Consider the following 118,022-nt stretch of genomic DNA (forward strand, 5'->3'; position numbering starts at 1 on the left):
AACTCTCTCACAGAACCCCAAGAGGTACCACATTAACAATGTACCACCATATAAATATGGCGGCAGGAGCAGCTGCAACATCTGCGTTGTCACGGGGCTGCTCTGAAGTTTGTATGTGAATATAGTGCTGGGTTTTTATACAGAGATAGACATATGTATATAATAAAATCACTTAAACAGAGGCACTGGCTAAGCCTGATGAAATACAGGCTTTTCTAGCACGATTGCCTTGGTCACTGCAAGAGTGTCTTGAACACACACACAGAGAAAACAAGCTGAAAACCACTAAGCTCTTCTTGGCTTGGCAGGAGAGTCTTATTAAGCCTCTGAATTGTGTAGCCACAGATTTGGGACCTTGTAAAAATGAAATTAGCCTTACTTCTTATTAGCAAGGCGAGAAAGAACCAGGCGATTAAGATACAGTAACTTCTATTGTGAGTCAATTTTTCAGTAGGTTTCAGTTTTTTTCATGTAACCCAACAATTAGTGAGGAGTCTTACTACTCTCATAAGGAGAATATTATTTTTAATCTCCAGGATGCAGTTTTCTGAATTTCCGTGGACTCACTGCCATACCGCAGTGGGATTTCATCTCCGAGTCCACTTTTAAATGATTGCTCAGCTGTCATTTACTTCACACTGCATAGCTGCAGTGCTGTATTTACCTATGGACCAGGTAGGTCAAGGCCCAGGACAGCTGTAAACAAGGAGAGACATACAGGGGGCAAAAGACACAGAGAGAGAAGAGAGACACAGGCACTTCCAGAAAGTTTTTCCCCTGTAGTGTTGATTTGACTCCATCATTTGTTTCAGTACAGACAGCTTGATGGTTCTCTGATCTGTTGGAGCAACATACTGGGTTTTTACTTCCTGCTGCTAGATGGACTGGGCCAGAGGACAATATAGTCTTGGCTCAGGACAACAGCAAGGATCTAGCACTGTGGTTGCTCCATATCTCAGTCCAAGATATATTTGCTCCACAAACCAGAGGCAGAATGTATTTTTCAAAATGCTGTCTCTAATTTGATGGCACCAGTACATTGAAAAGTGCACGCAACATAGTGAGACCTAGGGTTGCCAGGTGTCTGGTTTTGGACTGGAATACCCAGTTGAAAAGGGACCTTGGCGGCTCTGGTCAGTACCCCTGAGCGAGCCGTTAAAAGTCAGGTCGGCGGTGCAGCGGGGCTAAGGCAGGCTCCCTGCCTGCCTTGGTTCTGCATGGCTCTGGGAAGCAGCATCATGTCTCCCCTCTGGCTCCTAGGTGTAGGGGCAAGCAGGAAGCTCCATGCGCTGCTCCCGCCCCAAGCGCCTGCTCCGCAGCTCCCATTGGCCGGGAACCGCAGCCAATGGGAACTGTGGAGCCTGCGGATGGGGCAGTGCGCAGAGACGCCTGGCCGCACCTCTGCATAGGAGCCAGAGGGGGGACATGACACTGCTTCCAGGAGCTGCCTGAGGTAAGCCCTGTCTGGAACTTGCACCCCTAACCCCCTCCCACACCCCAACTCCCTGAGCCAGTTGGGTGAAAATGAGCAAGTGAGTGATGGTGAGGAAAAGGAGTGAGTGGGGGGTGGGCCTTAGAGGAGGGGGGGGGCAGAGCAAGTGTGATCGGTTTTGTGTAGGGTTACCATACGTCCGGTTTTTCGGCAATCAAACCCCTGTCCGGGGGGAATTGCCAAAAAGCCGAACATGTCCGGGAAAAATATGGATGGGCACTTCCTCTCCCGCGGCTGCTCTGCTCCTCCCCTGACTCAGACTTCGGCTCTGTTTAAGAGCCAAGCTGCCCGAGCCAGTGCTACCGGCTTCGGGCAGCCCCCGTGCCTCCGGACCCCTGCCGCCGGCCGGGCACTTCTCCCCGGCTCCAGCTGCTCTGCTCCGGCGGCTGGGGTCCGGAGGCATAGGGGCTGCCGAAGCCGGAGCGCTTGGGCAGCTCGGCTCTTAAACAGAGCCGAAGAGTCAGGGGAGGAGCACAGCAGCTGGAGCCTGGGAGGGGAAGTGCCCAGCCAGGGGCGCAGGGTTCGGAGGCATAGGGGCTGCCCGAGCGCTACCGGCTTCATGGTTTGCTGGGCAGCCTCCAGACCCTGTGCCCCCGGCTGGGCGCTTCCCCTCCCGGTCTCCAGCTGCGCTGGGGAAGCGCCGGCCGGGGGCGCAGGGTCTGGAGGCTGCCCAGCAAACTGTGAAGCTGGTAGCGCTTGGGCAGCCCTTTCCGTGTGGCTGGGAGGGAGGAGGGGGAGTTAGGGCGGGGACTTTGGAGAATGGGCGGAGTTGGGCGGGGAAGGGGCAGAGTTGGGGCAGAGCCAGGGGTGGGAAAGGGGCGGGGCCAGGGCCCCGTGGAGTGTCCTCTTTTTTTATTTTTTAAATATGGTAAGCCTAGTTTTGTGTGAGTAGAAAGTTGGCAACCCAAGCAGGACTGCACAATCCAGGGCCTCCAGAGACCTTGCTAAGGTCCTCCAGGAAAATGGGAAGACGGCAAGGACCAGATATTTAAGGACCCCACAACCCTCCCACCCTTAGTCTTTTAAAACAGGGACCAGCCAGCTTTGTACTGCACAAGAAAGGGAAGCGACAATTTATAGGGGGAGGAGAAGTTACTTTACAGTTCACCCTCAAATGACTTTTCAAAGATGGATTTATTTATTTATTGACTCTGCAGTCAAGGAGCATTAGTTCCATGTCCCTGAGCTGGCAGGTTGAGGGGAATGGCTCATGGCTCCCACAGATCACAGGACTGCCCTTAGGGAGGGTAAAACAATCAGCTACTGAATAACAGCATGTGTGCCGACCGCTCTCTTAGGCTGGTACCCCATACAGACAATAGCACAGACCAGATGCAGAGGGAACCATATCAAATCTTCAGCCTGAGGCAGGTAATGTTTGAGTGGAAATAAAGTAGGAAGATAGAAGAAACAGGCCAGGGATTTCCTAAATCTCAATACACTGCTATGAAAGCGGAGTCTTCGGAGGCCAACCTCTGAAGCAACGTGCAATGGCCCCGGGGGATCTCCAGCCATTCACTTAACAACAGAGGATAGATTCATTTGAACACCACTAACGAATATTTATTTTACATGTATATAGCACCTTTAATCCCAAAGCACTTTACAAGCATCATCATGAAATGCAGCCACCCCTGGGCTGAAGGGCAGCAGGGAGGGGTATATTGGCACACACAGCAAGCTTTACAACAGTTAGGCAGAAGGGAATGTCGGCCAAGGACGTCAGGGCAAACCTTCCTTTCCTTTCTAATCAGAACAGACAGGACCTCGGTTTCTATGGTCTCGCCCACACAGTAAACAGCATGGCACTCAAACGCTCTACCTCTAAAGGAAGAAAGGATATGTCCAGATTTGGCTCCATGCTTCCCAGCAATCCAGCTTTTACCCATCCCTGTGCAGTGTGCCCAGCCCCAAACGCTCAGAAATGATGAGGCCCCCCAGAATCATGAGGTTGGCTGAAAACGCCCTGAGATTTTTACAAAATAATGGTCGCTGGGTTCTTTTCCTGGTGCCTTCGGGGTGCTCTTGGGGCACTTTCTCTGCAACCGTGAGGGCTAGAAGCTTTTTTTTTCAAAATGAAAGCTGAGATTCTTATGCAGTGGCATGAGTCCAAGCTGCTGGGGTTTTAAGAAAAATCACAAGAGCTGGCACCCCTAGGCCGTGCTTAGCCCACGAAGCCTTCCCTTCTGGCTAAGGGCTAGCGGCTGGAGACATTTTGCTGACACTTGGGGAGACTGTATCCCCTGCCGCACAGGCAGTGAGGCCACAGGCAATGGAGCGCAGCGCTGGCCCGCACAAGGGAGGCTTGGGACGTCCAAAGCTACTGTATGGAGAGCTCTGGTTTTTCATCCTTGGGATGCAGACTGAACACAGGGCTCTATTGTGAGAGATTGGAGCCAGGGAGACTCGGCTACCAGTTCTGTCCCCCAGCCAAATCCAATCTCTCCCCCTGCTCCTGCGTCTCTTCTAAGCCTCCCCTCCCCTAGCCCTCCCTCTGAGAGAAACAGAAGACCCACCCCCAGCAGCTGGACAGCCTCACACTCCCTCCTCAGATCGCTTGTGCGGCAACCCTTGCTCCCTTCAAGTGGCTGGACCTGCGCCAGCTCTTCTCCACCCTTGGCCTCTACTGCTGCTAGCGTGCGCTGCCGCCCTCGCACTCTCTGCTTCCTGGCCTGAGGGAAGTGGGCAGGGCAGGACGCAGCAGGAGTGGGAGCAGGGCATGCCAAGAATGCAGGAAGGACAGAGGCAGGCGAGCTAGGAAGGAGCCCAGCTGGCAGGGGTGGGTGGGGCTGGACTGGGCTCCTCCCAGAGATGCATGGCTTCTCTGCCCCAGCACCTCCCAGGGGTAATCCCAGGAACCCGGCTGTGGAGCTGCCAGTCAGGTCTTTAGAGATACGGTTTCAAAACCAAGTTCAGAGCACCAACCTCTCTCTGGGATGGGGGAAATCTGAGCACAGTGCACGTGGGGGAAGTTCAGAGGCAGGTATTAAACCCTTGGATTTGGAGAAGGTGTTTTATGCAGGAGTTCATATCACACCTACCCAGCGCTGCCAGCCCCATACTTTCAGGCTCCCCAAATAATGAGATTGCTGTAAAACACACTCGGTTTTAAAAAATGAATACAGTTTGGGATTCTTACTATCTGCATCTGACTTCTGAACCTTGAGGGATTCACATTTTCAAACTTTTTTCTGCAAACCACAGGGGCCAGAAATTTGCTTTTCTTAAAAAAATGAAAGCTGAGATTCTCCTGTAATCACAGGACTCCTGGAGCTGGGGCTTCAAGCAAAACACCAGATCTGAGGAAAGTCACAGTAAAATGATGCATGCTGGCACCACTGCCATTACCATAGTGCCTGAAGATTTTTGAGGGGTTTGGTTAGGCCGATTACAGAGATACGAGATTCAAATCTAGGATTTCGGCCAGGCTTCCCTCTGATTCCTACTCCAGAAAGCGGAAATAATCAGGCCCCATGTATTCAGCCATTCCAGGCTGAAGGATGGGTGTGGGGTTGTATTTTCAATGTTAGAAAGCAATCCAGTTCTAGGGTGACCAGATGTCCTGATTTTATAGGGACAGTCCCGATTTTTGGGTGTTTTTCTTTTATAGGCTCCTATTACCCCCCACCCCGTCCCAATTTTTCACATTTGCTGTCTGGTCACCCTATCCAGCTCCCAGGACAGCTCAGCGCTCACAGTGGAGCATAACCTGGCCCAGTACTTAGTGTTTCTCTTGGAGTTGTGCCTGGCCCCTATACCAGGGCTATGAGCCTTTGCTGGCTGTGTTGCTTCAGCCGAGGAAAAGGGCAGCGGGTCCCTACCAAGGCAGCTGGGGAAAGTATTTACGTGAGCTCTCCACCCTGGAGCAGCTCCACAGCTCCTGTCAACTGAGCTTTGATGCTCCCTTCAGAGCCTTCAGCAAGCTAACCTCTCCCCCGGAAAGACCGAGCCACTACAGAGCCAGCATGTGCCGCCTTCCAGGACTGCCTGAGCCTAGAAGGCTGCAGATATTTTTGGATGGATCAGGCCCTAGGTTTCCTATTCCTCCGGCCATAACACCCGCTGCACACCAAAGGGTGAATCCTATAAGAAACTACGTAGGGCGCTGATGGTATTTGTTTTTGCTTCTCTGTAGAGGAATAAGAGTCTAGTTGGTTCACAGGTGCACAAAACCCTCTTTGCATCTCAAAGAGAGGCACAGCCCATGCTGGCCAATCTCACACGTTACTCAAGCCCTAAGGAGGACAATCAGATGACACTCACGGCGGCTTTTTGTTAACTCTGGGAGCCGATACAAATGGGCTTTTTATACCCCCACCGCGCACTCTTGACTGGACAAAAATATTTATTGTTTTGACTATGACAATACAAGGCAGTTCTCAAGAGCAAATGCCCTAGATATGAAAAAGGGCAGTCTGGAATGCCTGTCAGAAGTGGAGATGATTAAATACGTAGCTATCCTGACACCAGGTTAGGTGTTTTACTACTGAAACCACTTGGGCACTTCTCAGCCACCTTTTGAGGGGTGGGGAGAGAATTAGGAGGAGCACCCCTCGTCACGTGTGCAGAGTTCACTTGTTGGATTAGACCCTTTAATCTCCACTGTGAAGTTTGGTTCAACTCTCCGGGGGGGGGGGCGGGGGGGGGCAGGCTATGAATTGTGCTGCTGGTGTTACAATACCAGCAATTCTTCCCCCAGGAGCAGAGACTTTTTCTTCCTCTATGCTGGTTAGCGTGTGGTGTTTTTGTGCCTCCCTGCTTTCTAGGCACTTGCTGGTTTCATAGGAAAGGAATGATGCCAGCTTTTTATCAATTATGGTGAGTATCCAGCACCACCAGGCCGCAGCTCCGCTTCTATCAGAAGAGGGAAGCAGAGCTAACTGAAAGCCTGAAACTAGAGCCCAGCTCCCCTCTGTTCCTAGCACAGCTCTCTTGTCTGCCTCAACCTGTTTTGCTTGCTGCAAAGAAACGGGAGTCTATTATCAAGCCTCTTTTTTTTGGTCAAGTGTTTCTTGGATGTAAATTCAACCATGATCCAATGCGCTGGTGGCAGCAAACAACAGAGGGGGAGCAAACACACAAACCGCAGAGTGACCTGGAGAGATTAGAGCGGCAGGGGCTGCAGGCAAATAGCAGAGATTGGGTACAAATAAAAGTCAAGTCTTGCACTCAGAAGATATAAGCAGGCAGCACAGATAGAAAACAGCGGGACAGCCCAGCGACCAAGCAGCCACTCCCGCTGCATTAAATCAAGTTTAGTTTTGTCTGGACTCCTTTGCACTGCCCTAATATTACTATTTCAGGGGCACTAGACATACTCCTGTGCTGGGGCCAAGAGAATCTCTCTTAAGTGCACTCTACTGAACATTTTCACCATGTTTTACCAATGTCACTGTAGAACTAACCCAGCCCTGGGGGAGCAGAATGGGTTATTGTCTAACTCTTGCAGAATTGTTAACAGGAGACCCCCCCCCCCACACACACACACACACAGATCCTTGCTACTGGAATAGCTCTGCAACCTCAGGGTCTGCAAATAATTTTTCTCTCAATTACAATTACCAGTGCATGAAAGCACTAGGGTTTCACAGCTGGAATGAAAGGCATTATTATTAATTATTTGTATTACGGTAGCACCTCAAGACCTCATCAGTCAGGCTGCGGGGGGCCCATTACGCTAGGCGCTGTAGCCACAGAGTAAGAGAGAGTCACTGCCCGGAAGAGTAGTGACTGAGAATAGATGGCGTATGTTTTAATTAGGGAAACATTACATCGCTGACACCTTGGTATGGCGTAAGGCTAATGTATTTAGTAGTTCAATTATTTTTCACCATTCTTAATGCTGTTTGTTACAGTAGTGCCGAGGGACAAATCTATTGTGCTAGGTGCTGTACAAACACAGAGAAGCAGATGGCCCCTGCCCCAAAGAGTTTACTATGTAAATGGGCAAGACAGACAGCGTGAGGGATGGGGTAGAACACAGACTGTCCTACTTGACGACAGCAATTCTCAGGTTAGTTCCATACTTTTTTGGGGGGGGGGGAGGGGAAGGGGAAGAGGAAGGGGGCTGAAGCAAACGCCAATCGGCACAGGACAGAGGAAGGTCTCTGAATGTCCAGAGCTCCCTGCTCTGGCTGCTTCTGCCCCTACTGGCTGGAGTCTCTGCCATTACTTTCATTTCTATGTGCTGCTGCTGCTATCAGTAACGACGCCTAATCTTCAGGCAGGTTCCTCGGGTCCCAAAAGTCGGCATTGGTGTGGGAGGCCACTTCCCAATAGCAGCAGTCCAAGTCCAACAGATGGTAGAAGAGCATTCATCCCCTGAACCACTTAAAAAGAAATACAGCAGCTGAAAAGAAGCATCTTTTTCAGTAACCCATCTTTCTGCTGCTAAGTAGAAGGCTTGCTGCAAAGCAGGTAACATTCCTGTACTTCAGGTCTTCGCCATGGCTGTGGGCATTAGCTATATTGATTGAGGAGGAACATTTCCAACTGTTAGACCTCCAGTACTCAGGCTGAAATCCCCACTTCCCCCTGTAATGCAACCATCAGGCATTCTTTCTGTATCACCTGTACACCAACACAGACCTGTTCACACTTCAAAGGCAAGAAACTGTTCTGAGGCCTGCCAATCAAATCCTGCAGGGCAAGAGGTCAATGAAGGGGATGTGGAATTCTGTACACAAGACATGTTATTTACTAATGAGATTTCAACGGTAATGCTCCCCGTCCATAGCTTTCAAGATGCGTCTCTGCCACTTTAAACACAAATGCTTAGGGAAACAGACCTCTCCAACATAGCTCTGTGGGGCTATGCCTGGAGCAACAGTCCTGAACTAAGGCCTGGTCTATACTGGGGGGAAGGGAGGGAATCAATCTAAGATACGCAACTTCAGCTACGAGAATAGCGTAGCTGAAGTCGACGTATCCTAGATCGAATTAAAATCACTCACTTCGCATCCTCGTGGCGCTGGACCGACAGCCACGGCTCCCCCGTCGACTTTGCTTCCGCCTCTTGCCAAGCCGGAGTTCAGCAGTCGACGGGAGAGCGATCGGGGATTGATTTATCACGTCTACACTACATGCGATAAATCGATCCCCGATAGAGCGATCACTACCCGCCGATCCGGCGGGTAGTGTAGATGTACCCTAAGTATCAGAGGGGTAGCCGTGTTAGTCCTGAACTAAAGCCCAACTCCTGAGTTTAGACAGACGATGAAAATCCACTGCTCTCATGGACTTCCATTGGGGCTGTGGGTGCTCGGCCCTTCTGAAAAATCAGGCCCCCATTACCCTACTTCAGTATTGGAGGGAAGGGTGATGTTCTCCTTTATCCTTTTAGATTTGGGTATTGCTCTGTAAGTGGGATCATTACTCTGGTATGTCTGGTTTCAGAGTAGCAGCCGTGTTAGTCTGTATCCGCAAAAAGAACAGGAGTACTTGTGGCACCTTCGAGACTAACAAATTTGTTAGTCTCGAAGGTGCCACAAGTACTCCTGTTCTTTTTTCTGGTATGTCTGTTCAGCTAACGTATTGCACTGTACCAGCATTTATAAATACCAATCATTCACACTATCTGGAGCCCACACGAGGAGCAGAGAAAACTGTAGGATTAAAATCTGACTATGCAAAGCCAGATTCTGCTCTTCGTTCCACCAGTGCAAATCTATTGGGCCCGATCCTCAGCTGGGGTAAATCAGCTGATGACACCAGCTAAGGATCTGGCCCAGTTTGGCTTGAGTAGAACCACTCTATAGTTACACAGGCTTAAAAGAGCGGAATTTGGCCCTTCTAAACTGGAGATCTAATCAAGATCTCAGACACATTCTCAGCAGAGTGGCTTTAATACACAAAGGGAATTTAACATGCAGACTGCAAAACTTCAGTAGCGTGCAGAGAAATAATAGCACCAGAGCTCTCCGTAAGTGTCAGCACAGTCCTTCACCGTACAGCTCAAGTCTGTATCATCCCATATTGGAAACATGAGAAGCCTGTGCCAGCCTGATGGTCCGTGTTGGAAGAGGCTGAACTCTCTACCCTGTCGGCCCTGGGCTGGGGAAGAACTGGCTCTTGCAGTCTCCCTGCATGAAAGAACGGCCTTCCTAACTATGAACTCGCACTGCCAGCTCGCTAAGGAGCGTCATTGATTTGGAGCCTAAAGGAACAGCTGTTTGGTCCTCCCTCTCCACCCCTTTCCCTCCTCCCCAGCCAAGGGAGGAGGAAGGTTGCCAGAGCAGACTCCAGATGGGTGGAGACAGAGAAAACCAGGGAAAAGGAGGGAAAGCTGAACACTTAAGTGCAGGAAAGCAGCTATACAATTGCTCACTTTGCCACCGTCAGAGCCAGTCACAAGGAAAGTTTATTAACTTACAATATTTCCGACAGCTGCCTGATGCCACTGGCAGTTAGACCACCAGCTTTGTGAGGATTTTTGACTTACTTCAGGGTTAACTGAGCAACAGGAGAATTTAGTGCTTAATAATTTCACATACTAAAATATTAGAGCCTCACAAACTATTTGGTAATAGAATTGTCTTGCACAAACAAGGACAAGTCATCTCAGTCCCTTGGATATGGACAAAAAGTCTGAAATAAGATTTTTCCGGGTGAGTTTCAAGAAAAGAAACTCTTGTGTTTGTCAGTTTCCATTCTGGTTCTAAACCAGCCACATGTTGGTGTTTGTACTTAGACTCAATGCTGCCTAAGAGCCAAACTGCGTCCAATGATTGCCTTGGAAATACACAGACCAACCCCCAACAGCTTCCCACCTCTAAACGCCTGTCAACCATGATCAGAGGGCTGGGCTGAGGGTGTGGGGAGTCTCTGGGAGAGGATTCTTTGTGGCTAACCACACCGACTCACTTTATATTAAAGAGAAAGGATGTGTAAGGAGTATAACCTCCGTGCCGGCCCCAGCCTTCTCCTATGAAAGCAGCAGAGTTCAGCCGCTTGCGTCCATTACACAGTTGCCAGGATTTACAAGGGACAATTCCTGAACTAAGATTGGGCCATTACAGGGTGCAGGAACATTCTGGTGAATTTTAGAGCTTTACAAGCCTTCATCACAGCACCATGTCTCAGGGGGACACTCAGGCAGAAGGTTAAGGGGTTCAGCTGAAAGCCAGGGAGAGTCAGCGGCAGTGCTACAGTTATAATGCATGAGGCCCCTGGCTTTCAGTCCCGTTATTATTTGTATTACCGAAGTACCCAGGGCCGGCTCCAGGCACCAGCGGAGCAAGCTGGTGCTTGGGGCGGCCCATGGAAGGGGGCGGCACGTCCGGGAGTCTTCGGCGGCAAGTCCCTCAGTCCCTCTCAGAGGGAAGGACCGGCCGCCGAATTGCTGCCGAAGAATGAAGCGGCTCGGTAGAGCAGCCGCCGAAGTGCCGCCGATCGCGGCTTTTTTTTCCTTTTTTTTTTCCCTCTTTGCCGCTTGGGGCGCCAAAAAAGCTGGAGCCGGCCCTGGAAGTACCTAGGAGCCCCGGTCACGGACCAGGACGGTAGGCACTGTACAAACCCAGAACAAAGACAGCCCGCACCAGACTGCTACTCATTCCGTTGGGCAAGCCACCCACTGCAGAGAAGTCAATTGGGTGGGAGCTTTGTGACAGCCGTAGTGTTGTGAGCAGCCATGGCCAGAAATGAGTCTGCTGTCGCTAAGGCCAAGGGCCCTGTGGCCGTGGTCTCCGTGGTGCTGAGGCCGGCCCTGGGCGGTAGTGGTGGGCACTGCGAATAACTCATGATCTTTAGGCGGGGAGAAAGAAAATGGAGGTCCCTAAGAAGTACTGACAAGTACAGGCTTCACCAGCCAGATAGGGGGCAAAGCAGTCTCCAGCCCTTTCGTGTTCCTGACCTCCTAGATCAGGACGGATTGTTTATTAGGCCAAGAGAACGTTTGTTGGCTATGTCTTCTGCAGACAGCTGTGCCGGCAGTGGCACAGAAAGGGGGTTGCCTTGCTTAAGAAAAATCCAGCATTCATTGCAGACTCCCTGTTTCACTTGGGTTTGTGCCACAATGACGAGCGCTCAACATTATTGCACTAAAGCATTTGGGTGGCTGATGCATTGTGAAACTTTTGTCTACGTGTGGAACGTAAATACAACACTACTCTTCCCAGGTACCAGCCACCTGAGCAACTCGAGCTCAGTTATAAAGAGTCAAGTGCAACCAAATGAGCCTGCTTTTCACCAATTGTGTAATACCTTCCAATTACTAGTCTAAAGAGCTTAAGGCTCAGGGGAGTTTCAGCATTGGCTGCTTACATCCTGCCAGTTAGAAGATTAAAGCTGCCTTGAAAGCCACACCTGTCCTTGGTAGCAGGGCTGGCTGCAGCTCTCACTGTCTGAGAGAAGCAAACACCGAGCCAGCATTTTGTCCCTTAGCGATTTAGGAGTGAATTGGTCACATTTCACTGGACAAGCTGAGACAAAGGCACAAACAACACGCCATTCAGCATAGCTACTAAACTGCACTGAAATCATCCCTTCCACACTGTATTCCCACGCCTCCTCCAGGCTTTAAAAATCCTAGCACTTTGAGAACGTCCAGACTACAATTACAGCCATGGTAGAGAACCCACTTTCATCAAGGGTGCTATAATATGGTTTGGTTTTGCTTGCAAGGACCAGACCAAACCATGTTATAACCATAAGGGCGACAGCATGATTCCCTTAGCATGGTTAAAAGACACAGGCAAATCCAAACTATGTTATAGCATGGTTAGAACACATCCATGTTATAAATGTGTTCCTTACCATGGTTGTAACTGAGCAGACAAGGCTAATGTGGTTTGTACATCTATTCTCCTTATTCAATAATGCTGGTGATGAAGGTGCAGGGTTGTGGGAAGAATCAGAAGAGAGAGCTCCGGATCATATCAACTGTGAAAGCTAATTGACAGTGAAATTTTGATTCCTCGGTTTTGCTTTGTAAAGTGAGTTAGAATTCATTTGAAACCACAGGATCATATAAACTATATTACATGCCAAAAACTACACTGAAAAAAACATTAAGGCAAGCACTCAAGTTAGGAAATGCCAGAAACAAGGTTGCCTGTACAACCTTAATTCAGCCCCCTTATGTGTATGCATGATGATACAGTTTAATTACATGATCACATAGTTATTCTGTATATTTTTAATCTTCCACATTCAATGTGTGGCCCTAGACCTTATTTAATGCATGCCGTGCAAACCCTGCACTGCTTACAGAATTATTTCCTCCCACGCATTTCTAAGGTGATATCACCAGACTGTCTTAGAGCTTCATAAACATGAATTAACTCATCTTCACAATATCATCTTACCTCATACGGATGTTGGCCCCCATTTTGCAGCTGGAGAACCTAGGTGCGAGATTAAGGCCGAAAGCGTCCACTAATTTTGGGTGCCCAACTTCTGATTTTCAAGAGAACTTTGCAGTCCATAAACACAGCTCCCAACGACTCCACAAGCACTTAGCACTTCTACAAGTCTGTCCCAGGTGTCTCATGCTGGGCACTCAACAAAGGAACACACAGACAGCGGCCACCTGTTACAAATTTTGGTTGAAGTGACTGGCCCAGCATCACAAAGGATGTGGTAGAGGCAGGGATAGAAATCAATTTTCCAGGGCAGCATTCAACTGCCTTAATCAGGAGACCATCCTTTCTCTTCCTGCCAAATTCTCCCCCTCCCCCATTCACTACACACCTTCCAATACTTCTGCAAGTAACAGAGCAGGTGTGCTACAGTCTCCTTCGCAACACAACCCTGAATCATTCCCAAAGCACAGTCCATCCTGTGCTCTGAATGAGACAGGAGACCTGTAGGAAAAAACAACAGTACAGGATCATGTAATTAAAAACTGTATTAGACTGCATTTGCACACGGGGATCAAAGTAACATGGCACAGGCAATCTTAATTCTGGCATTTCCAACTTCGGATTGCTTGACTTCCAAACTTCACATTAAAAAACATTAAAAGAATGTTCTTTTCAAATTAAAGAAACAAGAATAAAAAGATTCTATCATGTGCAACCTTATTAACCCCCAGCTTGGATCATCAGCGAAGTTCTGTCCTCCTTAGATTCACAGCTCAGACAGCTGCTACTTCAGCCAGTGGAGTAACTGGTAGCCCTATTAAGCTCTATATGGTTATCATCTGTGTGGACTCCTTTGCCAGTGGGTTTTATATCTCTTTACTGACAGGAGAGGAGGACTACTGGGCTCTGAAGGGGAATGTGCTCTAGTGGTTCTAGCCCTTCTGCCTGTGTCTCAAGCCTATCAGCATGCCCTTCTGCTCCCATCCTGTCCCCCTAGCCCCCACCCTCATTTCCCCCTTCTCTGCTCCTATGTGGACCCATCCCACCACCTGCCCCACATTTCCTGGCTCCCACCCACACTACTTATACTTCTCGTTTCCTCTGCTCCCCACCACCCTTTAGCTCCCGCAGCCCTCAGTCCCTCTATTTGCCTATTGTTCCTCCCTCCCATTTTCACTCCTCTGCATTCAAAGCAGGCGGTTTTCTCCTCCTTGACCCTGCCTGAGCCCAGCAAGGGGGGCACAGAGCTCAGGAGAAAGTCTCTCTGCTCTCAGTTCCTGTTGCCAGTATCATAGCAGCCTGTACCAGCCAGGAGCAGCAATTGCAGGGAAAGTCCTCCTCAGCCCCAGTCGGGCGCATGCTAAGACTCTTCAGAGAATTTAGCTGACAAACGCTAACGCGTCTACTGAGCATGAGCAGAGAGATGTTTCAAACACGTATAACTTGGGCAAATGTGGTGGCTTTCTATTGAGATGACAAAAAGGCACATCCCTGACTCCAGGGTGACCCCACCCGGACAAATTTCAAGTCATGCTTTGAAGCAGTGGAGGCACTAGAGCATCTCAATTACATGCTCTCAGAACCCCCTCACACAACATCACTTTAAAGTTTGGAGGGTTTTAAAAACATGTTGAAGAGTCACATCACACGGGTCAGAGCTGTACATGGATTAAAACTGTTCTTCCTTCCTCTACTCCCCACTAGTGGGAAGGAGGTTCACTTATTTCTGAGGCACATCAAACTCCTGGGTAAGGGACTTTGCCGTTTGAGCTGTAAAGCACAGAAGGGTAATGAGAGTCTGCAGGGAAATCTTATTCTTTGAACAGGCTTGGTCTTGCCATTGATGTTTGTGAAAGAAAGCTCCAGTGTTTTTTTTGACACTATAGGTTGTTCCTTCCACCTTCCCAAGATGAAATGAAACCTTTATGCATAGGAGGTCCATATTTTTGTCCTAAGATGTTTATACCTGACGACAGGTGTTGGGAATCTTAGTTGAAGACTACTCATTTCTTACAGCAGGGGGTCTCAACCTTTTTCTTCCTGAGCCCGCCTGCCCCCAACATGTTATACAAACTCCATGGTCCACCACTGCCACAACTGTTTTTCTGCATATGAAAGCCAGGGCCGGCGGAAGGGAGTAACAAGCAAGGTAGTTGCCGGGGCCCCACAAAGCTAAGTTGCTCAGGCTTTGGCTCAAGGCCCCAGACTTCAGCCCCATATTCTGGGGTTTTAGCTTTCTGCCCTGGGCCCCAGCAAGTCTAACACTAGCCCTGCTTGGCGGACCCCTTGAAACCTGCTTGCGGCCCTGCAGGAGGCCATGGCCCCCTGGTTGAGAACCACTGTCTTATAGACCATACATCCCCCCGGTCAGCAGGTATCTGTTGAAATGATCCTATCACAACCCAGGACGATCTACGCTAGTGCTCCAACCACTAGAGTTGGACTGATGGAAAATTTCGGGGGGGAAAATCCAAGACAAGTCCTTAGAATTTCACACAGAAGGACATAACAGCGTGTCTAATTTTGACTAAAAAAGGGGAGTAGAAAAAGACCATAATCTTACAGAAAAGATGTTAGATGGCTGAATGGAACAAGTGTATAGTTTTACTTATACTGGCAATTGTAAATGCAGAGGGGTTTATGGACAGTAGCGGCCAGTGAAGAGACCATTACTCACATTTTAACTGTGTTGCAGAAGGAATAACTGCTGGTGCTCCATAGCTTTACTGACATCTGCCAGAGACACAGCCAGCCCTAGCTGATAAAGAAATTTGTTTTTGGCTTTGTTTGTTCTGTAAACTTGAATATCGAGAATATTTGGCAGGCTTTACAGAATTTCCAAGTAAACAGACAAAACTCCCCTTGTGAAAGGTTTTAGATTGCTGATTATTAGTAACCAGGAATTAGACTTGCTGATCATTAGTAACCAGGAAAGTTAAGACACCAATATTAATAAACACACTGGGACAGATCTGCATTGAATTTATACCAATGTAAGCCGCAAGTAACTCCATTCGCTTCAGCAAGGAACTGTGATAGAATTGAGATCAGAATCCGACACTGACAATCTGATATACTGGATTATCAAGCAGTTGAGAAGTATTTTCACATACAAGAACTGCAGCTCCTGAAAGGAAGAGGACAAATAAGCTACAAAATAGAACTTCAGCCCTTCAAAAAAAGGTAGTAGTCAGCTTTGCATAAAGGAAATGCTCCCCCAGCAATTAGTGAAACCAGAGAAACATCTCTGCTTCTCTAGGCGAGACACCCTCAGAGCTCCACCCAATTGTCACTGTGCAGTATGTATCTGGAAGTTGTGTGAGATTTACGTGAGGTGAATTGTTTTTGCAATTATCTTGTACCTTGACAGTATTCTGCAATGTAAATGAAGAAGAACCTCCAAAGTCACGAAGGGACAGAATCGGGCAAAAGGGTTTCTGTTGAAGACAAGTGAGCAAGTGGACCAACATCTGACATGTGGCTTGGCTTGATCTGCTTTACACTTGCCCACCCACCCCCAATAACATCCTTTGCACCACTTGAAACTCCCTAAAATCCTAAACATGAGTTGCTGCATAATTAAATAAGGTGTCCATAGAGTCACTTGGAGGTATTTGTGAACTTTTTTAGTGAACTCAAAGCTAATTGAGGTAAGTTATAATCGATTTTTCGATGAAACCTCAGGTGTTGTGGGAAGTCTGGTGTCAGGAATGCAGCAGGTGGCACTGTTCCCTATGAATCAGTACGGAACGACAATGTGCTATGGGGGCCTGTTGTCCTCTTGTGTCTTATCCAAATGAAAGTCCAGCTCTTTTGGTAGCATTGAAGAGCCTGGGGCACTCTTAGCAGTTGGTGTGTTAGATTCGGGTTCATGGCTGAACTCCAACTCAGACAATGGGTTTCCGACAAAAACATCCGTTGCCGTTTCAGTTGGGTATGCACACAAGCACTTCAACTATTAAAGCCAAGCAGGCTCTCGAGTAAACGTGGTCCACATTTACACGCCCCTGTAAAATTACCTAACAACGTTTTTGAGAAGATATAAGTGGCCACCATCCAACTGAAATTACAGGCAAGATTTCAATTAGATAGAATATGCTGTTCATTTCAGTAGGCCCTATAGGGGTAAACAGCTGTTTGTGTGCAGGTCTTCTCAATGAAAGTTGCTACATAAAACATAAGGCAATCTTCTGAGAAAAATCTATAGACAGCTATAGGGAAGGCTATCTGTCCACTGTACTAGCCAGAGGCAAAATAATTGCAAAGAAAGAAAGAAAGGATTAATATGAAGGGGAAATGTGGTTTTGTTTGTGTTTTTTTTGGCTTGTTTTTAAAGCAAGCCACAAACATCTCAGATACGGAGCATTTAAATGGATACATTTAGATAGGCATTTTATACATTTCAGCAATGTAAACGTTTTGTGCAAAAACCAACTAGCAACCAGGTTTTACACGAAGTCCAGGATTAAAGCATCAGTTACAACAGACATTCCCCTCCCCCACGGTCTCCCTCCCCCTCTTTCTGCCAGGGCCACCAGTCCTGCACTTTGAGCTTGGAAGACAAAACGGGCAGCTGCCACTAGAGGCAATTGTGAGAAGACTGAAGATCAACTTGCAGCTGGCACTCCCACCCCCACCTCTAACAGCTTAGGCCACTAGCCCTCAGCCTGGGATCATGAGTCAGCTCCCGAACATATTCTCCTCAGACAATAGCTATAGCTCTCTACTCCAACTGTATATCACTAGTCTGGCTCTAATGGACACATCTGTAGTTATGAAAACAAAAACACTGATTTTAACTACAGCAGTCCAGTGTTAGAACTGAATGTTATATTACGTTAATGTTGCAAAAACAACTTTAAAAAAAAAACCCCTCAGAATGACTCAAAAGCTAGTACTGAGATGAAGTGTATAGTAGAAGACAATGCTGCAATGAAGATTATCTGGAAGAAACAATTTGAAGAGGTTTTTCAGGCAATAAAGCAGATGGCTTTTACATCAATCCTTTCAGCTATGTGGGGAGGTCACTTTACATGATGACACTGTGCACTGGAGCACTAGTCAGAGCAGAGGAGCCAGTTTAGGCTTTGCAAACTTACTTTATTGCAGCTGTGAGGCTAATAATTAAACCTTGAGTGGCCATCAAACTAACTGGAACTTCAACATTACAAGAGGTAGAACTCAGGTGAATTTCTTTGGAACACTTTACAAAATAGGAACATTTAGATCAGCGATTCTCAAACTTTATTGCACCATGACCCCCGTCTGACAACAAAAGTTACTACAGGACCCCAGGAGGGTCGCGGGGGGCCAAAGCCCGAGCCCCGGTGGGGCAAAGCCAAAGGGCTTCAGCCCTGGGCATGGGGCAGGCAAACTTTTTGGCCTGAGGGTCACATTGGGTTTCCGAAATTGTATGGAGGGCCGGTTAGGGGAAGTTGTGCCTCCCCAAAAGCCAGGCATGGCCCGACCCCCTATCCAACCCCCCCCTACTTCTCACCCCCTGAAGGCCCCATCCAACCCCCCCCCCCCATCCCCTGACAGCCCTCCCGGGACCCCTGGCCCCGATTGCCCCCCACCACCCCATCCAACCCCTCTCATTCCTGACTGCCCCCTGGGGATCCCTGCCCTTCTCCCTGACTGCCCCTGGAAACCCTGCCCCGACTGTCCCCCTCTCCTTCCTGACTGCCCCCTGGGGACCCAACCCCTATCCACACTCCCGCCCCCGACCACCACCCCAAACTCCCCTGCCCTCTATCCAACCCCCCTCCCCCCTTACCGCGCTGCCTGGAGCGGCGGTGGCTGGCGGCGCTACAGCTGTGCTGCCCGGCAGGAGCCAGCCACGCCACCACGCAGCACAGAGCACGGGGTCAGGCCGAGGCTCCGCTACTGCGGTGCCTGGCTCGGCAAGAGCTCGCATCCCCGCTGCCCAGAGCATTGCGCCGGCAGTGCAGTGAGCTGAGGCTGCGGGGGGGAGGGGTGGGGCAGGGGCTAGCCTCCCAGGCCAGGAGCTCAGGGGGCCGGGCAGAAAGGTCCCATGGGCCGGATGTGGCCCGTGGGCCGTAGTTTGCCCACCTCTGGTGTGGGGGCATGTAACTTGAGTCCTGCCGCCCAAGGCTGAAGCCCTCAGGTGTCAGCTTAAGCCCCGGGCCCCAGGAAGTCTAACGCCAGCCGTGGCAGCCCCATTAAAACATGGTTGTGATCCACTTTGGGGTCCCTAACCACAGTTTGAGAACCACGGATTTAGATTTAACGGGCTGAATTTTGTGAAGATGTATTCCAGGACTTGGCTACTGGCCAATGACATCAGAATGAATTTACATAGTTATGACCAAAATTTTGGACAGTTGGACAACGAGGCCCAGGAAGAAGAGGCACGTTTGTTGGAGATTTCTCAGAACTGAATATTAACTGATGGATTGGTGGTTAATACTGGTACTATAAATAGCTAAGTGAAGAACTGAGATTACATGTTAGATGTGGACAGTTTATATCCCTGGTGCATCTCTTAACTGAAGGATGTGCTAGCTCACTGAGCCCTATCCGATTCCATTGAAATCAGTGGGGGCTGGAACAACCTCCCTCCTCTCACCCCTCCACCAAAGATATTCTTCTTGAAAGAGCTACAACAGGACAATGACATTCAACATTTACACGTCAAAGAAATTAAGGAAATATGACACTAGCATTTTTAATTATTGTTCGGAAGTTGGCTGGTACAGTTGGCTTCCCCTACCTGTTCAGCATTGCCAATATACTGTGAAGACGTCATGTTGTAATCAGACTCACTAACTTGTTTCCTGCCACAGTGCCCTAACAGAGAGCAAGTCTGTGTCAGAAGAGAAAAGCTCACTCAATCCAGAGGCTGGACACAATTAAACCATGCTTCGCTTTTCCTTGTGTAGGTCCCAAGAAAGTGTGTTGTGGGCCCGGTGCAGCCCCGAAGCCAAAGAGAAGTTTTCTTGTATGCTCTCCTAGTACAGCATATCAAATTGTCCCTTAGCATTATAAAAAACGAGTAAGCATATGTCAAACTCTGCATAAAAAGATATCAGACTATACACATCTTTTAAATTATTTTATTTTGTGTAAGCTAAAAGGAAATTTACACACTTAAATTTCAAAAGACCTTGGGCATGCACATTAACCTTGTTAGAGGTTCTTCTACATAGCTTTATTTTTCCATAGGAATTTCCCCAAACATTTACAACCCATAGTTTTTACTGTATATACAGCCTAAACCATAGCAATCTATGATTATGTCATTTTACACTGTGCAAAATCAAACATAGGAATAGTGGTACAACAGAACAAAAACTGTAACAGGTAAATCTCATTGTAAGACATTCATAGTTTTGGTCCTTCTTTTCCAAATCAAATTGATTAAATGTAGACAGAGTGTTTAGACAGTGATCCAGAACTTAACACAAAAAGGTACTGACAATATACCTTTCAAAAGGCTATATAGTGTATAAGCCATATTGTTAAAGTTTGAAGACATAAAAACAAATAAAAAATTAGGTTGATCAAACAGAAGGAACTGCCTGTTTTAAAGAAACAGCTGAACCCCCCCCCCCCAAAAATCCAAACTAAAACCCATGTGACCTTTTAGGCTTTTTCAGTTAAAATGAAATATTTTAATATATGCAGAAAAGAAATTAAGACACTTGATACAATCTGAAAACACTGAAAGGGGATTTCACAGCGAGTGAAGATTGGAATTTTTTTTAAATGTTTTTTTTAAAGTTTTGTAAGAAGGACACCAGTGTATTTCACAAAGACAGAAATGTATACATCCCAGCACAACAAAAAGAATAAATCTTCAAAAAGATTCACCCCCAATTATTTACACTTTTTTCTAATATAAATTTAGATTCCGGTATGTAAATAAATATACATTACTATGTATACCTTTCTAGTGCTGCTTACCAACAAATCATCTGAACTTGAAGTTTTTAATTAAAGCAAGATTGCTTTTTATGACCCAGAGGGGAAAAAATAAAATCAATAGAAAGTGTCCAATTCACATCACTTAGTCTACCTTTTCTTGGCAGCGTGTTGAAGGTGTTAATGTGGCTGGGAACATCAACACCTTGGCATGCATGAAAGTTAAGTCAGGAAGGCTAGAAATCACCTTGGCAGCCTCTTCACTAAGATGTTCTTCCTTTTTAGGCTTCCTGTTAAGAAGAGAAAGAGTGCATTAATCCATTACTTGACATTCCTGGAGAAAGAGCCACTGATTGAGGTAAGACCACTTCTGTAAAGCGATACAAATGATATCCTGCCTAATTGCAACGTTACCTCACATGCAAGTTTGGCACAGAGTTTCAAACGTTATTGCAATGAAGGAAATTGGTTTCCTACTCAAACGTTACATTTTTGCAAGTTCCGATGCACCATCATGGGATTGTTCACTTCATGTGAGAAATAATTGTAACTTTAGCCTTTGGGTAAGATAGCAGGAGTACTATCATTAACATACAGAGAAATCTTTTCATCCAAAAGAGGAACATCTGAAAGGAGGCTTGGAGGCCTGCTAGATGCAATCCAGCTACATAATTAGTGGCTGCACTCAATAACAACCCATAATATTTTACCAAGTCCTTTTTTTGTAGGAGAGCAGGTACTATTAAGATGCTTCTACTATTGAATATAATTTAAGCAATCACCTTTACATTTTGTATTATGTTCTCAACTCTTTTCCTCCTGCATTGTTCACAAGAGTTATTAAATACAAATTAATAAAGGCATCATGCCCCATGTCCCTTCACTCCTTTGTCACTGGGCATTTGGCATAACCCAGTGAGAGTTTTCCTTCAAACATCTAATTTACTCTTCAAATAGAATGAGACCTTGACTAATTGTTACAAAGCATCCCTTACAGAGCCATATTTGATCTTATGGAATGCTGACCATTGATGAAGAACTGAATGTTACTATGAGCACTATAGGAGATGTCCCCTGTCAAGACAATGGAACTGCTTTCTCCGTGAATATTATACATGTCTACTACAAGCAAGTTCTACTTCAGGGGTGGCCAACCTGTGGCTCCGGAGCCACATGCGGCTCCTTGTATAGGCACCGACTCCAGGGCTGGAGCTACAGGCACCAACTTTCCAATGTGCCGGGGGGTGCTCACTGCTCAACCCCTAGCTCTGCCACAGGCCCTGCTCCCACTCCACTCCTTCCCGACTCCTCCCCTGAGCCTGCCATGCCCTTGCTCCTCCCCCCCCACCCCAAGCCTCCTGCACACCACGAAACAGCTGATTGGGAGGTGCGGGGAGGAAGGGGGAGGCGCATATTGGCGGGACTGCCGGTAGGTGGAAGCTGCTGGGAGCGGGAGGGGGGGAGCGGATGGGGGGCTGCTGATGTATTACTGTGGCTCTTTGGCAATGTACATTGGTAAATTCTGGCTCCTTCTCAGGCTCAGGTTGGCCACCCCTGCTTTACTTTCAAACTTCTCTGAGAACAGAACAGAAAGGCAAAGGCCTGAAATCAGACAGATTAACTAGAACATATTAGAGATTTCCTTTAACTCGTTTGTCCTTTTCCAGGCTCGATTTTAGAGCCCATATCTACAGCGTTAATTCTTCCAATGAGATGGGCTAGATTTAGCTCTTTTCAGCACCTGTCAGTACCACTCCTTCAGAGGATTGTGAGAAAGCAAGGGTTTTAGTGTGTTGCCTCAGCAGTTTCCCCAGGGCTTCTTAAACAGGAGAGAGGCCCCAAACTCTGGATTCAAACTCATCCTCAACATACCTAGCCACTGTGTTGACGCTGAGCTGTCATTTTGGTTTGCCACCTGAAAGCACCATTTAAGATCTCTACATGAAGCAGCCTGGATGCTAACCTTGAGCTTCCTTCACTAGAATAGTGAGATTTCTGTTCTCTGCTGCAGTGGAATTTCATGAGCCACTGACTAGGCAGATTACCAAATTCTGGAGGATAAACAAAGCTGTGCACTAGATTTAGTGAAGAAAGGAGTAGAAAAACCAATATGTGCTTCCTTCCTTTCCTATTTTACACTCAGAGCTCTACTTGGCCTTGGAGGGCACCTTATCTCTGAGCTGTTGAAATGTGGTCATCAACCAGTATATTATCAGTATTTGGCAAATACAATAGGCTGCTAGACCACAATCTAGTGATGAATTACCACAGCCCTCTCAAGGTGCAAACTCCTGTGCTACAGTGGTGATAGCAGATTGGCAGTTGTATCCGACAAGGGACAGTTTGAAAGAGGAAGTAAGCGGGGAGAGGGTTGATTCAAAGATCACAATTACAGAAACTGCTATTGATGCTGGTCTGGCATACAGAGAGTTCCCAAACTTCTTGCTATTTATCCGCTTCATTCTCTGCTCAACAGATTCTACTATATAAGAAATTCATAGAAATATGATTGGTGTTGCATCTACAGGTGCTCAGTCTCTGACAAGTACAAACTATGCTAGGCAAAAGGGCATTGCCACCACCTAGAGCTTTAATGCCTAGTGCCTGCAACATCGGCCCCAAAATGCCAGAGTCTGAAGTGCACACATTTACCTGAATGCAACAATCTGCTTTCCTTCCAATTTGCAAGCACTTACATACTTACGCTTTGTCTACACTAGCACCTTTGTCGGTCGGGGTGTGAAAGAACCACCCCTTTGACTGACATAAGTTTCACCCACACAAGCGCTGGTATGGACGGGAGACACTCTCCTGCCGACACAGCTACTGCCACTTGTTGAGGGTGGTTTAATTATGCCGGCAGGAAAGCTCTCTCCCGCTGGCACAGAGCGGCTACACAGGAGATCTTACAGCAGCACAGCACAGGTGTGCTGATGTAAGGTCCATAGTGTAGACACAGCCTTGGCGTGCTCTGCAACTTAGCCTGTCCTCCCAGTTAACCAATACAGTTCTACAGCAAAACTGCTTTAACCCAGTCCAGGTTACAGTTCTGGCTACAACCACCAACATCACCATTGTTTGAGCTTCAATGCTACTAAAGTTTGTATGGCCTTGGTTTCTGAATGCAACAAGCACTGTAGGCAGATAAAACCACTGGAACTGCCCAGCAGGGTTTTATATTCCACAACTCCTAAACTTAAATATCTGAAGTAGCAATAATGCAAACTGTTTTTATCACTCTCAAGACACGTTAAATTGCCTAACAGTTGTAGGGTTGACGAGGCCAGCTTTGATGGAAGTCGTACAAAGAGCCATGAGAGTTGCATTAATCCTAGCCAGTAACTTTTCTAATGATGCTGAATCCCACAATAGCATTTGTCAACTTTAATAAATTCCAAAGCCAGAAGCGACCACTGTGATCATGTAGTCTGACTTCTTGTATAACACAGGCAACAGAACCTCCCCAAAATAACTCCGAGAGCTTATCTTTTAGAGAAACATCCAATCTTGATTTAAGATACTGTCAGTGATGGAGAATCCACCACAAATTTCGGTAAGTTGTTCCAATGGTTAATTATTCTTACTGTCAAAAATGTATGCTTTATTTTCTGTCTTAATTTGTCTAGCTTCAACTTCCAAGCATCATGCCTTTCTCTGCTACACTGACAAGCCCATTATTAAATATTTGTTCCCCATGTAAGTACTTAAAGACTAATCAAATCACTCCTTAACCTTCTCTTTGTTCAGCTAAAAAAGTTGACTCTCTTGAATCTATCACATAAGGCATGTTTTCTATTCCTTTAATAACTCATGGTTCTTCTCTGAACCCTCACCAATTTATCAACATCCCTCTTGAGCTGTTGACACCAAAACTAGACACACTATTTTCAGCAGTGGTTAAACAGCGGTATAATAACGTACTCAAGATTCCCCTCTTTATGCATCCATTAGCTCTTTTGGCCACATTGCACTGGAAGCTCATGTTCAGTTAATTATCCACCATTACCCCCAAATCTTTGTCAGAGTCACTGCTTCCCAGGATAGAGTACCCCATTGTGTAAGTACAGCCTACACGCAAGTACAGGTCTGTCGCATCTTAGGTGCATTTAACATGTGCGATTTCAGCTTTACGCGGTCGACAAAAAAAAAGAAAAAAGAAAAAGAAAAATAATTTAAATACTGTTTCTTTAAATACTGTTTCTGTAGTGCGGGCGATTCCGCCCGCCATTACACTCAATGTAATTTTGACTATACGCGATTTTCGCTTTAGGCGCTGACTGCGGAACATAACCCCAGCGTAAGATGAGACAGACCTGTACGGTCCTAGATCCATTACATTTACTCATATTAAAATGCATACTGTTTGCCTGAGTCCAGCTTACCAGATCACTCTATATCAGTGATCTATCCTCCGTTATTTATCACTCCACCAATTTTTAGGTCATCTGCAAACTTTATCAATGATGATTTTATGTTTTCTTCCAGGTCATTAATAAAAATGTTAAATAGCATAAGGCAAAGAACCAATCCCTTCAGGGATCCCACTAGAAACACACCCACTTGATGATTCCCCATTTACAATCACATTTTGGGATCTAGCAGTTAGCCAGACTTTAATCCATTTAATGTGTGCCATATTAATTTTATATCTTTCTAGTTTTTTAATCATGATGTCATGTAGTACCAAAGCAAATGCCTTACAGAAGTCTAAATATATTACATCAATACTATTAGCTTTATCAACCGAACTTGTAATCTCATCAAAAAAGGTATCTAGTTAGACATGATCTATTTTTCCTAAACCCATGTTGATTGGTATAATTATATTATCCTCCTTTAATTCTTCATTAATCAAATCTTATATCAGCCACTCCATTATCTTGTCCAGCATTGACATCAGAATGACAGGTCTATAGTTACCCAGGTTATCCTGTTTACCCTTTTTAAATATTGGCACAACATTAGCTTTCTTCTAGTCTTTTGGAACTTTCTCAGTGTTCCAAGACTTATTGAAAACCAACATTAATGGTCCAGTGAACTCCTCTGCCAGCTGTTTGAAAATTCTTAGATGTAAGTTACTTAGACCCGCTGATTTAAAAAATGTCTAACTTGAGTAGTTGCTGTTTTATATCACCTGAGATACTAGTGGAATGAAAAGTGTGTTACGATTTAATATGACTACATCTATTTTCCCCCAAAATATTTTATCAATAATAATGCAGAAAAGGCAGAAGTGTTAGTCTACCATTTCCATTTTCTAAAGAATCAATACCATTGTTTGAATTATTTTTGTTTCTAGTAAACTTCCTATAAATTCCTTCTTCTTGTCCTTAACTCTGTTGGCCATAGGATTTCTCCTTGTGTCCCTTTGCTTCCCTCATCAATTTTCTACAATTCCTAGCTTCTGATTTATATCATTACTATCAGTTTTCCCTTTCTTGTATGTGCTAATTTTAATTTTTTATAGGTGCTTTCACTTGCCCTCTAAATGAGGATTTTTTTTTTTTTTAAACTAAGACAGCCTTCTTCCTCGATTGTGGCTTTTGGGGCATCTAGTAAAAGTGTTCCGAATTATCAGTCACCTTTTCCTGATTAAATTCTTTCTCAGACTGATTTGGTTTATAATTGTTTTCAGCTTTGTGACAGGTTTAAGAGTGGTAGCCATGTTAGTCTGTATCAGCAGAAACAATGAGGAGTCCTTGTGGCACCTTAGGCCTTGGCTACACTGGCGCTTTACAGCGCTGCAACTTTCTCGCTCAGGGGTGTGAAAAAACATCCCCCTGGGCACAGCAAGTTACAGCGCTGTAAAGCGCCAGTGTAAACAGTGCCCCAGCGTTGGGAGCTGTGCTCCCAGCGCTGTAAGCTAATCCCCTCGGGGAGGTGGAGTACCTGCAGCGCTGGGAGAGCTCTCTCTCAGCGCTGGCACCGCGACCACACTCTCACTTCAAAGCGCTGCCACGGGAGTGCTCCCGCAGCAGCGCATTGGAGTTTCAAGTGTAGCCAAGCCCTTAGAGACTAACAAATTTATTTGGACAACTGTTGAGAATAGGCCACTTACACCTTAATTGAATTGGCCTCGTTAGCACTGACCCCCCACTTGGTAAGGCAACTCCCATCTTTTCATGTGGTTTGTGTGTGCACACACACTGCTTTCTGTATTTTTTACTCCATGCATCTGATGATGTGGGTTTTAGCCCACGAAAGCTTATGCCCAAATAAATGTGTTAGTCTCTAAGGTGCCACAAGGACTCCTCGTTGTTTTTTCAGCTTTGTGTAACTGTCCCTTTTAAAGCACTATGTATATCTATAACCATATCCCACCTCTCTCTCTCTCTCTCTCTCACTGGTCTGGACTTTATTCTGTTTGTTTTATTCTGTTCATTAAATTATAGTATTCCTGGGAATAGGAGAAGTGCTTCTGTACCTGCATTCTTCAGTTCTCCTTATGGGAAAAAATGCATGTCTTTCAGCTTGAGTCATAAGATTGACATGAGTGAATGGATCCTTGGTGGTGGTTGTACTTCTCAAGATATACCATCTCTGAAACCTGACACGGCTGAAGGCAGGCTGACTTCTTGATAGAATTTCTTAAGATGCCATCTGCAGAATGTGTATGCCCCATTCTGTTTCTCTCACAATCTCTGTATTTTCTTTCATGCACCTCCTAAGGAACGAACAACCTTCCACAAGGAGATATGCTAGGCCACTACCCCTTCATTGTTAAAATGATCTTTAAGGATGCACTTGTGCGAGGCCCAACAAGAAATTAGCCTGCTAATAATTGCTAGGCAGGAAGGCAATTGGAGAGTGGTTTAACCACACCCATTGCCTCCGAACAAATATGGACCTACCAGTCCATGTTCCAGCCTACAACCTGACCTCTCTGCTTGTATGTTTCATCCCCCTTTCCCAACCTTTAGTATTTATTGACTTTGATATTGTCCAAGACACTGACTGTCTTGTGTGTTTAGAATAAGCATTGTGGATATTATCACAATACCAGCACCAACTGCAACAATGGGCTGATATATGACACCCTAATTTTAAAAAGCTAGTCTGCAGCATCCAGCAGTGCCCATCAGTAAATATTTTTTTAAGCCTGAATGAGATTTTCAGCCATTTCTTGGCAAGAGCTCCACCCTCCATTTTCTTTCATCAAGGCAGTAAACTTTTGACTGACAATTCTATGGTGTTCTGCATGATTGCAGAGTCTCAGCAGTATGCTTTACAGGATCATAGATCCTCCATTTTAGCTTGTTTATCTTCAAGTTTAATATACCAATACGTAAGGAACTATTTTGTCAATTCCCTCCCACCCACCTTTTGAGGAAGTACCTGTATAATTGTGAGCAACCAGGCTGTGCATGAAAATGGTGCTACTTCACACAAATGAGGGGGCTTTGTGGCTTGAGGAAGTCACTTGACATTTCCACAACAGGTTTCTAAACCTTCAGTTTACCCATCTCACTTGTTCCCCCCACAGATCTTGGGTTCAAAAAATTTCAGAAAAAATAAAGGCTATACAGAATGTTTCTTTTTCAGAGGGGATGGGATTAATTAAAAAAAAACACTAGGAGCCGATCACTGTTAATTATTAAATTCAGATGTAATAGTTGAATTTTGGTTGCAAAATAAAATTAAGACTGGAAACTTCAGATCCCAGCTGCTCCAAACCAGCCCTCACCCATGCTCCCAGGATTAACCGCACTCTAAGGTCCCTTTCTTTTCCCCCACAAGCTCCTGAAGCTTCCTCTCATAGCCACCAGCACCAAGGAACAGGATAAAGGGAAGGCCTGCCAACCCACACCTTACTCTCCACCACATACGCTAATCTGGGGCATCAAACTCCAGCAGCCCTTAGTTACTCGCAACATATGTTGGTTGGATCAGCATGTGCAGCTCTGTGGCAGGCCATAAAAGCCCCCAAACACCAGACCAGAAGTTATAGCCTCCTCGTGTCACCATAATCAGTATTTGGATTTGATACTAACTTCCATTTCCATCACAACCCCTTACCTGTAGGCTGGCCTACCTCATTCCCCTCTGCCTCTTCATATACCTCTACTTTTCATCGTCTTTATCCTCATCCTCTTCATATACATCCTACCATGTCCTTATCTTCACCTTCTTGCCTCCAAAATTACTTTCACCACCTTTGTTTCCTTGCTTTTACCACATCATCAATCCCCTCCCCTTCAAAAACTTGAAACAATCTAAAAAAAAAATAATAATGCTAAGGCAATGTGGGTATTATTAAAACTACTGCACGGCCATGTTACTCCATTTTTTTGCACTCTGATGTCCCTTGTTAGTCTCTATGCTTAAACACCAAGAGGCTACTACTTGGGGTGACCTGCTGCTTGCGAAGTTCCTACCGTACTTTGGCTGCTGAACCAAAAAGCCCACAATCAAATGCAACAATGTAGTATGCCGACAGACATTCGTTTGAATAAGACTTTCTACCACTTTGTAAAAACTGAACTGACATTTTGAAAAGCCTGCCAGGTAAACAAGTGTAAATCTATAGAGAGACTTACTAGAGTAAACAGACATTTCTGAGCACTACATGCACCTTGGAGTTTGAAAGCTTTTCTGTGAGTTTTCAGCTGCTTTTATTAAAATATCTGGAAAACCACTCTACAGCTATTAGGAAGTGAGCATTGTTCTCTTACACGGGAAGACTAAAAATTTTACTTTTCTATTCAGTACTTTCAGACCATTTTGAGGTAAACTTTCAAAAAAAGAGTTACTGTATTTCCAAGAAGATGCTAGATTTTCAGCCCTGCTATATACAGTACTGTTAAACAGTGAAACTGAAATCAGCTAAACCAAGACAGCTCTGAGGTTTAGGGCTCCCCCTAATGGTTCGCAGTTGAAATTTCATCACTGTCACTGTAAGTCAGTGATGGGCAACCTGCGGCCCGTCAGGGTAATCCACTGGCGGGCCGTGAGACAATTTGTTTACATTTGCACGGCCGCCCACAGCTCCCAATGGCCACAGTTCGCCGTTCCTGGCCAATGGAAACTGTGGGAAGTGGGGCCCAGCACTTCCTTGTGGCCTGAGCTACTTCCCAGAGCTCCCATTGGCCGGGAATGGTGAACTGCGGCCACTGGGAACTGCAGGCAGCCGTGCAAATGTAAACAAACTGTCTGGCAGCCCGCCAGCGGATTACCCTGATGGGCTGCATGCAGGTTGCCCACCACTGCTGTAAGTTCTTTTTAAAGATCAGCTTCTGGTATTTTCACACTGTGGAGAAACAGTAAAAATATATTCCACAGACTCAGAAAACTCTATGAAGAGTGCTTTTAACATCTAGTGTTTGGTGTTTAAAAAACCCTAGTCTAAACACAATAATCAAAGTATTAAACTGCAATACCATTCATATCACAGCATAATTCTACAATAAATGTCATATTAAGTGGAAGCACAGAATAAGAGGGGGTTTTTTTGCAAAACATATAAATTCGAAAAAGTTATTCAGAACGTTGCTTACTTAGTATGTGTTACTACCCTTTTAAACTTAATATGCTTAATACAGTGCTTCTCAAACTTACTTGATGGGGCCCCCCCTTTGTGTCTGTGGTCGTTTATGCTTCCCTCCCCCCCCCAGTAATAGACCACTACCACCCAACTCTGAAGGCAGAGCGGAGCAGCAGCAGCAGCTGCTGGCTGGACGCCCAGCTCTGAAGGCAGCACACACCAGCAGCAGCAAGAAGTAAGGTGGCAATGTGAAAAGTGATATTTGCCATTACTTTTCACAGCAGACTTAGCACCCTATTGCCACCCTTACTTCTGCACTACTGCTGCCACCCTGGGGCTGACAGCTGGAGCCCAGGCTGAACCTCTTGGTGAGGGATTGGGATGGGGGGAGAGGGGGAGTCCAAGCCTCCTCCCAGTGAGGGGATTGGGGAGAGGGGGAGTCCAAGCCTCCTCCCAGTGAGCGGATTGGGGAGAGGGGGAGTCCAAGCCTCCTCCCAGTGAGGGGATTGGGGTCAGTGAGGAGATCCTGAGCTGGGGTGACAGGGTATTGGCTGTTCCTTTATCCCCGCTCTTGAGTGGGCACGGCCCTTCTGCGCAAGCCCGTCATTCGGGGCTGACAGCCAGAGCTCTTAAAAAAAAAAAAAAAAAAAACAACCAACAAAAAAAGTCAGCACACAGTTCATGTGTCCCTTGACCATTCCTGTGCCTCCCTGGGGAGGGCCACCCCATGATTTGAGAACCTCTGGTTTACAGATATTTTATAAATACATAAGGCATACATTCCTACTCAGCAACTGGAAGATTTTAAAGGGTCACTCTGAAAGAAAATATTGTTTCAAGTGATGCTAGCAAATTCATGAATTTACACATTTGAATTTTAGATAGCAATGGGATCTCTCTAGACAGAGCTAAGATACACAATCATTGAATAAGCCATGAAAATGTGAACTAGTTCTTACGAATAAGGAGTGCTTGTTCTGCTCTAATGTGATACACAAGTCTTCAGGGATACATATGTAACCGAAAGGTTCTGATTTAGGTTGTACGTAAAGAAAAAGCAGTGTCCATGAAGTACATGCTTATTCCTAAATACACTGCGTTTGGCAGTTGCTGTGGAGTGATCCACAGATAAAGCTGGTTTTTAATGTGCAGTTTGTCCCCTTGTACTCACTTCTCTCGCTTGAAAGCAAATACAACTCTCCATATTGTGGATTAAGTAGAGTAAGCATAACAAAAATGAGCTTCTCCCACAATGACCTGTTAGAGCTGACTCCTCTAAATCAACGTGAAACCGAACTGGTAAGTGCTATAGTTAAGTTTGTCAGGACTCACTTTATCCTCTCATTTTTAGCAGCCAATGATTTTCCTGAGAGATTCTCCTTTTCTGGTCCAGTCATGCTTGGTATCTTTACAAATAATTAAATTCTGATAGAGAAAATTAATATGCACACACTAGTTCATTTTAATTGTCTCCTGATTTGACTAAATCACAGATTTCCCCCTATTTTGATGATGATTTTGTGATGTGGACTAGTCTTCATTAATGTATTTACTAAAATAAAATGTGTTTCATTCAAGGACTTGGAATCTAAAGGCACGGCCTTTTGTTTCTCAGCCACTGACCAATCCTTGTTTTTTAAAATTCTTAACTGGTCACCATGATTTACCTTGTAGATGTGCTTGCCTTCTCTACTGTGGACATGAGCCTTGCGAATGCATCGGTCACTTTGCTGCTTGCATTGGAGGTTTCCAGTTTTGAAGTTGTCAACTCATACAACTCTGGATCCACACCTTATAGTATAAAATAATAATCAGTGATGGTTGGATGCAAATACATCATAATTATCAATAGACCAAGATGCTAAAGGCTTCGTTTTCTGTAAACATCTGAGTGATTTAAAATTTCAACAAAATACTGCAAGAGAACATGACAGAACTTGTCAATGTTTCCAAACCTCTCCTCACCCCCTTTCAGTGGCTTACAACTGCACTAGAAAAATGTAGAAAAGTGGACTTACATTTGGCATACAAGGTCTCAGCCTATGGGCAACCAACATTAAGAGTTTGGTTTGCTCATTAGAGTGCATCTTGCACAGTTAACATTTTTGTAGGTGTAATATTTAACATTTTTATTCATTTTAACAACTAGTTTTTATTTAAAAAATAATTTAACAAGTGATTGATTGGTACAAGTCAGCTTAGCTGCCATTTAGAAGTAGAAAAAATACAAAATCAAGTTTTAAAAATGAATGTTTCATAGTGACAATAAATCAGTGGGCTTCAAATAAGATTATGTAGTATATTGCACAAACTCATTAAACCACATGATATCATATTAAGTAATAAGAGCTTGGCTTAAAATTGATGAAAGTGAGGAAGATCAATCATTCTTAACTCCACTTCACTGGATCTACAGTACATATTGTAAAGTAGCATAGATTTATAATTATATCTAAATCCTTGACCCATTCTATTTTCTCCTCTCTCACACATGTTTAGAGCATACCAATTATTGAAGTAAGTGGATTCTTCAGTCTTAATTTTCCAGCTTTTACCATCTTAAGCCATACCTATTTTGGACATTGTACCTTGAATGATATTTATATTCTAATAGCAAGTCATTAAATCCCAAAGAATAAAAATACAAACAAGCCTTCTATGAAATGCTGTAACAAAAAACCAAAAACCCAGCATAGTTTTGGGCAAAATTCGGCTGATTGCCTCTTAAGTGGTGGCGTACAACAGTCATCAAAAGTAATAGCTACAGGACTTTTACACGTGACCTTTATTCTTTCCAAAAATCATTGGCAATCGAGACTTATTAAAATGCTTCAAGAGGGAGAAATAATGTAAAACAAAGTTTCTGCTCATATAATAATTAGTCTGAAGACTATTGCAAGTTCAGATGGATGATTTTAATACATCTCCTGTACAATTGCTGAAGTCTACATATACTTTGTCCAGAACTATGAATGCTTATTTTTTTAAATTGTAGTATAGTGTGCATTTAGGGTAAAAATAATCACTTAATTTAGAATGCAAAGTGCTCTTAATTTTATATCCATCACTTGTTTAACATATGGTCAGGTTTAGACAAAGGAAAAAGGTATTTCAAACTACAATGAAAATTAATGTCAAATAACTAAAGGCTGAGCTATACAGTGTACGGTGTAGCTAAACAATTAGGGCTGTCAAGTGATTAAAAAACGTAATCACGACAATAGAATACCATTTATTTTAAATTTTTGGATGTTTACTACATTTTCAAATATATTAATTTCAATTACAACACTGAATACAAGGTGTACAGTGCTCACTTTATATTTATTTTTGAATATTTGCACTTTAAAAAACAAAAAAAACCCTGTATTTTTCAATTCACATTATACAAATACTGCAGTGCACTCTCTTTATCATGAAAGCTGAACTTACAAATTTAGAATTAAGTACAAAAAAACTGCAACCACCACTCCAGAGAACATGCTTCCATGCTGATGACCGGTTCTGCTTGATAATGATCCAAAGCAGTGCGGACTGACGCATGTTCATTTTCATCATTTAAGTCAGATGCCACCAGCAGAAGGTTGATTTTCTTTTTCGGTGGTTTGGGTTCTGTAGTTTCCGGATGAGAGTGTTGCTCTTTTAAGACTTCTAAAAGCATGCTCCACACCTCATCTCTCAGATTTTGGAAGGCACTTCAGATTTTTAAACCTTGGGTCGAGTGCTGTAGCTATTTTTAGAAATCTCACATCGGTACCTTCTTTGCGTTTTGTCAAATTTGCTGTGAAAGTGTTCTTAAAACAAGCATGTGCTAGGTCGTCATCTGAGATGGCTGTAACATGAAATATATGCAGAATGCGGGTAAAACAGAGCAGGAGACATACAATTCTCCGCCCCAAGGATTTTTTTAACGAGCATTATTTTTTTAAACAAGCATCATCAGCATGGAAGCAGGTCCTCTGGAATGGTGGCCAAAGCATGAAGGGGCATACGAATGTTTAGCATATCTGGCATGTAAATACCATACAACGCTGGCTGCAAAAGTGCCAAGCGAACACCTGTTCTCACTTTCAGGTGACATTGTAAATAAGAAGCAGGCAGCAGTATCTCCCGTCAATGTAAACATTGTTTGTCTTAGCGATTGGCAGAATAAGAAGTAGAACTGAGTGGACTTGTAGGCTCTAAAGTTTTACACAGTTTTATTTTTGAATGCAGTTATGTAACAAAACAAAAAACAAAAAAAATCTGCATTTGTAAGTTACTCTTTCACGATAAAGAGATTGCACTTCAGTACTCGTATGAGGTGAACTGAAAAATACTATTTCTTTTGTTTATCATTTTTCAGTTCATATATTGTAATCAAAAATAATATAACGCGAGCACGGTACACTTTTTATTCTGTGTTGTAATTGAAATTAATATTGAAAATGTAGAAAAACATCCAAAAATATTTAATACATGTCAATTGGTATTCTATTGTTATAAGTGCGATTAATGTTTTTTATCGCAATTCATGTTTTTGAGTTAATCGCGTGAATTAACTGTGATTAATTTGACAACCCTATAAACAATCTAAAAATATTAACAGTTATAAATTGATTGCAATGTTAGATATTAGCTAATGTCTGGGCATTTTTTAGAAATGCTGTACACATACCAAACTTCAAAACCTCACCAGTTAAAAACCAGCTATGCCTGTTACTCCTCCAATTCCATTTTGTAACTAATAGCCATAACCTTGGTGCAAGTGGATGAGATTAACAGCCCTCAATTGCATCTTGCATAAACTCCTCACTGCTGGGTCATTAATGCCCAGGAAGTGGCCGGCATATCAATCACTGGAATAAACTAAACAGTCTTGAGATGTGCTTAATAAATTAAACTGATGACAAAATAATTGAAACTGATAATCCCTTGGTTAAGCCAAAAGTGGGGGTTGGGGGAGGAAGTGTTTGCCTTTGATACTTGCTCATTAGGGAAAAAACTAGTCAATATGTACTTGTTTTTCCAAATTCTCATAAAGTGAGGTCTTAGCCAGATTTACATACAACATGGGAAAATGTGCCAAGTTTGAGACCAGTATACCATGCATTTTAAACAGCATCAGATGTTTACAGAACTCAGAAATGATCAAAACACACCCAGCTCCATTGAATGTCCACTTCTAGTAGGGGGAGTGGAGTGACTTGCAAAAGCTTTTGAGATCCCATTAAGGTGTAAATAGTAAAGCCACATTTTTTTAAAAAAATGTGATCAGAGTGAGCCCTTTGATATGCAGCTCTGTGACAAATATAACTTGTTAGCTGCAACCTTCTATATCATTTATCAACTAAAAAACAAGTATTATTGCATTCACTTGCATCCGAGTACAATTTTTGAAGTTACTGCTCAATTTATTGTGTTACTTGGTAGCTCCTACTGAATTATGTGTTTGCATAGCGCAATGAAGAAAACTGCTGCATATATAGCATAACAGATGTATAAATTAGAGATGGTAGTCCCCTTTATCTATAAAATGAATGTTAACAATAAATTAAGTTATTCTGGATCCAGATATGACAAGACAGAGGAGTCTAGGCAATATTTAATCACCAAAAGGTGCTGAAGTAATCTTCTACTGCTGACATCAATTTTGTTTTTTAAAAATAATTGGCTACTTGTCTCAAAAATAAGTCAAAATGGATTTTTTAAAATAAAAACGTGCATCTTCTATATTCCTTTTAAATGATCAGAGAATGGTTGTGGGCAGCACTACAAAACCTTAATGAGATTATTTGAGAAACGTTAGCCAACCAAATTCTACATAAAGCTCCTAAACAAAGTTAAACACAAAACACACACAGAGCTGTAAGCTAGGAAACAAATGACTTTCCCAGAAACAAGTCAGGAAAATACCGCAGGCAATGGCGATACGGCATACCAAGGAAGGTGGTAATACCTGCAGTTGGATGATACATTTGTAAACAAAAAAACAACCAAAACCCAAAAAGCAATAAAATGCCACCAAAGCATCACTGTAGTAATCATTTCAAGTGTCCCCAACAGCAGGATAATGAGAATGTATATTACCATTCATCTTATAAAATATCTACTGGTAATATTTACCAGTAGAGTACTGGTGAACTCTACTGAAAGAAGTTAATTGATGGATTTAAATTTAGCTATTATAAAAATCTCTCTGAAGGAATTATGCAAATGTCATAGCATGCTCTAAACTTCTCTATTTTGGCTCCCCGCACCTCTATGGCAAACCTGTTATCACATTATTCCAACACCTCTGCACAATGCTTACATTATTTGGCTCCTGAAGAGGGGCTTGGAGTGAATTTGAGTGCAATTAAGAGTAAAGTTAAAAACCAAATAATTCAGAACTGAGGGAAGTTGTCCCTTAAAGTGAAATACAGCAATGGTCATAAAATGAAGAAATAAATGCATTTTGCAGGAATTTAAGTGCAACTTTCAAGCCTAAAAACTTAAAATCCTAGGCACGGGTTTTCACAAGCTCACAAAAATATTTGAAGCATGTCAAAACCACATTAAAGAAAATGTAACCATGATACAAATATGAATTCAATTGTTTTCCCATTTTATTCGAAGTAGAAAGTGACAGGTACTTTTGTCCCTTATCAAGAGAATGAACCATAAAGCATGGCTGAAATTGCTTTTCTTTTACAGTCAATGGTCTAATATTTGTTGAGCTTTCAGTTTCCTAGAAACATGGAACTGCTTGTTTTCAACTACGAATATTATTAAAAACACTTATCTTATCATTGCATTAGTACTAACTGTCAAAGAACAAAATTACAATTTTTAGATAGTCACATGTGGTAGCTATGCCCAATCTCTCATTACTTAAATATATAGTTCACACATTCAGCAAGTTACTATATATATCTACACACACACAACTATATTAATTTCAATAATCAACTGTATTGTAATAGTCTGTTTGAAAAAGAGGGAAGGTTTCTCACCTTTTTATACTATATTTATATTTTGTTCTAATTGCTTTACATGAATTATTCTGAAAAGTAAGCTTTCAAAAGTTCTCATTTGAAACAGAGCAGGAAAGTTTTACATATCTGATGTTTAAGAATTAAAGAGCCATTAGCTCCTTAAATGTGCATCAGTACAGAGCTGACAGTACCTTTTAAATACTTAGCACTTAATACAAATGTCAGAAAATAGCACAGAGATTAAAAAATGTACTAGAAAGACATTTGAGAGAAATACAATATAGAAGATCCTTGTTTATAGGAAAGTCAAGTGATGTGTTCATGCTTTTAGTAAATTGTTTAAGACTATATTTGTGGTTATAACACTCTGCTGACCTGGCATTGTGGTCGTGCTGCTAGAGCTACTGTCATCCACGGGCCCAAAGAAATCAAGGTTCAGAAGAGTGGAACCTCCACTAGCTTGAAATTCAGTGACCATGTTGGTAGGCAGCCATATAGAAGGTAAGCCAAGGGAGGGGTTTATGTGTAAAAAGGGGTAAGACACACACTTGAACATGCAAGTTATAATTAGTACTCATTACACAATTTAAAAATTGACATGAAAACAAGGCTTACAATATTAGTTAGTAATTTCTAAAGAGGTTAACAACTTAATTCAATGTACATTTTCTCATGTACAATGCAGCAAATAATTCAACACTAGTAACTTTATAAGTAGAAAGAAAGATTTATTTCAGTCTAAAAATGGAGTAGAACCAGCAAGAGAGATCTGCCCAATTAAAGGGAAACAATTCTTAGGCCAATTTGTAGGAGGAGTAGAATGGTTTTAAATGTCAAAGAAAACAAACCATTCTTCTAGCATGAAGATGTAACTGATCCTCCAATTAAAGCACAGAATTGAAAACTGGACAAGTTGTATTAGCTAGTTTTAGGCTATGGACTGTGAATATCAGCTTAAAACAATGTAAATACATCATAATGAATGCCATGATTACATCCAGCTTCTCAGTGGCAAGTTATACTGTTCCCCTTTAACACTGAAACAGAAATCAAACAGGATACATTTTGAAGAAGTTGCTTGTTAAAAGAAAGCAGGATGATTTGACTGAAGTAATAAGACACCGGACAACAGCAAAAGGGCCCATCCAGGCTTTCCTTCATCACCATGGTACTGATATCCAAGCTGTTACTTTCCACAGATCCTGGAAACAACACTACTAGATAGCACTGATGTAGTGACAGATGTAATTTATTTTAGCTAATTTTTTAGCAACTCGTGTATTATGAAATAATTGTTGCTAGCAGAAACCTCACGTTCTTTACAGGTTTCTAACCTGCCACCCAACAAGTTTATTAAACTTGTTACTTTTCCTTCTCCTCCAGCTTACATTTAAGACACACAGTTAGTGAGACAAATCACTTCCCCATTAAAAAAAACTATATAAAATTTTTACGTGAATTTTTAACTATGTAGATGACTATGTTTGTTGATGTATGTAGCTACCTCTTTAATAATTGAACACATTTAGATTCTGAGTTTAAGCAAAAGTGATTATGCATTAAATTATACATTTTCCATTTTAATATATAAAATACTTGTAATCTGAAAACTTCCAGGTCAAGAAACATCTTTTGCAAACAGTTTTTGGTTAAACAATTGTGCTTTGAAGTAGCCACTATACACTTAATTTTGCCATTCATAAGGAAGTCTAAACAGGTAATTGTGCATTGGGAAAAATACATGTTTAAAAGTAAAACATGTAAACCCTAAACTATTCAGATCTTCATTATAATCTGAAAATATATAATGATGTATTAATATTGCCACTGTGTGTTCAGCATAAATGCAGGAAAATAAAATCTTAACTAGTTCTTAGTGTTTTAACCGTACAGATTGCTTTATTTGTGGCAGATCTAACCAGAAAGAAAGCCTGAATTTCCAAAGTTAAGAGTAAGAAAGAATATATATTTAAAAAAAAAAAAAAAAAAATCAGCAGAGAGATGTTTGTCTGAACTTTGTAGCTTTCTTAACTCTAGCTCTGGTGCTAGAGGCTCTACGGAGAGACGTACCATCTAAAGGGTTAGTAAGGCCACTGCTACTCCAGTCAAACTGGACAGGTGGTAGAGATTCCTAGAGTTGAAAAGTCAGAAATCAGATTTCAGTTCAGGTTATAACAATGTAAAATGTTTCACACAAATATTTTTTTGCACCTAAATATTAAGGGGACAATTGAACATAAGACAAATATTTTAACCTTCAGATGATGTGAGCTGTAAATTTTCTTAATACACTCATAAAAACCCCTGAAGTCTACCTCAAAGTCTGGTTCAATTATGAATCAAACGGATCAGATACCCTCCCTAGCCCCAATAGGTTTTTGTTAATTTAATTAAATTATAGTGACAAAAACAAAAACATTAATACAGCGTTAAAATTTGAGAAATTGCTACTCCAACTGGACACAGTGCAGTCTTTGTGCATGAAAGCTTGTGAACAGTTTAGCTTAGGTGGCTCTTTATTTTAAATACGAAGAGTATGTTCTCCACTTCTGTATGCTTTGGCACAATTATATCCAAAAATGAAAGTTACTCACCATGAAGGAACCCATGTTTCCTTTCTAGAGAGAGGCTCCCCCCAGCACACCTGGGGAGCATACTATACTCTGAAAAGAAGAGACTGCCTACAACGACCCTGTGATATATTACCCTAACCAATAAAGGTTAAGCCAAGTCCCAAATTTTCTGTCTGATGACAAAGAGATGGGATGCCAGAATTTACATACACACCCACCCCCACCCACCCCCAAGGGCAAGACTCAAAATGGAAACTGGGTCTCCTGGAAGAGTATCCTTAGCTTTCCATTTCCTTTTGTTCAATCCTTCTGCACACCTAAGTTAGTTAAGCAAGATGCAGAGATCACATAGTATGAACAAGTAATGGAGGTTGGGGGGAAGGAAGGATATATTTAGCTTCCTGATAACTAGTGGCAACCTGTACTGTAACTTGTACATGTATTTGTATTCTGAGGACATCCACAGAAGCAGCATTACAAATACGTGGTATAGATAGGCCTTGCTTGTTACATTTCTGCTCCCCGGTGAAATTAGCTTTCAGAAACAATGGGAAGGATCTGCCTTGAACTATGTAAGTTTGGTATATTGTATTTTGTTTGTTTCATTATACTTGAGTCAGCAGGAACAGTTGTAACTTTTGGTAATCAATATGGAACGTCTTACTGGAGTTAACCTCCAAGAACCTGCTAATAAAGTTTAAGACACATTCTGACTATTTCAGTAAGAAGGGGGCTCTTGTTTTAATCCACTATTGCCTCCTTCTCTAAAAGTTGGAACAAAATGTTGAAAGGTCGTGCAATTTCACATAGTAGAGGGTCAGAGGCTTCAGCCAGCTCCATACAATAAAAGGGAAATTTTAAGAAGCCTCTAGCTTCTTGAAAAATATTATTGGAAACCAAAAAATAAGTGGTGAATGGAAGTTCTGTATTTACTTGTGGTAAAAGCTTTACCTGGAGAAATCTTTTCTTCCTAATGCCTTTGCAGTGTTTCCAGTACTGATAAGTATGCTTTAAGCAGTCTCTCACAACCTGGTGTCTAAAGATTTAATCACATCTAATTTTTATTCACTCTTAGTGAAAATACTAGCATTTGAAAATACTCAAATTAGTGGCAAAGAAGAATAATGGTGCCAATGCAGAACCTGCAACTGGTAGTTATGATAGCCATGCCCAGTATGTTATGAGTAAGGTTACGATTTAATCATGAGTATTTTTAGTAAAAGTCATGGACAGGTAACTGGCAAAAAACAAAACAAAAACAAAAAATCACAGCTTAATGACCCGTCCAGGACTTTTACTAAAAATACTCATGACTGAATCTCATTTTTCCATTGAGAGAAATGAGCTCAAATCCAGGCTTTAATCACAAGTGAAAACATGGATTAATGGTTTCCTACCAGTCCCCATTTACTCACATGATCACCCTGGAAATAGTTTGGAAGTCTCTGTTAAAGGATTTAGATTCAGGACCAGCGTTCCCTCTAATTTTTCCCACCCATGTGCGGAATGAATTTTGTTATGTGCATCAATATGGAGGGGATACATGACACATCACCTCCATATTGGTGCACATAAAATTCATATGGCGGATGTGGGGCCAAGGGGTTCGGAGTGTGGGAGGGGATCTGGGCTGGGGCAGAGGGTTGGAGTGCGGGGGGTGAGGGCTCCGGCTGGGGGTGTGGGCTCTGGGATGGGGCTAGGGGATGAGGAGTTTGGGGTGCAGGCTGCCCTTGGGCTACGGTGGGGAAAGAGAACTCCCCCCAGCTCTCTCTCCCTGCAGCAGCACCTGGGCTGGGGGGAGGGGCACCCCTCGCCGCCACGGCAGCTCCAGGGCTGGGGCCACAGGATAGGCGCCTCTCCCATGGCTGCGGCAGGTCCGTGCCGGGGCTGGGTTGGGGCCGGGATAGGTCCAGGTCAGGGCTGGGGGAGGGGCACGTTTCCCCTCTCCCCGCCGCCGCCCTGAGCACCTGCACGGCGCATAGTAGACTGCTGCACAGCCGTGCAGCTTAGAGGGAACTTATTTCAGGACTTAGGAGCACTGGCAGAGCTGTATAGGTAAGATTATACTAGTGCCTACCTTGACTGAGCCTCTTTCACTTTCATGAACACTGAATTTACTCTCAAATGTTAGCAAAAAAGCGAGAAAAAGTGTTAGATGGACCCTAAGTGCAAAAATTGGCTCCAACACAGACTGTCCTGCTTTTGGGGACAAGGAAGTTATTCTGCTGGTTCAGATAGTTTCTGAGCAGCAAGCTGCCAAAAATGTACATAACCTGTAGATAAATGTTGGCAACAGCCACAAAGTGTCATGAAAGATGAATCGTCTCTGAGATAGTGGCTAAAATGAAAGGAAAGGGGCTGGAGACAAAAGATTCAGATGCAGTCTAATAGAAATAATTTCCTGGTGCTCTTGGCTTTGGCCCTCGGATGACTCTAGCAACGCTGATAATTCAAGGCTCCGTACAGGTATCCCAGATGATGAAAAACAATAGGAATGTGTATCAGATGTGGGAGTTTAATCTCTGCCAGCCTTAAAAGCAGAAAATCCTTTGGAAGCCCTGGTGTTTACAGCCATTTTCCTAACAGTATGTTTTAACTCTAATGAGAAGTGCCCAACAAAAAGTATGAGAAATCTGATTATAGGGGTAGGCTTTTTTTTAGCCTTAGATTAGGACTGTAGGTTGGGGTTTAAAGATACAATTGAGTCGGTGCAATTGTCAGAGAATTATCCTTAGGTGTGCTAAGGAAGTGAGGAAGAGGAAATCGAAAAACCTAGTTTTATTGTGCAATATTTAGCTCTCTGGTTTAACATATGAACTGTTTTTCAATTACCTTCTAGAGCACTATAAATATAGTTTATTGCTGTTTCACTGTGTGGGAGCTTTTTTAATTTAAAAGAGACTGTTTAAGATTTAAACATTTGTCTCCACACAAATAGCCCATTTAAGAGATTAAGTCTGAACAAAAAGAATTTTTGCTATCAAAGTTGCAAAACAAGCTTGCAATACAAATATACTGGCAACTTTTAAATGTTGCCACAAATACAGCACTGTAAACAAGACTTTTGGAAAACTGGAATAAAAGACTTGCTATACAACTGTATACAATTCATACATTAGATCATAAATAAATGTATTCACTGGAAAAAAATTTACTATACAAGAGTTCTTGTTTGTTTTTTCAAATACTTCCTTCCTTTCTAGAAGACTACTTCAGAGCTACTTTATTGCACTTTATGGAATTTAATTTATTAAGTGCCCTGCCATCGCTTACTCAAAGAAATTTCTTACCTGTAATTCTTGTTCTTAGATCCCATTCTTGGATCATTCACATGTATGTTACTGAAGGGGGTTCCATAGCTGTCTTTGGCCAGTGGCCAATAGCAGGGCAGCATGCATCTGTCATCACTAGCAGTTCTAGTGGCCTTCATGTAATTAACAGGACCTTTTAAGAGCTCATCTCATTGAGTTTAATCGAAGCAGAATGCCAGCTAATAGCTAAAGGCATTAAATATATTCTGTCATTACATTTTACCTCCAACACAGTGGGGAAGAGGTGTACGCGTGGATCTGCTATGATAAATACCTTCAGAAAAGAATACCTGGTAATTTTCTCTCTAAAGGTCTGGGTCACAGCAGGTCTCTACTCTTGAAAAATCAAACTTCTCCAGGTATCTCAATAAGCAACTAAGAAAGCACAAAGTTATCCTGAATGCTGAGATGAGGATAACAACTTCAGACACCAAAGAAGTCAGCAGATGTCCATAATACGAAGTAGAAGATACTCGAAAAGGAGAGGAATGTAGATCGATCCCTAGACAACTTTTTTTAAAAGGGGAGTCAAGGGAAGGAGAAAAGAGTGGGGAACTGAGGTGCTGAGTCTCGCCATAGGACTTGGAAACAAAACTAGATGGGGGATGAATTGATCACTGAAACAAGAGTCAAATCTGGCCACTTTGAGACTATTGACACTGATGGTGCTGAATACAAAGACAGAGATAACTAGATATAAGCATAAACACAGATGCACTTGGGGCACCCAGGGTACTGTCTGTTCTGAATGGAGTCAACAGTGGAAAAACACTTTCACCACCAGCAGGACATGACAGCTCTATTATTCCTATGTCAACAGGGTAGAACAAGCTGCTAATGGAGACCAAAAAGTCCTGAAGTGCTTGATCCAGTGGCTTGACTAAACGCCAGAACAACTGGAACTAGAATCATAGATGTTTTTTCAATCAGAAGTCATGGGCCTGATGCATAATCAAAGGAGCCAAGTGGTTTAATTTACTTGACCAGAACTGAGGGATGTTTGTACTGAATCTCATTCTCTGAATCTGTGCTGAGCATAACTGAGGTGACATGCTCATAATTTAGATACCTCAGTATGAACCACTGACTCTCATGCCCCAGAATGTTCCACTGACAGATGCTGAAGACAGTCACACGTGCCAGTAATGGACATTTTATGACTACACCCAGGGTATTTCTCTAACTGGCCAGGCTGCTTCCTATGTATTATGTAAGATAAAATAAAGGGAAAGGGAGAAAGGAGAAACAGTGCAACAAGCACAAGTTTAAAACTATACTTTAGAAAGTTTAAGAAATTGTTGTTAGACAGGTAAAAGTGGCGCCATACAGAAGATATGAAAACAAAAAGAAAAGGGCACTAAGGATAGGGAAGGTACAAGAAACCCAGAGAGAACTTTGAATGAAAAACATTAGCCAGAAGAGGGCCAGCTGCTATGGCACACTTCACACTCACAGCAGGAGCTCATTCACTGTCAGTTGTTAGAAAGCAGCTAACCATTAGCGGCATTAAAGGTCATCAGGGCTCTTAGCAGATGCAGGTCCCCCTGTTAGTGGCTGGCAGCCAGAGACAGCTTTGGGACTCCTTCCAGACACACAAGGGGTGGATCCAAGGGTGGGATTTACTGTGATGCAGAGAAAACTCCTTTATATGTTCAGATTCCTTTGGCCCTGGAACCCTGAACTGTAATATTATAAAGCTAGATCAGGCACCCTGCTTTCCAGTTTTTTACCTGGAACTGATCAGATGTACACGTGCTCATCTCTGGTGATACAGGGGTAGTCTGTCCTATGGAAGCTATTTTTTCTGCAGCAGATATTGGTTTCAGAGGTTCCTTGGTAGGCTCTAACATACCCTAAAAAAATAAGAGTCATGTGTACATATACGCCAAGAACTACAGACATTGAAAGACAGAAAATATGGTACTAAATAGTAATATTCTGAAGTAGGTGGTTCCCCAATATTATTTCTGGGAATATTTTCATATTCAATGTTTTAAGACCTCATCCAGCTCTATTTAGTGGATCATAGGGACCATTTTACAGTAAACAATGGAGACCCAAACCCTTTAACTGAGTCTTATTACGATCAGTAACATTACACAAGTTAGACAATGTTGTTCCATAATCAAATGACATTTTCTCTCCCTGCTGTAAGTGGACTATCACAAGGATCAAGTGGCACAGGAGAAAGTAATACATTAGTATTTACTCCATTTTACCACCCAAAACAAACTGGTTATTTATAAGAATTGAGTCATTTTGTAGCATGATTTTGTCTCCAATACCTTATTTTCTGTGTGTGATTTGCTATTACTACTGCCAAGGATGTAAATCCATTTTAAAATCTCAGAGAGGTCAATGAGACAGAGCTTTTCATTCTAAGGCCTAGGATAACTATCTGAGTGGGCTTTGAACTCTCAAGCTCTTTTCACACAAGTGAGAAAAATTAGTGTAGTCACAGGCATAATTTGCATTCAGACATACAAAAGACTTCTGTTCACACAGAAGCATGTCCAAACCATGGGTTTGTTCCACATATCGTTGAAATTGTGTAAGTTAGCCACCAAAATTAGCTTGTCCAATGGTCAAGTGGTTCCACCACATGAGGAAATTAATGTTCAGGACCCAAACTCACTGGATCAGCAAAGAAACCAAATTTAGTTTCAGAATGGAGGGAACATCTGAAGCTGTGTGGTAAGAGGATGTAGCAAGTCATTTTGCATTAAAAGTCCATCTGCATACTGCTTATTTATATTTAACAATTAACTCATATGTGCACATGTGTGCATGTATATTATATAAAAATAATTTAGGAGAGTGGCTTCTATGATGATATTTTCAAAAAGAAAATTGTAAAGATTTCTATGAGGTGTGAGCTGCTGTGATGGGTGACTAATACCATGCATATTATTGGCCAAGTACATACCTTGCTGGTACAATAGATGGTCCTGCTCCTAAATATACACAAGATAAGCCACTGCTTACTAATAAGAGATTTAAAACTCCCTCTTATATACAATAGGCATATCCTGATATTAAGCCCTATTTGTGCACTGCTTTGTAAGTCCAAGTTTGAAGGAACTGTTGTGAATCTTTATATTAAAATGTTTCCTGGTAAATAACAGTGCATAACGTGTACCAGACAGTTGGAATTTCTTCTATAAGGAGACTACCTATTAACATTTAATTTTTTTTCCCCATAAACAGAAAAAGCTTTTAAAACTCTGATCAGAATATGATTCTTGGTCTGTCAATGTTTGTCTCATTACAGATATTGCCAGGTGTCTGAGATGCCAGACAGGACAACATGGAGAAATTACTGCAATTCTTAAATGAAAATGGATGAGATCACCACACAACATTACTTTAGATTTCAAAGACACTGAAGGGAAAAACCTCCTTTACATACTGTTGCTATTTTTTAAAAGCAACTTTCAGAGCAAAGGCAGTCTATGATGTCAGTGGAGCACATCCTATAAGGACGGATGGCCTGATGCCCACTTTATACAATGTGTTCCTTGAATGAGGCAGGAATTCATAGGAGCCCTTGACTCAATCACTGCAGATCTTGTACAATACAGGACTTTCATTGACTGGCAGACATGGAATAGTGCATAGCAATACAAGACGATACACATGTATCTAAGAATGTTGAAAAAATATTGTATTTGAGAAACAGCATGTGATAATGTATTCAGACTGATGTACTAGGGATCAGAGTAACGGTTGCATGAACCAGAAGAGTAATGTTTGATGGGGATAGGGGAAGAAACTTTGCTTAATAAAATTGTCTACAATGGGTTTTCTTGAACTTACCTCAGCAGCATCTAGTACTAGTCAGTCAGAAACAGTATACTGGACTATATGGACCTATAATCTGATCCACTTTGGCAATTCCTATGTTCACATTGCCATTTCCTGATTGAGGATTTAACCCTGCCACTTTAAACTTCTTAACTGAGGTTTTTTCTTCAACATTTTAAAAGCTGTATTCTAATCTCATGGATTTTCACTAAATATTAAAATGGGATTAAGCTAAGAGTCATTATTCAGCCTATACACACCTTAACACATTGCATTATAAACTTTTCTTCTCACCAAAATGAGATTGGATCATTCAGCATAATTTACTAAACAAATAAAGTAAGTTATTTACATGTTTTACAACTCTATTGATTCACAACAAGTATTTGAGCCTACTACAAAAATCTCTTTCAGCTTGTGTGGTGCTTAATGGCACTTTATATATTTGATTATACTTTTATGGAATATACACGGTTTTTGTGGGAAGCATACTACGGTACTTACCAGTCCTGCTGCATACATGGGTACAATAACAGGCTGCTTCTTGTTGCCTGTAAAGAGCTGATAAAAAAAGATGGATGACTTAAGTTCTCCCATTCTGTCTTAATTATAAATAAAATTAATATCTTTTAAAATATGGGTCAACGGACTAGGGTTATATTTATGAGATTCATATCAGAGCAAAGACTATATGAATTTATAACTAAACAAGGTTTTCATTTTCTTTTAAACAACTTTATACTGGAAATATAAATTCTCCCGAATTGTGAAGCTGTAGTACTAACGTATACTGACACAAAATCTCATTTTAATGTATGTCTATGAAGAAGTGTGATCATTCAGAAAGAAACAGGCATGCAGAACTCAATTTACTACAGCTCACCTAAAGAAACAGTTACAAGTTTTACAGATAAACTCACAATATTTCTTGTGTCGATTCCCAAGGAGCATAAAAGCTTTTTGTTGCTGTGGGAGCCACCCCACTGATATCTCAATCCATACGAATCATGGATATCCTGCAGCTCTGTCCACACTTCCATAAGTTCCCTACACAGCCCAGGATAAATCAAATCAGCAACAGGAAGAATCATATGACTCCGCAGCTTTAGACACATTCTAATTATTAACGTGACTGATGTTATAAATTCCAATTAAACTTGTGCCCAAACACTAGTACTCAGGGGAGCTCAAATTGCTATACTGTTCTCAGAACAATTATTATTCAGACTTATAATTGGAAAATGATGCCCACAGCAGACAGAACAGGGCCTACTTAGACTTCATCAATGCATGAATTAATACAGCAATTTGTAGCAAGTGTAAGTAATAAGCTACATCCTAATTAACTATCTCATTTAGACATCACTTAAAAGTAGAGGAAAAACCACCAATTAGATGAAATACTATCAGTACATGTGGTCACTGAAACAGACCTACTGAACTACAATGATTAACTTTTACCCTATAATTTCTAAAAACACTTACAGAAACATTAGAATTTGACATACATCACATGGTTTTTAAAGTTATCATCTGTGTAAAGACCTAGGTTTACTAAAAGCAGCTTTATTCACTTGTTTTTCTTTAAGTTTGCCATATTAGTGTTTCTTACCCACTGTTAGCCAGAGTCTCCCCTGTTCTCATCTGTTTGTTGCTGGCTTCCAGAAAAAGGTTCAAGGAAATTATCTCTTCTTCTATTTCAAGAACAGGTATGGAAGGAAAGCAAACTTCAAATATTCGCTCCAGACGGCTTAGCAACGTTGTCTAACAAACAAACACCAAAGAAACGTATTTCAAGTTTTCTTTAACTGCTTGTTCCGAAAATAAAGAAAAAAATCTGATGAGTGAGACAAATGAGAAACTATACATAATTCACATTCAAAGAAAATTATAATACACTTTTACATAATAACTTTTGTCAGAGGATCACAAAGCTCTTTGCAATTCTAAGAATCACAACAACTGAGGGGTAGGTAAGTGATATACCCAACCACTGACAGTACCGCTATACAAGTTTGACACAAGACGTTATTACAATATCTAGCTGAAACTGCAAGGTCAATATTGGTAGGAAAAATATGCAGCAAGTATTCAAAGTGATATTTAGTTAGGATGTGCGTTAATGTCCCTCATTCTTATGGTAAGTACAGTAAGAGCTTTACTGAACACAAGTGGTCAAGACCTTGGTTTTGAATGTCCTCTGAAATACAGAGCTGGCAACAGCAAATTTCCCCCTGATGACAGGGGACTGGTTCAATATCAATTCACAGGGAATTGATCTATTTCCTACATCATCTAGGTATTTATCAGGTCTCCATCAAAGTACGGTCCTGGCCCAACCATGCTTAGTTTATAATCTAACAGGCTAATAGTATAAATATGGGCACCTGCTATGCAACACTTATTCTTTCCATAATACTCCCAAATACTGTGTGCTTTGTAAAGAGTATTCATTATTAGAGATTTGAGTAGCATCCAAACGTGCACTAGGCTTGTTACAAATGAGACCGATCCTTATTTAGCTGAAGAGCTTGAATCTAAATAGATAAATAAGGAGGGGAGAAGGGGATGCAACATGAGTTTTTACACATATAATCATTTCAAAATATGAACTTTGCTATATTATTCCCCGCGCTCCCCAGATTAGTGTATTTTTATATAATTGTTAGCCTAATTTTCTATTTTTAGCTCTTCTATAAAAAGTTAACCCATATCACTGTTCTATATCTTGGCCTTCCTCCCAGTAACTCCCTTCTCTTCCCATTAACAGTTGACCAAAAGGTTTTCTGGTGATTTCTGTGGGCTCGTGAGGCAGTGGAGTGCTTCCTCTACCATATCTTTTGCCTTCCTACAGAAGCTGGGACATTTTTAAGCCATCCTTTAAAAGGTGCTGGAGTGAGTGAGCCTGACAGCTTTACCTTCAGTGAAACGCCTATTTAGGGGCAAAACACAACAAACCCCCACGTTTCTCTAAATATTGACCTACCGCCATTATAAGGAATGCCTAAGATTATGGCAACTGAAAAATCAGAGAATACGCTTTCCAGTTTACTCTACACATGTGATGTATAGTCACTTTCAGTGTCTTCTTTTTGTATAGAAAAAATTGTTAAACCATGACAAATTTTTGTATTTTTAAAGGACTATCCCCTCAGGTTTTGTAATCCTTACTATCATTTCATTTACAGTTCCAACATGGCCCTTGCCATGTTGCAGCTGCTCTGCTGTTCCCTGTCTGTTCAACTGCTGCACTGCACAGCAGGGAAGAGACTAGCATTTGGCTGTTCCATTTCTGATTGTCTACTTGGCTGTGGGAGCCGCAGGGCAGAAGAGGAGCTTGAGTCACGGTCCAAGCTTCAGGGAGTGCCTAGTAAGGATGGCTCCCCTCCACCACATAGTTACCCAGGGCAGCGGAAGATGAGAACCAATTATTACTCCCTGATACTCTCCCCCAGGCCAGGTTAGAGCAGCTTGGAGGCAGCTCTAATGTGCACCATCAGGCTAAAGTCCACAAGGGACTATATGCCAACTGAGGATAGCCAGAGCACAATGTGCTCCAGCCACTCTCCTGATTCTGACACACTCCTCTGCACCAAGGGCTGAGGCAGGGAGGTGCAAAAGCTGGGTTCTCTTTAAACTGGGGATTCTCCCATATTGAGTGAATCTGCAGCAGGGGACTTGCAAGTGACTTCCACTCCCTTTGAAGCACCTCAGTGGCACAAAGATTTGAACAAGGCAGACAACGTGTCCGTACATATATTTTTTAGGCTTAACCTTTTTTGATATGTCTGGGAGTCAGGATGGACAGGCTTAAAAATAATGTAATGCACTACTAATTATTTCCTTTTAGAATTTTTATGTTAGATTGTTTCTTGTAAAAGCACCATTTCAAATTTAAGTATTATTATACTCTGTGTGAAACTACATCAGTTCCGATGATCTTTTACAAACTACTGACGTTTACTTAACATTCCTAAGATACATGCTACAGTCCATCAGAAATGCACAGCAATGCTCACTATGAAGGCAGCAGAGGTGCCCCAACGTATTGGTAAAGTAGCACACCATCAAGTTTCCCTGGAAAGGGTCAAGATTTGGGAATATACTCAATCCCGTGGTGTAATGACTAAGAATAGGTTTGCTTAAGTAACAAGCCATCTACAAGAGGAAAGTGCCTGCCACTGTGAATACCTACCGCCACTCAGAAAACCAGGTCAACATCTAAGTTGGTAGTTTGATTTTAGGGCAGTGCAAATGACAGCAGGAGAAGGAATACAATAGAAAGAGCCCTTAATAGCAGAACTTCATCTCAGGCTATTGCCAGCACCCACATACAAATTCAGATACACGTTTGAGAGAGGAAGACAGTTACTGCAGCCTTGGCACGATATTATTTCATCAAAACATCCTTGGCACACGCTTTTATCTATTCAAGTCTTACAAAAACATTTAGAAGGATCTCTATTTATTTATAGGTGATGTACTGTGGAAAGTAGGAAGGTTTCTATCGAAAATCGGGAGATCTGAACTGGGGAGAATTCCAGCTTCCTGGACTCATGCAACCCAAGTATATCAAGGGAACAATGGCAATCACTCTAAAGGGAGTAACTACATTTAATTGGAAATATGACACTGTTGGCATCTCCTGGGTGGAAAGGGAGTTACCAAAAAATAAACACTTTACAAAATTCTGCTACTAATTTTAGAGCTACATCCTTTTTGTTTCATAAATCCCATCCAACTGCTTTACTGGAGAAAAAAAATAGTGGAAAATATATATACATTGTGTACAAGTACCAGGTCTTCCTGGATGATCTAGTTATACAATAACTTACTGTAAAGATAAAAAAAAAATCAGTCTAATTATTCAATATGAAACATTACCTATAATGCTTTGACAGGGCAGCAAGTATGCTTCCTAAAATTTAATATGCATTGTTGTTGTAATCGTGTTGGTCCCAGGATATGAGAGACACAAGGTGGATGAGGTAATATATTTCATTGGACCAACTTTTGTTGGTGAGAGAGATAAGCTCGTCCTCACGAGCTCTGTGTAGCTTAAAAGCTTGACTCTCTCACCCACAGAAGCTATAATAAAAGATATTACCTCACCCACCTTGTCTCTCTAAAATTTAATATGACATTTGTTGAATAGAACAAATTGTTTGCACTTTTTTGTGGCACTAGATGTATTTATGGTTCCTGAAAGTTCTGCACACATGCACCATTACAATTTGAGGAGAAAAGAGGGGCTCTTAAATCAACAAGTAGAATTAAGAGAGTTAGACCATAACTTGTCATCCTGAAAGTTAACTATAATATTCCAGGCAATCAAAGAGAGTGAAAGATTAATTTGTTTAGTTTCCAGGATTAAGAAATGTTAATAAGTGCCCCCTCAAATGGGTCAAAGCAGTTATATATATTCTAAGGCTCATGGGCATTATAACTTAGGCCTTTTGTACCTATTAACTGCATATGGGATATATGCTGGCCAATTGTTTCAAGGTCCTCTTATTGAAGGCTATTTTGCTGCAAGAATGCAGACACAACAAGGTAGAAGATTTTTTTATTCTATTAAATTATACAGTATTTATATCTTAGTTTAATATATTTCTATAACATTTCTTATTTGGAAAGTCTATTAAAGTGCTACCTACTGTTTGATTAGCATTAGTATCAATGTTTCTTGAGGGGGATTTTGGTTCATATTGTATAAGTGCTTCTGAAGGTGGCCACTCATTACAGTTTATTTTAAAATTAGAAGGCGAGACACCTGATAGTAGCCAAATTCCAAACACAGGACTCAATTGTATACCCTTATTCAAACGAGCAAGGAGCACAGGATTAGGCCCTTAACCATACCTTCTTAAAAAAATTAAGGGCCCGGTGTACACTTCATTTTCTCTCTTTTTACAATGCACCTTATCCATGGGCTATCAATAAAACATTTTATATAATAAATCTATACTGGCCCAATGAAAACAGAATACTAATTAATCCCAAAACCACAGTCTTGGAGTTTCAGTGATAATAAATTAAAAACCTTCCCACTCAACTCCTCCATTTCCCTTTAAAGCTTGGGTAATGGACAGACCTTACAACTTGCCCTGAAGGGAAACAAATTTGGTCTCCATTGGCAGATGTTACTTTGAAAGTAGAGCATGGGAGGGGGGGCCTCCACTGAGCACCTTGCCACAAGCTCAATGACGTACAAATATAGGAAGTGTAAGGCTGCCTCCCAGTTGCCATGGTATAACAGAAGGAAAGGCAGGGAAGAGAGTGTCCCTCCTATGTAAAAGATCCAAACAATAGAGGGATTTTTAAGATAAATAACTGCAATTCAAGGTTTTAGCTTTAACTACACAAAAATCTTTTGAAAGACTTAGCGTGTATACTCGATCATAAGCCGGTTCGTTTATAAACCGACCGCCCCAAGATGGATAAGTAAAAATGGAAAAAATTTATAACCCGTTCATAAGCCGACCCTATAATTCAGGGGTCAGCAAACTTTGGCTCCTGGGCCATCACATCAGGATAAGCCACTGGTGGTCCGAGATGGTTTGTTTACCTCGAGCGTCTGCAGGCACAGAGGTAAACCTAAGTAAACAAAGTGTCCCGGCACGCCAGCTGCTTACCCTGACGGGCCGGGACAGCAACTGGTGGGGATTTTTTTTGGGGGGGCGGGAGAGGGTGGAGAGAAGCTGAGAGTCAGGGGACTAACCCCCCACATGACTCCACCCCTAGCCTGGGACCCCCACACTCTCTCCATCCCATCCCTTCCCACCTTATCTGGGGAGGAGGTCTCTGAGCTGGCTGGAGCTGCTCCGGCAGGCTGGGCAGTGCGGCTGCAGCCTGCTCCGGCGGGCCAGACTGGGCGGCGCGGCCGCAGCATGTTCCAGCGGGCTGGGCCGGGCAGCGTGGCCGCAGCATCGACTGCTCTGGGGGGCGGGGCCGAGCGGCACGGCTGCAGCCTGCCAGCCCCAGAGCTGCAGCTGCTTTGGAAGCTGGGGGAAGAGCAGCGTGGCCAGAAACGGAGAGACTCTGGCCCCGTCCCTTCCCTTCTGTCTCTGCTGCCTCTCCTTGCTCCCTCTGTTGGGGGGAGGGGCTGTGTCCCACCTCTCCCTCTCTAGACCCGTTCATAAGCCGACCCCCGTCTCTGGGGCTTCCCTTTTTTACTAAAAAATTTGGCTTATAAACGAGTATATACGGTACACATTCAGGTCTGACTACAGAGATTAAAACAAAATGATGCATAGGCAAAGGCATATGCAGAGAATAGGCATATGAAGAGAATAAAGCAGCTAAATGTCTAGTCTAGAAGAGAAAAGTTTGTGGGGACATGATCTGATAATAACTTCAAGTTCACAAGTTAAATGAAGGAAGAGAATGATTTGGTTTCAGAAGATGGAAGACCAAGGAGCAAGGGCCTGAAGGCAAGGAAGAGAAAATTTGGATTAAAGTAAAGAATGTTAAAGTATATCTCCTATGATAGTCATCTCTCCAGAGCAGTGGACCTAATTCACAAATATTTCTGTCCAAAAAGCAGAAGTTTTTTTCTTAAATAAAATTGGAAGCTCCTGGTGCTGGGATTTATGCTAAACTGACCATGCTGTCACCAGTATATTTGCCTCCAAAGAGGGGAGTAGCTTTCTGAGACAGCCTTTTGCAAGGACTGGCCTATACAGTTTTTGCACTGGCTTAACCAAATAGGTTTAGAAATGGATTTTAAAGTTGTTGCAACTCTCCTAATGTGGACACTCTTGCATCAATTTAACAGGGTCATAAAGTCGGTTTAATGCAATTGTTCAAACACAGAGCTACACAAGTTTAACTAATTTTTTTTAAAACACCACCTTAGTTAAACTGGTGCAACTTGTTATTTCAACAAGGATTCTTTGCCCCAAGAAACAAACTTCCCTTTAAACACCTAACAATTTACCCCTTTCTCTTCAGTGTGGACTCCATTGGTTATGACAGAGCAACATATCCATACCAGGAGAAGCCAAACTTACAAGCAAGAAAACTAGTTTTCTCTTTCTGGTCCCATATTTAAACATTTTAAAGGAAAAAACCTAAACGTAAGATGTCTTTGTGAATTCTTTAAAAGATTCAGCAAAGACAGTTATTTGGTTTTAAATATTCCAAGAGAGCATTTGCTGTTCAAAACACTGCAAACACTAAGCTGGTACGTGCAAATCAGAAAGTGAAAACATTAGTCTGTTTTCACTGTGAAAGGTTGAAAGAGTAAACGGCTAGTATAAATCACAACAAATATAAGTTATAAATTTTTTTCAATTATATAAGGTGTTATTAGAAAGAAGCATGGAATTTTTTTTTCTCTAAAAAGTGGTATTTTTACGCTGACACTAAAGTTTTTACAATGAATTGCTGAGCAAACTGAAAATTAAGTAAAAAGTTACCCACAAATGGGAACAGGATGGATGGATAGATAACCTTTTTTCCTGCTTTTTAAAAAAACACCCCAAATATCACAAATGTCAAGCCTTCTCTTCCTGGTTTGCATGTTTATTGTAAGCTCTTATTCCTTAATAGAAGAGGGTACTGAATCTTTAACAAACAAAACTTCTCTTCCATCTGTTAAAACTTATAAGTTACAGAAGTTTTAACTTATTTGAACAAAAAAATACTTTAAACAAAATATTTTAAAAAATACACTGAGTAAAATTTACTTTCCCTCCCAATAAGTTATGTTACCATTTCAACTACGAGACAGAAAAAAACAAGATAAATAAGACTTAGATATTGTTACTTAGTTATAAGGTTTACCAACTTTCTGAATACTCTTTTCCAGGTCTTCTTCTATACAAGATACCATAAAGGTCACAAACTCTACTTTGTCTTCCTTTCCAGGTCCTTCCTAGTCAAACTGTGTGTCTTATAAAGTAAATGACCTACTTGACTTTCATTTTGAAAAAATAGTTTCCTTCATTCAGAGAAGCCCTTTAATGGCTCATTTGCTGATATACTACTAGCAGACTTTAGAACTTTGTTGTCAGCAGGGGTTTCTCATTGAAGCAATAAGCAGTAGCAACATACACAACTTGTTATGTATGGTTACAACTTACATTGTAAGTAGGGTGACCAGATGTCCCAATTTTATAGGGACAGCCCCAATATTTGGGGCTTTTTTTAAAAAAAAATATTACCCACCATGCCCTGTCCCGATTTTTCACACTTGCTGTCTGGTCACCCTAATTGTAAATTTCACAAGTTATCTGAACTTAAATCTGTTAATTTAATTCATCCCCATCTATGTTGTGATACAGCCTTCAATTACATACTATTTTTCCATAGAACCCCCACTTCATTCAATGCAAGAACTGATGGTGCTCACTGAACGGACAGCTATTCAATATTTCTTTTTATCCTCAGAGATTCATTGATTCTAAGGCCAGAAAGGACCACTGTAATCATCTAGTCTGACCTCCTGTGTAACACAGGCCATAGAACGCCTCCAAAATCATTTGTTTGATATAGAGCATCTCTTAGGAAAAAAACATCATTTTGATTTTAAAATGGCCAGTGATGGAGAATCCACCTCACTGTTAAAAATGTACACCTTCTTTCCAGTCCCTTTTCTTTTATTGTATCCCCATGTTTTATTTACTGCACACCATTCAAATTCAGCACTCAGTTCAGATTTACTCATTTCCCGCGGACTATTTTTAGGAAACAAAGCACCTGAGAGCTTCACAAATATTAATGAATTTATCTTTATAAACCTCCTGTGAAATTAGGTGGTATTATCCTCATTTTACAGATGGAGAACTGAACCACAATGTCATATCCAAAATTGTTACAAGTGTCCACTAATTTTGGGTGCCCAACTTAATATGCCTATGGCCTGATTTTTACTGAGTACATAGGAAATTTTATAGCACTTTATGTTACACAGCACCACTTGAATCAACTTTAGCTGCAATTCTGAGTGCTCAGTGACCCAAACTGGGACAATTAGGAATATTTTCTATCACGTGGTTTCCCTGTTCAGTTTTCTATTGTATCCTGATTGAATGCACAGAGTTAAACCAAAGAAGGCTGTAAAGGGAGGTTAGGGTGACCAGATGTCCCGATTTTATAGGGACAGTCCTGATATTTGGGTCTTTTTCTTATATAGGCTCCTATTAACTCTCCGCCCCCATCCCAATTTTTCACATTTGCTGTCTGGTCACCCTAAGGGAGGTTAAGGAACCCATGAAGGGCAAAACAACGACAGATGAGGCAGTCTCTCAGGTACCTGCTTTAAGAAAACTCAAACAATGGCTGGGTCTCAGTTGGTTGGAAGAAGCGACCTTGCTGGAACCATCCAGATAAAGATATTTTTCTCTTCCCAAAGCTAGGGCTGAGATGAAAAGACTCTCAAGGGTTAAAGAAAGTGCTCTGGCAGTGAGGGAGAAAGGAAGTAGTCAGCTGGGTGGGAAGCTGACAGACAGACAGACAGCATGCAGCAAGGCTGAGACAGGAGAGCCAGAGTCTGCAGCAAGCAAGCTGTAACATGCAGTACCGGGTTTACAATGGTGCCATGCCCACACTCAAAAGGGGCCCCAGCCTGGCCTGCTCCACTCACACTGCATCCCGAGCCGCTGGCTTCTCTCCGCCTCCTGGCCCCGCCCACCAACTCCACGCAATCCCTGACCCCTCCTCCCCGCCCACTGCTTGCTCCTCTCAGCGGTGGCCAGCCAGCCAAGGGCTCCTCTCTTCCCCCATCACTGGCAGCAGAGAGGAGTCCTCAGCCACTACTGCTCTGGGCCAGTGACCTACCGTCCGCTTCCAGTTCCCTGCGGCGCTTTGCAGAAGTGGTGGGCTGGGGAAGTCGGTGGCTGCCCCCACACCCCCCACCAGGAAATGCCTCCTCCGCCACAGACACCAGCGCCAGGTAGGCAGGGCTGGGTGGGGCCCCGGGGCCGCTCTGTGCTCCCGAGCTTCAGCTGTCTTGCCCCGTAGCACTGTACTGGAAGAGGGGCTCCCTGCTCTGTGCTGGCTCAGCAGGGCTGGTGAGTGCAGCCAGAGGGCAGGGCTTGGGGAGTGGGTCTCTGAGGAGTCTGTGTTTTGGAGTGCTGGGCTGTGAGGGGTATGTTGGAGAGCGCTGGACAGTGGGCAAGGTCTGTTTTGGGGTGCTAGGTAATGGGGGTATGTTGGTGAGCACTGGGTGGTGGGGGAGGTCTGTGTGTGTTGAGGCACTAGGGTGTGGAGGTTGTGTGAGGGGTGCTGGGCAGTTGTGGTGGGGCTGTGGGCAGGGAGGCACTGAGTAGAGGTGGCGGTGTGCAGGGCACTGTGCATTTGTGGGGGGGGGGGGGGGCTTATGGGGTGGAGTGCTGGGCAGTGCTGCATGGCCCTGCGCCTGAGGGGAAGGGGCATGCTGGTAGCACAGGGCCGGGCAGGCCAGTGTGCGTCTGGCAACTGCTGATTTGTAAGCAGTGCCCTTGCACTGCACTGAGTGGAGTAGGGCCGCCCCTGCCATGCCATGCCCCATTGCCCCTGGCCAGACTGTCACTGTGGGGACCAGCCTCCCCACGCCATGCTCTATTGCCCCCATGGGGGCCCACAAAAGGTTAATCTGGCCCTGGTAACTTGGTGCCCGCAGAACAGGTGACAACAAGGCTAAGTCTTGTGTACCTAGGACTAGGGGGAGAGGGGGAGATACCAAGTGTAGGTAAGACAATAGGTGTTTGTCTCTCTGATTTTTAAATCTACATCTCTACATTCTGTGTACTGTTTGGGCAAATAAATCCTACTTTGTTTTGTACAAGTGGCTTCTGCATAGACTCCTGAAATGCAATTTTGGCAGGGTCCAAGCCCAGTTGGATCTGCTAGGTAACAAAGTTGGCACCCAGGGAGGGGCCCAAAGACCCAATCAGAGAATGTTTAGATTGTGGCATCTCAGCCCAAAGGGATATGGAGGCATGGACCTGCCACTTGCAAGAGGTGCACTCAGGAGAACTGGAAGGGGATCTAAAAGCGCAGCCTACCTAGGGACAATGACACTCAAAACTTCTTCAAATCAGGCACCAGGTGTCTCAGGCTGGGGATCCAGAAAATGAACACACAATTAGCAACCACCTGTGAAAAGTTTAAGTTAAATTTAAGTTTGAAGTTAAAGGAACTTGCTCAGATCACATGGGAACTCAAAGGAGGGGACAGAATCTAGTTTTCCAAAATGGCATCCAATGGTATTAACCACGAGACAGTCTCTCCCTTCCTGCAGTCCCTTGCCTTCCAACCCCTGCAATAAATGAGGTGGGGCCCTACAGACCCCTTTTTCACTACACAACCCTAATTCATTCCACAAGCACTGCCAATCCTGTACACTGCATGAGGCAGGGGTCCTGTGTGGGGGTAGGAGGTGGGAAGGGAGCATTATATGCACAAGAAGGCAGAATTAATGGTCTGCAGGCACCTGCTTTCTGGCATTGCCTAGTTTTAAGTGCTTGACTTGTATCCTTAAGATCTTTTCTATGTAGTTTCCTAAATTTTTAAAAAGCAAACTGTAAAACAGAAATTCCATCCTGTGAAACTACAGTGACCCTCCCATGGGATATCAGTGGGGTTGGCATCTTTAGATCCACAGCACAGACCTCTCCTACTTCAGCTAGTGGAGGAACAAGTAGCAGTAGTAAGCTGTTATTCTCTATGTAGACCAGTCATTGGCAGGAAATAAAACATTTTGCGAGTGGGTTTCACAGATCATTGTTAGACAGCAGGAAGGTATTGACTTTGGAATCCTGGATTCTATTGAAGTTTCTGGAGAGAAGTGTACTCTAGTGGATACAGATCCTTCTGCCCCTGCCCCCCCCCCCCCCACCACCACACACAACACCCAGCTTTGTCCCTTTTTATACCTCTTTCATCTCCTCTTATCCACTCCCCCAAATGTTTCAAGTTTGGCAAATTACAAGCAACTATGTGGCTTTGTAAGAAAGTGCTAGCCAACTTTAATTATAGGTGTTGCTGCCAGCTCTGCCTATAATAAATTGCATTCCCTCCCTCATCCTTTGTTTTTCTGCTTTCTATATAGTGCGTGGTTCTGTGAGCCATTACTCATCTGAATAACTTCACTGAAGTCAGTGGAATTATCTGTGTACAGGCTTGCAAGACCTGGCCCCTAGACTGAGGGCATTTTCAGGATAGGGAGCTTGTCTATGGAGGTGTCTATAGACACCTACCAAACTATTAGCATTATTTTTTACCGGTGCTGGGAAGTGGGAGGATTGTTCTTAAATATCAAATGTTTGTGGTAATGGATTTTTCTGTATATTTTAAAAAGAAATAGGACATAGCCTGCACTACACATCTCAACACTCAGGGAAGAACAAATGATTTATTGGTTTTGTTGCATAGCAATCAGTGAATTAGATTAACTGTTAAGCACTGTCTATGTGCTCAGTGCATACATGACATGAAAGATGGCAGTCTCTGCCCCAAGAAGCCTATGTGCAGTATCACGTCTAACCCTATGTATGAATCAGAATAGGACCTTATACTTAAAAAAAAAAAGCAGGCCTACACTATATTGCAACAACTGTTATTGGATCTTCACAGTTGAAATGAGACATTACTGGATGCTTTGAAGTTTTTAATATTAAACAGCTTATGTAATGTTTGTCCATCAGCCTTTGGTTTTGGGGGGGGAAGAAAATATTTTTATGTCCCATTAAAAAGGATGTGTCAAAATATTTGTTTTCAGCAATGTACTAATGAAGTTGTGCAACTTCATAGTCTACTTGCAACAAGCGTGGAAAATCCCCTTCAGAAACTGCAACTTTAGACAATTTATTTTAAAGGGAGGCTGCCCTGATTACAAATTCCAGCAACAATTAATTAATGTTCAACTACTTGACATTGTTGATCTGTTTAATATTACAAACATTAAATTTCTGACAGAAACAAACACGTTCAGAGCAGAGATTTTCATTGTCCTCAAACACCCTGGTTGTGCCTTTGTGATCTTATGTTTACAAAAGCACTGCACTAGGTTACCACTAAAACTAAATCCCCTCCCCTCCAATTTATAATCTATATTTTACTGGCAAAACTGGGTTACTTATAATTCCTCTCCATATACAATGCTCACTCAAGCCAGCTTCTGTAGTTAAGCCAACATCAAAATTGACCCCAGAATCATTAAAGCAGTTAGCATAGATCAGTGCTACATCCCTTGATTCATGCACCTTATGGCTCTAAGACTACATTCAGAAGACATAGCAACCTTGCTGCCTGTTCCCTGTCCAGAATACATGCACCTCAGAGAGAAACAGGAGTGAAGGACGATTGGTGAAGTCAACATTTGGAAAACTCCAGCTACTGGTAAATAACTCAGTTTTCCCCTTCATAAAAGAATCTTCACCATGCCACTATACAGTACTGGCACAGTTTCTGCATTTAAACAGTAATTCCATTGAGTGAACACACAAATACAGAATGCTATCAATTAGATAAGGAAATACTTAGCAGCACAGCTAAATGCAAGGTGGAACAAATTCTTTAGCATAGGCAGTCTGCTCCACCTTGCAATTAGCTGTGATGCTCAGAGTACCTTTCCCCAGAACTGAAGAACTGTGTCTCACAAAAGCTTGTCTTTCTCACCAACAGAAGTTGGTCCAATAAAAAAAAATTACCTTGCCCACCTTGTCTCTCTAATATCCTGGGACCAACACAGATATAACTACACTGCACATGCTCAGCTAAGTGAGATTTAAACTCAGTACAGTTGTTCTGAAGTCAAGAATGTACAACTACAGTCAAACAGCAACCCTGGTGCAAGAGAACCAGATGACTGAAGAAAAAGCCCAGCTAGTAAGTTAGAAATTAGTATTTAGTTACACAATTAGCAATAAGGCAAAAATACAATGAATGTTACCAGCATCTTTTGAACAGTCATCTATCCCCATATTCTTGCTTAGGTCTAGCAGTGATCAAAAGAAATCACTCTTGAATATTAATACCTTTGCCAAAATGTTTAGCCTCCCCCCAAAATTAGTGTCTTACATAGGAGTTTTCATAACAATTGACTCTTTAATTTTCTAATTAGTGTGACCTTAAGATTTAAAGCATTAGGGAAAGAATTGCATATTTTACTACTAGACCAAGAACAATTTTGTAACAGACTGACTGTGCATGAGTCAGAGTGGACAGCATGAACAGGAACTAAGTGACAAGTAAAAGTTTTAGGAAAACGCTTTACATTTTTATCAGATTTTTTAAAAAAGATTAAGATTGGTGATCAGTTTATCGGTCACTTATCTTAGACTACATTTCAGGGAGTGGGAGACCTATCAGCTTTCAATTACTCTTTTTAAAAAGTATTTATTTAAAAAGAACACCATTGTATTATTTTGCATCTGGGCATCAAATGATAATGAAAACCACTGAAGCTGTTTCTAAACCCCAAAATAGTAAGTAAATCTATGAAACAGCTGAAAGATGACACGGTGGAGAGTCTGTAAGAGCATCTCATAATGGAAACTTCAAAGGAGTTCTACATCTGTCAGAGGAATATATCTGTGGAAGGAATACATTTTCCAAGAACCAAATAAAAATTCTTGTAACAAGTATTCTTTGTGAAATACACAAAAGCTACTGCTTCACACATATTCAAAAATGTGCACTGGGAAAGAATTGCATGCACAATGGATTAGAAGATAAAAAGTACTCTTTTGAGTGATGTTAAGGCTTATAAAGCAATTTTTAAAAATCCCCAAAAGGGACAAAATATAGAAAGTTACCTGAATTGAAGGTGCTGATTCTCGCCTACTGGCAGCTCCCTGGAAAGATGTCAAAGCAACACCCTCAGTCTGATGGGTCACCGGGCTGTCAATACTAAGAGATGGATCTGTCCTATGTGACTGCCATGTCTCTTTTCTATAATGAGATTCAGCAGCTTGTTCATCTCCAAAAGCAGCCCAGTAACAGCTTTCTTTCTGTTCATCTTCAAAAGCATTCCACTCTGCAGCTTCGTTACAACCAGCTGAACTGAAGTCTGCAAAGTCGTCAGAGTCCTGAAAAGTACTGCACTCATCTTGAGGTTTTGGCACTGAATCAAACTCTCCAAATTCACTATTCTCTCCATTTTCCAACTCAGCAAGAGGTGGGACTTCCAAGTCAGAAAGCGTATTGGTAGCTCTATATTCTAATGTCTGATTTAGTTCAGACGGATCTAACTTTTGTTTGTCAACAGTTAACACAATATTTATATCCCTAAACTCACCAAATTTACCACTTGGCTCACTGAAGTGTGCAGATGGTTCAGAAGATTCTTCTAAGCTTGAATCATTCACGGACTCTTGAGTATCGCTAATAAAAGCAGGAGATGCACCACTGACTGTGCCAAAATCACCAAATTCATCTTCATTTGTATCACTACAAGACAGAAATTCAGTGCTACTTTCACCATTCTTTACATCTTCAAAATCACCCAAATCAGTTTCTTCTTCAGGATCACTGGTGGGGTTTTGAATTTTAGTAAAGTTGATACTTTCTGAAGAATCATCAGCCCTAGAAAAATCAAGTTCTTTGCTGTTCCCACTGTCACAATATTTTCGCCTTCCAGTGTTTTCTGCATTTTCAGTAGTGCCTATTGAAATCTCAGTTGTTTGGGGTGTGCTACAAATGATGAAGTCATTATGGTCCAGTGCTGTAGAGTCTTGCTCACAATTACTACCGACTTCATTATCGACTAAACTGGTTTCTGAAATGCAAGCTGGCTCATCTTCAGTGCAAGTCTCTCCTTCATATTCATAGCTTCTATCTGAAGACTCTTCCTTCATAATACTTTGTTCAGCCACTCTATTTATTATATGGTTTTCCTGTACATTCAGTGCTTCTCTTTCATTAAAAACTTTGCATATTTTATGTTCTGGTTCTTCTAAATGGATTGTTTCATTGTTTGAGAATGCAGCAAAATCTGCAAAATCCTCAGCTGGGGTAGGCACAGAGTCTAAACTTAACTCGGTGCTATGAGTGCTAGTAGTTTTTAGTCCCTTTGAGTCACTGATGCTGTCCAGATCTTCTATTCCCTGAGGATTTACAGAATCCAATGCTGCAAAACCATTTGTTAGAATCTCTAGACATGGGAGTTTCTCACCATTACAAGTGTCTATTTGCTGGTTCTGACCTGTAACTTTCATATCAGTTCTAAGGCCTTCAGAGGAGAAACCCTCTGCTTTTCCAATGTTCTCTTTTTGTTCCCCTATTCTCTTTACATCTTCCAGATTAACATCAAAGGAAGTACCTGAAGTTCTAGATTTACATTTTTCTTTGCTGGTTTTAGTTGATATATCAGAGAGTTCTTTAGCGGGTTTAGGAAGTTCTGCAATGCAGTCTTTATCTTTACCATTTTTAACAGAGTTAAAGGTTGCAAGGCTATCTCCATTGTCAGAGTAATCGTGAATTGGCATAAAATGGTTTGTTGGTATAAATTCCTCCTTTGAATTACTGTAGTCTGGTGCATCAAAATCAGCAAAACCTACGCCAGAAGTGCCAACACCAGAGAATCCACCAAATTCCCCAAATTCATCATCGTCATCCTCATCAGCACCATTGTCTAGTGGAGGAGGGGAAGAAGAGTACATCCGAATTATGTCTGGTTCCATTGTTGAATTCCTTTTAGAAGGTTAATTTATACCTACAAAGGGAAAAAGGACATTATTACTTTTCTGACAAAAAACTGACATTTATTATGCAGTTTACAGTTATACTGTAAAAAAGTGAGATTGCTAGTGTGTGTGTGTAATATTTTATTCTGTTTCACATTTCATGTAAAGAAAAAATGATATAAGCAGTGCATGGGCAACATTAGAAAAGGGAAACAGTTGTATCCTGTCATCAGATAAAGTATTCACAAAATGTGCTACAGATTGCACCACATTTATCTCGGTGCTTTAGACAGGATGTGTCTGATGTAGCTTTAACAAACCAATTATTGAGAGGAATGGTCAAAATGTAGACCTTTGATGACTGTGAAGGACTTTATAAAGGGGGCAAAAATAGCATGAGTGAAACTTTCTAGTGCCCTTTTTTTTTTTTTTTTTTAAATATATCGTCACAAAAATCACCACACAGTTAAGACTTCCTGTTAACTGCTGGAGGATTACATCAAGATTCAACACCAAAAAGAATCCCAAAGACATGACACACATTTGTCTTGACAAGCTAAGGAACTCTCTACAGAGGTGGTCAAAATGGCCTTCAGTGGTTCTTAATGTCTCTTGGCCTGTGACGCACAAGATGTCGAAAAATACACTTGACACATTACACTTCACAATCTTTTGGGTGTGTAGAGGATTATAGGAAAATATTAAGCCATTTTATGGTTTGTACATCAAAAAAAATGGGGAATTCTCCCCTCTTGCATGGCACTCTCCTCACAAAGATAGCTCCACAGGATCCTAGCTTTGGAATGGTAGGGGAAAGGGGGACAGGAGCTGAATGGATAGTGAGTGGGAGCCTGGAGTTCCTTCTCCTCAAACCCAGGCTTCAGTTGGATTTTACAGACCATAGGATTTTATAGTTCTCAGCCAGCGTGCACCACTTACTAAGCAACTGCTCCAACTCATTTTCAGGTCACAATCCATCAGCTGAGAACTGCTACTATAGGTACCATCAAAGCCTAATGCAAAAGTAACCTTTTCATTAAAGTTTATCCACAAAAGCAGAAGCTAGGATTATCTTTAAAATATTCAACTGAAAACCACTAAACCACAGAAAGGTCCAATTTTTTAGAAGTCTTATACTCCACATTTTAGTGTTTTCAGTGCCTAGGTACTATGGTGATTGGGTGCTTTATAAATACCTTAGAAATAAATAGACTTATTTAATCTTAAACTGTAAGCTACTTTAGTAACAGTTATTTTGAAAGAAAATCTCAATCTTTTATTTTAAATGGTTTAAAAAATTTCAATATTGCATAAGCTGCAAGTTCCCACTGCGTTTATTGCTATTTACACATGGTTAGGTGTTTATGCCATTTAATCTGGTGGGAGACAGGGCTCTTCCTTTAGAATGCAAGTTTCAAAGCAGTCTTTACACTTTACAAAATAGGAGTACTCATGAAGTGTAACATTTACTGTTCACAAATCATGACCATTGTTCAACGTAGGTATTGGAGCTGTACATACACCATAATATTTATTTCCTGTACAAAAATGGCTATATTGAAATGTGCCAGACCAGAATGGACTTTTGGGCCAACATGTGTTAAATGGATTTCCTGAGGAACGGGTAATGCCATGACTTTGGTTATGAAAAAAAAAAAACCCAGCTTTCTGAAGCTACATCATGAGGAGAAGGCCATCAACTGGTGATTACACATTTCTGGAGACTGGAGACCAAAGGCCCAAACTATATAATCAAATGGTAGATCTGCCCAGCCTCGCGTCTGATCTTAAGACTGATGTGAACTTGGTAACCACAGGAAAAACCCAGTTGTGGGGTCTGAAGGACTGAGGCCTACTAGAACCCTATGTTGGAGCTGGGGGTGACCTCTCATGAGCTGCGTGTAGGTTATTTTATTTTTTTATGCTTTCTCTGTCATGTTTTACCTTAAGAATAAATGTGCATGGCAACTTGTAACTGCCAGCAATACACTGGCCATAGCCCTCTGAGAGAAAACAAATGGCCTTTTAGGAGACTGGTTTGCTGAAGATATCAGAGTATAGGTCAGGGAGCTGTGCAGCCTTAAAACCGTCAGTTAAAAGGGAGTGAGATGCAGGCCTCTACGCAGTAAAGGTGATGGCTGGGAGTCAGAAGTCTTTAAGTGGGTCCCCTCAAGGGGAACACACAGGTGCCATTACCTTGAAAATGTGACAACACTGCAAACCTCAATAGTAATTTTCCATCACATTATTGCAGGGTTTAATATTTGTTACAAAAGTTACTGGAGCAGCAGCAAACTAAACCCAATGTTTCCCATGTGTACTGTATGTTCTCCTTCCCCCTCCACTCCAAGCCATCCATAGACAGATCTGTAATGCCACGCTTTCTTTTAAAAACACCCAAAATGACTACCAAAATGGCCTAACTGCAACAAATAACATTTACATCATCAGTTTCAAGGGTCCACGGATTTACTGAAGTAAAAATACTCTTAAAATATTTACGTTAAGCTTTAAAAATACCACCCCAACAGTTCTGCAAAACATTTTTTTAAAATTAGATATTGTAATGTAGATTGGCATAAACTGTGCTGACATTCTAGCTTTCCGTTATCTTGAAACTGAAGTTCCCTAGCTCCAGGAGATCCAAGTAATTTTTAGGTTTCAGTACAGTAAACAACTATTTTTAAAAAGCTAGTTTACTAGCTATTTCTCTACTTCTTTGAATCCATTCTGGATAATCAGGTTGTACTAAAATGGTTCTAAAAAGGAATAATCATCAGGTCAAGAAAGCGTATTATGAAAGTCATTGAAACAAGTTTTATGAAACAGTCCAACTGCAATTCTGGCACAGTTTTATCACTTCATCCTTTCTGCTCACTGAATTTTCAGTTAGCAGCTAAATCCCTTGACAGTACAATACAGCAAAGTCAGTCCATCAAGCTAGAACATCTGTAACTGGAAAGAGATAGATGTGTACGTACCATTGAGCCTTTCATACATTTTTATCCCAACTAGCAAAACAGGAATAAAAGTACTAGAGCATGGAAGATAGTTGAAGTACTGATGTTTATATTTTGTAGGAAAATCAAATCCATACTGTGGATTTATCTAGTCCCAATATGGGGTGACTCTTTCTTAAAAGGAAGAAACTTACATCATCTCACTCAGCAGGACATATTTCAGTCTATTGGTGCAGGTGGGGGGGAAATGCCATTATTATACAGAAATTGGCAGTGTGGGTTTTTTTTTTTTTTTAGAAAGTCAGTATGCTGTGGGAAACAGATTTTTCAAACTTTCCTCTCTAAATAGGTAGAAACTGGAAGTTAGAGTCTGCAGAAACAGCATGCTCAGCCTAGGGGATGGATGGGAGAGGGTTACAGTCTCTCATCAATATAACCTCCGCTGATTAGTTAAAGAAGCATTGAACATACTGTCTGAAGGGACACCTATAGGATGCTTTCCCCTAATACCCTCAGAGACAAAGGACTTATCTACACTTCAAAATTAGGTTTACATTATTTAGGTCAACCTACAGCCACTGCAATCATTCAATCAGCTTTTGGTGTCCCCTCTCCTCACCAAGAGCGCTTGCACCAACTGAAGTGGAGCATTGTGGGGCGCTGACAGTCGCATGGGGCTCACAGCTTGAGCCCCTCACCCGCCCCAGGGCGCCAGCCTGAGCTGTGAGCCCGGCGCCAGCTCAATTTCACAGCACGGAGCCTACCAGCAGGCTTCTCAATTTCAGAACTGTCCCTGCTCCCAGCAACCTGGCACTCACAGCTGGAGCCGTGAAACTGACAATTTCACTGCTGGTAGTTATGTTGCTATAGCAGGCCACTTACGTCAGCCACTTACAAATGTTTGGCCTGCACTACAGTTAGGTCGACTTAAAGCAGCTTACCTCAGTGTCTACACTAGAATGCTGCTTCTGCCAAAGTAAGTTGCCTGCTACACCGACATAAGTGCTGTATCTCTCATGGAGGTGGAGTTAATGTCAGTGGAGTTAGGGAGATGCATTGTCCTGTAGACACTGTTACTTACATTGGCTGTCATTCTTATCAGTTTCACAGCTGTCACTGCCTCCCCTCTACAGCCCCTCACACTCAGCTGGAGCCGTGAAATTGACAAGAATGTTAACTTCCACTGCTGGTAGGCTTCCTGATGTGAACCCCACCTGGGGTTCAATTTCACAGCTCAGGCTGTCACACCAGGGCAGGTGGAGGGCTCCAGCTGTGAGCCCCACACAGCTGTCAGTGTCCCACACCTGGCTGTCTGTATCCCACAATGTTCCACTTCAGTCGGTACAAGTGCTCCAGGTGAGGACATACACCACTGGCAGAAGGAGGGTAGTGTGGACACCAACAGCCAATTGAATTACTGCAGTGGCTGTAGGTCGACCTAATTCTGTAGTATAGACAAGCCCTTGGTTTTAAGTAAGGTTTAAAATACATAGGAGAACAACTGCTGAGGGCATGTCTACACTACAAACTTAAGTCCTATATAGGTCGACTTACAGCCACCGCAATAATTACTGGTTCGTGTCCACACTGCCCTCTTTCTGTCAGTGGTGCACGTGCTCACCAGGAGCACTTCCACTGACGTAAGAGGGGCAGTGTGGGAGCCTGAGAGCCAGGACTGGCAGTTCTACACGCAGCTCCCTGCTGGGAGCCTGGCAGCTGTCTGGATTCTCAGCTCCCCACTGCACCCCCCAAATTTAATAAAATACATTAGAATAGATATTGATAGACCTAACAAACATGTGGTGTATTGTGAAGTGTATGTAGCTATGTTAGTTCAGTAATAAAACAAAAGTCTGGTTTGCTCTTCTCATTCAAGAGGCCATCAAGTTTTTAAAGAGCTGTAAAGGTAGTACTATTAGCTCCCAGAAAAACAGTACCTTATACAATTCAGTGGTCCATCTGGTTGGCAGAGAAGCAGCAAAGGGCTGAGAAGTGGGTTCCATCTGCATCATCAGGGTACATGGATATGAACAAAGGGAGGGAAAATAAATGACTGTGGGAGAAAGGTAATTAGAGAAACCTTCTAGTTTATGCAAGATATGGGCCAATGTCTTGCTAACATTTTCCCTGCAAACTTTTTAAAATGTCACCAAATTGACTAAAAAGTCCAGAGATTCCACAAAACATTGACTGTACACGATCTGAGTCCGAGACAGCTACATTTTCAGTAGCAAAAGAAGGTTAAAACCCTTGTGCTGCTATTTCAAATTTTCTATGTTAATTGAAAGATGCACCAAAATTAATCCTCAAAAGATTAGAGTCAGAAGCCTTGCTTAAACTTGAAAGCATTTTGTTTAGAAAACATTCTGCCTACAGTATATCTATTTTGCACTATCACCACGTGTGGAGAATTTGCCTTTTTTAAATTCAGGGATTTGCATGAAATCAGATTCACTGTTCCTGCTTCTTATACATCACATGAATTCAATCCTTTCAAAAACCACATTTATCTCCACAGCTAGTAAAACTGTGATGTCAAACACCAAGGATTAGGATTTCAGGTGAGAAATGAACAGCAAAAACCAATGAATTTAAAAGAAACAGTTCTTATTTCTAGACAATGTCCCTACCAAAGATGAGTTTACGTGTATATATAGTGTTTATCTCAAAGCTTTTTAAAAACGAAACAGGGATCACTTAATCCACCACTAAAATGGAATAAAATAGATCAACTGTTTAGTAATTAGTACACAGCAACACAATGGAACTGTTTAAAGCACAGATCCTTCAACAGGATCTGCAAATGATTTTACATGGTCAAGACTTGAGAAATGTCAAGTTACGGTGACCTTCAGCAATCATAACTTTGTCAATTCGCATCTTGTCTTAGTGTTTGTACGTTTAACTTTATAATCTAGCCCCATGTAAAATAAATGTCTTTTTAAAAATAATCTAACTGCATATTCAACTACATACATGTATATCATATGACTTATTTGGAAGCTCTGATGTTTGAGATCACACACGTGTTTCAATTGTAACGAATAGAGAAGAGCTAGGGTTACCATACGTCTGGTTTTTCCCAGATATTGCCTCTTTATTGAGCCTCTATCCAGGTGGATTTTTCAAATAACAGGCAATGTCCGAGATTTTTTCAGAGCAGACGCTGGAGCTCAGAAAGAGCCCTGACTGGTCCACTTTCTGATTGGTCCCTTCCCTGCATTGGCAGTTCATTGGTCCATTCCTTGCAGCCACAGCTGCCGGATCCCACCTACCCAGGCCCCAGCTCCCAGCCCTTGGGAGGGGGGTCTTGCATGGAGGCACTGAGGGACGGCTGTCACTGCGTCATAGGCTTATGCCAGCCACCCTGCAACTGTGACAGGGAGTGAAACTACCCCCCACCCTCCAGTAAGTACCCTTGATGCAGGTACCTCCTTCAGCTCCTCCAACTGTTCTCTTCTCCCCCTCCCTCCAACCCCTCCCCACCCCCCAGCAGTGTCCTCTTATTGGGAATGTAATAAGTAGAGCTACATACATACATACGTAGTATTTACTAATGCACAGGGGCATAAGAAAGATGCATCACAGTACATAAAAGGATAAATCAGTTTTTTTCAAGAATTTGAAGACGAAGTATATGAAGTTAAAAATTCAGTGGAAAAATCATGCCTTTTTTCCTAAGGTTGGCTAACTCAAATGGCAAAAACTGAATGTGATTACACTTTTCAATTTAAGAGATGGCAATACTATCAACTCTCACTATGAAATGGAAACGAGCGTTAGAATTTTCAGCCCATAGGCTAAATTTCTTTAAAAATTCAGAATCTAAAAAAGAGGAGGATTTACAGTGACAGCTTTCCCCTCCCAAGCCATAAACTATTGAAGTGAATCCACTGTCATTCACTCAGACATTAACATTCTGTAAAATCTGTGGCTTTTCAGCATGACAGCTTTCTTCATTAATTCCTTTAGTTGTCAATCCCTGCTTTTGTCTGACATCTCAAATGGAGTCTAAGAGCTAGAATTGTGGGTTTATCTTTTGTGATAGAGAATTCTATTCTCAGTTTAAACATCTTCTGAGTCACACTCTAGGCCAGTGGCTCTCAACCTTTCCAGACTATTGTACCCCTTTCAGGAGTCTGATTTGTGTTGTATACTCCCAAGTTTCACCTCACTTGAAAAACGACTTGCTTACAAAATCAGACATACAAATACAAAAGTGTCACAGCACACTATTACTGAAAAATTGCTCACTTTCTTTTTTTCCGTATAATTATAAAGTAAATCAACTGGAACAAATATTTTATTTACATTTCCAAGTTTAATATATAAAGCAGTATAAACAAATCACTGTCTGTCCCATTCTGGCTTGTACTGACTTCTCTAGTGCTTTTTATGTAGCCTGTTGTAAAACTAGGCAAATATCTAGATGAGCTGATGTACTGCATGGAAGACCTCTGCGCACCCCTGGTTGAAAACCACTGCCTATACAATCTGGCAAAACAGGTATTCCATCTATCTTTCTGTGGGGTTTGTGTCCGCCCAATTAGAGCCATTTAGACACATATGTGCCTTGGTTAACTCCTTGAGAGAAATATATAAAATTATCCCACCCTACCCTTAGAGAAGATAGCTCTCCTAAACTTCTATTTCAGAGCTTTTTCCAAAATCCAATCATTTGAAAATTCTGGAAACATGAATTTATGAACAGAGCTTTATCTGCAATTGGTTTAAAATAAGGATGGATTATTTTTTGTAGAAAGTGCCACTGTGTGTGAGAGGATGTAAGGGAGGCAATTATTTCCATGGGTTGAAGCTTGTACTAACCTGGATTTCTGGCAGTAGAGTTTTTTTTTTTTTTTTTTTTTAAACGTGAGGTAATGGAATGTGTCCTTGACTGTTCACCTCTAAACTGTTTGCTTGGACACTTCCACAAACTCACTTTTAGAATGATACTTAGATATATCAGAGAGATCAGTTTCTTCTCAATACAAAATGTATCTTCAACAATAGTTATCCTCCTTCTGAGCAGCTCCAATTCTCTTTTTATACTCAAAGTCAGAAAAATTGAAAGATCAATTGCTACAGTAAGTGAACTGGATTGAAGAGTCACACTCCTATCCTCCCCTATAGAGTGTGAATTTTAACTTCCAATGCCTATTCAGACATATACTGAAGAAAAACATTAACTGTCATTAGTGATCTTTCCATATCTGTATGATTATAAAAAGCAGTGGTTATATCACAAGCATCATGTAATGTTCTAAGTCTTTTTTGTTCTAAGTCTTCTCAGTCTCCAACACGAAGAGGCAACTGTCTTCCCTATGTACACACTATAGCTTATGTTGGTATAAGTTATGTCGCTCAGGAGTGTGAATAAGGCAATCCCCTGAGCGACGTAAGTTACCTATGCGTCGGCGTAGACAGAGCTTCTCTCATGGACATAGCTACTGCTGCTAGCAGGGGCTGAAGGAATTAAGTCGACAGGAGAGCTCTCTCCCTTCTGCTTACAGCATCTGCATTAACAGCGCTACAGTGGCACAGCTGTGCCGCTGTAAGCTCTGTAGTGTAGCCATAGCCTTAGAGGAGCAGACTGTACTATGATGAGGAGTCCTAGTTCTCCCGTCTCAACAACCACAGCTTCTGTGTTAAAAGGAGAGGACTGTATTTCCATTTGAATTACATAAAGCTTATTTTGATCCACAGAGGTCAGTGTTGAGTGATGCAAATCATATAGCTTCTCCCAGAGCTGACCACACACCTAAGCTAAGTTTTAAAAATAAAATTGGTTTGGCCCATATTCAGTATAGTCTATAACGTTTTGCTTCCTTTATCTTTATATATATATACACACATATATATACACATATATATATATATATGTTATACAGATACATGTTTTCCACTATTGCTGCATGAAGTGCAAGAATATATGTTTGGAGAACCTGCACAAAGAGCTCGTTTTCCATGAGGACCATTAAAACCTGCAAACTTCTCTCTTAGGCAGGTCCATTACAGTCTTTCACCTACCATTCAAAAGAATTGTTATGCCAAGCTTACTTTCTTGTTACATGACTTGTTGCAAACTGGTTTCAAGTTTTCAACTTGTAACTTTATATTTCAATGTCTATCAATTATAAAGCTTTATAACTGACAAGCTTACTGCTATTGAAAGGATTCACTGACAACACCATGCAAATGAACATTTGTATTTTATTTTAAAGGCAAACAAGAGCAATAATTCTGAATATTTAATTTTGATCAAGGTGAGTTATGTTTTACCGGCTCTTAGTTTCATCAGTTTCTAAATAAAAAATACGAAAGTATATACATCTCAAGAAATTTAATCTGAAATACAAATATTCAATGGGAGAGTGAAAACTGGAAAGCAATAATGTTGAAAGAGGCCAAAGAGTGACAGATGACAGGTTTGAGTGGTCCAATGGACTAAGGGGTTGTCTTCACTTCTGGGGTAAAATCAACCTAAATTACACTATTCCAGCTACATGAATAACGTAGCTAGTGTCGACGTAGCTTAGATTGACTTACTCTAGTGTCTTCACTGCACTGTGTTGACAGGAGATGCTCTCCGATCGACTTCCCTTACTCTTCTCAGAGAGCTGGAGTATCAGGGTCGACCGGAGAGTGCTCTGCCATCAATTTAGTGGGTCTTCACTAGACCCGCTAAATCAATCCCTGCTGCATCGATTGCAGCAGTGGCAGTCTCCCCATAGTGGGGACCAGCCCTAAGCATAGGTTTGGGAAGTCCCATTTCCAAATTCAGTTCTGCCAGTGACTCCGTCTCTCGTGGGGGGTAGAATATTCACACCCCTGAGTGACACAATTTTGCCGACATAGACTGTACTTCAGACATAACCTCAGATAAATCTCAAACTCTACGAGCCAAATTTAGAGGTGATTTTTAAGATGGTATAAGTCAGACATCCTTAGATACCTCCAACCATTCTAGAAGCACTTAACACTGTGTGAGCATAAAGGGAGTGGGAGTTTGTGTAATTTACATGTTCTACCAACTACTTGGAAATGAAGAAAGTGTAAATTAAAGTAGACTATCCCTTACTTTAAATTTACACATTCATTTACTGTTCCCTTAGTTACTTCTCGTTCATGGTTTGAGAGTTACACCAATTTAGACTCCTTTATATTTAAACTGTGGGCCAAATTCATAGGCAATGTGTAGGAGGCAGGTGAGTGCAGGCTGGAAAACAAAGCATAAGTTACATCAACTTCCACAGACCTCCTTCTAAGGGCATGTCTATACTAGAAACTAAGTTGACCTATGTTAGGTCGACTTACAACCAACACAGTAATTACTGTGGTGGTTCAGGTCCACTCTACCTAAGTTCCCTCTAAACTGCGTGGCCGTGCAGCTGCCTATTAAACCCCACGCAGGGGCTCAGGGCTGCAGTGGGGAGAGATGCCTCTCCCCTAGCATGGGCCTGTCGCAGTGGGGAGAGGCATCTCTCCCCACTGCAGCCCTGAGCCCCAGCACAGCCCTGCTGTGTACTTGCTGCGGCTGGGGGAGAGGAGCCCCTCCCTTGGCCCGGCCCAGGACCGCCAGAGCTGCTGGGGAGAGGAGCCCCTCCCTTGGCCTGGTGCAGCCCTGCTGGAGCTGCCGCAGAAAGGCACTTCTCCCCCAGCCCCGAGCTGCTGTGGTGAGAGAGGGCTGGGGGGAGTCCTCTCTCCCCACCGCAGCCCAAGAGCAACCTGCACCCCAAACCCCTGATCCCCAGCCCCACCCCAGAGCCTATACCCCAAACCTCTGCCCCAGCCCCCTCCTACACCCCCAACCCCTCATCCCCAGCCACACCCGAGCCCATACACACCCTGCACCCCAATCGTCTGCCCCAGCCCTGAGCCCTCTCCCACACTCTGGGGGGGCAATGGGTTCAACCACATGAATTTTGTTATGTGCACCAATATGAAGGGGATATGTCACACATCACCTCCATATTGGTGCACATAACAAAATTCATTCCGCACATAGACATAAAAAATTAAAGGGAACAGTGCACTTTACCCTCCTTTTGTTGGTGGTGCGTGTCTCACCAGGAGTTCTTCCACCAACTTAAGAGGGGCAGTCTGGGGGGCTGAGAGCCTGGGCTCTCAGCGCCACATGCTGCTTCCCCACCGCCGGAATCCCAGCTGCCTCCTGGGGCTCTCGGCTCCCTGCCACAGTTGGGCTCCCAGCTGTGAGCTCCGTGCCTGGAGTCCGGGTGGCTCCTGGGAGCATCTGTGAAGCCACTGGCCTCCCTGTGGGGAGCTGGCAGCCTCCAGGCAGCCGGTGGGGAGCTCAGTGACTACTCTACAGCTCCTGGCTCCCTGCAGAGAGCCTAGCTGCGGTGGGGAGCAGGAGCTTCCAGGCAGCACCAAGGACTCCCCGCGGTGCAGGTGCAGCCCAGCTCGGAGCAGGGAGCCCAGGCAGCAGACAGACTGAGTGGGGCGGACACAGCATGGCTGGGAATGGGGAGTCCAGAGGGGAACAGGCTCTAGCTGGAGCCCCACACCTGCCCTGTGACAGCCCGGCTTTGTCAACTACACAGCTACAGCTAGTTTGTAATGTGACATGGCAGGAAAAAAAGACCAATGTAATGTTGGGAAATGTACACAGAGGCATCAAGGGTTTACCTCCTTTTCTATGTAGCTCTTGAGACAATACTCAAAATAGTGTGCTCAGTTCTGAGCATCCAATTTCAGAGGCAGGCTGTAGAAGAGCTACAAAATTAGGAGGCCAGGAATTGACTAACAAGGAAAGAAAAGAGCTAAAGGGGAGAAATATTGAAAGGTGTAAACATCAAGGAGGGAGATAACTATTTAAGATGGTAAAAAAGTATAATTAAAAGTAGTTGGAAGAAGTTAAGTGAAAAATTGAAGCTGATTAGCAAGACATTCCAACAATAAAATGTTGTAACATTTGATTCTCCCTGGGGGAAGTGAAGAAAGCCTATCACTTGAGACACCTGAAAGCAGATTAAAGAAAAAAAATGATCAAAAAATGTGTTGTTAGAGATTTCTTTAGCACCAATCACTAAAATATTTAAGTGCTTTGGGTGAAAAAACCTGCCAGTGGCAGGGAAATTAACTCAGTCACTAACTTCTGTTATCTCCCCTTCCTCAACAGCATTTTATTCCTGCCTTTGCAGGGTGGTTTTTTTTTTTTTTTTTTTTTTTTAAATGGGAACAAAAACCACCTCAACAAAAATGAGATTTGTGATCCTCAGGGTATCCAAGTGTTTTCTCCTGAAAGACATCTTCCTCTCTTATAACTCTACTCATTACTGGCTTATCAAGCTAAATCCTCATTTTTCCCCCATGACCCTGAAGATATGGTGGAAGCCTTGAACCAGCACTAATTTCAAGTTATTCAATTATCAACTGCTCCTGGGTCAACAGCAGAGCAAACATTATGAAAGTGATGCATTTGAGAATAGGAATAGAGAGGAGAGCCATGGCCTTGAATATTTACTTCTAATCCTCTAAATAATAACTTCAGAACATTAGACAATGCACTGGTGATGTGCTAATAATGAAAGAAAAAATTATTTAAAAAAATCAGAGATGCAGTATATAAACCCATTCCTCGTTCTAGAATGATTGGAGTGGACAGTAAGGAGAAAAAAACATCTTCTGATTCCCAACACTCCGAGTCCTACTTACCAAAAAACCAATCCTAGGAAGAGAGTTACTGATCAAACTGGAATAAATTAATATTTGTTTCTAAATTTAATTACTAACCCTAATTTTCTTTTCAGTGTTACAATATAATAGTAAAATCCACAAGAAGATTTTACCTTTGACAGCCCTGAAATATAAATCAATGTTTTCGATTCTATCTGTCACAACAGTAAGATTTTCTGCAGCAGGAGTTCCAGAACACCATTAGTGCTTGGACACACTGAACAGTTGAGGAGAATAGCTGTTTTCTAGATCCAATATGGTCATTTTGTCTAAAAATATGAACTGTATTAATCTCTGCTTGTATTTACAAAACATAATGTACACAACATTTTTAAATAATCAATACCATTTTCTCTTGAATCCCTTTATAAACATTTTACATCAATTGTCTGTGGTATCAGTAAGCTGCAAAGCCTTCCATTAGCAAGTGCTAGGTTATTAAAAACAAATAAATAAATAAATAAAAACTCGAGAGACTCAGTTTAAACTTTAGAAAAAAATCCTTTCCTGGGTTACTAATAATATCTTAGATTAGATTTTAAATTGTTGCATGGTTAATAAATTTAATTTTTGCTGTTTTACTTTTTGTATTTCACGCAAATTGGGCAATGAAATAGGACTAAAATTTTACTTTATAGTTTTCAGGAACTAGCATTATGTTGGGCTGAGGAATTTTTTAAAACAGCTAAATAATTTCACTTAAATTAATGTTTCAAGTCCTAGCAGATTTTGGAAACTTAAATATACAATGTAAATTTTTGGCCCAATGCGAATTGACAGTGTCCCCTTAACAAAATCAGATTCAATACTTTTCCCTAATAATCTATAACGGAGTTTCAGTTGCTATATCTTCTAAAACTTCACTATCAGAGAATGAGTATTTCTATAATTCATATAGTTATCTACAGCCAGTGACTGTGAATCAATTTAAGGTCTAGATTTGCAGTAATACACATTGTATTGTTGCATACAGAGTAAACTACTAATCCATAATATACATAAATATTACAAGATGAGTCACAAATTTTAGCATTAACTGCTTCTGAAATTTCACTTTAGAACGGTTTTCAATTAAGTCAGCAATATTTTTCAGCATGAAACTCAGTATTTAAGTATAAATTTTAGGTACTGGATTACACCCCTTTAGAATTATGTTCTCCTGGGTCAACTGTTCTTACAGATATTTTTCAGAACAATATGCTCTGAGCTACATATAACAAACCCTTCAAACTTAATATGCACTAAAGCAAGAAGCAGATGACGACAGCCCCAGAGGTGAATTCTCATTTTTAAGGTTCACTCAAAGTTTGGTAAGTGGAGTACTGTTGCAATAGGCAGAAGAGTCACTGCTGCCTCCGCTTTATTGTTGCTACAGCTCACCAGTTTTAAAGCAAATAAACAAACATACAAAAACATGCATTCAACCGATAATAAGAAAAAACACCATGAGGCTGTATTGTGTTATACTAGCTTAGCAAGAGTAGACTTACATCATTCATCATTTATCAGATGATGTTATCTATATAGCTGATATATTAAGAACAACGTAGTACTTGCATAAGTCCAGGACTTGAAACAACAGACTCTGTTTTCCATTGACTTCTAATGAAAACATGAACTTCAGGTTTCACATTTCCTTCCCCAGCTACCTGCTTCATAACACACTAATGTGAATGGAGTCAATTTCCTTCCTTCTGTTCATTCAGAAAAGGATTCTGAGGTTTTAAACAAATTATTCAAATCATTTAATAAATATTAGAATCATAGAAATGGAAAGACCTATTAGGTCACCTTGCAGATATCCTTGCCAATACATAATTGTTCCCTGTAGCACCAACCCAAACCTTTAAATTTAGAAAAAAGTATTTCTAGAAGAAACTACTATAACAAAGAAGTTCACTTAAAAACAAGACACTGTTCAAGCACCTCATCATTTACAGGAGCAGCTGAGCACTGTAGTTTGCGTGGGTTGAACATAAAGAGAAAAACTGATTTTTTTTTTAATGTGAGTCAAAGAAAACAAATTTACGTGTATTGTTTTGGGCGTATCCTTGCTTAGTTACTTAAGTTCAAAGTTTTTCTGCGGATGAAAGTTAATGTGGTTTAAATTTGCTTAAAGTTCTTAGCTGCATTTTATTTACTTTCAACCACACATGAGGAAGAGATCTACTTAAAACAAAAAGCAAAGTGACTTCCATTTCCCACCCAAAAATTATTAATACTGTGTTCTTTAAGTTACATCTCTGGTTTCCAGTATAGGAGTTGTTATACTGAGGAATTAAAACAAAAGACTTTTTAAAACAATCCATCCTAAATGCAAGTTTGTGTGCATATACACACACTCACATAGCATATAACCCAGCATTTTTTCCTATGCTTAAGTAGGCTATTTTCCAAAAGTCTACTTCATAATAGTATGGCTACTGAATAAACGAAAAGGAAATAATTAAGTTTAACATCTCAGAAGTCCAATAGCATTTTTTAATCAGAACTCAATAAGATCACTTTACAATGAGCTCAACTTCTAAAAAGTAGCTCAAATGAAATGCAGTTCTTTATTTAAACCATGGGAGAAACAAATTACTTAGTAATACAGTGGGACCCTCTTTTAATGATTTATTTTCTACAGAACAACTTATGAGCAGAAGTTCACTGTAACAGGAACTGCATATTGCAGTACACTGAAATTAAATTGAAACTGTCAAGAGTGAAACATTCAGGCAGGGCCACTATTAACAAGCAGCCAACCAACCACTTGTCTTCAGTGACCACTTTGAAATAACTACAGCATTACTGTGTTTACTCTTCAACAAAAGTTGTTTTCTTATTAGAGATGGTGTCTAGGGTGTTAAATAGCCACGTATGATACTGAAAACAGGTATATGCTGAAATGTAATAATAAGCAGAATCATTCTAACATTTTGACAATTTTGTTTTGGCCCACTTCAGATTTCCTCTGCTTGAAAAACAACAGCATAACATGACTTTTAGTACTACTTAATTTGTTTGTGGAATATTATTAAAACATTGTGTCTAGCACTCCTTGTCATACAAAGGCAAAAAGAAAAGTTTGGTTGGTTAACAACACAGCACAATTTAAATTTCCAATAGCATATCATATACAACTCTACCCAATCCTCCAATCATAGCACTTAATGGAATTAAATAGAAGCAAAACACGCACTAAAAATCCCATTTCTAACAGGAAACCCCTATCTTAAGCAAACACTTTGGAATATCTTCCAAGATAGGTAGAAGAGTTTTGTCTGACCTTTAGTTCGAGACATGCGTCCAACAAGCAATTGAGTTTTGTTGATGTATGGCTTCACTAGAGTACAGTGAGAACTAAACAGAAAGCGGGCATCTACGTGACAGTTGCCTCTAATAAGGGCGATCTATTGACCCAAAGGACAGCCAGCAAGGGAGGCAATCTGTTTCATTTAAGATTTTCTACAGCACTTACCAGACAGCCCTTCAAACCGCCTTCCCCATCTTCACCACTAACAGCCAGGCACAGGAGTGGGGAAAGAAACGATTGAGGAACCTACAGGCCCTGGTCAGACTCACTCACACACCAGCCGCTGGGTCAGAAGATAAGAGCCTGGCACCGGTCCTAGGAGAAACCGGACCCACACCTAGCACAGGACCAGAGGAGCAGGCTCTGGGCCCTCCACGGGCGGAGTGGGTGGGGGCCTCCTGTGATCTCAGATGGGGGGTTTCTTGCCCCCCCCCCCCGATGTCGCCTCACAGCAGTGCCTGTGCCCCCCAGTCTGTGTGGTGGGGAGAGGGGGCTATGGCACCGTGGGGAAGTGGGGGCGGGTGTCTCCTGAGTCAACGCCTGCTCTCGGGAGAAGGCAGCGGGACGCTCTCCCCAGGGGCGGGGGCGGGCTGGGTCTCACCTTTCAGCCCTGACCCGGCCGCCTCCCGGCTGTCACCCGAGCGCAGCGGCCCGGCCCCGGCTGTCTCTTACCTCCGGCCTCCTGCAGGGGCGGCTGGGCCTGGCATGGCCAGGCAGAGGGTGGCTCCGCGCAGGGACCAGGCCGGTGTTATCTGGGGCCTCCCGGGGCGGCCGCCATCAGGGGGAATCCATGTCAAAGCCCGCAGCAACAGGACCCGCCTCGGTCCAACCCAGCCCCCTCCCCCCACCGCCCACTTAGTCCATTTCTCCCAGCAAGCAACGCGACTCACAACCGCGGACACGCCACTTCCGGCAGCTGCTGGAGCCGCGCGGAAGCCCCAGCCGGTAGCCTGGCCCTAGCGGCTTCCAGTGACGCACCACGCCCCGCGGCCATCTTGGACCCGGGCAAATCGCACGTCGCCTTATAGTGAGAATAGGGGATTCAGCGGCCATCTTGGACCCGGGCAAACTGGCCTTTTTCCTTATGGGTGCGATAGGAGCCATCTTAGATTAGGGCAGAGCGGCCCGTTTGCCTGTGACGTGGCTTTATGAAGCGATACGGAAGGCCGAGCGGCCATGCTGAAGTTGGGCACGTTGCCCTTTCCCTGAGAGGGCAACGGTGAATTCGCGGCTCAGGCTGGGCCCTAGAGAAGGAGAGCCCCACGCCAGGGGAGTCTGGCTGCGCCTGCAGCTGGGAGGGATTGAAGCAGGGGTGTGGGGGTGATGGCCCCCCAGTCAGCCCCGTCCCTGCACAGCCTTGGGACCTGGACCTGGCCCAGCCGGTGACTGCCCTCACACACAGGGCCAGCTCCAAGCCCCAGCTAAAGAAGCAGGTGCTTGGGGCAGCCAATACCAAGGGGCGGCACTCCGGCCGCTATTGGGGCGGCACGTCTGGGTCTTCGGCTGCAATTCGGTGGCCGGTCCCTCAGTCCCTCTCGGAGCAAAGGACCTGCCGCCAAAGAGTGGAGCGGAGCGATTGCGCTGCCGCGCTTGTTTGTTTGTTTTTTTCTCCGCTTGGGTGGCAGAAAACCTGGAGCCGGCCCTGCCCTCACACTCCCAGCCCATTGCCCTGCCCTTAGTCCCATCGCAGAGCAGGAGACCGAAGCCCCTGTTGGCAGCCCCGTGCATTCAAAAGTCACCAGTCAGGCTTCAAGGAATCAGGAGATCAGCTTAAAAAATCACCAGGCTTTTACAAATACTAATTTGGGGGGTATTTTTATTTGCCTTTGGGTAGCTGAGCATTTGTGCCCCCCTTTTCAAATTTTTCTCGACTCCAGCCACGAGGATGGGAGATTGTATCTTTTTAAAAAATAAAATCTGAGATTCCCATGTAATCACGTGACTCTAAGAGCTGATGCTGTAATGCCCCCAGTGGTGCAGGAGTGAGGTGCAGAGAGTAGGTGGCTCACCCAAGCTCATGCAGAGACAGAGCAAATCTCAGCCCCTTGTTCAGCCTTTCTAGGCACTTATCAGCCTCTGCCACAGAAATAGGACAGTGTGGTCTCCCAAGGAATTTAAAATGAAGGAAAATTAACACCTTGTGGCTATGGGCTTGCTATCATGAAATTTAAGACCAAGGGTGTTATGGGGGAGAAGAGTTTGTACTATGTTTCTCTTTCCCCAGATCCATGCTGCTGCCTGCAGAAAAAGTGATATGTAGTTGTAATGGAGGGGGTTCAGAAATGAGACCAACAAGATTGAGTCGGGACATGGAAAGACTCTTATAAAGAGAGTCTGAAAAGATGGAAATTGCTTACCTTAGAGAGGAGGTGAAAAGAGGAGACATGATAAAAGTATACAATTTTTTATTTTGTATGGAGAAGGTAGATTGGAATCTTCTGTTCTACTTGTCTCATAACGCAAGGACAAGGGGAGACATTCAATGAAATTGGAAGGTAACAAATTCAAAACCGATAAAAAAAGACACAGTGCTTGTTTACACAATTCATGATTAGCCTGTGGAACTCACTGCCCCATTGAGGTCAAAATAGGGTGACCACATAGCAAGTGTGAAAAATCGGGACAGAGGGTGGGGGGTAATAGGAACCTATATAAGAAAAAGTCCCAAATATCAGGACTGTCCCTATAAAATCGGGACATCTGGTCACCTTAGGTCAAAAGGGTATCATGAGTCACAAAGGACTAGAAGTGGATACAAGTAACAAGAACATACAGAGTTATAAACCCTCATTTCATGGTATAACCCAGCCTCTAACTTCTGGGAGTTAGGCTGAAATTTCCTGGTGGGTAAGTTATTCCATGGTTGTTTTCTGTCAGGTTTCTTGCACTTTCCTCTGGAACATCAGGTTATGACCAATATCCTATTTGTGGGTACTTGGACAAGGGGTTCTAGGCCTCCCCCTACTAAAGGCTCACCCCCTCGTTGTCTCATGTAGTCACTTCCATACACTCAGCCCAGCCCACAAGTGACTACATGAGACAATGAAGTAGAAAACAGGAAAGGGGATGAGGTTAAAGGTTAAAAATCAGGGAACCAGAAGGGGACACTGAGCAAAGAACACTGGATAGAGCCCACTGCTCTTCAAAGGCATCTAACGAGTCAGTGGATACTGCTCAGAAGGAACTCTGCCCAGAGAACTGATCACATAAGGGACCAAAATAGTCCCCACACTCACAAAAGTAATCCCGTCACACTGTCTGCAGTGGCTCACGACCATGACAGGACAGACTGTCGAAAGCAGGGCAGACACCCCAAACTGGTGGTATGTTCTATAGTTAGATTTCACCAACTCAGGACCAAATGTGAACTCCCAAAGTACTACAATAGTCTTATAATGGAGTCACAGACAGTCCCCTTAGACATGCCAGTCTATCTTGCCACCCAGGCAAGCTGGATGAACTATGTAATGAATGGGCACTTACACTGAAAAAAATCACAATATTCACATTGCACCCAGTCCCAAGAGACCAGTCACTCACCAGGTTGATCTCCATCTTAGGTCTCACACCAAAGACAACTCTGGTAGCCAATTCTATAGTTTAGCCAACTACCTAAAGGCTCATTACCTAAGAAAAAGGAATGAGAGTTATTGAAAGGTCAAAGCAGATAAAAATATATGTACAGGTGAGTCACAGATGTATGTTCAAACAGTATTAGAGATTAATCTGCCGGTTTCCCAAAAGTCTTTTAGGGCTACCCAGAGTAACTTGAGGGATCTCCGTCTTGTTTGGTTATTCTACCCTGTTAGAACCCAAACAGTCCAGAGATAAAGAATTTTCCTTGTGTTTGTATTTATAGCTTCTCACAGAACCCAAGCGGACAGCAACAGTTCCCATGCAGGTCCCTTCTTCATGGAGCGGCTGTGGGAGAGGAGGAATGCACTTAAAGTCTGATCCTGGATATCGAGGATGGCTCATTTGTGTTTAATGAATAGGATTTAACATCTTCTTGTAAAGAGACCATCATTTGCATTACACAAGGCTTTTTTCTTGTTTGATGGGTTGTAATGACAGGGGTATATATAATGCAAATGTCTGCTGTTACATTATAATATGGTGTATAGTTGAGTGAGAAAAATATACAGTATGCAGCATCCTACAAGCATTTTATAAAACACTAAACACATTCTTATCAACTTAACATCTAATATTGATTTTGATAGGGCTAATACACAGGTAAACAAGACTGGTTTCCAGTTATATATTTGTAAGTGTTGAGTGCAGGAGCACCGCCAGCTTTTTTGCCTCCCTAGGCGGCAGAAGATCCCACCCCCGAAATACTGCCCCCGACAGAGGCGGCAGAAGGTCCCGCCCCCCGAAATACCGACGACGACCGGGGCGGCCGAAGATCCGGCCGCCGCGGTCACCGCCCCGAAAATGTTAACATCCTAGGCAACCGCCAAGGTCGCCTAATAGGTTGCGCCGGCCCTGGTTCAGTGAGGGCTGGAGCCTTGATATGAGCTGGCACCTGGTCTGCCAGAGCCACTCCCCCATCCAGCTTCCTCTGGGAGTGATGCATGGCCATCTTGGCCAGCACCAAGAGGAGGTTGACGAGGAGATTCCCGTGAATTTGTGAGACCAGAGATGGGGTGTGCAAGAATTAGGAGGTGCAGGGGAAAGTGTTCTGGCCAATGTCAGAGACAGGTTACTGGATTAGATGAACTACTGGTCTGGTCCAGCAACAGAGGGTCCTGTGGAACCTTTAAGACTAACAGAAGTATAGGGAGCATAAGCTTTCGTGGGTAGGAACCTCACTTCTTCAGATGCAAGACTGGTCTGGTCCAGTATGTCAATTCTTATATTCCCGTGTTTCTATATCTATTCAAGGAAAGGATCCAGGAGTCAGGACTCCACTTTCCACCTGGATCTTTTGTGACGTTAGGGCACAATACTTAGGCTCCAGTACTGCAAAGAGCTCAGCTCCCCATAGGCCTAAGCATACAGAGCGCACACCAGGATTTAGGACCATACATTTCACAAGCAGCAGAATCTGCTGGAGCTGCCAGTGTCAAAGAATAAATGGGTGCAAGTGTGCTATTTGGATGAGGAGGAGAGAAGATTAGAAGTGTGAAATTACAAAAAATGCACAAGAGTTTTCAGGATATGTCCAGAGGTTAAGGAGAAGAAGAGGAAGGGTACAAACACCCAGCTGGGAGTACAAGAGTGACTACAGTAATCAGGCTGTAGTTTAGTTGAGTAATCCACGCTTGTTCAGAGTTTCAGTTTTACAATGTTATTTATTTGTTGTTCAGAAGGAATACTGAAACCTCTGTGGAGAAGTGTGTTTTGTGGAGGGTAAAGAGTCAGGGAGAAAGGATTCTAGGCTGTTTTATTTTAAAATCTTCTATTTTCTCTTTCAGATTTAGAGCAAGATGGAGGGAGAACAACCCTTGGAAAATGAGTGAAAGAGGTTATACACGAAAGAATACTGATGAAAAAACAGTAAGTATTCACACTATGTAAATTGCAATAAAATTTATATTCAGATTTTTTAAAATTGCAAATCTGTACATAGTATTAGTAAATATTCTCCTAGTTTAAAGTACTTAAAGTTATTTGAACTGCATAGCCTGAATCTAAGTAACATATAATGGGAGACCAGTTCTTCCCTGCTGTGACTCTTTTGACTTCAGTGAACTAACTATATATTGTACAGCACCTACCACAGTTTCCCTGCTATACAAACTCATAATCATAAAAAAAGATTAATTTGGACTATTACAGCCCTGACCTTGGAAAGACCTAAGCATGTGGTTAACTTCAAGTATGAAAGTAATCCCATTGAATTCACATGCTTAAAAATAAGCATATGCATAAGTTTTTGCAGGTTTGGGGCCCATATGTGGAATAAAAAAAGATCAAATGAATTTAAAAGTCATCCTAATTAATCTACTAAATATAATAAATAATATAAAATCATTGTAAAAATATTATAAATTATATTCTCAGGTTAGGAATGTTGTTATTGCAGCTGGAGTCAATAATGTGATTCATTTGCTGTTTTATTGCTATTATATTTTGCCCCCTGGTGGTTATTCTAGTTTTTTCAGATAGCTGTCTAAAATCATGTATAAAGTGTCTGTTGATCTGAAAGGAAGTAAAAAATGAAATTGGAGGAGGAGAACAGGAAGCAGGATAATTTAACACTCTACAAAAGGTCAGGGTAAAACATCTTAGGTTATTCTGTTTGGAAGCAAGGAAGGAAAAAATCTTTTAAGAACAGGAAAATACAAATGGTTGTAAGCAAACAGACAGGCAGCCCATCTCTTCCCATATCTGACAATGGCTATTAAAGTCTTAAAGGCCCCATAATGTACCTAATTGCACAGCAGTGTACCATGATGGGTTCAGTTATGACTCCAGCTGTGATCAGTTTATGGCCTCAGCCATAAGTGTTGATAGCTCTTATAATAATTTCATTCTAGCTAGTATAACTACAGGTGCTAATCTAAAAAAAATCCAATCATCTTTTAAACTTACTGTAGGAACTATATGTATTGATAATATGCCATGGCCATGACTTCCATAGATATGGGCCTGAGCCTATGAGGTGCTGAAGGCCTCCGAGTAAATGGGAGTTGGTAGTGTTTCACGGCTCACACGATCAGAACCGTGAATCAGCATTGATTTGTGATTTTGTACAGAAATTCACTTTACAACAATCAAAATGGAATGCAGGATCAGACATGAGAGTGTTCAACCTAGAAAGTGAAGATGAAGCTCACTACTTATGTACAATATGTATGGGTAGTTGGAAATGGGTGGCGAGATGTGTATTTTTGTATTTTCTATGTAAGCTTCTGTGACTGAAAGAGGTCAAATTTTTCAGTATGAAGAGATTCACTCTATGACAGTGATAACTATTATAGATTTGTTCTGTGAGAGGCCAGATTTCCAGAGTCTGAACCCACACATTACAGCATTAATTTCAATAAAAAACACCTTTTAACCATCTGAAAGTTTCCTTTATAAAAAATGTATTACTGGTGTGCACTATAAATTATAAGAGGGTCACTAGAACATTGTTCCATAAATCCTGATTTAAGGATCTTTTTCTTAAAAGCTGGTTTTTTTACTTATACTTTCAAGACATTTAATCTCTCAGCAGCTGGGTAGAGAAACTGGTTCTCTCAAGTTAGCTATCTTGATGTAAATCCTAGTGGAGAAAAAACACTGTAAATTTTACCTTGAGGTAACTAGTCCTGGCAAACATCCAAGCAGGGGTATCCAAATGTAGGGTATAAGGTTGACCTCAACTACCTACATCAAGGTAAAGACAATCTGTGCCTTGTCTTCACTAGGAGCTTACATCATGATAATTATCTTGATATAACACACACCTTTTTTGTGGCAAAGACACAGTCTGAATTTCACACATTAAGCCTTCTCTGAACTAGAGAACTGAACTGTTGCAGCTTGAAGCTGGTGGATGGCTGTGACATTCTGGGATAACATTCAGAAAAGTGTGGGGAGAGGGCTGTGTAACCCCTGCCCTGCAATGCCCTGCTGCTGTAGGCTCCAATGTGGACTGCTCACAAACAGCCTTTCAGCATACAAGCCACACTCTGAGTATGTGTGTGTGTGTAACTGCAGCCTGCCATTTAGACCCTGGCTATCACCAGCCTTGGTTATACTGCAGGGTGACACCAACCCACCTTGGTCCTGGATTTCCCCCCCAGAAATTTATGTCCTGTATTGCCCTCTCTGGACAGTACAAATATATTACGTCCATTATTCCTTTAAGGGAATAATATACCAGCTAATTATCTTAAATAGAGTTACCCAGACACTTTAACTTAAACATACTGGATTAGGTAAAACAGTAAAACAAGTTTATTGACTATAAAGAGAGATTTTAAGTGAGTACAAGTAATTAGGCATAAAAGTCTGAAATGGTTACAAAAAAAAAGATAAAATGCTTTCTAGTACTTAACTTAACTATATTTGATTCAAGCAAAATTTCTCACCATATGCTTTCAGCAAGGTTACTGACCAAACTGTTCATGTCAGGACCCCTCCGGCAAACTCCAACAGCTGTTTTCCTTTGTCTTCTTAGGTGTGTTTACAGCTTAAATGCAAGTTAAGGGAAATATGCATTCATTTGTTCAAGACAGGCCTGTTTGGCGCTACGTGAGTTTTGAACATGCACTCTTAACATCATACAGGGAAATCTTGTAACTCCACAAAAATGTGTTTCCTCTGACCAGCAAATTATGAGTTTTCAAATGATCCCTTATAAGGCAGACCTTGTACAAAGATCATTACAATACTGAGTAGGAATGTATTCTGTCACAGTGGCAAAGGTGTAAATTGTAATGAAGAAGTGTATTCACACTAGCCATCCTATTTTGGGTGCACTACTACCCTGAATCCACACACAGGACTCCCTGATCTGCAGTTCCCCAACACAGTTGCTATCCCACTGTTCTAAGTAGAACAAACTGCAAAAAATACCATTCCATGTATAAGTGGCAGCACTATAATGATTATCTTCATTCATTATAACTAACTAGTCTTAGGATATATTCCATATGAGATATTTAAAACTAATTTGAAGTATTATAGCTCATTTGTTATTACAATATAACATGCAACTTACTATAATTATATTGTAACAATTACTACAAATAATGTTGCTTTGGATTTTGGGGGTTTGGCTGCTAGTCCCACTGGTTTAGTCCGATGACTGTTCACAGCTGGTTCTGTCCTGGTTGAGGAAATGTGCATGCATCCCAGGGTCTACACCACTCTTCATGGTGAGATTGTGGATAGCTGCCCAGGCTGTTCCCTCTCCCACTGGTGTCCACAAATGTATTCTGAAGAGCACTGCTGCATGTGGTGCTCAACCAAGCAAGGAAATAGTTCCTTACTTTTCCATATAGCTAATGGTTGTGGTGTGAAAGCTTTGTTGTTTTCATACTATCATGGCTTCTTTCTCTCGTGTGAGCTCCTTAGAATCTAGAGCCAAGAGTCCCAAAGGGGAGCATGGAGGCTGGGCAAGTCCTTCTGGGAGACTCCTTTATCCAGAACTCAGCTGCCCCAATTCCCCTGCCACATCTGTGACAGTGCTCTCATTGGAGGGCTATACTGTGCAGCAGGAAGTGGGGGACAGAGGAAATGGATGGTCAATAGAGAGCCACCTGCTATTAAAGAAATCTTGAGGGTGGGTTGGGAAGTTCCACTAGTGATTCTGTGCCTCTGATATTAATTTTAAACCAGTTTAACTCCAGCAAGATCACAACCAGCAACCCCCATATATTTATTGTTGGTTTCCTAATTGTTCCTTTTGTATTGTCTGTCTCGGGTCTCCAGTATCCAGGAGATGCTTGTGCATCAGCTGCCTGATTAAGCCCATAGCAAGGGACAGACATTTCACATGTGCTTCACTTTCAAACTCAGGCCTACAGTGTTGTACTGTTTTCTAACCTTTTATTTTCCTCGCTTCTTTTTAAATATACCAAGGTCAAGAGAAATACTTTTAAAAGTATTTTTAAAAATGCAAAGTCTGTTGTATAAAGCAGTTATGAATATATTTGTTTCACATTCCTCTGACTGCAATACTTGGACTACTTATCAGTACCACATAAAACACTTGATCCAGTTCCACCTATAGTGTCTACAGTGAATAATGGAAATTAAATGGCAAGATTTGGTTCCAAACATCGAGGTCCTTGAGTGCTGCAATATCACAGGTATTGAAGGTTTTATAGTGAGACCACAGCTGAGATGGTGTGGTCATGAGATCTGTATGTCTGACAGTAGAATACCCAAGGTGGTCTTTTATGGAGAATTGCAGCCTGAAGCTTGTTAAGGCACAGACCAAGAAAACATTACAAAGACACTCTCCAGCCCAACCTCTGATCTTGCACTGTTGACCTCAAAAAACTGGGAGCTCTTATCCCATGACAAGATCTGATGGAGGCAGCTCTGCCACCTTGGACAGAGATTTTGAGAGCTCTCATATTGCTGCAATCAAGGATAGATATGTAAGGCATAAAGCTAAAAGCAGTACACATTCACCTACGATGGTCTTCACCTGTAGCACTCACGGATGGGGCTGCAGGTATGAAATTGGTCTTTGGTCTCAGCTCAGGATGCAAAAGAAGTGACTGTAGCTCATCCTTCAAACTCAGTGAGAGACTCCATCAATAAAGATTTTTTTTTTAAAAGAAAATAATGGGAACACTATTTTTCCATTTGAAAATAAAAATCTAAATTGGCTGCTTAGATGTGCCCTGCAGGGTCGGAGAGGGCAGAATCAGGATCAGCCAAAGATCACCGCAGGTCTTCTTAGGGCTGCATGTAGTGGCGAGGGGGGAATCTTCACAGGTAATGAAACTAGTACTCTGTGCTCTCCTAACTGTCACTGAAGGCTGGACAGGAGCATTGTGGGATTGTATTAGGAGGACTAATTGCACCATTGCAGCTGCTGCACTAGCACATGCTGTCTGCACTCTCATTGTAACAGTTCAGAGTGACATGATGATGGATACAACATTGCTTAGCCTGGCTCAGAGCATGTACAGTCACAACAGTTGGTTGATATATTGTATTCTGTTGTAGGCACTGTTGCGAGTGGACACAAAGTATGTTAGAGATTTGCTAGGGGGTTGCCACAGCTCTGGCAATATGAAAATACTATGGCACAGACAGAACCTCTGTGCCTCCCAGAATTATAAAGTATGCATATAAAGATATATTGCTCTGTCTTTCTTCTCTCTGACCAGCAGGGACTGGACTTTGTTTGTTGAGTGGTCCTTGTGTTAGAAGGATACCTAGACAAAGTGTGCCGTTTGCTCTAAAGTCTCAGAATTTCGTGGTCATCCTGATATCTTCTGGGGTGGAGTTCCAGATTTTGTGGACTGATTGCTGAGAAAGCTCTGGTTCCTGTATCTGAGTTTTGTTCTTGAGGATAATAATTCAGTTGTTCCAGTAGACTATAGCTATTGTAGAAGCACATGAGCATGGAGTGTGAGATGGTTCCACATGTAATTTAGCCTAATCCCATGAAAGCTTTGAAGATGAGGATTGGAAGCTTGATTTTTTGACATGATAGGTCATGGAGAGCCAGCCAAGACAGCGGAGGACTAAGGTAACATGCAGCCAGTGACCTAAGTGCATGTACTGCTGTGTTGTTAAAGGTTCATAGCTTTTTAAAGGTATGTGTTTTCATACCTAGGTGCAGAGAAACACAACAATGAAGCCTGGAGGTCTTGAATTCATGGATCATTGTATTTAAATCCTAACCTAACAGGAGAGAGCTTAGTTTCCTTACCAGCCATAGTCAAATGTATCTTTTGCAGCTGTTGCTATTTGTATATCTGGAGGCCTAGAAAGTTTGTCCCCAGTAACTCTGAAACTATAAAATCTGCCTGTCAGGCACTGCCTGTGAGAGTGGAATTGGGAATGGCAAGGACAAACCATCATGATTCACCTGCCTAGCTGTCATAAAACCCAACCATTTGTCTGGTTTAAGAAAAATGGCAATTTTATATAAAAATCCTGCAGTTTAATTGATGCCCACTTTGGAGCCTGTAACATTCTGGTGTGAATTTAGTGTTCATGAAAGATGATGGCTTGACAGCCCTGGATACTGCAATCCTCTCTTTCATTATTAGAGAACAGATGCGACACAACAGCTTCCCCTCACTTCCCCACCTATTTGTCCCAACACTGACTTGAAGAAACCACCTCTAATTGAAGGATAGATCACTCCTTATCGCCCTTCATTGGCCTCTCTACAAAGGCTGCAAATAGGGCTGGTCAAAAACCAAAATTTTTGTTCTGCAGGAAATTTTGTCTGAATTGGAACAAAAAGCCGAAACTTTCCTCAGAATGAAAGTTCCAAAAAAATCCATTCAGAATCATCTAATTGTTTTGCTTCGGTAATGTTGAATTGTTTCATTTCACCAACGTCAAAATGTTTTATTCTGCAACTCCGCAACCTCCAATCAGACGACCTGATCTTCGGGCCTGCAGAGCCACCATGCATTGTTCTCCTTGTTTTGGGGAGCCTTTAAAAATGTCCCAGCTAATTTCAGTTGCCACTTAGAAAGCAAGTAAATCCAGTAGTTTTAATTGCAAAGATAACCTTCAAAATGTAAACCAGCTGCTCGAGTTGAAAGTCTGTCATCACTTCCCATAAATATCCAGTGATCTTTATGTTCCTGCCATTATTTTATATGGATCCCAGAAGTTATTGAGGGCTGCAAGGCCTGTGGCTTCCTTGATTTTGGCTCAGATTGATTTTGCCAGGATGGGGGAAAGTTAACTGAAACTGGTTGCATTAGTGTTTGTGAGCTTCTTTCTGAATACCAATCATCTGTCAGAGCCTGTACTGAACCGTCGGTTCAAACTGACCACCAGGGGGCAGCCCAGTGGAATAACCATTTTGGAGCCAGCACAAAAGGATCAAAAAAGTAAGAGATTCATTCTCCCTTTCCACATACACAAAGTGGTAGTAATTGTTGATTTTAGAGGAGTTACACTACAGATGAATTTGGCCCCAGTCCATACTTAATCTATTAAGCATCACATGCAAAATGCAGGTTACTGAATGTTCAGTTTATCGAGAAACGTTCTCGCTAAACCTGCCGCAATGTTGCTAACTTTTGCTATTTTCTCCTGAGTCTCACCATAATTTGCTGTTTTTCTTAAAGCCCCAACTCCTAGAGAGATGGGATTGTGAGAATCTCAGCTTTCATTAAGAAAACAGCACGTTTCTAGGCTGCAGGGTTGGAGAGAAAAGCTTTAAGGTGTAACTGAGTGTACTCTAAAGGCTCAAAATCAACAAAACAAATAAAAAGAGAACTCAACATTTATTATTTTTAAGCCAATCTCATAATTTATGAGGCTTGGCTGATGATTTTTGAACACTTGGGGTTGGCAATACTGAAAATGTGGGAAGACAATTGTTCTATTTTACTTATTAAACAAAACACAACAAATTTCAACCATCATTCTCCTTCTTTATGCCTTGGTTTCTTTATCTGTAAATTGGGGATAATACCTAAATACCTCACAATTAAGGTTTGTATAGAACTCTAAAGATGTAAAGTACTAAACGTGTGTAAGTGATAAGTATTATAATGGTTTCCTTCAAATTGAGCTGCTTTGAATAGTAATATAAACCCTATTAATCTGCATTAACATTTATTTTAATAGTCTAATTTCTAGGATGTGAAGAAGCCTTTCTGCATAGGTGCAGCCACCATTTAATATTGAGTTTTTGAACTGGTTTATTTTTCTTTTAAACATTAAAAAAGAAAAATTAGTCAGCAGCCATATCACATTGTGTTGTGATCCCAGCAGGTCTCCCAGTATAAACGTGGTCAATAGGGTCAAGATGCCTCCTTGCTGAACAGACAGATCAGCAGACAGTGAGGAAACAACATGGCATGATACAGCACCCGAATGCAGAGAAGAAAGATCATTGCTAAAAAGCCTATTGGAAGCAATCTATCCTGACACTAGGGTTTATAGTAATGTAGACATGTAGGACAGAGAAACTAAACGTGGAGGAATTATAGGAGCTGTATTACCCCTTACATCCCTCAATGAATATCCATCCACAGTCTCAGACTGACAAGGGACACCTATTCCTTTTCTGATTGGGCACCACATGAACCTATCCAGACACCTGATTCATGGCACAGAGGCCAATGTGCAGCAATAACTTGTAATAAGTTTCTAACCATTACACCCAGAGATACTGAGTTATACGTATTAACAGAGGGTTGGCTCCAGTTCTAATCACGCATCCTCTTCTGGTGTCAGGAGAACTCCCAATGACAGCAAGATGCTTAGACAAAACTCCCTGCCTTGTACAGTGGGATGCCTACCTATTGGTGGAGTAATTTACTTCAAATTGCTGCTCTCCACACTGAAAAATGGAGGGGAGTGTATACATCTGGGCTTTGTAGTGATAGTTTTAGTTTATCTGTGTCAGGCAATCAGATAAATGCATCAGCATGCACAGAATAGGTGACCAACCATTACATTGTACATTTTCTAGACATTCATTTTCCTTAGTTCAGGAGTATTCTCTTGTCACAGAAGGAGATTTCTGTGGCTGCAACAATCAGTTCTGCCTGAGTTTTGGGGCAATGGAGAAAAGTGTCAGCAGTCTTCACAGCTGACCTTTATGGAATGATGTCAAAATTGCATGTGCTATGAGCATTCTGAAGACATGGAAGAGCTGAAATTGCTAAAAGTGAATGTGTAAGCCACAGATATTTCAACTATTTAGAAGCTTATTTGAATTTCAACAATACACAGTAATGCTGGCACCATCATCCATTCATTTTCTGAACTTTAAGGGTGTATACATTTTCAAAGCATAATCTGCCTTTGGAGACTAAAATGCTTTGCTTTGATGTTGATTCACAAGAATATTAATATTGATGTAGGAGCTTCTGGACATTTCCCCCCACATCAGTTAGCATTGTGTAACTTAGCCTTGTAAATATCAATAAAAAACATCCGGGAATACGCCATCTACTCCAGTCACATCCCTAGCAAAGACCACTGCCCTGACTTAGAAACCTGAACACATTTCCACGACCTGAAGAAGAGCTCTGTGTAAGTTCCAAAGCTTCTCTCTCTCTCACCAACAGGAGTTGGTCCAAGAAAAGTTATTGCCTCACTCCCCTTGTCTCTCTAATATCCTGGGACCAACACGGCTACAACAACACTGCATACTAACCTAGAAATGGCAGTAAAGGTAACATATTATTGAGTTAGGTCAAGTAAATGGGAGCAAGATCAGACCCTGAAGAAGCATGTTACAAATTGGGCTTGAACAGCCCAATTTGTAGAGGAAGGACTTGGGAAGAAATGAGGAGAATGGAGCAGCAGTGGGAGGAGGAGAGGATTGACAGAGGATGGAGCAAGGAACAAGCCGGACAATCAAAGCGACCCTGGAACAGAGGTTCTGGGGCTAAGAATGATGAAGCAGTGGGGGAAGTCCTGAGCTGAAAGCTTCCCCCACACTTAATGTACAGGGTCAATCAAAGACTCCCATGGCGTGGCAGAATCAGTTGCTGCTGCGGCAACTAGAAAAGACTAGAGGCAGCTGAACCAAGCAGTCCAAACATTTGCAAATTCTGTTTTAACTAATCAGTATGTGAACATTAAAAAAAAAACATTGCCCTAAGTTGTAGGACTCCATCTGGGTACTAGAGGGAAGAGAAAGCACATGCTGCTGCATGAGGCTTGGCTGCTCGTGCCAAGGAACAAGGGTCAGCCAGTGCTTATGGCAGTGTTCCAGGCCCTAGAGAGAACATTTTAGGGTATGATCACAACCCTAGCTCTCCTTACACACTCACTCGCAGCTGCAGAGCAGCACTGAAGGCCAGCACAGGTTATATCTGTAGAACTGATGTAGCAGCTACCACTCCTAAGCATGCTCACCTCAGCACCCCTGCAACATTACACCTGCTCTCTTCTCTGGGCAGGCACAATGGGCCAGATCCTCAACTATTGTAATTGGGAGCCTGTGACAGGGGCATTCAACTCATCAGCACGGCACCTCCTGCTGGCCATCCTGGGAATTAGCTCAGAGTTGCCAGTGCACCCTCCTCAGGTGGTGTCTCACCCGTCGTCACTCCTGTCTCCACATCCAGGACCCATGTTGCTCCCCAGACCACGTTGTACTCTTATGGACACAGTCCTCCAGCTGTGCCCCATTCGGTTCTTTCCCCCCTTCCAGGAGATCAACAGTCCTCCATCCAACCACTTGCCTCAGTGGCAGTCTGCAGTCCAGGTTCTAGCCCCTTGTCTCAGTGGCAGATTGCAGTCCATGCACTGGCCACTTCCCTCAGTGGCAAGTGGAGGCTAAGGGGGCAGGGAAGGACCCAGACCCACCTGCTACTCTGGGTCCCAACCCACGCACCCTATAGCCGGCAGCCACATACTGCCCCTGCTCCAACTCCGCCGTCTCCTTCCCTGGGCCACTTCCCCGCAGCCCCAGCACCTCCTCAGCCCTTGAATCAGAGCCTGAGTTTGGCAGCCATCAGCCTGGAGCTTCCTCATACTCTGCTGAGCCTGCCCAGCACTGCTCTGTCCATGATCCTCCTCCCTCAAACTCCAGGGAGAGCCTGCCTCTGCTTTGCTCAGCAGCCCCTTCTTATATGGGCCATCCTGGCCCTGATTGGCTCCTCCAATAAACCTTCCCCTAATTAGCTGCCACTACAAACCTTTTCCTTATTGGCTGCCTCCCGCGCAGCCTCTCCAGGGTTGCTTTAACTCCTTATTTACCAGTGAGTGGCAGCTGCCCCATCACAGAGCCATTCTTTTGACTTAGATGAAGCTGTTCATTTGGCCCCCAGTCTCTAGGGACCCCCACTCAGGCCGTGCTGAACACTCCCAGCAAAGCTCTGGATCCATAACAGAGCCAAAATAGAGCCTATACGATTTAAAGAGGGACTACTTTTTTTAGATGCGTATGCATCACAAAAACGATGAGCCAAATCCAGTGACTCCTTTAATGGGAAATAGAGTTAGCTGCACTCATGCCATAATTAATTAGCTGCTTCCCATTCTGAGGCAGGCAGGAGCCCAAGGAGGGCCAGATGATAGCTTAACGGACGGGTGGGCCTTATGAAAGGGCTGAGAGAGATCAGTTTCCCCACTGGAACCACAGGGAGTGGACAGGCGCCTGTGGAAGGCCCTGAGCTTGGGGACTGTGTGCTCTATACTGAAGCAGGGAAGGACGCAAGTAACAGAGCCCAGCAAAGGCTGAGAACAGTACTCCAGGAGAACTAGTCTGGAGCCTGAGTACTCTATCCCAGAAATATAGACTTTTAAAGTTAGCACAGAAAAGGCCTGGGAATAGGGCCCAGAGGTACAGCTGAAGAGAAGCCCTCGAAGAGAAGAAGAACCTTTTTGTTTGTTGGGACTTTTAGCTGGACTTTTACTACCCCAGAAGTAGCTAAGTTTTGCTTGTGACTTGGTCAGAGGGCTAAGCCACATCTGCAGCACAGACTGGCATGTGTGGAGAACTGAAGAGACCCACGCCGGGGAAGGAAACTCAGACAGGGAATACCTGTAGTGCCTCATTTGATCAGTAGGGGTTGCTACGGAGCTGCTCTGTAGCCCTGCTCCATGATACCATCCCTGGTGTAATTCTGTTGAAGTCAATGGATTTACGTTAGACCAGGTTTTTTATTTATATTCACCGTTTAATTTTAAAAAAATAATAATTATTTGATAATACAATAACACATTATTGGTTCATCAGTCAATATGCACATTTCTTATATGTGCTGAAGGCACAGGCATGGTGACAAAAGCCCTGAAGAACATACGCTTCTGTATTGCATATTGTGTTACACATACATTTTTCAAGGAGTAGCTTTGTATTTATTTCTCCATATGTGTTTAAGGAATTATTTACAACTACTATATATTTTGGCAATATGGTCTTTACTGTTTGCTTGGTCAATGCCCAAATCAGCAGTTCTGTGCATTTAATGATGTACTAATTGCTGCTGATGAGCAATTTATATGTAAATTGTATTGGTGCTATTTGCATAATTGTGCAATTTGGAATTTTATATTAGAAGTGCTGGAATGATTGTATCCACAAAACCATTTAAATGTGAAGGACCCTATTGTCTCTTCCCATAGAAAGTCCCATGGAGGAGGGAATGTACTCGTGAAAATTTGTGAAGTTCACTGTGCTTCATCCTCTCAAATGGAGTTTGTTCCCCTGCAGAAGAATCAAGATGCTTGGCCCTCCACCCACACAGTTATCCCCAAGATCCACAGGTAAAACCCATCCTGACAGCACAGCTCACTTAGGAACCATGTTGTTATTTGTGGGTTACCTGTAAGAATTAATGCTTCTCTGAATAACACTGATGAGAAATCAGATGGAAATAGCATGGATTTTCCAGGGAATGATGACCTCTCCAACCTGACATTCCCCCTAAACTAAAAGGAACTGCTACTGAGAGCTGTTCAGCGTTGTGGGTGGGTGTTTCTGGAGGCTTGAGGACTAGGGAGATAATGCCTCATTGGCTGTCCTTTTGGGGTATGTCTGGCAGAAATTACACGCATTTGATTCCATGTGCACTGCCCAGCAGAGGAGATGATGGGGCCTGAATTAGAACTGAAATAAAATTATTTTTTTGTTATCAGTACTTTAGAGATCCCTGTATTTTACCACTTCAGGAAAAAGTACCACAAACCTGTTCTAACCCATTCAGGGCAGGTGCAAGGAAGTTTTGCACCCTAGGTGAAACTTCCACCTTGCCCCCCCCCGCCCCCGCCCTGCGGCAACTCCTTGCCCCCCCCCCCATCCTGAGCGCCCCCTCTCCCCGCGGCAGCTCCCCCCCCACCGGGGAGCCGTGCAGCAGCTCCCCACCCCAGCTCACCTCTGCTCCGAATCCTCCCCGAGCACACCGCCCCCGCTCTAATTCTCCTCCCCTCCCAGGCTTGCGGCGCCAAACAGCTGATTGGCGCTGCAAACCTGGGAGGCGGGAGAAGTGGAGCGGCGACCGCGTGCTCGGGAAGAGGGAGTCTGAGCCGCAGGTGTCAGCGTGCCGCTGGCAGCCCAGCAACTGTAAAAAAAAAATTGGGGGCACCGCTTTTTGGCACCCCCAAATCTTGGCGTCCTAGGCAACCACCTAGTTTGCCTTAATGGTAGTACCGGCCCTGAACCCATTGCCCCTACACTCAGGCAACTTGGAATATACTTGTATCCTCTCCATGGCTGAAAGAGGGGTGAACTCTTTTTGTCTTTTTCCATATCAGCATCTTCAGATGCAGCACGGCATAAAGGCATGTTGAAGAGATTTTTTCTATTCTGTGGTTATTTCACCATTAAGATGTGGATAAAATCCCTTATAAAACTTCAGAGACACCTGCGTCATTTATACATCTCCTGACTTGGCTGAATGTTCATACTGCAGTGCTTGCTTACAGCATGGCAATCCCCTTGGGAGCTCATCCTCTCAGACCAATACATATTAAGGCAGACAAAGCTGCAGTTTTGCTGTAACTAGAAATCAGAGTGTCACCTACCAACAATGTGTAGCCAATTAGTTCATTTTATCATTTAATTGTGCTATCTATTGTTGTGGTTAACTCATATGTTATTTCATATGTAATTAATGTGTGATGCATAGAGTTAAGTTGTAGATAAAAGTATGATAGGATCAGAGGAGTATAAGGTTGACAAGAATTTAGAAGTGCTGAGTGTGTATTAGGTATATAAGTAAAGTAAGGCTGTAATACAAGGCCTACAACTAAGGCCTGTAAAATTTCAGCTTAGCCATACTAGGTCTCAGGCCTAAGGAGGCTTGACATACGTAGGTGACCCAGGAGTAACCCCCTGCCAGCAAAGTTACAAGATTACTGTAAAGAATGTGCCAATAGGTGATGTTTGGGAAAATATGCCGCAGTGTACCCGTAGAGACCGCAAGACCCCTGATTGTAACATCGCGGACATTTCTGCTTTCACTGCAGGTTATCATGGGAACATATTTACGTAAATACTAATAAGATGCTAATGAGAATAAGGGGAATTAAGAGAACAGCCTATACGAAGCAAGGCCCACCTGAAAGTTTATGGGGTTGTGGAAATACCGATAAGGAAAGGGAGATCGGAACCCTGGTGCAGATGATAGGGTCATGACACAGGTAAAAAGGGTTCCCTGGGATGGATAGGGTGGGAAGACTCCAGCAGGAATCACCCCTCTATCGATGACCACCTGTTGAGAGTTCCAGCAGACTCTATGCCAGGGTATCTCTGGGTATGTGAGGGCGACTACAGCGTTGGCTATTGCATTGGCTCTCTCAGGTTTTGTGGACTTGTTTGTGATCGTAGCCTTAATCATCTGCTTAGCCTTAGTGAAACTTATAATACAGACAAGAGTCCTTACTTCTGACTATGTTTGTGGACACTCTTACTTTGTTCTTCATGTGTTCCTAACAGCCTTCTAACCTAAGAGAATCGATAAGGGTATCTTTCATCTTGTTGATCTTAAACATAAAATAAAATAAAAAAACAAACGCTTTTCCCCAGAGGCGGCAGAAGCTCGCCTTGAATGGGGGGGCTGAGGTTTGGGGCTGGGGGTGTGGCGCTGAGGGAGTTCAGGCAGCACCCAGGGCGATGGCGGAGGGTGGCAGGGCAGGCACTCATGTTGGTCTCGGAGACAAGCAGCAGGCTGAGGAAGTGGCCTGGTCAGGGTGGCAGCAGCAGCATAGTGTCCCCGTTTCCGCACCCACAGCAACTGCCCGCCCAGCTCCCCGCCTCCACTGCTGCTTTTGCACAACTGGCAGCTTCTCCCGCCCTGGAGTGGGAACAACTTTCCCTCCATCCCCAAAATGATGGAGCTCCACCCAGCTGCCGCTTCCCTGCCCACCCCTTCCCTTCAGGCTCTCGGTCTGGAGGAGGAGCAGAACCTAGGCTCTCTCATCTCACATCTCTCATCTCACACAGAGGAAATATTGCAGGGTGGAGACATAGATCAGCCCCCCAGAATATTTCCATTGCTGAGGTGCTAGCCCCTGTGGCCTCCCAGTTCCACAAAACCTGCTGTCCTCAGCAGCTGCCTAGTTTGCTTATAGCTGGTGTGGTCCCTGCCTGCTCTTCCATCTAACTCCTCATCTCAATCCTAAGAAAAGGGCAGAAGGTTCCACCTGAGTTAGATCCAGAGCTCACTCCTAGCACAGATGGGGCTCTACAAAGTGCTATGGAAAACTGTAGCAGGTTGTTGGGGAAGCTCCTTCTAGTGATGCTGATGGAGAGTGAGGTTGTAATCTGGAAAGGAGCAGATAGTCTCTGTAGTCCTGACAGCCTAGCACTACCCACAGAAAATGCATTGTATTTGTCTGAGCTTTTGAATCCTGTTTTATTCCTGCACTTCTGTTTATTTGGGCTGATAAATTATTCTTGAATTTGACCATTTCAGTTCTTATGAAGTGACCATCACCACCAGTACACAAAGGTGCTGTTTGCATTTATCACTGCCTGTTATCATTTGACTACCAGAAAAGAAGGTGAGTCTTTACCAGAAGATGACTGCTAGAAGAGAAGCCTCCAAGGAGACCATTACCAAAATATTGTTCCATGATCAAAGAACTCAGCAACTCATCATGCCTATGCTACAACATCCAACTCACCTCATATATACTCTTGTCATATTGTATTAATTAAAAGTCAAAACATTTCAAATGTCAGAGATGTGTGGGTGTGTACACACAAGCACACACACATACACACACACAAAACATGCAGATATATGTATATACATTTAGCCAAATATGGAGTGCGTAGCATACTCTTTTTGACTAATTTTGTTTGGCTGTATGAAAATTCTATCTCCAAGCTGTTGTTCAGTTTGTTGTGTGTCAGGGGTTAAAATTAACTGTCTGTTTTTATATAAAATGTCTTTATAACTTTACTCCAGAAGGGACCATGTACCTCTCCAACTCAGAAGGGCAACATCAAGCCCTTCCCTGACCCATCCTAAATGTGGGGGCTTTCTCTTTAAAATGCACTCCTAATATGAATAAAACTGTCTGTCTGTCAAAACAATCATCTTCACTTTTGTGCCTTTAGAGGGTGTAATCCAAACCTAATCTAACCAGGAATTTGAGGGCTTGATTTTTTCTCCCTCACAGATACTAGTATAAATCAAAAATAGTTCCACTGGCAGTGATGGAGTTACAGTGGTATGAAATGGGTCAAAGTGGGAGGAGAATCAGGCACTGAATTTCTAAGCTCTGTCTTGCCCCTCCATCATCACCTTGGCAGCATATGCCCAGGAAAGAATAGAACCAGGAAGTAGTGTCTATCTGAAGTTCCTCAATTTAACAAGTTCTATTAGTTGATCATTACACCTGTATTCACTGGTGTTAGTGACTCTCACAGCCTCTATCCTGAAGTCTTTGCTCAGTCTTTACTTGAGCAAAGCTCTCATTGAAGTCAGTGAGAGATTTGCTTGAGTAAGAACACAGCAGGACTTCTGGATTTGGCTTAACGTGTCTATATAAAGAACACCGCTGTAAGAAAATGAAAAGCCTGCATTCCCGATCTGCTGAGTAATGGAGTTCGTGCCCATGCTTTTCCGTGGGTGGTGGCAAATGCACTCAATGTAATGCATTCAGACTAAAGGCTGAGTAAGCAATTGGAGTAGCTGTTACTCGTCACTGAAACCGTGGTCCTTTCCCCTCTATTTTTCAGAGGCACTGTAGGTTTTTTGCTTTTTGTTTTTAGTAGAGAGGCTGTTGTGAGTAACTTGCCAATACTTTGCAGTATTATGTAAGAAGAGAATCATGGCAGAGCCAGTCTGGGTTGATGCTGGTTGATTATTATGAGAATGTGACCTGCACGTTGCTTCTGTGACAAGCATTCACCCATGAGGTGTCCATCTAATAATAGTAACTGATATTTATACTTTTTAGCCAAACATTCCCAAGAGTTAGACAAACAGATTTATATACAGTGATCACTTCACCCATCACTGATGTTAAGCCACTTCTGAGTGAAAAGGTGGCAGGCTTTAAACAGCACCCAAGAATGCTGCACCCAAAACAGTTCAGGACAAAAAAGAAATAGTGTGGGCAAAATTCATCCCCAGTGTAAACCCACCAGCATCAATGGAGTTACGTAAGGGATGTATTTGACTTTGTCTTATTACATTTAAACTGCCGGGGAATTTAGCATAGGGGATTGTAATTCAGTTACCCGATTGGTATTTAGCTGGGACATCCAGGAGATAAAACTACTTTCACCATTTTCCAGCATATATATCTAGCATTCTGAGATCTGTTTTTCTTTTCCTCCTTTCAGAGACAGGAGAAAGACAGTGGTCAGTTAGAAATGGGTATGGTTAAAACATTCTCCAGTCTGAGCTCAGTCTGAAGCGAGCTATCCGGCGGGTTCTGTGGATACAATTCTGCTTTATCTTTCTTTACAAAGATGAGCCAGACCTTTGGGGTTGAAAATTTCCCCTTGCCTCTTCTGAGATCTACCTCTTTTTAATGATGTAGGGCCTGATTCAACCCCCATTGAAGTCAATGGAAAGATTCCCATTAACCTCAGTGGGTGTTGGATCAGGTTCTTAGAGACCTCTGCTCCAAAAAGCAATGAAACAGAAGTTCTTAAATAAACCCTACATGCTTTAAGTTCTTTCCACATCATATGGAGATTCTAGTTAATAGAGTTGGTTGCATTCTTTATGTGTAAAAGGAAGGATTACCATCCATCTGGGGTTTCCCCGACATGACCTCTTTGTAGGTTCTCCTCTCTCCGTCCGAGCAGATTTTTGAAATAAGAGGAAATGTCCGCGAGTTTTCGTTGCCGAGCAGACATTGCAGCACAGAAAGAGCAATCTCCACACCCTGATTGGCCCCTCCCCTGCGTCCGCAGCTGCTGGATCCGGCCCACCAGGTAAGTGGAGCTGCCAAGTGCCTCTCGGCCAGGTCACCTGCCCCGCCGTGGGGCCTCAGAGCCCAGTCGGGAGGGGTGATAGGGCCAGGCCCTAGGTCCCCATCTTGGGAAGGGGGAGAGGATCACAGGGAGGTGCTGACTGATGGGCTGGTGCTGCGTCCTTGGCCTGCAACAGCCTCCCTGCCACCGTGACAGGGAGCACAACACTGCCCCCCACCGCGAGTGTGACTGGAGGCCTCATGTACCCCCTCCACCACTCCTCAAATATCCCCTCCAGCACTGCCAAATACTCCCCTCCCAGTACACCACCTCCCAGTACACACACATCCCTCCAGCACCCCCAAATACCCACTCCCAATTCACACAAATCCCTCCAGCACCCCCAATGTCCCCTCCCAGTACACCTCTCCAGCACCCCCCAAAACACCCCCGTCCAGCACCCCTAAAACTCCCTCCCTGTACACACACACACACTAGCACCTCCAAATACCTCCTCCCAGTACCCCCAGACCCCTCCAGCATCCCCAGTACCCCCCAGTGTCCCCCAAATACCCCCTCCCAATACACCCCCGGCACTCCCCAAATACCCTCTCCCAGTACCCACACACCCCTCAAGCACCCCCAATACCCTCTCCCAGTACACACACACACACACCAGCACCTCCAAATACCTCCTTCCAGTACCCACACACCCCTCCAGCATCCCCAATACCCCCTCCCAGTACCCCCCAGTGTCCCCCAAATCACCCTTCCAATATACCTCTGGCACTCCCCAAATACCCACTCCCAGTTCACACACATCCCTTCTGCACCCCCAATACCCCCTCCCAGTACCCACACACCTCTCAAGCGCCCCCCAATACCCTTTCCCAGTACACACACACCCGTCCAGCACCCCCCAAATGCCCCCTCCAGCACGTTCCAACTGTACCCCCCTCCCAATTACCCCTCCTGCTGCCCCTGGCAGTGTCTTCCCCTCCCAGTACCCCCCAGTGTCCCCCAAATCACCCTTCCAATATACCTCTGGCACTCCCCAAATACCCACTCCCAGTTCACACACATCCCTTCAGCACCCCCAATACCCCCTCCCAGTACCCACACACCCCTCAAGCGCCCCCCAATACCCTTTCCCAGTACACACACACCCGTCCAGCACCCCCCAAATGCCCCCTCCAGCACGTTCCAACTGTACCCCCCTCCCAATTACCCCTCCCGCTGCCCCTGGCAGTGTCTTCTCTTTGGGAACTTGAAATATAGTAACCTTAGTAAAAGGTCTTTGCATCTCTTTGTCAGATTGAAAAGGAGGTACTTTCTGTATATATTGTCACAGGTAGGTTGTCCGTCCATTAATTCCAGGGCTTGTTTCCATTCAGAGCCACCATATTGTCAGAACAGGTTGTCCCCTGTGGAAGCAAAATAATGAGTGTCTATTTATTATGTGAACGATGTATTCGCATTTGCCTTTGGCAGCCAAAAGCTGATTCTATTGCTTACACTCATGTAGTGTATTTTTTTTTTTTTTTTACTTAGGAGATGTGTATCAGAGTCATACATCCCCCACTAGTTACGGCATGCTTGGTTTTATTCTTTTGTGAATCTTGGACACCAAGTTTTGGCTAGTAGGAGTCACTCAAACAAGATTCTCAACTTTGCTCACTAATTTAGGCAGCCACTTGGTATAATCTGAAATGGAGAATTTGTGGATTAAGCATCAGACTTTACTGCACTAAACAGTCAGAGTTGCTCTTTGAAGCCCTCGCGTGGGAAGCTGTTGACACATGTTCAAGTCACGGTGCTATCTTTTCCATATAAATGCACATATACTTTTGTTTATATGCATTAGTTACATGTTGCTGCTCACTGAAGGAAGTGTTGGCACATTGTTTATATCTGTTTGCCAAACATCACAGCCAGTTGCTCCGTGACCATAAATGGAAACTCACCTGTGAAGGTATCCAGAGTTTCCCTTTGGACATGCTTGAGGAATAGGATGAATAGCTCAGGTAAAGGTAAACACACCTGATGTGTGTTCAACATCTGTTGCAGTCTCTAAGTGAGGAGTTGTCAGCTCTCACTTCGCTCTGCCTCACATTCTCATGAAAGTCATGAATTATATGTCTTAGTTTCAAACTCTCCCAGGAATGGAATGGACTTTTTTGTGCTATGCTCTGTCAGTCAAACACTTAAAAAATAGCAGTAGAACCATTGGCCAAATCTTGCCACACCACTCCAGCATTGTGGGCTAAAAATCTGGCCCCAGTACAGAGGAAGTAACAATGGTTTACTGGGGAGCAGGCTTTGGAGAGTTCACACAGTAGGAGTGGGGGAATGGTTGGAGGCAGGTCAAAGTGAGCTGAGGAGACGCAGGACAGTAAGGTCCAGTACCAGGACTACAAGGATCCACCGTTTAAAATCCCTCATGTACGTAAAAGGCAAGGACAGGAGCCACTAGTAAAATCCATTGGCTGCAGTAGTAACTGTGGGGATTCCATTCTCTGTTTTCCCACAAAGGCCCCTGATTCAGAAAAGCTCTTAAGCACATGCCTACTGTTGTTTAAATTGTCCTAAATTGGGGCCAGACACTTCCTGGGCCAAATTAGTTTCCTTGGGCTTTACACAGGTGATCAGGATTTGCCTCAATAGGTGGGTCTTCATCTTACGTTTGTATATCTCAGATGAGTGTTAGACAATGTTTAATCTCTTGAAATGTACCTTTCTTGGTCTGAGAGACACTTTGTTCTTCTGTCAGTTAACTCTAATTGTGTGGTTTGTATCGACACAATTTAACTTTTTTTAAAAAAGTTTGCTGTCATGGATACGCGTCTCATGTCACACCCATCCTTCCATAGATTCTCAAATAACTCCGGTGATAACATGATAGTCAATATCTATGTATAGGTCATCAGGAATAGAACAAAATGGAACAGGAGTCTATGTTCAGAGTTTCCATACTCAATGTGTCTCAGATTTACAAAGGACCTCAGGCTATCGCTAGCTCTCAGTAAAGAATGGGAGACCCACTGCAAATGATTGAATTTTTCAAATTAGGAAGGGAACATAGGCATAAAAACTCAATGTATTTTGTTCACTTATTTTACTGAATGTAGCTTAAGTTATGTATGAGAATATCCCCTGGTAAATTGGCTTTAAGATATTACGTACAAGTAATGAGTCCTAGTAATATGACTTTGCTGTTAAGTCTTTGCTGGGACATGAGATCAAACTGATTTTTGCGGGGAGCGTTGTGGTTTGTGGATTAGTAAAGTGTGGTTCCCTTGCAAGGAGTTGAATTGTGATTGTGGCAGAAGGCGACTATATAAAAATGGCAATGTCTGACTCCACATACATGCTTCCCGTGTGTGTTTGAGTCACAGCTGCTTGCTTATCTGACAAAACTGTTAGCAGAGCAGAGCCAGTCCAGGTGTGGAAGACAGAGCTGGAATCTGTTCTGCCTCACTCAACTAGAATTGTCAGCCAAGTTCTGACTGCAGAACCTTAATGACCGAGGAAGACGTCAGAGGCAGAAAGAACCAGTGAAGCCACCACGTTAAAGGAAAAAAAGTGAAAACGCAACAGGAGTGAGATTGTATTCAGGTCCTGATTAAAATCCACTGACGTTTTCGATTGGAAGCGTTTTTCGGCAGGACCATCTTTTTGTTCTGTGTTTGTACAATGCGTAGCATAGTGGGGGGCTTGTCCATGACTGGGGCTCCTTGTAACTATGATAGTAATGCAAATAATAATAAAGTCAGTGAGAGTGTTTGAGGGGCACATCAACAGGATAGTGTCCAGCAAAGTGTCTCAGCGGTGACCTGGAAGGACTGCTGACTAGGGTAGCAGGCAGTCATTCAGTATCCATGGCCATCCCGTCCTTTGCTGAGACTGCTGAAAAGGGTGCTGCTGGGGGCTATGGAAAATCTCAGATGAAGAGAGATCAAAAAGATTGGGATGGTTTACCTCAGAGAGGAGAGGAATAAGAGGGCGCATGATAAATGTATGCAAAATGTAGAACGGTATAAAGAAAGTAGATTGGGATCTTCTATTTACCCCGTCCTCTAATAAAGTATAAAGGAGCATTCAGTGAAACTGAAAGGTGGCAAATTCAAAACTGAAAAAATAAAATACTTTTTCACACAGTGCAGATTAGTTTCATTGCCTCAAGATGTCATCGTGCCAGAAGTGCATCAGGATTCCAAAGTGAATTGGACTTTTATATGAAACAAGAATATCCAGAGTTATAATAGTAAATATATAAAACTCAGGAGTTCTGAATAGGATATAAACCCGCATGCTTCAGGGCAGAAACTAACCTCTAATTAATGGGGCTTAGGAGAAAACCCACCCCCAGGGAAAGTTATCCCATAACTGTCTACTCCCTGCCTACCCCATCCTCTGAAGCAGCTGGTAGTGGCCACTGCCAGAAATGATATTGGATTAGTAGGACAAATGGCTGGATCCAACATAGCAACTCCTAGGTTCCTAAGATGGACTGAGAGCGTCATCTCCTTTACTTCAGAGAGTAATGGCTTTCTGCTGAGTCTACTGACCCGTGGCCAGACCATGCAGCGGCTGAAGGAGATGCCAGGATGTAGAAATGGAAGATACAAAAGTGACAGTCTGACTCCTCACTCTAACGACTGCGGTTGCCTCAAGCATGTATCTCTTGTTACTCCTGCAAGTGTACTCAAGTATCTATGATTGCCCCTAATAGCTATTACCTTCCAGAGTTTGATGGCCAGCTGTGTAAGGAGGCTAACACATGGCCACCATTATTCTCCACCAACACCATGATGTACTTTTTAACGTGTTACAGTGCAAAACTGAGGAATGCTGGGAGCAGATTGGCAAGACTGCATATGGGTCATCTCTTTGCTGTGGCAAGTAAGGGCCATTGGCTCTCACTTCTCTTCCATACTGGCCAGTGCAGGATCAGTGCAGTTTCAAACTGGAGACCTAGAGGTAACAGCTCTGTCCTCACCAATTGTCGAGCTTCTGAGCTATCCAGCGCCCCTCCAAATAGAACTATTGGTGGTGTTGCCCATGAATTCTTCCACTGGTGTTTTAATATGCGAGTACATGATCATCCAGTTGCTACAATTACATTGTGGGAATCTGTTTCTAAAAATATTCCAGTCTCTGCTACCCTCCAACAATAGCAAAAAAGAATGTGTCATGTTTCTTAGTTACCAGTGACATAGAGGATGAAACTAATCAATACAGCTGTTAACATAAAAAGCAATAGTAATTGTAGCTGATTTTCCTTTTGCTTCAGCCTTAAAGAAACCCATCGTCATTTATCCTGCAGTATAACACCCTCACTCACACAATGAATCAAGATTCTCACATGCTTCCCTTTGCATATGCTGATTAGAATCCTGTTAATCTTTTTGCCGGAGAGCATTTCTGAACAGCATAAAGTAATTAGTTTTATTGTGAGTCCCTAAACAAACTCATATTAGATCAGATTATCAACTGGTATGAATCGGTGTCCCTCCATTGAAATCAATGGAGCTATGCCAGTTTGTACCAGCTGAGGATCTAGCCAATCATTTTGTCTATGGGAATGTGTGTCTATGTTGGCCACATCATCTTCTGAAAGACAGGTGCAGCAAATTACTGCTTGTTCTTGGGCCTGATTTTCCATGCTCTATCTTTAATTCTGTATTCTTTATATTGTATTTTAAAACGTGCTTCAGTAGTGGTATGCAAACACTTTTAACATAATGTAAAAACCTCTGTTTGCAAGGTTTTATCATTGTGTATTTATTTTTTCTAATTTTGCGTGGAGGGAGAAAAAGTGCCTTTGAAATTTTGTGGGTTTTTTTTCCATTGTGGACTATTTTTGAATGAAAAAGAAGGTTCTGGTTAGCTCTATTTAGGTATGACATACACAAATATTTCATAATTTTGAATTGACATTTTCTTTTGAACAAAATTCAATTAGAATAAAAATATGTGGAATGTTAAATGTGTTAGATGTGAGAAAAGGCCATTTCATGACAAGAAACAAAAATGTGGGGTCACAAAATGGCCCAGAATTAAAGGTCAAAATGTTTGCACCCAATGCCAGCATTTTTGCACAATTCTAATACTAAAATATGCATTTCAATACTATGGAACTTTGAGACTGAGTCTGTAGAGACCACACTGGCTGAGGGACAACTTCTGCCACTTCTGTTCTTATTGTGAGCAGTGCTTTACTCCGCAAATGGTCTCCTTCATTTTAACGGAAGTACTTGCAGAGTATATTACTACTCAGTAGGAATAAGGGTGGAAGAATCTGGCCCTAAATATTTATCATCGTAATGAACAGTGTTGTCTGGATTGGAGCCTGCATTCAGAGGTTCACTCAGTGATGGGTGTGCTAAAATATAGCTAGATAAATAGATCTATTCCCAGCTCTGTCATTGATGGCTGTGAAAGCCACATAGAACCTAATTCCTAAGTTTTCCTGACTGTAAAATGACACAATACAAATTAAATGATATTTTGTGAATCTTATTAAGGGTTTGCAAAGTGTTTTGAGATTCTTCTGTGAGAGGTGCTATGTAAGTGAACACCATATTCAGGTCTGAATGAAGTAGTAAGTGCCTCAGATGCTGTGTGTAGAAAAGAGACGGGTCTGTGTCTCCAAGTTGGGATCCAGATCCAGATCTGAACTCCTTTGGAGCCAGGATTTTTCATCCAGGTTTCTCTCTGGTGCAGATTATCTGTCACCATTCAGAAAAGTATGTGAAGGTGAGTGGTGATGAATGAAGAAAAGTCTCACATTTCTATTGATCCTTTCAGTACACTAATACATAGTAACTCCGAGGTTGGCTTTCTCTGACTGTGCATTTGTGTACACTGCTAAAAAACAAAACAAAACCCCACATAGCAATGAGTCTCAGAGCCTAGGTCTACGGCCTCAGGCTCGCAGGGCTTGCACTCTGGTGCTAATGATAGTAGTGTAGACATTCCCACTCTGGCTCTGAAATCTGGTGAAGGGGGTAGGTCTCAAGGCCCAAGCTCCAGTGCAAATGGAAATATCTGCATTGCTACCACTGGAGCACGAGCCCCGCAAACCCAAAATCTGTATAGCTGGGCTATTGGTTACTCTGTGCAGCTCCTTGTGACTTTTTCGCCGTGCGTAGGGAGGTAAAAGGAGGCCCGTCTGCATCATCATCTATGCTACCTTTGTGTTTCTTTAATTCAAATACCTTATTTTCATCTCTAGTAAGAAATGAACCTGTTGGCTTTTTTAAAAATTCCTTTTTACTATGGGTGAAATACCCTCATGGGCTCCAGTCTGTGGACTTTGAATAGGGTTCATGATGCATAAAGGCTGAGTAAATGGGAAGTTTCTCGGGGGGAGAGAGAATCCTCTATCCCAGGCTATGAATCAACCATGCAGCAGCTTTGTAGCTGCTACTAAACTCGTCATGGATTATAATACCGTGGGCACTGGTTGCGCCCCATACATAGTGGCTTTTGGCCAATGGATCCATGTAGTCACAGAGCTGCTAGGCATGTCTCTGAAATCCCCTTTACAATAACTCTGATCAGGTCCCTGCAAAACATTGTTTCCCTGGTACACAGGGGGTGTGGATCACCCAACAGGGGCTGATCTTGGCCCACACACCCACTTTCAGTACAGCAGAACCACTTCTGTTGTACTGCCTTTTGGATACTGTGCGCAAGAGGAGGGAACCAAGCAGGGTATGGCCCTATGTCATTGATACATTATCCTCTAGTACTGAAGACCTCTCTGTTCCACTTGAATTGCTGCAACCAAAAGGCGATACTATTTAGCCTCACGGAAAGTTTCCTTTAATTAACCCAACCTTCATTCTACTGGGGCAAGCCAATTCCTTCATGCCATATTCAAAATCCTGAGACGTCCCAAACCTTTACTGCCGCTCTATTTCAAAATCACCATTGGTCAGCCCAGGGAACAGGCTGGGGGTTCTTTTTGTCACTTCAACACAGTGTCTTTAATTGGCCAGAAGGATTGTTGCTGCAACACACCTCCTCCTCAAGATCTTTAGTTGGCTGCAGGGGCATTGGTTGAGGTACCCCCTCCTACTCAGAGCCTGGGGTGGCTGCCTCCACAGCATTCCCTGCCTGTGCCGACAAGCCCTGTCTGGGAATTGAACCCCTGCCTCCTACCTAAATCCCTGCATAAGAGAAAAATGTCTAACCCTTCTGAGGATGTGTATGTGAAATTTCAGAGCCAGATTTAGATGAGCGGTGAACAGATTTCATACTTTAAAAAATACCTGCCGCTGTATTTGCAGTAAGTAGCTGAATGAATGGTATTTCTGCATGTAAATCCTTCCACATGAATGGGCTTCAGATGCACTCCACCAAAGCGTGGAATAACACAATCAATTCTCTAGATCAGTGGTTCTCAACCAGGGGTACATGTATCCCTGGGGGGACGCCATAGATCTTCCAGTAGGTACATCAACCCATCTACATATTTGCCTAGTTTTACAACAGGTGACATGAAAAGCACTAGTGAAGTCAGTACAAACTAAAATTTCATATAAAGGCTTGTTTATATTGCTCTATATATCGGTGGTTCTCAAACTGTGGGTGAGTTTGTTTTCATGGGGTTCACCAGGGCCAGCGTTAGACTTGCTGGAGCCCAGAGCAGAAAGCCGAAGTCTGAGCCCTGCCACGCGTGACTAAAGCCGAAGCCCGAATTTTTAAGTGAAGTGAAACTTGGGGTATGCAACACAAATCAGATTCCTGAAAGGGGTACAGTAGTCTGGAAAGGTTGAGAACCATGCTCTAGATCGAGACAGGAGACTTTCCAAGGCTGAAGTGGGAGTTAGACACCCAACTATCATCGAGAATCATCGGAAGTTAGATATCTAATTCCCATTCCTACTTTTTGAAAATCTCCCCCTCCGGGCACTTATATCACACTCACTGCTGTGGTATCGGTTGGGGGCTGACGGCAGCCTTTGTACAATGTTTTTCCTGTGCCAAGATATTGGCATTCTCCAAATAGTGTGCTAAGACAGATACACATCTCTAAAATGTCTGTGCCTGAAGTGGGAGGTTTAGCGTCTATACTCCACCTATCTGTATAATACAAACTGATCAGGAACAAATTTCTTAAGTGTAATTTATTCTGTACTTTTGCTGGAATAATCAATGCATGGGAACTGGCTGGCTACGTATAATTTGATATACCTTTCAATTAAATCAGAGAGCTAAATGCAAAATCCAGCTCTCAGGGGCAGCATTTGAAACATATGCTGAAGAGCACTGTGGTTTACAGTCATACAAGATGGATATAATATGGCCAGTTTTCATCTAGTGAAATTCTTGCTCCCCTCTCTTCAAGTGCCGAGGGCCCTTAATACAGCAGAGCTCCGTTCCCCAGCTCTCTGTGTCCTGACAGGGCTGGGGAAAGGAAAGGTGAACCCACACCTATGCAGATCTACCAGCCAACTTTGCCACCCCCTCCCCGTCTTACAAATATGGGTGCAGCAGCCCCAGGGGCTAATGAAACCCTAAGTCTACAGTCTGCTCTGCTCTGCACTCTGGAAGGGCTACTTTCCCTCCCCTGCCAGCACACAGCTAATTTACTCAGGAAGTGCACTTGATCCACATCGTGAGCCTTAGCATTTAAGGCCAGATCTAAAGCCCACCAGTCAAGGGAGAGATTCCCATTAGCTTCGGGCCCCAGCGGTAGAATAATTCAGCGCAGTACGAAATGTCAGGCCACCCTATGTGAGAGAAACTTATTTATTTTTAACAAAAGCTAATTTGCGCACCAAGACTATTTGCCAGTGCCCCTTTCACATGGCTTGCTGGGATTTCTTACTATACACATTCAGTTTAGAACAGTGGGGAAAAGATAGGGCCAGCGTCAAAGTGGGTGCAAGCCGGTAACCCCTTTGATGGCAATGACTTATGCCAGGTGTGAAATTGGTCCACAGCTCCAAAAAGGTCAGGAGAGGCAAATCATCTCCCAGTTCCAAAACCTCCTTTCCATGCCAAAATGTAACGTTTTATTGGAAAAGGGTTACAATGGCTACGTTTGAATGCAACTTCCCCAGCTATGCAATGCTGTTTGGATTTGGGGTTTTGACTTGGACCCATTTCTACCTTTTACAGCACACAGTTTGCTATAGGGCCCAATCCTTCTTCCCTTGAAGTCAGCTGGAGTTTTGACAATAACTTTAATAGTAACGGTATGAGACCTTCGGGCAGTGGTGAGCTGGAGGTGGTTCACACGAATCGGTTGTTACATTTAGAAGCCGGTTTAGAACCGGTTGTTAAAGGGTGGGCAAACTCCGGCCCGCCTGAGCTCCCAGCTGGGGAGGCTCCCCCGGCCCCTCCCCCGCCTTACCCCCCTCGCAGAGCCCAGCGCCAGCGCTCTGGACCGCTCCTGGGCAGCTCTGCAGCTCCTGCCGCTTTGAGCAGCATGGTAAGGGGGTGGGGCTACGAGCTCCAGCGGGCCGCGCGGCATCCATAACCACTGCCCTGAGCAGTATGGTAAAGGGGCTGGGCCAGGGCGAGGGGTTGGATAAGGGGCAGGGAGTGGTTGGAGGGGGCGGAGGTTCGGGGGGGGGGCGGTCAGGGGACAGAGAATGGCGGGGGGTTGGGTAGGCATGGGAGTTCTGTGGGTCTGTCGGGGTGGTGGTGGATGGGGTAGGGGCAGTCCGGGGACAGGGAGCGGGGCGAGTTGGGTAGGGGGTGGGGCGGTGGGGCGCAGTTAGGGTGGGGGGGTCTCGGGCTTATACTCACCGGGCGGCGCTTAATACCCAGTTCCCTACCAGGTCGTCGGTAGGGAACCGGTTATTAACATTTTGGCAGCTCATCACTGCCTTCAGGCCTGATCTGGGCCCATTTAGGTCAATATGAAGACGCCTAATGGAGTTCAATGGGCACTGAAACAAGCTTTTAATCAGCATCATTCATGTCAAAAGCTGCAATAGTGTAGTGTGACTTTTCTGGCATAGACCCAGGGCTCGATCCTGCAGGCTTCACTCACAAAAGTAATCCTTATGCATGAACATATTCCCACTGAAGTCCACAGGACTACATGCGTGAGTAAGGACTGCTCATTTGGGTGATGCTTTACAGACTCAGGCCCCTAAATCTTACAGCCAAACATCCATATAGAAAACCTGCTGTCCTGGCATTAAGAGCTGAGTCGTGCTCATCTTACATTGCTCAATGTCAATGGGAATTTTGCATGAGTAAGGCAAATGGCATTCACCCTTAAGAATGTTACCTGACTGTCCAGGATGGTGCATTTGAACCGAAAAGTCTTTTCACCCAAGCAGCTATCAAAGCTGCATCTGGAGCAAGTCTCATTTCAAAAACCCACACTGCTGTTTTATTAGGGGAAGAATCTAGAAAATGTTTAGAGGATGACATTTGAAAGAAATAAAGAGGCTGTGTACTTAGAATAAACCATCCACGTAAATGACACCACTAATCAACAGTTTCATGTTTTATTCTTATTAAAAGTTCATTATCAAATTGGCACAACACATAAAAATAGATTTGTGGTGAACAATACATATTATTATTGCCAGATCATCTCATGCAAACCTCTTTTTAAAATCAGAATGTAACTTACGTGAAGCTTTCCACTGCGCTCACCTCCAAACCAGTATTACTGCAGAACGGAAAGGCTGTGCTTTCTAATGGTTCTGTTCGAATACATACTGCAGGCAAGAAATATTCCCCTACTCATATTTCAAAGTAAATTTAGAAGAATAAAATATACTTATAAACTGATGCTCAAACTTTGTACGTTTCAGGTCAGAATAATAGGACTGTGGTGTAGAAGATAGAAATATCCTCATTCCTATAGACCTACTCCCACTGAAGTCAAAGAGAATTTTGTCATTGACTTCAAAAGGAGGGTGATACAGCTCTGTGCTAACAGACAGATCCAATAGGTCTAGCAACAGAAACTAGGGAAGATGTGTAGTAACGTGGGCGTCTTTATTTTGATGTTGCACACAGTTCTGATTATCATACAGCAGGCAATCCCTAGTTATACTAATTGTATTTTTCATACAAATCACACTGGTTGCTGGGAGGAGCTGAGAGGGTGTATCAAAGCAAGACAAAGTGTCTACAGCTAATTTTTTTTTTCCATTTGGGTTGGCCCCAGTTATGAACGCAGATACAACTTTTCTAATTAATTGTGTAGCTGAGATCAGAATCTGGACTTTTTCCTTTAACACATTACACAAGCTACACAGCTCAATTTTCAAACACATCCCTGAAAAACAGTTTAACCAAACAGAAAAATATGCACCTCTCACCAAGGAGTAATCTTTACTTTTTCTGCAAAAAGCAGGGAATCCATTGCTAGAGTTCAGTTTAGCTTAAGAAATTAGAGTTTGAAATATTTGTTTGCACTCTTCAAAAAGCGGCGGGGGAGGGGATACCTAGATTCTGCCTTGGGACGTGTGTATGCAAATTGACCTATAGGGTCAAATCCTCAGCTGGTGTAATTGGTGAAGCTCCATTGAAGTCATGCTTACATATACCAGCCGAGGATCTAGTTCATATATTTTAAGGAGCTGAGCACAGGTATCCAAGGTCAGAATTTGGCCTGTAGTCACCATCAGCCTGATTCTGATGTCACTTACACTGGTGAAATACCATTGATTTCAGGAAAGTTCCTCTTGATTTCCACATAGGTGAGAGCAGACTCAGGCCCCATGGTGCTGCAGTTCTCTATATAGAAAAGTCAGTGTCACTGACCTAAGTGATCAAGGTACGGTGCACTATGGGTCTGCTCCTGGATCCATTTGGCATGTGGCGTTTCCATGGATTTTAATGGAAGGCCCATGCAGGGAGCAGCTACAGGCCCATGTCAGATGTACCATATGATTGTCAGCATTACAGACTACTGCAATAGAATAGCTACCATGTTTTTTCCCCCTAAGTTATCTTCTTATTTACTCTCAGTCCCCGTTTCAAACAAGGAAACTAGGAATTTAAGTAAGGTCAGGTCTTCCAAACTTAAATTCCAAAACTAGTCTCAGGGACATTTGGGCATGGGGGAGATGTAGGACTTACAGCATGTGGCAAACATACCTTCACTCACTCTTGTATGCTTTGGTGGGCTGTGGGACAGAACTTGAACTCTGCCTTTGAGCTCACACTCCATTAGCATTTCAACACAGCGTGCTACCACTGTGCCATTAGAAAGCCAGTGTCATGGCTCCATGGTTCTCATTTCCTCCTTGCGCACAATTTTAAATAATGGAAGATGAAATCTCAACCCCGCTCCTACATATGAAGGGTAATCACCAAAATCTCTGGGCCTGCCTCTCCATTCGGTTGCACCAGCTTCGCTGATCTCAGTGGCGTTACAAAGGCCTCAAACTTGCATAGCGGAATGGTGAATCAGGCGCTCGCTCATGTCACACGCCGTATGTTCAAATCAGCCCTCAAGCAAGATGTTTGCTTCAAGCAGACTTTACACTGAATTGGTTTAGTAACACTGCATATTTTTTACAAGCGGGTCATGGAAACGAGAGGCAATTCAACATCTCCCACATAATTTGGAGGTTCACCTACACAACGTGAGACTATTTAGTACAAAATGTTCTTCTAGTTTAGTGCAAATATCTTTAACTGTGACATAGAAACACAAGAAGACATACTGTAACATTTTACGCAGCTTAGCCAAGAAAAAGCATTTCCGTGAAGTATTTTCAGAGAAACACTATCTCTACATAATGCTGAAGTATTTCAAGGCTGTTTCTGAGTAGGCAACATTCTTGGATTTAAAAAACAGTAATGAAATCAGGTTGTGTTTTATCACTGCCAATTCCAAACATAACAGTGTGGATTTTAAAGCTATACTAGGTAAGAGGATAGCATCTACTCCTATTGGTATTTAATCACATGGAGCTTTATTCATTCAACATTAGGTTCCTCTCATCATAACAACTGATGGCACTAGGGGGAAATTTACAAAATACCTTACAGCAAAATGTTTCTCTAGTAGATTATTAACCTGCTCACCCCAAGTGGGTCAGCTCAGCACCCAAGAGCTCCTATTGAGAACAATACAAGCTGCTGGCAGTGGAACTCTTTGGAAAACTTCCCATTGGGAGGTGCTGAGTCTTTTTGAGAGTCAGACCCACAGAGGCTGCATGCTAGATCATCCAGCACACCAATGGACTAATACTAAAGGTAGGGTTAAACAAAACTC

The 118,022-nt window shown here is 42.8% G+C and overlaps 1 protein-coding gene across 13 annotated transcripts; it reads right to left on the reverse strand.

Annotated features, from left to right (window-relative positions):
• Positions 1–19,854: 19,854 nt before the first annotated feature.
• Positions 19,855–81,373, reverse strand: AFTPH (aftiphilin). Of its 13 annotated transcripts, XM_005287220.4 has the most exons (12): positions 81,043–81,202; positions 80,536–80,685; positions 69,311–69,376; positions 62,545–64,442; positions 48,414–48,565; positions 47,722–47,848; positions 47,306–47,362; positions 44,728–44,850; positions 39,184–39,244; positions 37,489–37,572; positions 31,825–31,948; positions 19,855–20,966 (listed from the first exon to the last, which is right to left on the reverse strand). In XM_005287220.4, the coding sequence occupies exons 4-12, from the start codon at positions 64,408–64,410 to the stop codon at positions 20,822–20,824; spliced, it is 2,739 nt and encodes a 912-aa protein (XP_005287277.1). In that variant the 5' UTR covers positions 64,411–64,442; positions 69,311–69,376; positions 80,536–80,685; positions 81,043–81,202; the 3' UTR covers positions 19,855–20,821. The 13 variants fall into 13 exon arrangements, with proteins under 13 accessions (XP_005287277.1, XP_065445766.1, XP_005287276.1 ...); XM_065589694.1 differs by lacking the exon at positions 69,311–69,376 and having other exon boundaries at positions 81,043–81,301; XM_005287219.4 differs by lacking the exon at positions 80,536–80,685 and having other exon boundaries at positions 81,043–81,258.
• Positions 81,374–118,022: the final 36,649 nt, after the last annotated feature.

This window comes from Chrysemys picta, chromosome 3 (assembly GCF_011386835.1).
Source record: "Chrysemys picta bellii isolate R12L10 chromosome 3, ASM1138683v2, whole genome shotgun sequence".
Classification (NCBI taxonomy): Eukaryota; Metazoa; Chordata; order Testudines; family Emydidae; genus Chrysemys; species Chrysemys picta.

What these genes read in the sequence shown, in the direction of transcription:
- AFTPH (XM_005287218.4), bottom strand. Translation starts at nt 64,410, where the DNA reads ATGGAACCAGACATAATTCGGATGTACTCTTCTTCCCCTCCTCCACTA. An exon ending in GAGACTCTGGCTAACAGTGG is followed by an intron (nt 47,849 to 48,413) that starts GTAAGAAACACT and finishes TGGGCTGTGTAG; the next exon opens with GGAACTTATGGAAGTGTGGA. An exon ending in CAGCACGACCACAATGCCAG is followed by an intron (nt 31,949 to 37,488) that starts GTCAGCAGAGTG and finishes TTATACTATAAG; the next exon opens with GTGTGGATCCAGAGTTGTAT.